This window comes from Molossus molossus, unplaced genomic scaffold (genome assembly GCF_014108415.1).
Source record: "Molossus molossus isolate mMolMol1 unplaced genomic scaffold, mMolMol1.p scaffold_m16_p_6, whole genome shotgun sequence".
Taxonomy (NCBI): Eukaryota; Metazoa; Chordata; class Mammalia; order Chiroptera; family Molossidae; genus Molossus; species Molossus molossus.
Window position 1 is genome coordinate 23,955,936 of NW_023425399.1, and position 144,179 is coordinate 24,100,114.

General features: G+C 44.1%; 4 protein-coding genes and 1 pseudogene across 4 annotated transcripts; 4 read left to right on the forward strand and 1 right to left on the reverse strand.

The window, feature by feature from the left end:
• Nucleotides 1-3,765: 3,765 nt before the first annotated feature.
• Nucleotides 3,766-5,285, forward strand: LOC118619049 (annotated as a pseudogene).
• Nucleotides 5,286-10,050: 4,765 nt separating this feature from the next.
• DEFB129 (defensin beta 129) lies at nucleotides 10,051-12,871 on the forward strand. The gene is made up of 2 exons (XM_036244190.1): nucleotides 10,051-10,108; nucleotides 12,435-12,871. The coding sequence occupies exons 1-2, from the start codon at nucleotides 10,051-10,053 to the stop codon at nucleotides 12,869-12,871; spliced, it is 495 nt and encodes a 164-aa protein (XP_036100083.1).
• A 63,458-nt stretch (nucleotides 12,872-76,329) lies between these two features.
• On the reverse strand, nucleotides 76,330-96,869 carry CUNH20orf96 (chromosome unknown C20orf96 homolog). Its single transcript, XM_036244736.1, is given in 13 exon segments — nucleotides 76,330-76,464; nucleotides 77,063-77,181; nucleotides 77,854-77,940; nucleotides 78,076-78,177; nucleotides 78,258-78,415; nucleotides 79,302-79,401; nucleotides 81,676-81,834; nucleotides 85,899-85,999; nucleotides 95,903-96,020; nucleotides 96,583-96,644; nucleotides 96,647-96,749; nucleotides 96,752-96,806; nucleotides 96,808-96,869. Coding segments are annotated over 13 exon segments (1,287 nt in total). The 3' UTR covers nucleotides 76,330-76,403.
• Nucleotides 96,870-102,828: 5,959 nt separating this feature from the next.
• Nucleotides 102,829-105,479, forward strand: ZCCHC3 (zinc finger CCHC-type containing 3). Its single transcript, XM_036244983.1, has one exon. It carries the CDS (start codon nucleotides 102,853-102,855, stop codon nucleotides 104,056-104,058), a length of 1,206 nt encoding a protein of 401 aa, XP_036100876.1. The 5' UTR covers nucleotides 102,829-102,852; the 3' UTR covers nucleotides 104,059-105,479.
• Nucleotides 105,480-127,914: 22,435 nt separating this feature from the next.
• SOX12 (SRY-box transcription factor 12) lies at nucleotides 127,915-129,945 on the forward strand. Its single transcript, XM_036245392.1, has one exon. It carries the CDS (start codon nucleotides 128,278-128,280, stop codon nucleotides 129,229-129,231), a length of 954 nt encoding a protein of 317 aa, XP_036101285.1. The 5' UTR covers nucleotides 127,915-128,277; the 3' UTR covers nucleotides 129,232-129,945.
• The last annotated feature ends 14,234 nt before the right edge of the window (nucleotides 129,946-144,179 follow it).

The following is a 144,179-nucleotide window of genomic DNA, read 5'->3' on the forward strand; positions in this document are numbered from 1 at the left end:
TCTATGTTTCTCTCTCTCCCTCTCCCTCTCCTTCTCCCTCTCCCTCTCCCTCCCACTCTATCTGAACAAAATATGGAAAAATGTCCTGGGTGAGGATAAAAAAAAAAACAAAACCAGGTAAAACATCCTGTGGCTCCTCTAGAGGGTGCTCTAGGGCACTCGTGCTCCTTGATGTGCTGGTAGATTATTGTAAAGCATAATGTTCCTGTGAAATGCATATGCCATTCTATCACCTAGTACAGGAGTCTCTGCTGATCTGTCCTAACAAGGATGATTATCATGTGCAGCAAAACAGGGAGTGGGTTCACATGAACTACACTGCAGAAAGCATTTTAAGATCTTGCTTTGTAGAGGTCACCATCATATACATCAAAACCTTCCTACCTGGATCTGCATCCCCCCACTGCAAGGAGACCTTAATCCTGATCATTTAACAGCCTCATACACTTACTCTATGTTTTTCTCATAAACAGATCAATGAGGTCCAGACTGTTGGTGCAAATATGTGGTAACATGAGGAAATCATATGTCATTATTAAAAGCCTCTTCCCAGAAGTGACAGTGACTTCACCTAACCTTTCATTGGTAAAAACAAATCACATGCCCACACTTAGACAAAAGGGGAATGGGACCTTGGCAACAGCTTCCAAGTGACTTATATACTGTGGAAGGGGAGCACGCATTTGAGGGAAAGTTGGTAATAGTTGCCATAGGTGTGGAATTCCGAAAACAAAGAGGGAGTTGAAAGGCACCAGGCAGCTAAAAGAATGTGTCAGTGTCTATTACAGAAGGGAATAGGCACCCAAAGCTATGTAAGAGTAAATAGTCTTTTGTTGTTTCACAAATAATTACCAAGAAAGAAAGCATAACAATTTCTGTTGGATACACCCAAGTATTCAACAAGAAAAGACATTTTTGTACTAAAGTAATTCAAGATTTTAAATGAAAAAGTAATTGTGTGGCTAGGTAATCAGGACTGCTCCAACGGGTTTGGAACTACACAAAGTGCCAATGTATATTGTATTGTACTAAAATATTATATTTTCTTTATATTTGCTATTGCAAGCCAAAAAAGACATTGTTCAAAATAAATAGAACTGTTACTTATATTCAACTGTTTATGCTGCTATTACCTAGTTTTATAAATTAATTTATTTTGTTTCTGACACTTATGCATATAGGTTTCTCATCTGGGGTCACAGGAGCATATTACTTTGCAGTCACCCCACAATTACCTGTGCATAGTCTCAGTAACATGCATAAGACATGTTGCACTGTCTTTGCTGGAGGGATTAGGGGAAATCTCTTCTAGGGCTTTGCTCTCTGGACTGTGGCAGAAGCGTACGAACATGAGTGGTTGCATATCAGGCTGTGCGTGAGCTGAGGGCCCATTAGTGAGACAGATAAGTCACAGGCACAAGGAGTTTGGGATCTGTCTGACCAGACAAAGGGGTTATTAGAAGTTCCTGAAAGAGTTTATTGTACTTTTCACACTGGACTACCTTGATCACTGAAATCACCCTAGAGTCATATAACCTAGATGAAGGGACTGACCTTGCTGCTAAGCCTTCCTTCTAAGATCTTTTATCTCTTAGTCCCTTAATCTGTCTTTTCCAAGACAATATTTTTATTTCTTTTCTTTCCATGAAAAAATAACCCTGCTAGGACTTTAACAATAAAAGACAGGAGGAAAGGAGGGAATAAAAGCAGAAAGTGAGGTGGCATCGAATGGAGGTAAGCTAGTATTCTGTGGGCACCAACCATGTGCTGAGTACTTACACTTAAGTTGTCACACTTAAAACTCATAACATTTTGGGCTTGTGTCATTACCAGCACTTTTTTTTGGACTTAAAAAATATCTACTTATGCAGCTGTAAGAAAGAGAGATCTCTTATCCTTGAAGACGACATGGAGGGACCTGAAGAGCATTGTGCTAAGTGAAATAAGCCAGTCAGAGAAAGACAAGTATCACATGATCTCACTTATTTGTGGAATATATTGAACAAAATAAGCTGATAAATGAAATAGAACCAGAGACATAGAAGTAGGGTTCAGACTGACAAACCTCAGAAGAAGGATGTGGGGGAAGGGAAGAGATAAACCAAAGAACTTCTACATAAAGCATAACCAATGGACACAGACAACAATGCTGTGGGGAAAGGTGGGGGGGGGGGGGAACAGGAGGAGGGTGTCAATGGAGGAAAAAGGAGAAACATCTGTAACAAAAATAAATTAATTTTTTTAAATATCTACTTTATTGGGTATAATTTATATAAAATAAACTGCTTCAATTTAAAGTGTACAATTTGATGAGTTTGGCAGCTGTATACACACACAAAACCACCACCACAATCAAGGTTTCAGAATATTTCCATCATCCCAGAAAATATTTCTTATGCACCTTTGCAGTCTGTCCCTCCCTCTGCCGTAGCCCTCTGGACAACAAATGGTCTGTATTTTCTCACTAGTGATTAGTTTGCATTTCCTAGAGTTTTATGTAAATGGAATCACATAGCTATACTCTTTTCTGTATGGCTTCGTTCATAAGCATCATTATTTTGAGATTCATCCATGTTGTTGCATGTATTAGTAATCCTTTCTCAATTGTTGATTAGCATTCTATTGTTTGGATATGCCACTGTTTTTGCTTGTTAGCAGTTTTAAAATTAGGAAGGTGAGGCTCACAAGCATGAAATGACTTTTCCAGGGTCTCATTAATGCATCAGCTGTATGAGCTGAACTGAACCCTTTCTGCCTACCTTTGCCTTCTCTGATAGCTCCCCCACACACTTCCAACTCCCTCATTGTGTTATTATGGAATTGCTTCTCTTTGAAATCACCAAGACCTATACTCCCTTGACTCAAATACATCCCATGTGTCAATCAAATTCTTCCCTCTTCACTTTTCTTTATCAGCCTAAACTCCATGATTCATTACTTCCCTACTCTCTTGTCAACATATTAACAACCCAAACACTTTTGTTTTATGCATTCATCTGTATGGGAAAGGCCAACCCCAGTGCTGAAGAAAATCACACAACTGGGCAAACTAGTGGCATCTAAATTTGTCATTTCCATTTTTTACAGAGCCCTCGGCAACAGCCATCTGGAAACAGAAAGCTCATTGAGGATAAGAATAACATGTGATTTTTCTCATTCTCTAAAACCACTTAATGTAAGCTCCGTGATGGCAGGAACTGCCTGTGGTATACATTACCATATTACCAGCCCCTGAGACAGTTTCTAGAGCATGATACATGCTCAGTAAATGTCTATTGAATGAAATAAATTAGTAAGAGCTTAATGAACCTTGCTTTGGAAATTACAACTAAGTAAAGACTTGAGAGATAAGTAGGAGTTATCTCATGACAGGAGCTGGGAAGGAGAGTATTAAAGGAAGATTGAACAGCACGTCTACGATCCTTCCTTCAAACCTTACATAACAATTGTTCTGAATGCTCTCGCTACTCAAAGCTCTTCATTCTCTCCAGCCCCACTGTCACTCTTATGAACCCACTCAGATTCAGTCCCTATTGCAACCATAGTGATGGCCCCGAAATGTTGAAGTAAGCAAAATGGTGGAATAGGAGGCCTCTGGAAATACAAATGAACGACTATGCACAGACAAGATACCTTTATGACAACTCCAGAACTGGACTTCCGGTCAAGATGGTGTCGGTAAACATGGTACTTGCCTCCCTCAACAACCACATCAAAATTACAACTAAACTAAAGAACAACCATCATTCAGAACCACCTGAAATCGAGCTGAATGAAAGTCCTACAGCTAGAAAATTAAAGAAGCCACATCAAGACTGATTTCTTGGAATGAGGGGATTGACTTGTGGTGGCATGAACTCATGCACAAGGCAGAGGATGAGTGTGAACCTGTGTGGTGTGATGCTGAGGACTCGTTCTTCATCCTGTACACCAGTGGCTCCACAGGCAAAACCAAGGGTGTGGTACATATAGTTGGAGGGTACGTGCTCTATGTGCCCACAACCTGCAAGTACATGTTTGACTTCCATGCAGAGGACGTGTTCTGGTGCACAGAAGACATTGGCTGGATCACTAGCCATTCCTGTGTCACCAATGGAACACTGGCCAACAGTGTTTTTTTTGAGGGGATCCCCACATACCTGGACGTGAGCCACATGTGAAGTATTGTGGACAAGTACAAGGTGACCAAGTTCTACATAGCACCTACAGCTATCCACCTGCTCGTAAATTTTGGAGATAAGCGTGTCACCAGGCATAACCAGGCATCCTTACAGGTGTTAGGCACAGTAGGTGAACCCATCAACCCCAAGGCCTGGCTGTGGTACCACCAGGTTGTAGGTGCCCAATGTTGTTCCACTGTGGACACCTTCTGGCAAACAGAGGTAGGTGGCCATATGCTGGCCCCCTCCCTGGTGCAACACCCATGAAGCCTGGTTCTGCTACCTTCCCATTCTTTGGTGTAGCTCCTGCAATCCTGAATGAGTCTGAGGAAGAGTTGGAAGGTGAAGCTGAAGGCTATCTGGTGTTCAAGCAGCCCTGGCCAAGGGATCATACACACAGTCTATGGGGATCATGGACGCTTTGAGACCACCTACTTTAAGAAGCTCCCTGGGGTCCGGCCGGTGTGGCTCAGTGATTGAGCGTCAACCCATGCATCAAGAGGTCGCCAGTTCAATTCCCAGTCAGGACATATGTCCAGGTGCAGGGCATGCAAGAGGCAGCCAATCGATGTTCTCTCTCATCGATATTTCTATCTCTCTCTTCCTCTCACTTCCTCTCTCTCTAAAATCAATAAAGAAAAAAAAGAAGTTCCCTGGGTACCTTGTGGCAGGAGATGGTTGCCGGCTGGATCAGGACAGCTATTACTGGATCTCTGGCAGGACTGATGACATGCTGACTGTATCTGGACACCTGCTGAGCACGGCGGAGGTGGAGTCAGCACGTGTGGAACATCAGGCTATCGCAGAGGCAGCCGTGGTCAGCCACCCTCATCCTGTGAAGAGCAAATGCCTCTATCACTTTGTCACCTTGTGCCATGGTTATACCTTCAGCCCACCTCTCAAGGAGGAGCTCAAGAAGCAGATTAGAGAAAAAATTGGCCCCACTGCTACACCAGGTTACATCCAGAATGCATGGGTTTGCCTAAAACCCGCTCAGGGAAAATCATGAGGCCAGTGTTTTGGAAGATCGCTCAGAATGACTATGACCTGGGGGACCCATCTCCTGTGGCTGACCCATCTGTCATCAACCTGTTCTTCAGCCACCGCTACCAAACCATCCAGTGAACAAGACTATCCTTTACCCAGGACTGCCTCGTGCTTAGCTTTCCAAAGTCTTGCCCACCCTCCCTGACCCCATTCAGGAGTGCTGAGGGCCAGCATTGACCCACACTGAGGACCAAATTCACCCCTGGGTGAAGGCAACTTTCTGTGACTGCCAGGAAGATGGGACAGGAACCAGATCAGCCTCAGGCTGCAGTGCCTGCAAAGAGCCCTTGAAGCCTAGAATCGGGACCTGAAGGTCATGTCCCAAGTTAAGTGTTCAGAGGACACATGAAGGCCTAGAGTGAAGAAGCAAGGAGGCAGCTCTGTAGTCCTGTCAACTCTCAGGAAGCACCAGTACTTATCTGGCATGCACTTGCCCTCAGAAACACCTGTTTGTGAGTCTAGGAACAGTTGTTTTTTTCTTTTTCTTTATTGATTTTAGAGAGAGAGGAAGGGAGAGGGAGAGAAAGATAGAAACATCGATGAGAGAGAACATCGATTGGCTGACTCCTGCATGCTTCCCACTGGGGGTTGGGCCCACAACCTGGGCATGTGCCCTGACCAGGAATCAAACCCAGCGACCTGTTGGTGCATGAGTCAACCACTGAGCCACACCGGCCAGGCCAGTTATTATTTTTTAAAACACGTTGCTTCTTCTGCTCTGGGTCTTTTGTGCCAGATGGCATTGCTTGCCTGCCCATTTGCTCCTGGGGCTATGCAGGCAGGCTCAGTTTCCAGATGATTTTCAGATCATTTGCTTCTTTGCAGGAGTAAATGTGTTTTGATCCTAGGGCCAGAGGAACGTGTCTTCCTTGTCCTCTGTTCCCACCCTCATCTGAACACAGTTGTGCTTCTCAGATGAAACTCTTTTCTTGCCCTTGTTCTGCTCAAGCCCTATGGTTGTTGGGAGTAAGGCTGAAGCATCCCCTTGCAGTGTGTGTGCACACATACACACAAACACACACACGCACAAACACAAAATGAAACATACCGAGAAAATCGCATTTGAAGGGCAAGTAGGGCAGGCTCACTTTGACCACAATGCCCCTTTCCCAGGCCAGCATAGCACCACATCAAGCGTGATCCCCTGGGCCTTCAGTTTCTCTAGTGGAGAACAGAGAACCTGAGGCAGACATTCCGCTTCCCCAGCATTTCTGGGACACTTTCTGGAGGCCCACTTCTGTCTTGGAGAACCCAGAGGAAATGACAAACCTAGACCACATGAAGGCAACTCAAACAAAGAAGGGAGCAGAGCTCACAGTAACCAGTGAGATGGATCTTGGCAATGGAACCACATCCCAGTCAGTGACCTTGCTCAGAGAGGCCAGTCAGTGGCTCCTCCCACCTGTGAAACAAAGTCAGCAGTCCCTTTTGTCAGGCAGCACAGTAAGCATTTCTGTCTGGCTGGGGTCATCCGTCAGTCGTCCAGCCCAGTCATGGAGCACAGACTGTGGTCCTGCCTGATTATGGAACATAGTCAGTGACCCTGCCCAACCACAGAGCACAGCAAATGAATCTACCTGGGAGCAAAGCCATCAGCCCCAAGTAAACACAGAGCCCAGCCTGCATCTGACCAACTTCAGAGCCCAGCCAGTAGCCCCACCAAACCATGAAGCCCAGCCTGCATCCTTGCCTAAACACAGAATCCAGGTAGAAGGACCACCTGACCAGGGGGCACAGATTGCAACCCCACCCAACCAGGGCTGATTGCAAAGACTAGCCAGCAGACCTGCACAATTATAGAATCCAACCAGCAGCAGTGCCCTGCCAAGAAACTCAGGCTGTATTCACACTTAACCAGTGAGCCCAGCAACTGGCCTTGTTTGACCATAGAGCCCAGCAACCATGGCCTATTGCAGAGCCCAGCCAACAGCCCCACTTGACTGCAGAGCACACTCAGTGGCCATGCTGACCATGGAACCCAACCAATATCCCAACCTGATCGAGGAGCCCAGCCAAGAGCGTTACCCAAGATCACAACACAGACAGCAGCCCCACCCAACCAGACACCCCTCAGCAAGCAGTGACCCTGCCCAACCACAGGGCACAGCCAATGAATCCACCAGGGAGCAAAGCCATCAGCCCCAAGTAAACACAAAGCCCAGCCTGCAATTGATCAACTGCAGAGCCCAGCCAGAAAACTAAGAATCTAATAAAGCTCCAATAACTGACCCTAAAAAATGGAGATCTGTGTGAACTGACTGACAAAGATTTCAGAATAATCCTTTTTTTTTTTTTTTTTTGTATATGTGCTGCTGAAGCAAGCACTCGGAATAATCTGTTTAAAGACTTTCAGTGAACTACAAAAAAAAAAAAAAATAGATAGACAATTAATAAAACTAGTATAACAATACATAAACAAAATAAGTTTAAAAGAATAAATGGAAATCTTTTTTTTTTAATCAAAAATCCTAGAGCTGAAGAATTCCATGACTGACCAAAGGCATGATCTATGAAAGAAATCATCTATAAGGTGAACTTCATTAAAATTAAAAACTTCTCACCCTGGCCGGTTTGGCTCAGCAGTTAGAGTGTTGGCCTGTGGTCTGGAGAGACCTGGGTTCGGTTCCTGCTGGGGGCACGTGCCTCGGTTGTAGTTTGTCCCCGGCCTTGACTGGGTCGTGTGGGTGGCGGCCACTCAATGTGTCCCTTTCACGTTGATGTTTCTCTCTCTCTCCCTTCCACTTTATCTGAAAAAAATGTCCTCGGGTGAGGATAAAAATAAATAAATAAATAAATAAATAAATAAATAAATAAATAAATAAATAAATAAAAACTTCTCTGCAGCCCTGGCCGGTTTAGCTCAGCAGTTAGAGCATCAACCTGCAGACCAAAGGGTCACAGATTTGATTCCCCATCAAGGGCATGTACCTGGGTTGCAGGTTCAATCCCCAGCCCCAGTCGGGGTCATGCGGGAGACAGTCAATATGTCTTTCTCACATCAATGTTTCTCTCTCTCTCTCCCTCCCTCCCTTCCACTCTATCTAAAAAAAAAAAAAAAATCAATGGAAAAATATTCTTGGGTAAGGATTAACAAACAAACAAAAAAATGGACAGAAGATTTGATAAACATTTTTTTTCCAAAGAAGACATACAGATGGCCCAGAGGTGCGTGAAAAGGTGCTCAACATCACTAATTATCAGAAAAATGCAAATCAAAACCACAATGAAATATTACATCACACCTGTTAAAATGGCTATAATCAAAAAGATTGAAAGTAACAAGTGCTGACAAGGATGCAGAGAAAAGGGAGTCTTTGTGCACTGTTGGTGGGAATACAGACTGGTGCAAGACAGTATGGAGGTTCCTCAAAAAATTACAAACAAAACTACCATATAATCCAGAAATTGCACTTCTGGGTATTTTTCTGAAGGAAACAAAAACACTATCTGAAAAAGATCTATGCAATCCCGTGTTCATTGTATCATTATTTACAATGGCCAAACATCAACCTAAGTGTCCATTGATGGATGAATGGATAAAGAAAATGTGATTGATATATATATATATATATATATATTGATATATATATATATATATCGTATATATATGAATATTATTCAGCCATAAAAAAGAAAGAAATCATGTTATTTGCAACAACACGAATGAACCTATGTAAGTTAGATAGAGAAAGACAAATACCATGTGATCTCACTTATATGTGGAACCTAAAAACAAAGCAAAAAAACTCATAAATGCAGAGAAAAGATTGGTGGTTGCCAGAAGTGAGGGGCAAAATGGGTGAAAGTGGTCAAGAGGCACACATGACTGGTTATAACATAAATAAATTCTGTGGGTGTAATGTACAGCAGGGTGACTATAGTTGATAATATTGTATTGTTTATTTGAAAGTTATGCCTTGCCAGTGTTGCTCAGTGGTTTGAACATTGTCCCATGCACTGAGAGATAGATCCTGGTTCAATTCTCAGTCAGGGCACATGCCAGGTTGCAGGCTCGATCCCCAGTAGGGGGTGCGCAGGAGGCAGCTGATGAATATTTCTCTCTCACATCAATGTTTCTATCTCTCTCTCCCTTCCTCTTTCTCTAAAAAAATCAATAGAAACCTATTTTAAAAAAGAAAAAGTTGCTAAGAGAGTACATCTTAAAAGTTCTCATCACAGGAAAAGCAATTGTACTATGTGTGGTGATGGATGTTAACTAGACATTGTGATCATTCTATCATATATACATATATTGAATCGTTATTCTGTGCACTTGAAACTAATATAATGTTACATGTCAGTTATATCTCAATAAAAAATGAGTTAAAGTTATGCCAAGAGATACTTCCCACAAACTCATTTAACAAACTAGTAGTGAATGCTTAGGTTGATTTAGTAGCCATGGTGGCCATTGGAGGCATCAGTACAAAAAAGACAGTCTCTAGACTCCAGGAGTCTATGGTTATAGCAATTTCTGCTCTTCCAGGCCTTACACACTGAGTACCTTGGGCATAATTAACTGACAAATAGTGAAGCAAATAAAGTATTCTCGCCCTACTCAAACTTACAGAAAGAAAGATGCAAAGGGCCTGCACTTTTTTCCTATCTTATGTCTTGTATTGCCCCCAGGATTGAGAGCAGGAAATGTGTTGCAGAAAGTGTTCAGAAAAGGTTGTTCTCAAACAGAATCAGAGAAAACACAACTGTTGTGAGTTTTGGATGCGCATCACTGCTCATGGCCTAAGGCCATGAAGAGGCCAATAAAGGCTGGAGAGCAAGATCACCAAACCTGGAGCTCAAGATCACCAACCCAGATCTAAGCCTTCCTCTCTGGTACCCAGCCATGAAGCTCCTTTTTCCTGTCTTTGCCAGCCTCATGCTACAGTACCAGGTGAACACAGGTAATGTGGAATCCTGGGTTTTACAGGGGTCAGTGTGAGGAAGCAGGAACTTGGTTGTCCATGACAATGGGAACCCCAAGAGATGCTGAAAGATGAGTTGCCCAAAGAGATGGTTGAAGAGTCTACTTATTGCATCAGTCATGTGCCATTCCCCATGTGTCCCCATAGGCCCCAACCCCAGACTGAGTCTGATGGGGACGCACCAGGAGCCAGCTACAGCAGAAGCAAGATTTTTTTGTGTATACTCAGAAACTGTCCAACATATAAAGCTGCCTTCCTTCCCTCTACAGAGCTATCTGGGACTCAGCCCAAGACTTCCTCATCTTTGCTCCATTTCTAATTTAAACCACCTCTTCAAGCAAAGGTTCCTATCAGTTTGTACTTTGTTATAATAAGGAGAAAATCCTTACCCTTACCCTTACGCTAAAAAAAAAAAAAAAAATCTCCTTTAGGATCCAGTAAACAGGCTTATGTTCTCCATCTCAACTTTAGCAGATTTTTACAGTGTCATCGCTTCTCTTGGTCTTTTTGTCTTGAAACCCACAAATTACCCATAAGAGCATCTAGGAATACACTGTGGCACAAGGCTGAAACAGAGGATTGGCAGTTGTTTTTTGAAATGAAGAGCAAAGCATTGAGACATGTTTTAGAATACAAGAATCATCCAGCTATTTGGAATAATAGGCAATAGGTCAGGGAAGGCAAAGTAAAAGAGTCAAAGATATTTCTAATATTTTTATCTTGAGATCCAAAGAGAAGGATAGTAACATAAGCAAGTATGACTGTCATCTTGGGTAAAGTCACTTAGCCACTTTGAGCCTCAAATTCCATTTGCGTGGAACAGAGTTAATCAATGTAGATGCTTGAAATACAAGAATTTTATCATTTTGTCTTTAGTGAGAAGCAACATTGCAATGTGTGTGAACATTGTCAATTGAATTGTTAAGATGAGTGAGAAAAAACTTTCTTGATTCCGAAATTAAAAGGTGAGACATTGCGATAGAAAAAATCATTGCACAGATGAAGATGAGGTACTAAACTGAGCAGGGAATTCAGAGCTACAGATAACAGTGTGGGGCTTATCCGGATAGAGATGAGGCTATGATAATGAGTAATACCTCTGAGGAACAGAGTGTCCAGAGAGGCTGAAAATGGTAGAACACCATGCCCCAGGAACCACAGGCCAAGCTGTTGTCACCACAGGGCAAGGGTGAGGCCATAAACCACTGCCAGCACTCCTGAAAGTCCTATTGATTCTCTTTTGTTTTTGTTTGTTTTATTGATTTATTTATTTATTTAAATTTTATTTTTGTTACAGATGTTTCTCCTTTTTTACCCCATTGACGCCCTCCTCCCAATGTTTGTTTAATTTATCTTTATTGTTGAAAGTGTTACAGATGTCCCCCCGTTTTTCCCTCATTGACCCCCTTCACCCTACTCCCACCACTCCCAGGCCTTCACCGCACTATTGCCTGTGTCCATAGGTTATGCATATATGCCTATAAATTCTTTGGTTAATCTCTTCCCCAGCCCCTTCTTGCTGACATTCATCAGTCTGTCCCATGCTTTCATGTCTCTCTTTTGAAATTCTGTCTTGAATTAGTTTTATGGCAGATTTTACTCTTGTTGGTATTTCCTAGGATAATGGGGAGAAGTAGTGATGCCCTCCCTACAAGTGTCTAAGATGCTAAGTTGGAGGTCGAAAATCCTATCCAGAAGCAGATATTTGGATTCCCTTTTCTTCTTTCCTCTGTGTGCCCTAGATTTTTTAAGTAATTCAATGAGAGGAGAATAGAGAGACTTATTTTAGATTTTATAGGTGTACAGAGATTCTCTTGGTCTTCCAGGGGCCTCTATCAACATCCCTAAACACCGTACTGAAGACTTAGCATTAAAAATTCCCTCTTACTCTATTCCGCTCCCTCCAGGAGCTTTAAGAGTATATCTAGTTATTTGTCTTTTTCTGCTTGGCTTCTTTCACTTAGGATAATACTTTCCAGGTCCCTCCATGTCGTCTTATATACGGAATATAATGAACATAACAGTCTGAGGAATACAGTAGACCCAGACACATGGAAGTAGGGCACAGACTGACATCCCTCAGAAGAGGGGAAGAGATAAACCACAGAACTTATATGCATGTATGCATGACCAATGGACATGGACAACTAAGCCGGGGACGGGGCGGAGGTGGGGTGGGGTGGGGGGTGCCAATGGGGTAAAAAGTTAAAATATCTGTAACAAAAAAATAAAAATTCATAAAAAAAAAAAAGAGTATATCTAGTTATTAACCTTAGCCCAGTGGTTTTCTCTTTTCTTTGTGCAGAATTATTTGGCTCAAGATGCTTAATGAGTTTTGGGAGATGCAGAAACCAGTGTGCTGTGTATGAGAAAGAGGTACAGAAATGCAAGAAGAAAAAATGTTGTGTTGGACTCCAAATAGTTCAAATGCTAAAGAACTACCTGCAAAAGGAAATGCCCCACGTATTTGAAGAGGACATCCAAAAATGGCTAAATGCTACCAAGAATTCTAGGGCTATGATACAAACAAAATACAATATTTTATCTGTCTCCCCCAAAATCAGAAGCCCTTTTGCCAACATTGACACCATCATCATCTCAAATGCCAACACTGTGAACTCTGCCACCACCAACCTCATGATCTCAGGAAAAATTACATACCCTGCTACTTCTACCAAGAGTGACACCAAAAAAAGCAGAGGTTCAACCACTGACTCCCCCCAACCATCACCACCACCATAGATATTGCCAACACCACAATTGAGCTGGAGAAAACAGATGAGCAGAGATGTGGATCTTTCCCTTAAAACACCAAGTTCCTCTCTATCTTTATTAAATATGACACAGAATTTGTGGCTCAGTGGATTGAACATCGTCCCATGGACTGAGAGACCCTGGTTCGATTCCCGGTCAGGGCATGTGCCCAGGTTTCGGGCTCAATCCCCAGTAAGGGGCGTACAGGAGGCAGCCAACGGATGTTTCTCTCTCACATCAATGTTTCTATCTCTCTCTCCTTTCCTCTCTCTCTAAAAAATCAATAAAGACATATTCTAAAAAAATAAGACACAGAACTATTTCCTGTCATGAGTCACTCAATAGATACTGTTTAAGTACCTACAATTTACATAATCCCATCATTCTCACAGGAGCCTCACAGAAGAGACAGAGCTGGAAAGGGGCGGAGTTTTAATTTACATGCCCAGGAGAAAGCAAACACCAGAGTGGTATCTATGGCATTGAATTTGGCCCATGGATGACCAGAGTAAGTCTCTGTAACAAGGACTACGTTTCTTATGCCATGTTCTTTTCTCAGAGCAATGGGAAAGAAACTATCAAGAGAGCCCTGGCCAGTTTGGCTCAGCGGTTAAAGCGTCGGCCTGCGGTCCGGAGAGACCCGGGTTCGGTTTCCGCTAAGGGCACGTACTTCGGTTGCAGTTTGTCCCCGGCCCTGGTTGGTCGTGCGGGTGGCAGCCACTCGATGTGTCCCTTCACGTCGATGTTTCTCTCTCTCTCTCTTCCTCCCACTCTATCCGTACAAAAAAAAAAAAGGAAAAATATCCTCGGGTGAGGATTAAAAAAAAAAAAAAAAAAAAAAATATCAAGAGATTTTTTTTAAATAGATTTTGGGGGCCAAAGGTCCATATACAAAATAGAATGTGGGGGGATCAAGTCTATTCTCCACTAAAGGCCATGACCCAGTTCAAAAAGCCATTTCAGATAAAAATAAGAAAGGAGGAAGGAGTCGGATCGGTGTGGTTCAGTGGTGTAGCGTCAACCCATGCACCAAGAAGTCGCTGGTTCAATTCCCAGCCAGGACACATGCCCAGATTGTGGGCCTGATCCCCAGTCGAGGGCATGCAGGAGGCAGCCAATCAATGTTCTCTTTCATTGATGTTTCTATCTCTTGCTCCCTCTCACTCCCTCTCTCTCTAAAATCAATAAAGGAAAAAAAAAAGGAGGAAGGAGGGAAGGATGCGGGAGAAGGTGTATTGGAATGGTGCTTCCAACAGATACAGAACACAGACAGCAAACCAATTTTGAATGTTCTAGTAGCCACATTTTAAAACATAAAAAGACATAAGTGGAATGTATATTAATAATACATTTTATTAAATTTAGTAAATCCAAAACATTATCATTTCCACAGGTAATAAATATAAAAAATATTTGAGATTTGTTGCATTCTTTTATTTTTTTGCATTAAGACTTTGAAATCTCATATGTCTATTTTCATTGCAGCACATTTCTATTCATACTAGCCACATTTCAAGTGTTCAGTAGTCCCATGTGGTTAGTGGCTACCATATTTGACAGCACCAGGTTAGAGAGTTCAGAAGGTACAAGCAGCTACAGGATGGTTAGGCAAAGGGGGTGATGCTAATCTAGAGAGGCAGCCATATTTCTGAGGGCTGCAGTGTAGAAATTCAGGTCTAATGCTCCTGGGCTAGCATTCTGGTTCTGGCACTTTTTAGCTATGTGGCCTTGAACATATCCTTTATTCATATATGAGCATCCATTTATTCATTTATTAAACTGAAATGTAGCCCTGGCCTGTTTGGCTCAGCGGTTAGAGCATCGGCCCACAGACCAGAGGATCCCTGGTTCGGTTCCCGCTAAGGGCACGTACCTCCGTTGCAGTTTGTCCCTGGCCCCAGCTGGGGTCGTGTGGATGGCAACCCCTCGATGTGTCTCTCTCACATCGATGTTTCTCTCTCTCTCCGTCCCACTCTATCTGAAGATAAATGCAAAAAAAAATGAAATGTAGCCCTGGTTAGTTTGCTCAATGGTTAGAGCATCTGCCCACAAACCAAAGAGCCTTGGGTTCGATTCCAATCAAGGCCACATACCTTGGTTGTAGTTCATCCCTGGCCCTGGTTGGGGTCATGCAGGAGACAACCAGTCAATGTGTATCTCTCTCCCTCTCTCCCTCCCTCCTACTCTATCTAAAGATAAATGGAAAAATATTCTCGAGTGAGGATTTAAAAAAAAAAAATTGAAATGTAAACATATTATATCCCAGAATCCACCTCCTTGTACCTCAGGTCACACTTCCTTTTATTGCCCAAATTATAATGGCACAGACCCCTATTCTGTTTTTTTAACATATTAGTCTCTGCTACATATCACCTCTGTCAATTTAAAGACCACCTTTCAATAAAAAATAAAAAATAATAAAGACCACCTTTCCTTAACCTACTGGTTGTTTAGTACAGTGTCACCTTAAGGAAGGCAAAAAATTTTCCACAATGCAACTAGAGTGACACTGGAGTGCAACTTTTTAAATTATGTCCCTGGAATTTTGTGTACAACAGAAAAATGTTACTACACAAAGAATAACTTCAACTCCAGCTACACATGTGTTCCCCTGAAGAACCCCAAGTATATCTTATGGGCACTAGGTTTCCTCCCTGCTACAGCTATTTGTCACACTCTTTTTTATTTTTTTAATATACATTTTTATTGACTTTTTTAGAGAGAAAGATAGAAACATCAATGTGAGAGAGATACATTGATCAGCTGCCTCCTGCACAACCCCTACCAGGGATCTAACCCGAAACCTGGACATGTGCCCTGACTGGGAATTGAACCGCAACCTTTCAGTCCTTGGGATGACACTCAATCCACTGGGCCACACCAGCCACATTCCTTCTTCTTTTTTTTTTAATCCTCACCTGAGGATATGTTTTTATTGATTTCACAGAGAGAGAATGAGGGGAGAGAGCGGGGGAATTTTTATGTGGTACATTGACGTGAAAGAGCAACATGATGTGAGAAACAACGATCAGTTGCCTCCCATATGCACCCCAACTGGGGATCAAACCCTCAACTCAGGTATGCGCCCTGACCAGGAACTGAACCTGCAAACTTTTGGTGTATGGGACGATGCTCCAAGCGACTGAGCCACCTGGCCAAGGCAACTATTTGCCAAACTCTTGAAAGTCCAGCCTACCTTTCCACACTTGGAATGCTTTCTTCATCGTCTACCCACAGAAAGAAGAGAAAGTACCTGCCTCTCTCACCGAAGTTTAAGGCCTTTTTTGAAACCTCATTTCCTGTCATAGAACTCCCATCAGGTTTTCTCAGGATGATTGACACTGGGGAATACCCTTTTCCTTCAAGGAAATTTCACAGCCATTATAACAAATATGGTAAGTCTCCAATATCTGTTCTCCCCGTTCACAACACTAACAGAATCCTCCTAATGTCAGGTTGGCCCAAGGCTAGCCAGAGTAAAGGCTACATTTCCCAGATGGAACTGACCATACTTCAAACTGGCCACCCTTGAAATTATGCGTTAATATTATTGATGAAAACATCAGAGTTTCCATTTTAAAGGCAAACAGAAGCCTCTTTCTAAGCGCTGGGAAACCCTCAGTGACTGCAAGTTCTGCCTTGGAATTCACTGGGCACATTTTAGTGCAATCCCAGACTCTGCCACTCAGGGTCTATGAGGTTGGGGGTCACCCGGGCACATCTTAGTGTAATCCCAGACTCTGACACTCAGGGTCTGTGAGGTTGGGGGTCACCCAGGCACATCTTAGTGTAATCCTGGACTCTGACACTCAGGGTCTGTGAGGTTGGGATGTACCTGGGATGCAGCCAGTGTGACCCCCAAACCCCACCATTCAGAAGCTGTGTGACTGAATTTTTCAAATTCTCAGAGCCAATATTCAAACCCAGACTAATCAGATTAGACACCTATGAACATTCCACTAACAAGTACTGCTTCTACAGAGCACTCCACAGTGAGTCATCCATACATAAATAAATAAACAAACTGCTACCCTACCCTGAACTATGTATGAAACTGAATCCTCCTCCTTTTGACAGGCAGCAGAACGATGAACCTGCTGCTCACGTGGCAGGAAGAACAGAGGACAAGGCCGGTAAAGAGAAGAGCATTTGAGGGCAATCCCTAACTTATTAGACCTTCCCTTTACTATCCATATACTTAAAATGGCTAAATTTCCAGTTTAAAACTACTTTAAAAATAGTATTTAAGAACATGCATTATCACATAAAAATTGCAACGTTTGAGACCTGTGAGTACAAATAAACTAAGTTGGCCTGCACATAACCTAAGTTGACAGAGAGAAGGGCACAAAATAAAGCTGTAGATTAAAAGTTGGAAGCTGGAGATAATATCCAGGAAAAATGTTAATTTTAATAAAGAGAAAGCCACCTGTCAATAGCTGAGGCTCAGAAAGCAATAAAGTATGGATGGCCCTGGAGGGCAAGGGAGGTACCCAGCAGCTGGCATGCGACTTGTCCGGGCTCCAGCCTGTACCCAACTGAGTGGGTAAAAATGTGAGCAAGAAACGGCATCGTGTTGACTTCCCTGCTCTCTACTCGTCTACTCAGAGAGCAGGGACTGTTCTGGCCTGGCCTGTTCCTGTGGGTTGTCTTCCTTTGACAACACACTGAATGAGCCAAGGGCCATGTTAGGAACTGAATTGTGCTACTCAAAAATTTACGTATTGGCCCTGGTCGGTTTGGCTCAGCGGTTAGAGCATCAGCCCGCAGACCGGAGGGTCCCAGGTTCGGTTCCCGCTAAGGGCACATACCTCGGTTGCAGCTTATCCCGGCCCCCAGCCAGTCGATGTGTCTTTCTCACGTCAATGCTTCTCTCTCTCTCTTCCTCCCTCTCTCCCTTTTGCTCTATCTGAAGATAAATACCAAAAAAAAAATGTCCTTGGGTGAGGACAAAATAAACTTTTTAAAATTTTTGTATTGAAGCCCTAACCCTCCATGTAGCTATATTTGGAGATAAGGCCTTTAAAGAATCAATTAAAGTTAAAAGAGGTAAATGGGTGGGCCCTAATCCAATGTCACTGGTTTTCTTGTAAGAAGAAGGGACGCTGGGTGCACATGCTGAGAGACAAGACCATGTACAGACACAGAGAGAAGACGGCCATCTACAAGCCAAGGGAGGAGGAACCGAACCTGCCTACACCTTGGTCTAAACATCCCCCCTCCAGAACTGTGAGAAAATGCATTTCTGTTGTTTAAGCCACAGTACAATATTTTGCTCTCTCAGCCCTAGCAGACTAATGCAGGCCATAAGAGATGATATCCTTTTCCTCCTTCTTTCTGAGCTGTGGATAAAAGGATAAAAAGATGAAAGAACAGATGATTCCTAAAGCATCCTCGACCTCTGCCTTCATTCTGGGTTGGTCAGCCATTGGCCCTGGGCAAAGCTGAGCAACCTTAGTAGGATTTTTATACTCAAACCCAGGATATTAATCTACATAAAGTAAGTTTCAAAATCAGAAAGTGAAAGCCCTCCCCCCACTTTGTTCTATTTTTAAAATGGTTTATTTATTTATTTATTTATTTATTTTTGGTACGTGCCCCTAGCAGAAACCCAGGACTCTCTGGTCCGCAGGACTCTCCAACCGCTGAGCCAAACCGACCAGGGCTAAAATGTATTTTTATTATTATTTTTGCCTTGCTATATAAATAAGATCAACTTGTCAGTTTCTGCCCAATAGTCCTGGAATTTTGATAGGGATTGTATTGACGCTATAGGTAACAAAAGATAAGAAGGGATACTCAAATTCACTAGTAATCAGAGAAAAGCAAATCAAACCAACAATGGTATTAGTAAAATTAGAAAGCAAAAGAGGTTAGAGGGCTAAGTGAAAAAGGTGAAGAGATTGAGCAAAGAAAAAGAACACCTCATAGACACAGACTAGTGATTGATTACCCGAGGGAAAGGGGGTGGGAGGAGGTAGAATAGGGTAAGGGGGATGGATAAATGGTGACAGAAGGAGACTTGACTTTGGGCAGTGAACACACAATACAATATACAAATGATGTATTATAGAATTTTACACCCAAAACCTATACAATTAACCAATGTCACCACAATAAATTCAATAAAAGATTTTGTTCCTTTATTGATTTTAGAGAGAGAGGAAGTGAGAGAGAGAGAGAGATAGAAACATAGATGAGAGAGAACATCGATTGGCCACCTCCTGCGTGCCCCCTACTGGGGATCGGGCCCACAACCTGGGCATGAGTCCTAACTGGGAATCAAATTGGCAACCATTGGTGCATGGGTCAATGCTCAACCACTGAGCCACACCAACTGGACAAATTCAATAAATTTTTTTAAAAATAATATTAATAAAAGCTGCATAAAGGCTCATATTAGGCCATGGCCGGTTTGGCTCAGCGGTTAGAGCGTCGGCCTGCGGTCCAGAGAGACCCGGGTTCGGTTCCCGCTAAGGGCACGTACCTCAGTTGCAGTTTGTCCCCGGCCCTGGTCGGTTGTGCGGGTGGCAGCCACTCGATGTGTTCCTTTCGCATCAATGTTTCTCTCTCTCTCTCTGTTCCTCTCTCTCCCTCCCACTCTACCTGAACAAAAAAGAAATGGAAAAATGTCCTCGGGGGAGAATAAAAAAAAAAAGGCTCATATTAGGGCAGACCGGAGAGACAGGTGTTCATTTTCCACTAAGGGCACATACCTCAGTTACAGTTTGTCCCCAGCCCCAGGTGGGGTCGTGTGGGTGGCAACCAGTAGATGTGTCTCTCTCGCATCGATGTTTCTCTCTCTATCTTCCTCCCTCTCTCCCTCCCACTCTATCTGAAGATGAATGCAAAAACGACCTCAGGTGAGGATAAAAAACAAAAAATAAATATATCCCAGATATTCTTACCCAGTTGGTAAGACCAATACCTACTTAAGGCAATCTGGATAGCCATTCTGGAGTGCTGGGTCAGTAAAAGTATATGGATGCATATTTTAGAATACCACACATAAGTTAGGAGCAACAGATTCAACATACACATAGCTATGTGAGTGGATCTTAACTACTATAGCTCTGAGCGAAAAGGAAAAGCACACCTACAATACCATTTATATAAATTAAAAATATATGCAGAAAGTATACACCTAAAGAACATGTAAAAGATGCTCATTAAACGTTTCCTTTTTTTATCTTCACCCGAGGACATTTTTTCATTTTTTGTTCAGATAGAGTGGGAGGGAGAGAGAGAGAGAAACATCGACATAAAAGGGACACATCAAGTGGCTGCCACCTGCACGACCCAACCAGAGCCAGGGACAAACTGCAACCATGGTATGTGCCCTTAGCGGGAACTGAACCCAGGTCCCTCTCTGGATCATAGGACGACACTCTAACCGCTGAGCCAAACCAGCCAGGGCTCATTAAACTCTTTAGAACAAGAGGGAGGGGAGATAGAACAGGGGATACAGTTAAGGAGAAGTGAACGGGTGGAACAAGGGATGGCTCTGCACAGACCAATAGTGATTCTGTGTCACAGATGAGGAGGATGATCAATTCAATCGCCGAGATCAGAAAAATAGTGGGAGTGAGAGACTAGCTTGGACTGTAGCCTGGACCAGCTGAAAAGCTTCTGCCTGCTCTTGATCCCGGTAAAATCTTAAAGGCACAGGCCAGAGAACACTCTCATATGCCTCGAAAATTCAGAAAGGCACAGTTAGCTTCTAAGTTTACGGAAGGAGGAGATTATTTCTCTTGGACCCCAGACTATGGATCCACCACCACTCTGCTGAACTGGAATGCTCCACTATTTTCTTGGAGTTTCTGCTGCAATCCTCAGGCTTAGATCAAGCAGGCAGAGAGGGCACCAACAACTTTCTGCTCACCCGGCCTTCACTGTGCACCTGTGTGATATTCTGTGGGCTAAAATGATCTAGCTTCCTGTGGATCCGAATTATGAAAAAAATATTAGACAAGATGATGAGAGTATACTGCAGTGTCTAGCATGTGAAAACAAACTGCTTAAGAACTGCCTGATGGGCCCTGGCTGGTGTGGCTCAGTTGGGCGTCGTCCTGTGTACCCAAAGGTTGCTGGTCAGGGCACATGCCCAGGTTGGGGGCTTGATCCCAGTGGGAGGTGAGCAGGAGGCAGTTGGTCTATGTTTATCTCTCCCTCCCCCTTGCTCTCTGTCTAAAAATCAATGAAATCTTAAAAAAAAAAAAGAACTGCCTGACCGGTAATTGATACTGTTGGCTGCTGCTTCCTCTCTTCCAGTGAGCCTGGGCAAAGAAAGGAAATAGGACTCACTGTGCTTCCTGCCCTCTGTCCTCCACCTCAGGTTTCAGCTTTTGAGCACAGTCCCAGAAACTAACAAATCATCATAATGAAAGCATCATTTGATGCTAATGGGAAAATGACCTTGGCTCCTGAGATTCTATGCAACTATGACAATGAACCTCTTATAACTCTGGATTTCACATGCCCAAGGCTTATCACTGATGCATTCTAACTCTCAGAGAAACTGAGAACTGAAAAGTGATCCTGTTGAACAAGATCAGTAAATAGAAGTTCAATTCAAAAGTAACGCAATGAATTAATAAGTGATCCATGACAATACCAAAAGGTTTTAAAGAATGAATAACAACCTGGAGGAAGATTTATAGAAAAGCAATATTAATAATGTGAAAATTTAAGAATGATAGAGCATTTTTTTAAGTGCCAGGTACAGTACTGAGGACCTTGGGTGTGTTATCATATCTAGTCCTTACAACAACTCTATACACATTATATAAATAATACAACTGAAGTTTAAGTTGAACTGCTGAAAGCCACAGATAAGTAGTAGAACCAGAACTTGAATCCATGTCTATCATCCAAGCCCCTTGGTTGCCATGCTCCCTTGATTCTCAGTTGGCATCAACTTGGAGTGTGAGCCCAGTGCCAGCTATAAAATAAGGCCATCTACATGGATACTCATCCATGTAGCAATGTCTTGGAAGAAGCTCTAGAAGACTTCATTATTGCATCTGCTGGTGACCCGACGTCAGGAGGAAGAGGAGTGAGTATGCCTGTCCTGAAGGACTTCGACAACTCCTGCAATTGCCTCATTGAAATGACCTGATTAGTTGACCCTCGGATTATGGCCTTTACTTCTGACCACACATTGGAAAAGGAATTTAGGAAAGATGGAATCAGAGTACAGAATAAGAGCTATGATAATAAAAATACTAAAAAATTCCAGTTAAGAAACACACACACACATTCTTCATAAGTCATAAATTCAGTGATAATATCTCTCAATGCTTTCATTTTAAGAGATGGGAAAGAAAGAGTTAACAACAGTCCCTATATTCAATTCTCTCACTTTATCAGGGTTGCTCCAGAAAGGAAAGAAAAGAACAAAGTCGACTCCATCAGATCCCCTTTATAAACATGCTAATGACAGACTTCCTGAAGAACTCATGAATGGTATTCACTAGCATCATAGTCTTTATCTAGCAGAATGCATCTGTTCCATATTGTTTCTGGTAAATAAACTTGGAAGCTATGGATTTCCGGGGCGTGGTTCCTTGGAAAATATCATGTCTTTATCATGCTATGTAATTTTCAGAGAATAAAATGGAGACGTTTCCCATTTTTACATGTATCACTTAGACATCACTTAGAGATCTAACATTAAATCCAACCCACAGCTCATTCTAATGAGACAAGGAAGGACCTAGAAAGTGGTGTGGATGCCCAGACTTGTGCACGTTTTACCTGTGCTTCATAATTACTGTCTCCTTGAAATCATCACTAAAGCTAAATATGGGAAGGATCTCTGATTCCTGTGAATCTGACTTGAATCCAGTCAATCTTTCATGTTAATCAGGAAAAGAAAGCAAATATTTCTCTGTACATATATTCACTTCAAAACTTTCACATAAGATGCTTTCCTTACATGATAGCTTAATTGACTTTTTTTTATTATGAAGTTACATAGAGTCATTTTATAACATTCAGATGAAACATAAAATTATGAAAGGTAACTTAAGAATCACAACCCTGGCCAGGTGACTCAGTTGGTTGGAGTGTTATCTCATACACCAAAGGTTGAGGGTTCAATCCCCAATCAAGGCACACACCTCTCTCTCTCTCTCCCCCTTTCTCAAAAAATAAATAAATAAATAAATAAATAGCACAGGCCAGTTTGGCTCAGCAGTTAGAGCATTGGCCTGCAAACCAAGGAGTCTCAGGTTTGATTCCCAGTCAAGGGCATGTACCTGGGTTGCAGGCTTAATCCCCAGTCCCTGTCATGGTCGTGCGGGAGGCAACCAATCTATGTGTCTCTCTCACATCCATGTTTCTCTCTCTCTCTCTTTCTCTCTCTCTCTCTCTGTCCCGCCCCCCCCTTTCTCCCTCTCACTCTATCTAAAAAAGCAATGAAAAAATATCCTCAGGTGAAGAGTAAATAAATAAATAAAAAAGTAAAAACACATCCTTAGGTGAGGATAAAAATATATAAAAATTTAAAAACATAAAAATCACAAATAATCTTTCCCAAAGATAAAGACCCTTAACATTTTTGGTATCTATCTATCTACCAAATTTTGTAAATATTTTATACACATGCATATATATGTAACAAAGACTAGATTATATAATACATACTTTCTCATAATTTTCCTTTTACACTTAATACATCATTGATGGCTTTTTATGTCATAAATCCTCAATTATTATCATTTAAATTTGCATAGAATTCTAATATGTTATATATCACATATTAGCAAATTCTCTATTGATGAACATTAAGATTTTTAAATCTTTGTTATAAGTAATGCTAAGAAAGAACTATAGAACTTACATCATTGAGAACTTATCCATTTATTCTATGTGTGTTAATTCTGGATCAAAGGGCAAGCATAGTTTTGTTTTAATTTTGTTTTAGACTTTGAATATATATTGACAAAAGATGTTGTAACAATATATTTGTACAAAAATATTAAAATCACAGGAACAGTACACGGTTGTCCCTGTTTTGCCTTACCCTTGCCAACAGTAGCTAGAAAGCTTATTTTCAAAGAGTGGGTGCTAGACTTTCAGGTATTCTGTGAGTACCCAGTAAATTTATGCAGAAGCCAATTACACTCTCTGACCAGATCTGTTTGGCAGATGGCAGAGATTCCTGCTTTATCACTGGTTCACTGCCCAACTTTTGATCTCGTTTGAAGTCCAATAAAGGCTGGAGCTCCAGGCAAGTGACACAGGTAGTTCTGTCCCATCCACCCACTGCTCTCCCCAGGCATGTCTCTGACCTTCAGGCATGAAGTTCTTGCCTCTGGCTTCTGTTACTCTCCTATTCCTGGCTTCAGTGACCTTAAGTAACTGAAATTCTCCATATTGAGAAGAAAGGGATGGAGGGGAGGAGAGACCAAAACAATAGCATTAGATACATCTATTTTAAAAGGAAGAGAAAAATTTTAATGAACATCTGTCTGAGGGGAAGAATTAAAAACAACCATTTTAAGTCTCTGCAAATTGACCTAACTATATACAGCAAATCAAGAAGCATTTATTTAAGAAAATCTATTATATCTCAATAAGATTGTGGGAGTCCGTGGCATCATCAGGGCCAGAACTTGCTCTCAGTGCTGGAGTGACAACACAAAGACAGGAACACTGGGAAACACGATTCATTGGAGGCCATCCAACAGTCTACACTCTTTCTAGCCTTTAATAATTCATCTTTCCCACATACAAAATATACACCCTCCCTCCCATGACTCCCAACTCTTAGTGAAGGGGCTTGGAGAGAATAATAGAGAACTAATCATAATGGGGTGATAGCCATAGGTACAAGAAATGTTGAACATCCTTACTCTGTTCATCATTGATTGCTTTGTTCTAATTAAAGAAAGCCCAAGTTTTCTGGTTGGGAGCTGTACACCCTGGGAGTTTACCTCAGGAATGCTGTCCATTCTCCTTACTTTGCCCTCCTCCTCCTCAGTCACGGAAAGGCTAACAACCTTGGAGTCGTGGAGGTGTGCACTGGAGACAGCCAACATTCCCCAGCTCCCATGACTTCCCCATGCCTGTAATCGGTAACTGTTTTACCCATTGATATTCCCTTTGCCTACTTCCCCATGTAATACCCAATCTAAGTGGCCAGCTATGGAGGGAGTGGAGAGCAGATGTTTGCAGGATGACCTGGTTGCTCTCCCATACTGCCAGCAATATTGGAATAAATGCTCACATATGATTCAATCTTGTCTCTGCTTAATTAGCTCAAGTACTGACAGGCAGCCCAGATCCCTTGTTGTCCAGTTTCATTATCATATTGTGACATCAGGCTTAGGTTTGAAGACTAAGATCCCATCATTTAAATTGGGTCCAACTATAGATAAAACTCCTTCAACGTGATTCTCTTGATCCAGAGACCTGTGAACTAAAAAAGTAAGTTATCTGCCCAACCCACCCACACATCTCACCCAAAGTACAGTGGACAATGGGAACACAGGGATGGAATAGCAGGAACTAACACTGCTGTTCAAAAGAGGGGAACGGGGGGGGGGGGGGCAGGAAGGGACATACATAACAGTCACTGGTCCAAAACAATTCTTAAATCCGATCAGGCATACATTGACAGTTCCCTGTGCTCTGGGGACAGGGAATGTTCTCTGATTAGTAAGCATTTCTGTGCCCTAGGAATAATTGCCTAATCCACTTTTTCACTTCTACTTTTGGCTTTACCCTCTGGGCACTTGACTCCACCCTGTGAGGTATAAGAAATGACCTGTGTTTCCTGCCTGTAGGGCATTGGAGTCCTAGAGGAACCTTTTCATTTTGAACTGTCTCAAGCCTCTTTTACGCCTAGTTGGTGGGTTTTTGCTTGTACAATTTCATTTATTTATTTATTTATTTATTTATTTATTTATTTATTTAAATTAGAGCAGGAGGTAGAGAGGGAGGAAGAGAGAGAGACACACACCGACTGGCTGCCACCCACACGACCCCAACCGGGGCTGGGGACATTCATTCTGCAACCAAGGTACATGCCCTTAGCAGGAACCAAACCCAGGACTCTGGTCCACAGGCTGACACTCTAACCACTGAGCTAAACCAGCCAGGGCTGTACAATTATTTTTAATAACTTGGTGGACCTTGCATGAATCTGACTAGTATTGACTTCACGATCCAAAACACATGTCTATAATACTTCTCAAGACAGACTTTTCTATACGAATCAAAAATTCTCTAAGTCTAGTTTGGAAACTCCTGGGGGTTCCGAAATCACTTTCAAGGTGTCCATGAAATCAAAACTATTTTCATAAGAATATTAAAATATCATTTGCCATTTTCACTCCCATCCTGCATTCTCTAGGGGCTGCATGACCTGTGATGTCACAGCCTCTATAATGCAGAAATGGATTGAGAATCCGGATTTCTTTTATGCAGCCAGGCTTTTTTAGTTTTGTTTTTTTAATCCTCATCTGAGGATATGTTTTCATTGATTTTAGAAAGAAAGAGAAAGAGAGAGAGAGAAACATCGATCGGTTGCCTCCCATACTTGCCCCAACTGGGGATTGAACCTACAATCTAGGCATGTGCCCTGACCAGGAATTGAACGAACCCACAGCTTTTTGGAGTACAGACAATGCTCTAGCCAAATGAGCCACCTGGCCAGGGCTATTTAGCCAGGCTTTTAAAAAGATTAGAGAAAATGTAAAATAATGCCACTATTCTTACTAAATTTTTTATGTTTTGGAAAAGAGCTATTTTCATTAAAATTATGTTATTGATCTTACCCGCATAATGGCTCTCATATATTTTTTAAATTCTGGATAATTATAATCTTTCTTCATTATTTTCTTCTGTAAATGAGAAATTCCATTCCCTGCTTAAATTCAAATTCTAATGTTTTATGCAATAAGCATTTCATTGCGATTTAATGGCTGCATATAGGCTCAAGTTTGTATCACCCTGAATTTGTAAATGAACAGTCACCATGCCTCATGCGTGTTCTAAGAAATGGCTAATACACACTGTAATCTCTAAATTATTTTAATTAGTTGTTATTTTTATGCAATTAATTTTTTTTTAATTTCTCGGTTTTAAATTCTAAAAAATACTCTTTGGGGATATCAATATATAAGTGCTCTCTCTCCATATTTTTTTTTTTTTCACTTTTTACTACTGTTTTGGAATAAGCAAGAAAAAGCATGATTATAAATTTGATGATGACATGGAATTGGAAAAAATAGTAAATATGCAAGAAGACAGAATCAGAAATCTCAACTAGCCATAGCAATAGACGGAACTGAACAAAATGAAAAGAATAATTGAAATGTCCTTGGACTTAGAGCTAAAAATAGTCCACAGGAACAAAGGAGAGGTCTAGCAATAGTCCATATGCAGAATGCTTAGAGTTTTTCATTGACAAGGAGTGGCCAGTAAAAAAGGAAGCGAAGTCTTAGGTTTTATTAATAAAGCACAGAGACAGTTTATCCTTCACATTCATACATTAAAATTTTCCTTCCATAATTTGTGGGCAACCCTGGAGACCACTGAAATTTGGGCTTTTATTTTTTTTCCTGAGGCACATATTTAGGACACCAGCATGAGAGAACTCCTAGCAGCTGCTGATGCCCCCAGCTGATAGTGGCTTTGTTCTCTGCTCAGAGACACAAACACAATAACTCTTTTACTTTTAATTTATCATTACTGAGAGTAGTGGAATGTCAATCAGTGTATTGTATGGTTGTTGATTTCTTTAATAGGAGGGAAAGCAAATGAATGTGGTGTGCCCGGCCAGTGTGACTCAGTGGTTGGGCATCAACCCATGCACCAAGAGGTTGCCAGTTCAGTTGCCATCCAGGGCACATGCCCAGGTTGTGGGCCTGATCCCAAGTGGAAGACATGCAGGAGGTGGCCGATCATTGTTCTCTCTCATCAATGTTTCTATCTCTCTTTCCCTCTCCCTTCCTCTCTCTCTCTAATAGCAATAAAGAAAAAAAAATTTTTTTAAACAAATGAATGTGGTATTATTAAGATAACGGAGAATGCCCGGCCAGTGTGGTTCCGTGGTTGAGCATCAACCCATGCACCAAGAGGTTGCCGGTTTGATTCCCGGTCAGGGCACATGCCCAGGTTGTGGGCCGAGTCCCCAGTGGGGGACATGCAGGAGGCAGCCAGTTGATGTTCTCCCTCATCAATGTTTGTATCTCTCTCTTCCTCTCCTTTAATCTCTCTCTCATCAATCAAGAAAAAAAATTTTTTTAAAAAAGGTAAGGAGACAGCTTAAAAGAACTGTGGGACAACTGGAAACGGAATAATATTCGCATCATAGGAGTCCCTGAAGAAGAGGAAGAAAATAAGCAAGGGTTAGAGAATATATTCAAAAAAATAGTGACAGAAAACATCCCTAATTTGGTGAAGGAAGAAGGCATTCAAGTTCAAGAAGCACAGAGAGCCCCAAGTAAGAAGAACCCAAACAGGCCCACACCAAGACACATAGTAATCAAACTGCCAAAAATTCAAGACAAAGAGAGAATCCTAAAAGCAGCAAGAGATAAGCAACAGGTTACCTACAAAGGAAACCCCATAAGGCTCTCAGCTGACTTCTCACAAGAAACACTACAGGCCAGAAGGGAGTGGCATGAAGTAATCAAGGTCATGAAAAACAAGGATCTGAATCCAAGACTACTCTACCCAGCAAGGCTATCATTCAAAATAGAAGGTCAAATAAAGAGCTTCCCAGACAAAAAAAAAAAAAAAGGCTAAGGGAATACATTAGCACCAAACCAGCACGGCAAGAAATGTTAATAGGACTGCTGTAATTACCAGGAGAAATGGGAAGAAAAATAGAACCACACTAAACAAAAATGGCAATAAATAAGTACATATCAATAATCACCTTAAATGTACATAGATTGAATGCTCCCATAAAAAGACACAGAGTAGCTGATTGGATAAGAAAGCATGACTCATCTATATGTTGTTTACAAGAGGCCCACCTCACAACAAAAGACTCACATAGACTGAAAGTGAAGGGATAGAAAAAAATCTTCCAAGCAAATGGAAAAGAAAAAAAAGCTGGGGTAGCAATTCTCATATCTGATAAAATAGATTTCAGAATGAAGGCCATAATTAGAGACAAAGAAGGCCACTACATAATATTGAAAGCATCTATCCAACAGGAAGATATAACCTTGATAAACATATATGCACCCAATATAGGAGCACCAAATTATATTTAAAAACTTCTGGAGGACTTCAAAGGAGAAATCGATAGCAATACAATCATAGCAGGGGACTTCAATACCCTGCTGACATCACTGGATAGATCCTCTAGACAAAAAATTAGTAAGGAAACAGAGACTCTAAATGAAGCACTAGACCAAATGGATTTAATAGATATCTACAGAGAATTACACCCCAAAACTACAGAATTCACATTCTTCTCAAGTGCACATGGGACATTCTCAAAGATAGACCACATGTTAGGGCACAAACTGAGTTTCTACAAGTTCAAGAAGATTGAAATCATATCAAGCATCTTCTCAGACCACAATGGCATGAAACTAGAAATCAATTGCAAGAAGAACATACAAAGACATTTGAACACATGGAAGCTAAATAGCATGTTATTAAACAATTAATGGGTCACCGAGGAGATCAAGGAAAAAATTAAAAACTTCCTGAAAACCAATGAAAATGAAGACACAACAACACAAAATCTATGGGATGCAGAGAAAGCAGTTCTTTTTTTTTTTTTTTTTTTTTTTTTATCCTCACCCGAGGATATTTTTCCCTTTTTTGTACAGATACAGCGGGAAGGAGAGAGAGAGAGAGATAAACATCGATGTGAAGGGACACATCGAGTGGCTGCCACCCGCACGACCCAACCAGGGCCGGGGACAAACTGCAACCGAATTACGTGCCCTTAGCGGGAACCGAACCCGGGTCTCTCCGGACTGCAGGTCGACACTCTAACCGCTGAGCCAAACTGGCCAGGGCACGAAAGCACTTCTGAGAGGGAGGTTCATAGCAGTACAGGCCTACCTCAAAAAGAAGAAAATCTCTAATAGACTATCTAACCTCACAACTCAAAGAACTAGAGAGCAAACAAAAAGAAAACCCCAGAGCAAGTAGAAGGAAGGAAATAGTAAAGATCAGAGCAGAAATAAATGACATAGAGACAAAAAAAAAACAATTCAAAGGATCAATAAAACAAAGAGCTGGTTTTTTCGAAAAGATAAACAAGATTGATGGACCCTTAGCTAGACTCACCAAGAAACAAAGAGAGAGAACCCAAATACACAAAATCAGAAATTAAAGAGGAGAGATAACAACTGACACCACAGAAATACAAAAGATCGTTAACAACTACTATGAACAATTATATGGCAACAAACTCGACAATCTAAGCGAAATGGACAAATTTCTAGAAACACATAGTCTCCCAAAACTGGATCAGGAAGAGATAGAAAACTTGAACAGACCAATAACAACAGAAGAAATTGAAGATGTAATCAAGACTCTCCCAGCAAACAAAAGCCCAGGCTCGGATGGCTTCATGGGGGAGTTTTACCGAACATTCAAAGAAGAACTAATACACATTCTCCTCAAACTATTTCAAAAAATTCAAGAAGAAGGAAGACTTCCAAACTCGTTTTATAAAGCCAGCATAATTCTAATTCCAAAACCAGAAAAAGACACAACAAAGAAAGAAAACTACAGGCCAATATCCCTGATGAACATAGATGCCAAAATCCTGAACAGAATACTAGCCAATCGGATCCAGCAATACACCAAAAAAATTATCCACCATGACCAAGTGGGATTCATCCCAGGGATGCAACACTGGTACAATATTCGCAAATACATAAATGTGATACACCACATAAATAAAATGAAGAATAAAAACCACATGATAATATCAATAGACGCTGAAAAAGCCTTCGACAAAATCCAGCATCCATTTCTGATAAAAATGCTCAGCAGTGTGGGAATACAGGGATCATATCTAGACATAATAAAAGCCATATATGAAAGACCTACAGCCAACATCATACTCAATGGGCAAAAACTAAAAGCATTTCCCTTAAGAACAGGAACAAGGCAAGGATGCCCACTTTCGCCACTCCTATTTAACATAGTACTGGAAGTCTTAGCCACAGCAATCAGACAGGAAGAAAAAATAAAAGGGATCCAAATTGGAAAGGAGGAAGTGAAATTGTCATTATTTGCAGATGACATGATACTACACATAGAAAACCCCAAAGACTCCATCAAAAGTTTACTAGAGTTAATAAATGAATTTGGCAAAGTAGCAGGATACAAAATTAACGTCAAGAAATCGATGGCATTCTTATACACCAATGATGACCTCACAGAAAGAGAAACTAAGAAAACAATCCCATTTACCATTGCGGCAAAAAAATTAAGATACCTAGGAATAAACTTAACCAAAGAAATAAAGGACCTATTCGCAGAAAACTACAGGTAATTGAAAAAGAAATAGAGGAAGATATAAAAAAGTGGAAGCACATACCCTGTTCATGGATTGGGAGAATTAGCATCATTAAAATGTCCGTATTACCCAAAGCAATCTATAGATTCAATGCAATCCCCATCAAAATACCAAAGGCATACTTCACAGAATTAGAACAATTATTTCAAAAGTTCATATGGAACCAAAAAAGGCCTCGAATAGCCACAGCAATCTTGAAAAGGAAGAACAAAGTTGGAGGGATCACAATACCAGATTTCAGGTTATACTACAAAGCCACTGTAATCAAAACAGCCTGGTACTGGCACAAGAACAGGCATATAGACCAGTGGAACAGAACAGAGAACCCAGGAATGGACCCAAGGAAATATGCTCAATTAATATTTGACAAAGGTGGCAAGAGCATACAGTGGAGTAAGGACAGCCTCTTTAATAAATGGTGCTGGGAAAATTGGACAGCTACTTGCAGAAAAATGAAACTAGACCATCAACTTACACCCTACACGAGAATAAACTCAAAATGGATAAAAGACTTAAATGTGACTCATGAATCCATAAAAATCCTAGAAGAGACTGTAGGCAACAAAATTTCAGACATCATACGCAGCAGAATTTTTACTGACACATCACCTAAGGCAATAGAAACAAAGGAGAAAATGAAAATGAACACATGGGACTACATCAAACTCAAAAGCTTCTGCACAGCGAAAGATACAATCATCAAAACGGAAAGGCTACCCACTGTATGGGAGAGCATAATTGCCAATGATATATCAGATAAGGGGTTAATTTCCAATACATATAGAGTGCTCATACAACTCCACAAAAGGAAGACAAAGAATCCAATTTAAAAATGGGCAGAGGAACTAAATAGACACCTCTCCAAACAGGACATACAAATGGCTAAGAGACATATGAAGAAATGCTCATCATCACTAATCATCAGAGAGATGCAAATTAAAACAACAATGAGGTATCACCTCACACCTGTCAGAATGGTCGCCATCAACAAATCATCAAACAACAAGTGTTGGTGAGGGTGTGGAGAAAAGGGGACTCTAGTGCACTGCTGGAGGGAATGCAGACTGGTGCAGCCACTATGGAAAACAATATGGTGTTACCTCCAAAAATTAAAAATTGAACTTCCATTTGACCCAGTGATCCCACTTCTAGGAATATACCCTAAGAAGCCTAAAACACCAATCAGAAAGAATATATGTACCCCCATGTTTGTAGCAGCACTCTTTACAATAGCTAAGATCTGGAAACAGCCCAAGTGTCCATAAGTAGACAAATGGATCAGAAAGCTGTGGTACATATACACAATGGAGTACTACGCAGCTGTAAGAAAGAAAGATCTCTTATCCTTTGAGACTACATGGAGGGACCTGGAGAGTATCATCCTAAGTGAAACAAGCCAAACAGAGAAAGACAAGTATCATATGATCTCACTTATTTGTAGAATATAATGAACATAACAGTCTGAGGAATGGGGTAGTCCCAGAGACGTGGAAGGGGGGTACAGACTGACAATCCCCTAAAAAGGGGGAGGTGGGGGAGAGATAAACCACAGAACTTATATGCATGTATGCATGAACAGTGGACATGGACATCAATCTGGGGAAAGGGCAAGGAGGGAGGGGAGGGGGGAATGAGTGAGGGAAAAAGGAGAAACAACTGTAACAAAAATTAATTAATAAAAAAAATAATAAAAAAATAAACGTTTATAGCCAAAAAAAAAAAAAGGTAAGGGAGGATGGAAAAGGCCCATTATCCATTGATGATTGCATAAGTGCCTCTCAGCATTTCAACCACAAACACAAAAACTCTTGTGAACTGACTTTTAAATTGTGTTTCTTCATGAAACATAGCTTCAAAACACAATGAATTTCTAATGTTCACATGGGAGTGAAGGAATCTAAGGAAATAAATGTTCTGATCATAACTTATAAAAACTGAGCACATTCAAAAGTAGACTGGGTGATTTTGCAACCATCAGGGTAGAGACTGTATCAGGCAAGGATCTTCAATGGTTGCTAAACCTAGGGTGAAATTTTGATCATGAGCAGATATTTGCACGGTCTTACAGTATGTCCACACAGACTGCTTAGTAGTTGCAAGAGAGAACTATCACAGTACTTTACATATAAAGTGGTGGGGAAATTGGGAAGCACCTTCACCAGCTGATCAAAATTAACATTGTCTAGGAGGGACAGATGGACATCATGTGCCTCCTGATGTGATATCTGAGGATACATCACCTGTGCCAAATGCCGACTAAAAATGCATAAACTCAATCTAACCACAAGGAAATATCAGACAAAAACAAATGAGGAACATTCTGTTAAAGCAAAATAGGAAGGTCTATATTATTCAAAAACTTACAATGTCATAAAAGACAAAGAAATGCTGTATAAGTATTCCAAATAAAAGGAAGTTAAAGAGATAAGACAAATTGAAATAGGTCTTACTAGGTGTCCTGTACTAAATATTTGTGTCCCCCCCAAAAAAAATGTATATGTTGAAGTCCTAGCCCCCAATGTGAGTGCATTTGGAAATGGGACCTCCAAGGAAGTAATTAAGGGTAAATGAGGTCATAAGTATAGGTCCCTGACCTAATAGCATTAGTGTCCTCATGAGAAGAGACATCAGAGAGCTTGCTCACTCTCCATGAATACCAAGTAAGGCCACGCAAGGACACAGTGAGAAAACTGGGAAGAGAAGTCTAAACAAAACCGACCATGCTGGCAGCTTGATCTTGGACCGCCAGCCTCAAGAACTGTGAGGAAATGAGAAAGGGAGAGCTTCCAGGTGGGGAACACAGAGATTCAGAGACAGCGGCACAACTGGAGAGAGCATGGGCGCTCCACACCCTTTCCCCCTTACCTTGCCCTATGCATCTCTTCCATCCGGCTGTTCCTGAGCTATGCCCTTTTACAATAAACTAATAATCTAGAAGCAAAATGTTTCTCTGAGTTCTGTGACACCCTAGCAAATTGACTTAACCAGAGGAGGGGGTTGTGGAAAACTCCAGTGTGTAGCTAGTTGATCAGAAGCGCTGGTGACAACCTAGACGAGTGATTGGTGTCTGATGGGGGTAGAGGAACAGTCTTTCAGGACTGAGCTCTTAAACTATGGGATCTGCTGCTGTCTCCAAGTAGAAAGGGTCAGAATTGAGTTGATTGCTTGTTCATGTTGGAAAACATTCAAATCAGTGTCAGACTGGGATTTGCTGGAACTAGCTTAGCTCATGAAACATGTAGTTTTATTTTATTTTATTTTTTTCTGAGGGTGAGGGGGTGCAAAACATGTAGTTTTAGAAGAGAAAGGATGAAAGGGCATGGGATGAGGAACCTTTGATTCCTGGGTGGCCACATGGTCCCCCATGGTGTGGAACAGCCACTATGCTGTGATCAGTTACTGAAGGTAAAAATTACCAATGGAATTTAAAGATGATCCCAAGTCCTGGGAAGATGATTCCACTATATGCTTAAGGAAATGCCAACTAATAAGAAAAAAGCAAAATATTCAATCCCTTGGTTATTGTTGTCTGTAATAGCTAAATTAAAAGAGAAGTTGCATCAGACCTTTTTCTTAATTTTTTTTTTCTTTATTGATTTTAGAGAGAGAGGAAGGGAGAGAGAGAGATAGAAACATCGATGACAGAGAACATCGATTGGCCAACTCCTGCATGTCCCCCACTGGGGATTGGGCCCACAACCTGGGCATGTGCCCTGACCGGGAATCAAACCAGCGACCTCTTGGTACATGGGTTGACGCTCAGCCACTGAGTCACACCAGCCGGGCAAGTTGCATCAGATCTTGACGCTACACCAAGTTCAGATTTCAGTGAGTCTGGGCTTTCACCACTAGCCTCAAAACTGACTCCCAAGGGAAAAATTATGCAAGGACAACAAAAAGTACTTCTAACACCTCTGGTCACCAAGAAGGTAGTCAAATCAATGTGGGGGAGGGCAAAAGAACACTGGGTATTAGTGTAAGGAAGTTGTTTCATTTTATGGATCAGTATCATCAGCTTTCTGAAGAATCTTGACTGAAATAGACTGTGAGAATAACTAATTTGGGGGCTGTGTCTTTGGTTTTGAATGCTGCGGAGTGGAAGGGCTGTTGGGTTTTCACAGGACCCACAGCTCACTGTGGAACAATCACAGAGCTATATATGTTTCAAACACACAGGAGGTTATTCCTGAGAGAAAAACCAGCCTAGTGCACGGGACAAGTGTAAGGTGTGTTTACCCGGAGAAGGTGGACTGCCCCTTTCCTGCTGTGAATGCCAAATGAAACACCCAGCTGAGGCAGCTGAAATGCTTCCGATGTCAGCCATGTGGGATGGGCTTTATGGTGACCAGGATAGTCACCTGCTGAATATGCCTTTTATCCAGGTCATGGAAAATGCTGTTAAGGGGGCTCCTTTCACAAGGACACCCCACATAATCATATTGTTGCAAAACGAAAAAATGAATACTTATCAAATTTGCAGTCACAGCTTCCCCTCCTGAGTCTTACATATTCTAATAAAAACATCAATTAACAAGAGAATGGGGAGAAGCTGGGGGGAGAGTTCAGGAACTCTTCTCAACAAGGTTGAAAATTTTAATGGTTATTAAGAAATAAGGAGAATGAAGTAAACACTGACATGAGCCAGACAAAGAGGAAACAGAGCGGAGACTCCCAGGACTTGTCCCAACAGAATGAAAATCTTTAGATGGTTGTTAAGAAATAGGATAGTCCGGTCAATGTGGCTCAATGGTTGAGCGTCGACCCATGCACCAAGAGGTCACCTGTTTGATTCTCAGTCAGGACACATGCCCAGGTTGTGAGCCCAGTCCCCAGTGGGGGGCATGCAGGAGGTGGCCAATCGATGTTCTCTCTTACGATGTTTCTATCTCTCTCTCCCTCTAACTTCCACTCTCTCTAAAATCAATAAAGGAAAAAAAAGTTTTAAAAGAATAGGATAAATAAAACAAACATTAATGAGGCTCAAACAAAAGTTTTAATGCAGCACTACCAAAGGTTGGGTGGGACAAAGGGATCAACAGTAAAGGACCTCAAACAAGACTGTTCTATTTACCCCAGTTTGGAGAAATTTAAAAAGCAGGAAGGCAAAGATTACAATAAGAAACATGCACCCTGGCCAGTTCGGCTCAGCGGTTGGAGCATCGGCCCGCAAACCAAAGAGACCTGGGTTCGGTTCCCACTAGGGGCATGTACCTGGGTTGCAGTTTTTCCCCACCCTGATTGGGGTTGTGTGGGTGGCAGCCAGTCGATGTGTCTCTCTCACATCGATGTTTCTCTCTCTCTTCCTCCCCCTCTTGGGTGAGGATTAAAAACAGAAAAAGAAACCTGACTCACAATCCCTTCAGGCAGTGATTAGGCAGATTAATCAAAATGAAGATTAACAGAAGGGGCAGGATCTGTGCCCCTATGCTCATTGCAGCATTATTTACAATAGTCAAGATACGGAAGCAACCTAAATGTCCACTGATAAACAAATGGATAAAGAAGATATGGTACATATATACAATGGAATATTAGTCATAAAAAAGAATGAATCTAGTCATCTGTAACAACATGGATGGACCTAGAAGGTATTTTGCTAAGCGAAATAAGACAGACATAGAAAGACAAATACCACATGTTTCACTTACATGTGGAATCTAAAAATAAATAAATAAATAATAAATGAACAAACAAAACAGAAACAAACTCATAGATACAGAGAACATATTGATGGTTGTCAGACAGGAGAGGGGGTGAAGGAATAAGTAAAAAGGGTGAAGGGATTAAGAAGTATAAATTGCCAGTTTTAAAAACAGTCACAGCCCTGGCCGTTTGGCTCAGTAGTTAGAGGGTCGGCCCGAAGACCAAAGAGTCATGGGTTCGATTCCCAGTCGAGGGCATGTACCTGGGTTGCAGGTTTGGTCCCTGGCCCTGGTCGGGGTCATACAGGAGGCAACCAGTTGATGTGTCTTTCTGACATTGATGTTTCTCTCTCTCTCTCTCCCTCCCTCCCTGCCTTCCACTCTATCTAAAAAAAAGTCAGTAGAAAAATATCCTTGGGTGAGGATTAACAAAACAAAAAAAAGTCACGGGATGTAAAGTACCACATAAGAAATATAGTCAATCACAGTGCTGTACATGAAACTAATATAATATTGTATGTCAACTATAATTGAAAAAAATTATTAAGAAATAAAAATAATACCAAATCCTCAAAAAAAAAAAAAAAGACAGCCACAATAACAATTTTCTGTTTAAAGGCGGCAGGGGCGGGGGCGATGTCCCTTGGCTCCATCTCTGGTTTCACACAAGAGTGGGTAAATGGTTAAGTGGTAGAGAAGAGAGTTTTCAGGACTCCCTGATACAAAAGTCCCACGGACTGTGGTGCCAAAAATCTATTGGTGAAGCCCTGACTCAGGCTACAATTAGAATGTGAAAATGATAGGACTGTGAAAATTGGGGTGTTTAAGTGGGTATTATGTAAAAAAGTTGTGTCCACTTTACCTAATTATTACATCTTGATGCTTTTACATTTCTGTCTTTAACCTTTGTTATTTTCATTATGATGTGTCTTGGGGTGGGCTTCCTTGGGTTCACCATGTTTGGGACTCCCTGCACTTCCTAGACTTGTATGTATAATTTGTTCACCAGGTTAGGAAAGTTTTCCATCATTATTTTTTCAGATAGGTTTTCAATTTCTTGCTCTCTCTCTTCTCCTTCTGACACCCCCATGATATGATTGCTGGTATGCCTAAAATTGTCCCAGAGGCTCCTTAAGCTGTCCTTATTTTTTTGGATTCTTTTTTCTTTTTGCTATTCTGAATGGATATTTTCAGCTTCCTTATCTTTCAAATCTCCGATTTGATCTTGTGCTTAATTCTACTCTATTGCTGCTTCCCTGTAATGTAGTCTTCATTTCAGAGATTATATTCTTTTCTGGCTGGTTCTTTTTTATGTCTTCTATCTCCATTTTTTTATGTTTCCTATCTCTTTGTTGAAGTTTTCACTTAAGTTCATCTGCTCCTTCCCTAAGTTCATTGGGCATCCTTATAACCAGTGTTTTGAATTCTGCATCTGGTAGATTGTCCCCATTTTGTTCAGTTCTTTTTCTGGAGGTTTCTCCTGTTCTTTCATTTGGGACATGTTTCTTTGTCTCCTTGTGTTGGCTGCTTCCCTGTGTTTGCTCCTATGTGTTCAATAGATTCTGGTGCCCTCTGAGTCTGCTCCTTGAGTGTGTCACTGGTGGAGATTGGGTGGTGCTTCAAGGTGATCTGAAGCTGTCCACCGAGCGCACTGGCTCTGGGGCCTCCCGGGAGCTACAGGCTAAGGTCAGCTGCCACCTGTGCCATGCCTGGAGCCACCTGGCATGAGCTATAAAGTAACCTGCAGATGGCTGCTACTGGTGCTGGGATTAGAGGTGCCCCAGAGAGGTCCAGCTGCAAACCAAGACTGGCCGCCACTAGTGTCTGGCCTGAAGTCACTTAGCAAGAGGCATGGGGCACTCCAAGGCCAGATACTGATTGTTTGAGTAATTTTAGGAAAATCCAAAGCCTCAGCCAACACAGGCCACTTGTAATAGAAAAGCCACTGGAAAGGCTTGGGTAGGCCTACAAGTTTGGTGAGGTAGCGTCTCAGGGAATCACCAGGGTGGGGCAAATGGTGTTAGCCAGGTTGGTGGAGACTCCGATATGGCACCTTCCTGCTGGGTTTATGTGGGGAGGGCTCAGCAAAGTCTGGGAGAAAGCTGCCTCTCCAGCCCTCACTCTGATGCCAGACACTTCAGTTCTTCCCTGTATGTCCCTGCTGCCTTTTGAGCTACTGCCCCAGCACTGAAACTCAGAGCAAGTGAGTCGGAGTAAGTCCATGGTTTTTACAGCCAGACGTTATGGGCACTTCTCTTCCTAGCGCTGAAACCTGGGCTGGGGGGTCTGGTGTGGGGCTGGGAGGCCTGGTGTGGGGCTGGGGCCCCTGGCTCCTCAAGGAGGATCTCTGCAGCTGAGATACCCCACCTGTTTGGTTTTTTTTAATCTTTACCCCATCCCTCCTGATTTTTAACAGCCACAGGTTGTTCTAAATGATGGTTGTTTTATAATTTAGTTGTAATTTTGATGTGGTTACGGGAGGATGAAAGTATTGCCTTTACCTACTCTGCCATTTTGACCAGAAGCATAAATGTTTCTTTTTCTTTTTTTTTTCTTTCAACCTCACCCAAGGATATTCTTCTGTTTATCATCAGATAGAGTGGGAAGGAGGGAGAGATAGAAACATCGATGTGAGAGAGACACATTGATTGGTTGCCCCCCGCACAACTCAACCAGGGCCGGGACAAACTGCAACTGAGGTGCATGCCCTTGAATGGAATTGAACCCACGACTCATTGGTCTGTGGGCCAATGCTCTAACCACTGAGCCAAACCAGCCAGGGCAGATGTTTCTTTTTCAAAGATCAAGTCACACTAGATGTATACCTTGTAACTTGTATTTTTATATTTTAATCTTTTTTTTTTATCCTCACCTGAGGACATTTTTCCATTTTTTGTTCAGATAGAGGGGGAGGGAGGGAGGGAGGGAGGGAGAGAGAGAGAGAGAGAGAGAGAGAGAGAGAAATATCAACGTGAAAGGGACACATTGAGTGGCTGCCACCCGCACAACCAACCAGAGCTGGGGACAAACTGCAATCGAGGTACACACCCTTAGCGGGAACCGAACCCAGGTCTCTCTGGACCACAGGCTGACACTCTAACCGCTGAGCCAAACCAGCCAGGGCCATTTTGATTATTTTTAATGACTGCATCATGTTCCATTATAGCCTACAGTCTATTGTATCTATGTTTTACCATCATTTAGGTTGCTTTTGGTTTTCTGCTATTACAAGCAATGTTGAGATAAACCTCTTTTTTTGTTTGTTTAAAAAAAATTTTTTCTTTCTTGATTTTTTAGAGACAGAGGAACAGAAAGGAAGAGAGAGATAGCAACGTCGATGAGAGAGAATATCGACTGGTTGCCTCCAGCATGCCCCCTAACCCGGGATTTGGCCCACAACCTGGGCATGTGCTCTGACCAGGAATCAAACCGGCGACGTCTTGGTGCATGGGTCGACACTCAACTACTGAGCCACAGCAGCCGGGCAAGATAAACTTCTTTGTGTACTTGTTCAATTATTTTCTTTAGACAAAAATCCAAGGAATAGTTTCTGAATCCAAAGGTAGACACTTTTTAAGATTTCTGATGTATATTATCAAATTGCTCTCCAAAAGTAAAACTGTTACCAACTAACACTCCCAGCTACAGTGCAAGAGAACACTGCCTTCCCCCACACCCCCACCAACATTGGCTGGAAAGCTTAGTTTTAAAAATGGGCACTATGAACTGATGTATTTGTTCTACCTCTCTCCCTCCTAACTGGTATACAGGTACCCATAAATCAACTCAGGTACCGACTAGTAGACATTCTGATCTAATCTCACTGATCTGGATGGCAGAGACCTCTCTCTCGCTGGTTCACTGCCAAGTATCCTGGCATTGTGCAGGTCCTATAAAGACAGCAGCTCCAAGCACATCATATAAAGTTCCCTGACTCCATTAAAACTCCACCTCCTCCAGACTAGCTCTTCAGCCATGAAGCTCCTGCTCCTGGCCTTTGCAGCCCTCGGATTCCTGGTGATTCCAGGTAAACTGGGTGGAGGAGGGACAAGGAGAGCTTGGGACCAGAAACACTAGCAGGTGTGGTCACTCTGATAACAGACAAGCCAGGTTGGAAGGAGGCAGGGCTCGCCCCACTGACTTCCAACTTAATTAAGGTAGGGATTTCCCCACATCCACCACTGGCCTCGTACCCCATACCCAGCCACCACCCTATACAACCTTACACAAAAAAAAAAAAAACTTTCCAAAACTGTTTTTCTGTTCTAAAATGAGAATCAGCCTCAACCTGATCCAAAATGTCTTTCCTCACTTTATGTGCTCTCTCTATATCCTAGCTCCTAAGATACTGAGACTGCATCTCTCCTCACCATTTCATCCTTTGCGAACAGCCTGGGTTAGTGATCAGAGGGGAGAATGAGCGTGGGAGGAGAGATTTAGGGGTCCCATCCCCATGCCCAACAGAGGGCTGGCAGGCAGGATGATGAGACCTCTTAGAGGGCAAGTTCACACAGGATGGCAAACAAGGTGCTCAGGTCCAACCCTGGGACAAGGAGAGAATGAAGAACCAGAGAGAGAAAGAAATCAGAGAGCCAGGCAATGGGTGAAGATAGCCAGACGAGGGGGGTGTTGGGAAGATGCCAGTGCTGTGAGCCGATGGCAGACACAGCCGAGATAAAACCCAAGATTGAACCGGAAGGTGGTCTCTGGTGCTGGGCAGTGTCTGAATGCAAAAAAAAAAAAAAAAAATCTTGTTGGTAGCAACTATTAGTTGCTCTTCAATGCTCTTGGGGAATGAAGTGACTATTTTTCTGCCCCGTGTTGACTGATACTTACAGCTTTATATTCCCTGAGAACAAATGAAGCAGAAACACCATAAAAGGGGAGTCTGTCGGCTGAGGAAGAATAGCACCGATTCCCCCTTTTTAGTGTTCATGCGCATCCCTGGCAATGACGACAGGACTCTCCCCACCTGCACTTCCACCCATACATCCTGCACAGGCCTGCACTAGCTACAATGATGCAGATACTGGCAAAGAGAAAGGGCTCCTCGGAGTTCCCAGAGGCCATCAATCAAGGGAGATTGTGTCTGCTCTTCACAGCCCTTCTCAAGGCAGACATCTCAAGCATACATCTCAAAATAAAATGCCAGCCCAGGCTGCTTTGGCTCAGCGGTTAGAGCGTAGGCCCAGGACCAAAGAGTTGTGGGTTTGATTCTGGTCTAAGGGCACGTACCTTGGTTGCAGTTCAGTCCCTGGCCCTGGTCCAGAGGCAACCAATTGATGTGCCTCTGTCACATCGATGTCCTCCGCCACACTCCCCAACACTCCCCGCCCCACTCTGTCTGAAAATAAATGGAAAAATATTCTCAGGGGAGGTTTTCAAAAAAATAAAAATAAAATAAAATGCCAAATGCTCCATCTAGCCCCCACCCCTTGGCAGTTCCTATGCTGCTTGTAACTTGACTTCTCTGGTCTTTTGCTCTCCCTGCAGCCAGTGGGGGCGGGACAAGCTGTGGGCGTCAGCCAGAGGGACACTGCAGGCTGCACTGCTATGCCTCCGAAAGATCTATGTTCCTGTGTGACAGGTACAAACAATGCTGTGTCAAGGACAGCTTTATGCCAAAGCCCATCTTGCCACCCCCTGTCCATAGATCTAAGCACCCATGCAGAAAACACACAAAAAGCCAAAACAAGAAGCAAGGAACGAGTACAACATCACAGCCACATTCATCGTCAAGGCTTCAGAGTACCACCACCAACCCCTGAAGTGTTGGGGCTTCCTCCTTCTGGGGCCTCAACTTATGACCAGCCTCAAAGCTCCTGTCTTCCACATCAGTCATTCACTTAAAAAACAATTTGGAGTTTGCATCTGCTCTACGGGAATTACTGCCACGTGGATTTATCCTCGGAGTATGTGTCAGTTTGGGTCCTCCAAGAGTCATGCCAAGACAGAATTAGACATGAAAAGACTTACTGAGGAGTCTGGCCAGTGTGGCCCAGTGGTTGAGCATCAACCCATGCACCAAGAGGTCACCGGTTTGATTCCTGGTCAGGGCACATGCCCGGGTTGTGGGCCAAATCCCCAGTGGGGGGCATGCAGGAGGCGGCCAATCGATGTTCTCTCTCATTGATGTTTCTGTCTCTCTCTCCCTCTCACTTCCTCTCTTTCTAAAATCAATAAAGGAAAAGGGGGGGGGTACTTACTGAGGAGAAACACCCCTGATAGACAAAGATGAGGAAGGAGTAGGCAAGGAGAGCCTTCAGACTGCAATGTTGGTCTGATACGTGTACAAGGAGAGAGTACAGGAGGAGGCCTTGACAGAAGGAGCAGATCTAAGGAAGTCTCAGCCATGAGATTGGGGATGGGGATGCCCAAAGCAAGAATTACCCCTTAGAGGAGCCCCACCAAGGGGCAGGGATGTCCAGGCTCTAGCATCCCACTGGGTTAAGTCATTGGCTAGGAGCAGCTCCAGGAGAACATGGCATTTCCACTTGTCCATAATTATACATGTTATTGATATATAATATTTCATCATTTAGAATGTTCTCATTTTCTTGCCATTTAAATAACATTGCATTGAAACCTTTGTGCCCATAACTTTTTGCTACTTTGGAATAATTTATGATGCATAGATTCACAGAAGTACTGTTTACTGGGTTAAACAAATAGAAATTCTGTTTCTTTGTACTTATTCCCACTCTGTTTTCCAACAGGGTTATGCCAATTTTATATTGTGAGTGGGCATGTGTGAGTCACCAGCATCATTGCAGCCTTGCTTTCAGAGAGCATTACCAATATTGTGTGTATAGAAAATACAATAATGAATAAATAATAAATACAAGAGTAAACTGTTTTGTATACTCACAACTGTAAACCTACTTTTGCCACACATTGTATTTTGTTCATTTTATTACACATGAGTAAATGAATATATCATCAATCAGTCTACCTGGCTGGCCATACATACACCTTCAGCTCCTTTCTCTCTGTCTAAATGCTCTGGGGCAGCCATGAGGGTACACCACTTAGATTGCCCTTCAAGAGAACCTGCTGCCAGGATGTAATTGGTGGACAGCCCCCAAGTGCCATACCTCAGGTCTACAGTAGCATTCACCCCAAGTGTTCTGGTTTGTTCTCAGGTTGAATGGGTACCTGTCACATAAATGTCATACAAAACTAATGAATGTCAAACTGTAAGAGGAAGTTTATATATGATCCTACTTTACAACTAAATAATTTTCATGAGAGTTTCATTATATCATTTGAAGAGAGAATTTTGCCATAATAGCAACCATAGTATAAGTGCTATTTTGAATAATGTATTACCATGTATCATTATTCTATAAGCATTTCCACTTGTCCATAATTATACATGTTATTGATCCAACCATTCTACTCCTAGGTCTTTACAAAAACTTGTACATTCATAGATGCTTTGTTTGCAATAGCCCCAAACTGGGAACAACCCAAATGTCTGTCACCAGATCAGTGGATGCATAAATTGTGGTATATTTATACAGTGAAATACTATTCATAAATTAAAGAACTATGGATATATGCAAAAATATGAATACATTTCAAAATAGTATTTTTTATCTACTCATCTACTGATGGGCACTTGAGCTGTTTCCAGATCTTAACTATTGTAAGTAGTGCTGTTATGAACATAGGAGTACATATATTCTTCCTGATTGGTGCTTCAGGCTTCTTAGGATATATTCCAAGAAGTGGGATCACTGGGTCAAATGGCAGTTCCATTATTAATTTTTTGAAGGAACACCATATTGTTTTCTATATGATCAGTCTTTTTAATTTTAACCACTCTAATAGGTGTATAGTGGTATCTCATTGTGATTTTAATTTGCATTTCTTTAATAACTACCCCAGTGTATTCTGTATCATTCCATTTATGTAAATTCTAGAAAATTCAAAGTAAGCTCTAATGACAGAAAGCAGATCAGTGGTTGCCTGGGGATCTGCAGGAGGAATTACAAAGGGGCTTATGGACACTTGGAGAAGTGATGGATATGTTCATTATCTTGATTGTGGCAATGCCTCAACACGGATATATATGTAAGTCAAAAACTTAACAAATGTTGCACTTTAAATATGTGCAATTTATTGTACATCAAATATACCTCAATAAAAGCAATTAAAATAAACCTCAAAGTGAAGCAGAAAAATTAAAATATCATAGTTAAAAAACAAGTGACAAACTGAGACATATACGATGAAGTATTGATACTCTAAAAACAAGATAAGCAAGGAAAACATGAAACCTCTAGTAGAAAATGAATGTGATGTGAACTAGCAACTTAACCACTAAAATGGCCAAAAAATTATGGGCAAAAATAATAATTTGTCTTACTTATAATGAAGTAAATCAAGTTAAAACTACAATGAGGTCTCATTTTTCATCTATTAGATTTTCAGAGATTCAAAAGGTTTGTAAATCCAAGTTTGACAAGGTATAAACAAACAGAAGTCTTGTGATCACACACTCCTATTTAGGGCTAAACAGGTAAATTCTGGAAAACATTTAGCTACACTTTTCAAAAACCTTAGAAATATTGATAGTCTTTGGCTCAGAGACTCTAATTTTAGGAATAAATATATTCTAAGGAAATAAGGAGAATCCATATAAAAAATAATATATGTACAAACATAATCCTAACGACATAGTTTAAAATAGTGAAAAACTGAAAACTATCTAAATGTCCAGAAATGAGGGAATTGTTAAATAAGTAGATATATTCATAATGTAGAATGCTATGCATCCCTGTAAAAATGTAAGATTAGAGCTTTCTTCAACCATATAGAATAAATTTAGTCATGTTATTAATTCAAAAAGCAATTTAAAATCATATATATGTTTGATCCCATTTTATTTTTTTTTAAAGATAAGAATAACATCTTAAACAATTTTTCTTTTTATTTATTTATTTATTTATTTTTATCCTCACCCGAGGACATTTTTCCATTTTTTGCACAGATAGAGTGGGAGGGAGAGAGAGAGAGAGAGAGAGAAACATCGATGTGAAAGGGACATCGCACGACCAACCAGGGCCGGGGACAAACTGCAACCGAGGTACATGCCCTTAGCGGGAACCGAACCCGGGTCTCTCCGGACCGCAGGCCGATGCTCTAACTGCTGAGCCAAACCGGCCAGGGCTTAAACAATTTTTCTTTATTGACCTTTAAAGAGAGAGGAAGGGAGAGGGAGAGAGATAGAAACATCAATGAGAGAGAACATCAATTGGCTGCCTCCTGCATGCCCCACGCTGGGAATCTGGCCCACAACCTGGGCATGTGCCCTGACCAGGAATCAAACCAGCGAGCTCTTAGTGCATGGGTCAATGCTCAGCCTCTGAGCCACACCAGTGGGGCATGGCTGATCCCATTTTATGACAAAAATACACACACACACACACACAAATCAGGTATCCAAAATGCCGGGGTCCTATCTACAGCTACTATTTTTGTTCCATGCTCATCTCAAAGAAGAAATGCAATTCGTCCCAAAATAGAGTCAACTCCACCATGCAATCATGAGAAATAAATGTTTTCCTGAAGCCTGCATGGGGAGATATGGAAGAAAACGTTTGCATCACCACTGCACAGCAAACCTTCATAATTCCCTTTAAAAAATCTTGATTTTTCTCAAGTTCTTTTTTAGCCACTGACAGTTTAGCCCATAGCCTGGGTCTCCAGAGTCAAGTCTTCTCCTCCACTCACTCCCCGCATGTCCCCATCCACCTCCAATCCTCCCCCTTGTCACACAAAGGCCATTTTGTCCTCTGTCTGCTTTTCCTATTCACATACTTACATCCAGAACCAGGTTAACAGGTATGATAACCTTTCTTAGTATTTACTCTCCAGAAAATAGCATGGGATTCCAAATAAATTCTTTTTCTATCATCATAAATACATTTCTGAGAGAGAGAGAGAGAGAGAGAGAGAACTTGCTCATCCCTATCCTCAGGACATGACCCCTGTTTGACCTGGGAACTGGACCAGGCCATTCAGAGGCTCCTCACCCCAGGCCCTGTCCTCAGAATGTACGTTCCTTGGAATATACGTTCCGCCCTCCGGTACCACAGCAGGAGCCATTTTCAAGGACACAGCCTTGGAAGAGCAGTGTGTTGCTGAGATCTGGACTGTGTACCCGACTGAACCCCATTAAGGCCTCTGACCCAAGAACTGGGAGCTAATAAATATGTGTGGTGTTTGAAGTTGCTAACTCTGTGGCCATTTGTTACGCAGCAGTAGCCCTCTAACACAGATTTCCAACTGAAATGTGTTTTGATTTTACGAATTAATGAGTTCCAAATTGGTTCATGTACAAAACTACCCAGATAATGCTATAAAAATTTGTGAACTAAAATTCTACTAAAAATTTCTGAGTGGATTTAACAGAATAAAATTCTCTAGTAATTCTTAACACTAATATTATTTGTATTGACATATTTTCTGCTTCTTTAAAATGCCTTTTGAGACTTTAATACAATGATAGTAAGTACCTATGTATATCTCAAGGCTTATTTAAATTAGAATTTAATTCTAAAGCTATGAGATTATAAAAATTAAAAGAATATACTCGCATCCCACAGTCTCTGTGTAAGTCTAAATATAAATACCTTGACTTTTTTAAAATCCAAAATAAAACCGTATATTGTAGATATTATCTTAATAATATGCTTAAGTAAGATTTGTGTTTTTAATTAAAATTGTTTTTGTTTTAAATAGTGTTACAATTTAGCCCTGGCCGGTTTGGCTCAGCGGTTAGAGCATTGGCCTGCGGTACAGAGAGACCCGGGTTCGGTTCCCGCTAAGGGCATGTACCTCGGTTGCAGTTTGTCCCCGGCCCTGGTTGGTCGTGCGGGTGGCAGCCACTCGATGTGTCACTTCACATCGATGTTTCTCTCTCTCTCTCTCTTCCTCTCTCTCCCTCCCGCTCTATCTGAACAAAAAATGGAAAAGTGTCCTCGGGTGAGGATAAAATAAATAAATAAATAAATAAATAGTGTTACAATTTAAACATATTCTGTGATATGATAATATAGATAATACTAAGATTTCGATGGCAATGGGGTAGGGTAGTAACTAAGATTTAAGACTGTCATACAAGTTATAAGTGAGAGGAAGAATGAGAAAAATCAGAAAAGAGATAAAAAGTAATTGAAAGCTTTAATATTTGGATAACTTTTTAAATTGTAACCAATAGTCTGGGTACTCATTTTTTTTTCCCAAGGTAAAAAGGGCAAACCTTTTTTTTTTTTTTTAATCTTCTCCCAAGGACATTTTTGCATTTATCTTCAGATAGAGCAAGAGGGAGAGAGGGAGAAAGAGAGAGAGAAACATCGATGTGAGAAAGACACATCAAGTGGCCACCACCCATACGACTCCAACCGGGGCAGGGACAAACTGCAACCAAGGTACATGCCCTTAGCAGGAACTGAACCCAGGACTCTCTGGTCTGTGGGCTGGTGCTCTAACCGCTGAGCCAAACCAGCCAGGGTGGCAAACCTTTTTATATGGGACAACCAGAGCCACCTGCAGCTTCTGACCACATGAAATGTCAGCACCTCCATATCTCAGTTTCTCCAGTTACAGTCTTGAGATCACAGTTTCTAGAGCTAAAGAACACACTGACTATTTTCCCTACTAAAGATATGACTATGATCTTTTTCCATAGGAAAAGTGACAGAACCAGGGTAGGTCACCAAAACTACATCTTATGGACTCATTTACAGTTAAAGGAGTCATGTAACTGAGTTCTTTCTGGCTAACAGAATGTAGGTGGAAATAATTATGCCTCTTCTTGGTGACCTATAAAATCCTCCTGCAACCCTGGCCGGTTTGGCTCAGCGGTTGAAGCGTCGGCCCTAGACCAGAGAGTCCTGGGTTCAGTTCCTGCTAAGAGCACGTACCTCAGTTGCAGTTTGTTCCCGGCCCTGGTTGGGGTCGTGTGGGTGGCAATCAATCGATATGTCTCTCTCACATTCTCTTCTTCCCTCTCTCCCTCTCGCTCTATCTGAAGATAAATGCAAAAATGTCCTCGAGAGAGGATAAAAAAGAAAGTCTTCTTGCATAACATCCCTTTCTCTTTCATTAACTATCCTTCAGGGGGGTGGTGATGGTAATACCCAAGGTGACCTTGGAAGCCACACGTTGAGATGTCAGGGTCTCCATCAGCTTGGGTCTCTGACTCACTTCACAGAGGAGTAAATCATGCCTCACACTATGGATTGGGATGTATGTGAGAAATAAACTATGAAGTTGAACTGCTGAACTGGAAAGATTGTTTGTTATATGAGCTCATGTTACCACAACTAATACCAAAACCTATGACGAGAAATAGAGACAAATATTTGCAATCCTAACTAACCTCTCCTCTGTCGAGGAAGAGAATTAGATAACAGGCACTAAAAATTTCTCGACATAGCAGGAAAAAATTAGCCTGATAATCATCAGTGACCGCATGTATCTTCTTAGGTTACCACCTACGTAGATTCTGAGTCTAAAAGTAAAGGTAAACGAGTAATTGCCACAAAAAACTTTTTAAATTAATTATGTACTTATGGGTAAAAATTACAAAGACTTAAGTTAGAACCCCTCACTCTGCATTTTTTCCATAGCATTTATCAATTTTTTTCCTAAAATCACTTTATCGAGATATAATTGACATACAAAAACCTTTAGGTATTTAATGTATTCAATTCGATGGGTTTGGAGATACGGATACACCCGTGAAACCATCCCCACAATCAAGGCCATACATTTCTTCAACATATTACCTTCTGACATAGCATACAACTCCCTAGTGATTTTTGCTTATCCTCTACCTCCCCTTACTTAATAATCAAGTTCCCAAGGGCAGGAATCTTTGTCTGTTTTGTTTACAGATAATTCTCAAGAGCCCAGAACAGGGACTTGCAAATAGTAAATTTTTTTTTTAATGAATGAATGAAAGAACACCTTCTTCCAACTGTAACGTGCACTATAAAAGACTATAACGTTTCGCCCTGGCCGGTTTGGCTCAGCGGTTGGAGCGTCGGCCTGCGGTACAAAGAGACCCGGGTTCAGTTCCCGCTAAGGGCACGTACCTCGGTTGCAGTTTGTCCCCGGCCCTGGTTGGTCTTGCGGGTGGCAGCCACTCGATGTGTCCCTTCACACCGATGTTTCTCTCTCTCTCTCTCTCTTCCTCTCTCTCCCTCCCGCTCTATCTGAACAAAAAATGGAAGAATGTCCTCGGGTGAGGATAAAAAAATAATAATAATAAAAAAAAGACTATAACATTTGTAAATGTTGTATCTGCTTCCACTTGCATCACAAATCTCAGGGATAAATCCCCATTAGTACATACCTGCTGTACATACCTGCTGTCTGAGATAATATGAGTAATAATTTAAAATATGAGTAATAAATAGCCCAGCCAGTGTGGCTCAGTGGATTGAGCGTCTTCTGATGGACTGAGAGGTCCCAGCTCGATTTCTGGTCAGGGCCCATGCCTGGGTTGAGGTCTCAATCCCCAGCGAGGGGTGTGCAGGAGGCAGCTGACCCATGCTTCTCTCTCTCTCTCATTGATGTTTCGATCCCTCACTCTAAAAAATTAATAAAAATATATTAAAAATAAGATAATAAATAAACATTGTAGGTCACATTCTGAAGATGACACCAACCAAAATTACCCAGCAAAATAGCTCATATCCACTCGGTTACGCCAGATAAAAAGTGAGGATCCACATCTGTCCTATAATGTTGATTGCAATACACCAAGCCAACCTCACTGTTTTCCTGGGATCTTCTTTGAATGTATCCACGTGCACTACTGCTCAGAGCCTTTGCACAGTAACAGTTCCTTGTTACTGATATGACCTTTCCTTGAATATCCACATGGTTCCCTCCCTCACTTTGTTCAGGTCTTCCATCAAATGTCACTTTGGTGAGGACTTCCCTGACTGCCCTATTTAAAATCGAATACTTTGCCCAGCCTATGTGGCTCAGTGGTTGAGCATCGACCCATGCACCAAGAGGTCGCCAGTTCATTTCCCAGTCAGGACACATGCCCAGGTTGTGGGCCAGGGCCAGATCCCCAGTGGGGGGGCATGGAGGAGACAGCCAATCGATGTTCTCTCTCATCGATGTTTCTCTCTCTCTCTCCCTAAAATAAATAAATAAATAAATAAATAAATAAATAAATAAATAAATAAATAACTTTTACCCCAGGAATTTCCTATTCTCTTTTCCACAGATTTAATGCTATCAAATATATTAGATATGATACATATATTTGTTGGTCCCCTCTACACACTAGAATGTAAACCCCATAAAGGTGAAGGTCTTATGACTTTAATTCACTGCTGAAACCCCAGGACATAGAATAATTGGCGTGTAGTGGTGCTCAATGAATATTTGTTGAATGACTACATAAATGACCAAATAAAAGAATATTTAAACAATGCAGCTAACACAGTTCTATCAGTCAGGATAAGCTAGGGCAGCAAGTCTCTGAATCCCTTTATAATCTTAAAAATTACTGAGGATTTAAGAGAGCTTTTGTTTATGTGGGTTATATGTATTTATCAAAACCGATTACATTTGAAGTTAAAACTAAGAAATTTTAAGTATTTCTTTATTGACTTTAAAATAGTAGAAATAGTCCAGCAGGTGTGGCTCAGTGGTTGAGCTTCGAGCCATGCACCAAGAGGTCACTGGTTCGATTCCTGGTCAGGACACATGCCCAGGTTGTGGACCAAATCCCCAGTGTGGGGCATGCAGGAGGCAGCCAATTGATGTTCTCTCTCATCAATGTTTCTATCTCTCTCTCCCTCTCCCTTCCTTTCTCTCTAAAGTCAATGAAGAAAAAAAATTTTAATAAAAGTAAACTCATTACATGCTAATATAAATATATTTATTATGAAAAATAATAAATAAAATATAAAATTAAATGAGAAAAGTGGCTTTGTTTTCATTTCTGCAAGTCTCATAGATTTCATGGAAGAAGCAATGTTCTCATATTTGTTTCTCTACTCATTCTGCTGCCATATGTTGTTATGGTTGAAATATGTGTGGTTGGAAGAGGGAGGAGTATTTTAATAGGCTTTTCAGATATTTGTGGGTAGTTTTATTTGATATTACAACAAAACCCAAACATGTGCTTGTTTCTTAAAGGTTATTTGCAACATGGAATCTGAAACCATGTCAGGAAATTTCCTATACTCTGTTAGATTAAAATGCATTGTCCGACTTCTGGTCAAGATGGTGGCTTGGGTAAACGCGCTATCACGTTCTCCCACAACCACATCAAAGTTACAACTAAACTACAGAACAACCATCATTCAAAACCGCCTGAAATCAAGATGAATGGAAGTCCTACAACTACGGAATAAAAGAAGCAGCCACATCAAGACTGGTAGGAGGGGTGGGGGCAGGGGCAGAGGCGGATGGGCTGGTCCCACACTCACATGTGGCGCATAAACATCAAGAGGACACCTCAGCTGGGAAGGTCCTCCTTGAGGACTGAGGGGTCCCCATTCCACACCAGGAGCCGAGCTCAGGGTTCCAGTACCAGGAAGAGAAGTCCCCATAACCTCTGGCTGGAAAAACCAGCAGGAACTGAGGTTCAGGGAGGCTGAAGAGGCTGGAGCCCCAGGAAGCTCCTTAAAGGGCCCACGCACGAACTTATTGACTCACTCCCTCTCAGCTTGGAGGGGAGGCAGTTCGAGGGGCACCTGAGACATACAGGGGAAAACTGAGCTGTTTGGCATTGGAGTGAGGGCTGGAGAGGGGGCTTTCTCTGGGACAAACGTGCAGTCAGAGGCCTTTATTCCTTTGGTGAGTCCTTCTCTGGGGCGGCAGACACCCACCATATCTGGGACTCCAGCAACCTGGCTCACACTGGTTGCCCCACCCTGGTGATTCCCTGAGGCCCTGCCCCACCCAACTTTCAGGCCTATCCAAGCTGTTGCCAATTGGTTAACTATAGAATTGGCCTGTCTCAGATTCTGTTTCAGGTTTTTCTAAATTCTTTCAAACAAGCAGCATCTGGTCTCAGATAGCCCCATACCTCTCATTAAGTAATAAATAGAAACAAACACAGGGAGGCAGCCAAAATGAGGAGACAAAGAAACAGGTTCCAAATGAAAGAACAGAACAAAACCCAAGGAAAAGAACTAAGCGAAATGAAGATAGGCAACCTAACAGATGCTGAGTTCAAAACATTGCTTATAAGGATGCTCAATGGACTAAGTGAGAACCTCAGAAAACTTAGTGAAGGCCTCAAGACCATAAAAAAGGACCAGTCAGAAATGAAGGAGGCACTAACTGAAATAAAGAATTTACACAGATTCAATAGTAGAGTAGGTAAAGCCAAGAAGCAAACCATCGATTTGGAAGATAAGGAAGCAAAAAATGCCCAATCAGAACAGCAAAAAGAAAAAGGAATCAAAAAAAATGAGGATAGCATAAGGCACCTCTTGGACAACTTCAAGCATGCCAACATTCGCATCTTGGGGGTGCCAGAAGGAGATGAGAGAGAACAAGAAATCGAAAACCTATTTGAAACAATAATAGCAGAACACTTCCCTAACTTGGTGAAGGAAACAGACATACAAGTCCAGGAAACACAGAGAGTCCCAAACAAGATGAACCCCAAGAGGCCCACACCAAGACACATCATCATCAAAATGCAAAAGGTTTAAGACAAAGAGAGAATCTTAAAAGCAGCAAGAGAAAAGCAGTTAGTTACCTACAAGGGAGTTTTCATTAGACTGTCAGCTGACTTCTCAACAGAAACTTTGCAGGCCAGAAGGGAGTGGCAAGAAATATTCAGAGTGATGAAAAACAAGAACCTACAACCAAGATTACTCTATCCTGCAAAGCTGTCATTTAGAATGATGGCCATATAAAGAGTTTCCCAGACAAGAAAAAGTTAAAGGAGTTCATCACCACCAAACCATTATTATATGAAATGCTGAAGGGTCTTCTTGAAGAAAAAGATAAAAAAATATGAACAAGTAAAATGGCAATGAATGTATATCTATCGACAATTGAATCTACAAACAAAATGAACAAGCAGAACAGAAACATTCTCATAGATACAGACAACATTTTGTTGGTTGTCAGATGGGAGTGGGTTTGGGGGAATGGGTGAAAAATGTGAAGGGATTAAGAAGTACAAATTGGTTGCTAGACTGACAAACCTCAAAGGGAAGGGGGGTTGAGGGTGGGAAGAAATAAACCCAAAGAACTTTATGCATATATACATAACCAATGGACACAGACAACAGTGTGGAGAAGGGCAGGAGGAGACAGGAGAGGGGAGGAGGAGGTCAATGTGGGAAAAATGAGGAACATCTGTAATACATTCAACAATAAAGATAAAAAAATTTAATAAAAACTATTTACCCCCCCAAAAAAATGCATTGTCCTATTTTGTTCTTTAAATGGATTTGTTACCCATCCATGATTTAGTCACTTCCCTACTGGTCTCTGAGAAAATATTGGTTCACAGAGTTATACAGATCTTCCATATTTTACATTTCATTGTACAATATCAAAATATCATATTCATTAATATCACCACTTATCAGAAAAGTTTTTAAGACCTGAGAAGCTTCAAACTCATAGTAATGGATACACTTTGAATTTTGTCATTGCTAAAAGTACATCAGTTGTTTTCCTTGGGTGACTGGCTCACTTGGACCAAATGTAAAAAATAAAACTGTCTAGCAAACACCAAAGTCTGGACAGTTTATATGTCATTCATTAAAGTAAACATGGTGTCATGAAGACAGCGGCTGATCCAGCTCACACCTCAATGGCCCAAGGGCTTTTTCTGTAAGACAACCACTACCCCTCAAAATTACCTCTTTTTAAAAATATGTTTTATTCAGAAAGGGATCCCACTATATGGGAGACCATAATCGCCAATTATGCATCAGATAAGGGGTTAATTTCCAAAATATATAGAGTGCTCATATAACTCAACAAGAGGAAGAGAAAGAACCCAATTAAAAAATGGGCAGAGGAACTAAATAGACACCTCTCCTAAAAGGACATACAAATGGCCAAGAGACATATGAAGAGATGCTCAAAATCACTAATCATTGGAGAGATGTAAATTAAAACAACTATGAGGTATCACCTCACAACTGTCAGAATGGCCACCATCAACAAATCATCAAACAACAAGTGTTGGCGAGGGTGTGGAGAAAAGGGGACTCTAGTACACTGCTGGTGGAAATGCAGACTGGTGCAGCCACTATGGAAAACACTATGGTGTTACCTCAAAAAGTTAAAAATTGAACTGCCATTTGACCAGTGATCCCACTTCTAGGAATATACCCTAAGAAACCTGAAACACCAATCAGAAAGAATATATGTACCCCTATGTTCAGAGCAGCACTATTTACAATAGCTAAGATCTGGAAACAACCCAAGTGTCCATCAGTAGATGAGTGGATTAAAAAGCTGTGGTACATGTACACAATGGAATACTATGCAGCTGTAAGAAAAAAGATCTCTTACTCTTTGAGATGACATGGAAGGACCTGGACAGTATTATGCTAAACAAAACAAGCCAAGCAGAGAAAGAGAAATATCACATGATCTCACTTATTTGTGGAATATAATGAACTAAACAAACTGCTGAACAAAATTAACCCAGAGACATGGAGGTGGGGTACAGGCTGACAAGCCTCAGAGGAGGGGGAGTTTGTGGGGGAATAGGTAGACCACAGAACTTATATGCATGTGTGCATGACCAATGAACAAAGACAACAAAGCTGGGGATGGGGCAGAGAGGAAGGGGAGGAAGGTATCAATAAGGGAAAAATGAGAAACATCTGCAACAAAAACAAATTAATAAATAAAAATTTTTTTAAATATATATGTTTTATTGATTTTTTTAGAGAGAGGAAGGGAAAGAGATAGAAATATCAATGTGAGAGAGAAACATTGATTGGCCACCTCCTGCACACCCCACACTGGAGATGGAGCCTGCAACTCGGACATGTGCCCTGACCGGGACTCGAACCGGGGCCTCTCAGTCCATGGGATGGTGCTCAATCCACTGAGCCACACCAGCTGGGTAAAAATTGTTTTTATGTCCTTCCCATTTCATCACACAAGAAAAACAAACAACAAAGATATGTACTTGAGATTAAATTTGACAAAAATTATAATTTTCATTAAGGACATTCTTGGGGGATATGTCGAGAAGATGGTGGTGGGCAGGACCAGAGGGAAGGTGAGTGTGTGTGTGAGAGAGTGTGAGTGGATGTGAAGGTGGACAACCAAACCTGAGCAATGCAGAGCCATGGAGCAGAAAGTTCCTGTGCTGTCAACGGGAGCAGCGGCTACCTTGGTAAGTGTCCCTTCAGGGTGCTCCTCCCTGTGCCACGGAGAGGTCCCACCATTTTGGAAGATCCCGGGTCTTACCTGGGAGGAGGCAGTGGGAGCATCCAGGGCCCAGCAACCTGAGCCCACCAGCACACCTGGCACCATCAGACCAGTGGACACTCTGTGTCAACACAGACCAGTGCACAGTAGTGGAGTTCCCAAGGTACTGGTCACAGAAGCCACAAACAGCCATAGTAGCAGCCTGATCAGAGTTGACATATACCCCTAACAACAAAGGTTGGGGAGCAGACATCTATCCCCAGGCAACAGAAGCACAGACCAGCAGACACATCCCCAAAAACTACAGCAAAAGCTGAGAAGGGGTTGAGCCCAACAGGGTAGCAGCACTCCCCAGCCACCAGCCTCCACAGAGGCCTGTGCAGTCCAGTAGCCCACAAGAGCTGGAGCCTAAGAGAGATTGGTGTGATCCAGCTGCCAACCCTGGGAACTGCAGGGTGCAGGGGCATGAGAGAGGCTTGTGCAACCCAGCAGGGACTGTACTGTCCAGTTATCCACTGGACCTGCGGGATGCTGAAGCACCAGAGAGGCTCGTGTGACCCAGCAGGGACTGTGCCATCCAGTTACTCGCAGGACCTGCGGGGTGCTGAAGCACCAGAGAGGCCTGTGCGACCCACCGGCCCATAACATAGGCATAGAGCCAGGTCCCCAAAGGGACTGTGCGAACCAGTTACCCGTGGGTCCTGCAGGGTGCAGGGGCACCAAAAAGGCCTGTGTGACCCAGCTGCGCACAAGATAGGCATAGAGGATGTGAAAATGGAGGTGGAGTAAATAGAAGCTATGCAGACAATCTCCCAGGACCAAATGGGAATTACAACTAAAATAAACACACATCCTCAAAAAAGAGAAACAGAAAAGCAGCAGGACGTGACCATATAACCAGGGACACAGGTAGGATCTGCGAGGCACGAGAGGGTGGCGGGCTGGGAGCCCATGGACAGCAGCAGTCTTAGCTGTGAGCAGCACCCTTGGGGAATAAAGACCAAGACCACTCCACAGCACAGAGTGCCGGGACAGAGCACTAAAAGAGCCATAGCCACTCACCAGGGGGCTACAGCAGAAGAAGGGAAGAGTGGGCTGGAACTCTGTGGGGACACTCATGATTTGGAGGGCACTCAGAGTTTTTACTGAGTTGTGGCCACAAAGGACGGTGGCCAGTGTGCTCCTTCCCAGAGCTGTGGAGAAAAGCATCAGCCCCCCAATCAGAGATTCAACCTTTCCCAGGTGAGGCAAAAAAATGCAAATTGAGGCTCATTAACAACCAGCATCTATCCCACCCTCTGGAAATTCTCTTAGGCAGAACACCAGGGCTACATCCCAAGGCACTGAGTAACTGAGACTACTAGCCACCAGGAAAAAGCTAGAGGATAACTGAACCTTTCCTGGGTTTGCAAATCTACCCAGGAAAGTAAGATTTGACAGTGGTGTTTAACGTGGGCCCACCCAGGCTCATCCAAACCCAGTAGAGGGAACCACAAACAGCAGAACACCAACACCCACAGGGAAAATTTGGGAGGCTACAAAACCTACTGAATAGCCAAAATGGTGACACAAAGAAACAAAACCCAAATGAAAGAACACAAGAACTCTACCGAAGATGAGATAAATGAAATGCACTGAAGTAAATTATCAGAGGTAGAGTTCAGAACCATGATTTTGAGGAAGCTCAACAGCATGAGTAAGGACATCAGCACCATGAGTAAAGATATAGAAACATTGAAAACCAACCAAGTGGAAATAAAGAATGACATAGCAGAAATTAAGAACACATTGAAAGGATTAACCAGCAGAGAAGAGGAAGCTGAGCACTGGATCAGTGAATTAGAAGACAGGGTAGAAAAAAATCAACCAATCAGAAAACCAAAAGAAAAAACGATTAAAAGACAGCTTAAGAGAACTGTGGGACAAATGGAAATGTAATAACATTTGCATCATAGGAGTCCCTGAAGAAGAAAAAGATAGGCAAGGGTTAGAGAATATATTTGAAGAAATAGTGACAGAAAACTTTTCTAACTTGGTGAAGGAAGAAGGCATTCAAGTTCAAGAAGAACAGAGAGCCCAAAGTAAGAAGAACTCAAACAGACCCACACCAAGACACATAGTAATTAAAATGCCAAAAATTAAAGACAAAGAGAGAATCGTAAAGGCAGCAAGAGATAAGCAACAGGTTACCTACAAAGGAAACCCTAAGAGGCTCTCAGCTGTTTTCTCAACAGAAACACTACAGGCCAGAAGGGAGTGGCATAAAGTAATCAGGTCATGAGAAACAAGGATCTGAATCCAAGACTACTCTATCCAGCAAGGCTGTCATTCAAAATAGAAGGTCAAATAAAGAGCTTCCCAGACAAAAACAAAAAAAGGCTAAGAGAATATATTAAGACCAAACCAACACTGCAAGATATACTAAAAGGACTGCTGTAATTAGTAGAAGAAATAGGAAGAAAAATAAAACCGCACTAAACAAAAATGGCGATAAATAAGTACATATCAATTATCACATTAAATGTGAATGGTTTGAATGCTCCGATAAATAGACACAGAGTAGCTGACTGGAAGAAAGCAGGACTCACATATATGTTGTTTACAAGAGACCCACCACACAACAAAAGACTCAAATAGGTTGAAAGTGAAGGGATGAAAAAAAAAATCATTCAAGCAATCGAAAAGGAAAAAAAGCTGGGGTAGCAATACTCATATCTGATAAAGTAGATTTCAAAATAAAGGCCATAACTAGAGACAAAGAAGGCCACTACATAATATTGAAAGGATCTATCCAACAGGAAGATATAACCTTGATAAACATATATGCACCCAATATAGGAGCACGAACATATATTAAAAATCTTTTGGAGGACTTCAAAGGAGAAATCAATAGCAATACAATCATAGCAGGGGACTTCAATACCCTGCTGACATTACTGGATAGATCTTCTAGACAAAAAATTAACAAGGAAACACAGACTCTAAAAGAAGCGCTAGATCAAATGGATTTAATAGATATCTACAGAGAATTACCCCCAAAACTGCAGAATTCACATTCTTCTCAAGTGCACATGGGACATTCTCAAAGACAGACCACATGTTAGGGCACAAACTAAGTCTCTACAAGTTCAAGAAGATTGAAATCATATCAAGCATCTTCTCAGACCACATGCAACTAGAACTCAATTGCAATAAGAACATGCAAAGACATTTGAAAACATGAAGGCTAAATAGCATGTTATTGAACAATGAATGAGTTACCATGGAGATCAAGGAAGAAATTAAAAACTTCCTGGAAACCAATGAAAATGAACACACAACAACACAAAATCTATGGGATGCAGCAAAAGCAGTTCTGAGAGGGAAGTTCATAGCATTACAGGCCTATCTCAAGAAACGAGAAAAAATTCTAATAAATTATCTAACCTCACAACTTAAACAACTAGAAAGCAAACAAAAAGAAAACCCCAGAGCAAGTAGAAGGAAGGAAATAGTAAAGATCAGAGCAGAAATAAATGACATGGAGACCAAAAACAAAAACAATTCAAAGGATCAATGAAACAAAGAGCTGGTTCTTTGAAAAGATAAACAAGATTGATGGACCACTAGCAAGACTCACCAAGAAACAGAGAGAACCCAAATACACAAGATCAGAAATAAAAGAGGAGAAATAATAACTGATACCACAGAAATACAAAAGATCGTTAACAACTACTATGAACAATTATATAGCAACAAATTCGACAATCTAAGCAAAATGGACAAATTTCTAGAAACACATAGTCTCCCAAAACTGAGCCAGGAAGAGACAGAAAACTTGAACAGACCAATAACAACAAAAGAAATTGAAGAGGTAATCAAGACTCTCCCAGCAAACAAAAGCCCAGGCCCGGATGGCTTCACAGGGGAATTTTACCGAAAATTCAAAGAACTAACACCCATTCTCCTCAAACTATTTCAAAAAATTCAAGAAGAAGGAAGACTTCCAAACTTGTTTTATGAGGCCAGCATAATTCTGATTCCAAAAACAGAAAAACACACTACAAAGAAAGAAAACTACAGACCCATATCCCTGATGAACATAGATGCCAAAATCCTGAACAACATGCTAGCAAATCGAATCCAGCAACACATCAAAAAAGTTATTCACTATGACCAGGTGGGATTCATCCCACGGATGCAAGGCTGGTACAATATTCACAAGTCAATAAATGTGATGCACCACATAAACAAAATGAAAGATAAAAATCATATGATCATATCAATAGACACTGAAAAAGCATTCGACAAAATCCAGCATCCATTTCTGATAAAAATGCTCAGCAATCTTGGAATAGAGGGATCATATCTCGATATAATAAAGGCCATATATGAAAGACCTACAGCCAACATCATACTCAATGGGCAAAAATTAAAAGCATTTCCCTTAAGAACAGGAACAAGACAAGGATGCCCACTTTCACCACTCTAATTTAGCATAGTACTGGAAGTCTTAGCCACAGCAATCAGACAGGAAGAAAAAATAAAAGGGATCCAAACTAAAAAGGAGGAAGTGAAACTGTCATTATTCTCAGTTGACATGATACTATACATAGAAAACCCCAAAGACTCCATCAAAAATTTACTAGACTTAATAAATGAATTTGGTAAAATAGCAGGATACACAATTAACATCAAGAAATCGATGGCATTTTTAGACTCCAATGATGAAGTCACAGAAAGAGAAACTCAATAAACAATCCCATTTACCATTGCAGCAAAAAAATTAATATACCTAGGAATAAACTTAACCAAAGAAATAAAGGACCTATTCACAGAAAACTACAGGTCATTGAAAAAAGAAATACAGGAAGATATAAAAAATGTGGAAGCACATACCTTGTTCATGGATTGGAAGAATTAACATCATTAAAATGTCTATACTACCCAAAGCAATCTACAGATTCAATGCAATCCCCATCAAAATACCAATGACATACTTCACAGAACTAGAACAAATACTTCAAATTTCATATAGAACCAAAAAAGACCTCTAATAGCCACAGTAATCTTGAAAAAAAAGACAAAGTTAGAGGCATCACATTACCAGATTTCAGGTTATACTACAAAGCCACTGTAATCAAAACAGCCTGGTACTGGCACAAGAACAGGCATATAGACCAGTGGAACAGAACAGAGAACCCAGGAATGGACCCAAGGAAATATGCTCAATTAATATTTGACAAAGGTGGCAAGAGCATACAGTGGAGTAAGGACAGCCTCTTTAATAAATGGTGCTGGGAAAATTGGACAGCTACTTGCAGAAAAATGAAACTAGACCATCAACTTACACCCTATACAAGAATAAACTCAAAATGGATAAAAGACTTAAATGTGACTCATGAATCCATAAAAGTCCTAGAAGAAACTGTAGGCAACAAAATTTCAGACATCATACGCAGCAGAATTTTCACTGATACATCACCTACGGCAACAGAAACAAAGGAGAAAATGAACATTTGGGACTACTTCAAACTCAAAAGCTTCTGCACAGCAAAAGAAACACCATTAAAATGGAAAGAGAACCCACTGTATGGGTGAGCATAATTGCCAATGATATATCAGATAAGGGGTTAATTTCCAAAATATATAGAGTGCTCATACAACTCAACAAAAGGAAGAGAAAGAACCCAATTAGAAAATGGGCAGAGGAACTAAATAGACACCTCTCCTAAAAGGACATACAAATGGCTAAGAGGCATATGAAGAAATGCCCAATATCAGTAATCATCAGAGAGATGCAAATTAAAACAACGAGGTATCACCTCACACCTGTCAGAATGGCCACCATCAACAAATCATCAAACAACAAGTGTTGGCGAGGGTGTGGAGAAAAGGGGACTCTAGTACACTGCTGGGGGGAATGCAGACTGGTGCAGCCACTATGGAAAACACTATGGTGTTACCTCAAAAAGTTAAAAATTGAACTTCCATTTGACCCAGTGATCCCACTTCTAGGAATATACCCTAAGAAGCCTGAAACACCAATCAGAAAGAATACATGTACCCCCATGTTTGTAGCAGCACTATTTACAATGGCTAAGATCTGGAAACAGCCCAAGTGTCCATAAGTAGACGAATGGATAAAAAAGCTGTGGTACATACACACAATGGAGTACAATGCAGCTGTAAGAAAGAAAGATCTCTTACCCTTTGAGACTACATAGAGGGACCTGGAAAGTATTATCCTAAGCGAAACAAGCCAAACAGAGAAAGACAAGTATCATATGATCTCACTTATTTGTGGAATATAATGAACATAACAGTCTGAGGAATGGGGTAGTCCCAGAGACGTGGAAGTGGGGTACAGACTGACAATCCCCAGAAGAGGGGGTGGGGGGGGAGAGATAAACCACAGAACTTATATGCATGTGTGCATGAACAATGGGCATGGACAACAAAGCTGGGGACAGGGCAGGGAGGGTGGGGGAGGGGGTATCAGTGGGGAGAAAAGGAGAAACATCTGTAACAAAAATAAATTAATTTTTTTTTAAAAAAAAAGGACATTCTTGGGTAAAACTAGTCTTTTGGGTTTGTGTGGGCGTTTTTCTTGTTTGTTTTTAACCGTGAGAGGAAGGTGACGAAGACGACATGGCACCACATCTGGAGTCCTGCTACAGCACCAGCAGTTTTATTCACTATTGCTTTTGCACCATGAGTGCAAATGTCAACAAAACAAACGAGGCAAATAATGTCTTTGTATCATTATGAAAATAGTTTGACCACCTAAGGACAAGCTTAAGTGGTTTGGGGCCCCCAAGCGTCCTCTCACCACATTTTGAGGACAGCTAGGCTAAGGTATGCTGCAGGAACAACCACCTCAAATCTCAATGGTCTTAAAGAAAAAAGGTTTCGTTCTCACGCCTGCTACCTATCTACCACATGTCAATGCAATGCTTTGCTCGTTGTCCCCCAGACCCAGACTGGCTGTTAACATTGCCCACTACCATTCCAGAAGCAAAAGGACTCTGCAGGGCCTCATGCTGATAATTCAGTGCTCCAGTGCTCAAGTGACAACAGGCACTTCTCACAGTTCACTAGTCAGGACCTGTCACACGGTGCTACCCAACCGTAAAGGGACAAAGATAAAAATCTACCATATGCCCAGAAGCAACAATAATTACTACCACAAGGTTCATACACCAAAATCTTGGATATTATTATTATTATTAATGTATTTATTTTTGTTACAGATGTTTCTTTTTCTCCCATTGACACCTCCTCCCCACTCCCATCCCCCCCTTCACAGTATTGTTGTCTCTGTCCCTTGGTTATGCATATTTGCATGTAAGTTCTTTGGTTTATCTCTTCCCTCCCTCCCCCCTTGAGCATTATTTTTAAAATAAAAATAATAACAATGTTTTAAACCTTAAATTTTTTTTCCTTTATTGAATTTAGAGAGAGAAGAAGGGAGAGGGAGAGGGAGAAAGAAACATCGATGAGAAAGAACATCGATTGGCCACCTCCTGCATGCCCCCCACTGGGGATTTGGCCCACAACCTGGGCAGGTGCCTTGACCGGGAACCAAACCGGCGACCTCTTAGTGCATGGGTCAATGCTCAACATGGAGCCACACCAGCCGGGCTAAACCTTAGATTTTTAAAATGTGGAATTTGTTACAGATTGTGTTTGAAAATAACTGAGGCTGTAAAAAAGATAAATATATTAACAAAATGAAAATTCAACCTGTTAAATGGGAGAAGATATTTGCAAAGGATATATCCATTAAGGGGTTAATATCAAAAATTTATAAAGAATTCAGATAACTTAACACCAAAAATTCAGACAACCCAATTAAAAATTGGGCAAAGGACCTAAATAGATAATTCTCCAAAGAGGACATACAGATGGCCAATAAACACACAAAAGATGATCAACATCACTAATCATCAGAGAACTGTAAATTTAAACCACAATGAGATATCACCTCACACCTGTCAGAATTGCTATCATCAATAAACAAACAACAAATGTTGGCAAGGATGTGGAGAAAGGGGCACTCCAGTGCACTGTTGGTGGGAATGCAGACTGATGCAGCCACTGTGGAAAGCAGTGTGGAGTTACCTCGAAAAATTAAAAATGGAACTGCCTTATGACCCAGCAATTCCACTTCTGGGTATATATCCAAAGAAACCCAAAACACTAATTCAAGAGAATATATGCACTCCTATGTTCATTGCAGTGTTATTTACTATAGCAAAGATATGGAAGCAGCCCAAGAGCTAATCAATAGATGAGTGGATAAAGAAGATGTGGTATACCTGGCTGGTGTGGCTCGGTGGACTGAACATCGTCCCATGGACTGAGAGGTCCTGGTTTGATTCCTGTCAGGGCACATGGCTGAGTTGTGGGCTCGATCCCCAGTGGGGGGCATGCAGGAGGCAGCTGATCAGTTTCTCTTTCACATGGATGTTTCTATCTCTCTCTCCCTTCCTCTCTCTCTAAAAAAATCAATAAAAACATGTTAAAAAAAAAAAAGAATGAAATCTTACCATTTGCAATAGCATGAATGAACCTATAGGGTATTATGCTAAGTGAAGTAAGCCAGACAGAGAAAGATAAATACCATATGATTTCATTTATATGTGAAATCTAAAGAATACAATAAACAAACAAACAAAATAGAAACAGATTTATAGAGAACAGACTGATAGAGGCCTTAGGGGAAGGGAATTGGGGGACTGGGTGAAAAAGGTGAAGAGATTAATAAGTACTAATTAGTAATTATAAAATAGTCAGAGGGATGTAAAATATAGCATAGGGAATATATATAGTCAATAATATTGTAATAACCATGTATGGTGCCAGGTGGGCACCTGAAATATCGGGGGAAACACTTAGTAAAGAATATGATTGTCTAACCATTATGCTGTACACCTGAAACTAATACAAAATAATGACTGCAAACGGTAATTTAAAAATAAAATTTTAAAGTATAAAAGACACATATAGAGAGAGCCCTGGCTGGTTTGGCTCAGCGGTTAGAGTGTCGGCCCACAGACCAGAGTCCTGGGTTGGTTCCCGCTAAGGGCACGTACCTCAGTTGCAGTGTGTCCCCGGCCCCAGTTAGGGTTGTGTGGGTGCCAACCACTCAATGTGTCTCTCTCACATCGATGTTTCTCTCTCTCTTCCCCACTCTGTCCCTCCTGCTCTATCTGAAGAGAAATGCAAAAATGTCCTCGGGTGAGGATTTAAAAAAAAAAGATACATATAGATTAAATGTGGGTAAACTCCTTTATTGTTAGGATTGACAGTTTCATATAATAGAGAGATCCAAACTCAAAAGGTTTTAAGCAATATAGAAGTTTATTTCTCCCTTATGTAAAAGACTTCGTGGAAAGTAGTCCATGGGATGATTTGACAGGCCCAGCATGCCATCAACAATGTAGGTTGCCAATTTGCTGCTTCACCATCCCTAGTGAATATCCTTCAAACTCAAGGTCACCGGATGCCACAAAATGGGTGCTGGCTCTCCAGCCATCATGCTTTTGTTTTAGAGGACAGAGGAATGGGAAAGGACAAAATAGCCCTCAGCCCCACCTCCTTTAAGAGACATTGCCAAAATTCCCACACACCACTTCTGTTTACATACCAGAACATAGTCACATGGTCACACTGGCTTCAAAGGAAGCTAGAAAATGTCTTTAATCCTAGAGTCAATGTGTCCAGATAAAATTTGGGGGTCTTTAACTAAGGAAAGAGAGAACCTGTCTTTGCCATGGCCCCTCTAGATCAAATGATGGGTAGATGAAGGAAATAAAAATAGTACTTCAATACACTTTAAATACATACTTATATCTGTCAACTATTCTTCAATAAAGTTGGGAGTGGAAATAAAAGCAAAACCTTGAAGAGATATGTGCACACTGGTTCTCTTTCTTTAAATCCTCGCTGGAGGATATTTTTTTCTATTTATCTTCAGATAGAGTGGGAAGGAGGGAGGGAGGGGGGGAGAGAGAAAGAGAGAGAAACATCGACGGGAGAGGAACACATTGACAGGTTGCCTCCTGCACGACCCTGACCAGGGTCAGGGATGAACCGCAACCAAAATATGTGCCCTTGGCCGGAATCAAACCCACGACTCATTGGTCTGCAGGCCAACGCTCTACCACTGAGCAAAACCAGCCAGGGCTGTGCACACTGATTTTCATATCAGTGCAATTCACAAGCAACCCACATGTCCATTAACAGATGACGGGTAAACAAAATTTGGTGCATACACACAATAAAATGTTATTCAGCCTTAAAAAGGAAGAAAATTCTGATACATGAAAAAATCAGTTGTAGAAAAACAACTACTGTATGATTCCACTTAACCAGGATAGAAACAGTAAATAAAATATTGGTGGCCAGGGGGTGAAGGGAGGGGGGATGGATTTAATGGGTATAAAGCTTCAGTTTCACAAGTTGAAAAAGTTCTAGATATTAGTTGCACAACAATGTGTACATACTCAAAACTACTAAACTATCCACTTAGAAACGGTTAAGTTGGTAAATTTTATGTTGTGTGATTTAAACAATTTTAAAAATGAAACTCATAATTAATATAAGAAAAATAAATATATCATGAAAATAAGATAAATGGAAAGATATATGATCAAGCAACTATAAGTTGTTAAAGGTAAAATCCAGGTGGTGGGAAAGGGTGGTCACTGTAGAATTCTTTCAACTTTGCTGTATGTTTGACATTTTTCATAAGTGTTGGGGGAAATGAGTCTGATGTTAACTGGAAGTTTTGAATGGGTTTATCACTTAAGGTTTCTTCTCACTTAAGAATATCTTTTCAAGTCAAAGGGAGTTTAAAGATTTCCTAAGGCACTCATATTTTCCCTGCCTCTTGGGCAGCTAGCTTTGACTCTTGTCCCTACAAAACCCTGTTTAATTTGAAAATGTCATGACTGCCAAAAACAGTTGTGAAGAAGAGGATTCTTGGGGAGTCCCTTGCGTGTATCTCACAGATAGAAAGAGCCTTTCCTCCACCTGGCACTCCACCCTTCTGAGAAGCATCGACTTGTGACCTGTGAACAAGATGCATCCCAATTAATATATTTATCAAAAACTTTAGGCCTGATTTTAGCCCCATAACTCTGTGGGCATGCCAGTAAATAATTTTTAAAATTTGGCATGAACGTGAAAAGGCCGAGTTCACTAGAGCAATGCAAACCAGAAGAGAATGTTCCAGCAGTTATTAAAGCTCTTCTCCCACAGTGTCATTTATGTCAAACAAGATGAAAGAAGTAAAAGATGTGACATCTCTCCATGCTCATGCGCTTGATCATCATCCAATGTGTCCTGAGGCTATGACACATGATACAGAAATTCATTCATTCTCAGGATCAGACGGTGGAAATGTAGGCTGGTAGCATAAATCTGATGAAGAATGCAGTGGACAGCTTCTGCAAATCAAAAATGTGGGGATTTAAGAAATATGAGATTCAACTTGTTGGATTCCAGTCAGAAAAAAAATACATAATTCACAGGGTCCAGTACAAAATAAAAATCTGGGTATCTTGTTAGAAACTTATTAAGAATTCCAAAATGGCTACAGTAAAATACTAAACCCAACAGAGTTCCTTTGAGTATGGGGACCTGTGTGACTGCAGTTCACACACCCATGTAGCCATCCCTGGTCCCCATGGTTAGCAAGGTAATTGTATTTACTGATGGGACAGAACACCAGAATAATCTGAACTTGAAGATGTTGGAGTGGTGAGAACTGCTCATTTCTTCCTGGGAGGCTGACATTCCAGTCGAGCTGGGGAGGCATGCCAATTGAGCAAATGGAAAGAGTCGGGACCGCACTGATTTCCCGTGGCTGAGCTGCCCTGAGCTTGCTGGAATGGGCACCCAGCACTGTCACAGAGCAGGCAGGCCTTGTTGGTTGAATTGATTACAGAATTTAATAGCCAGAAAGCTACATTTCCAGAATGCATTCATGCATTTTTATAAGTGAGAAGGGTTCTCTAAGTTTACGTATCTCCTTTTCCTAAGACTGCAAACCTTTGAAAGTCCTCTTGATGTTATTGTCATCTAATTTTTTTTATGTACTTCAAAGTAAACTGCAGGCTTAATTACAAAAGAAAGTGATTTACCCCTCAGTCAAGGCTCTTCAGGTAATTTATTGGCTACGTAACTGAAAGGCCAGGGACAATCTTCAAGGGCAGCTTGTCCAGGCTCACATTTCACCTCCAATGGTAATATACGCTATCTCCTTCTATACTGGATTCATTGTCAGGCTTCAAGCAACTACAAGAACACACCAACTCCAATACCAAATCCAGGAGGAAAGAGAGCTCACTTCCCCCTATTCACAAACAGAAGTCCGAGCCAGAGCCTCACTAGCCCCGACTGACCTGACTCGGGCCACGTGCCCATCTTTGAACCAATCAGTGGCTGGGGAGAGGGAATGCTCTGACTGCCTTAATCTTGATCATAAACCCCACCCCCAAATTCAAAAATAGAATCAGCTTCCTTGTGGACTGAGAATGGTCTGGAGTGGGTTCTCTAAATGAAAATTGGGGAATTGTTATCAAAGGAGTAGAGTAGATGCTATATAGCAAAAGCAACATTGTCCATCACAAGCAGAGAGCAAGCTACCTCTGTCTAGAATATACCATGTCCCCAGAAACTCAGTGATGAGATATGAAGTCAAGAACCAGCCTAAGGCTCTGGTCAGTTTGGCTCAGTGGTTAGAGTGTCGGCCTGTGGGCTAGAGAGACCTGGGTTCAGTTCCCGCTAAGGACGCGTACCTCAGTTGCAGTTTGTCCCAGGCCCCGGTTGTAGTTGTGTGGGTGGCAACTAGTCGATGTGTCTCTCTCACATCAATGTTTCTCTCTCTCTTCCTCCCTCTCTCCCTCCCACTCTTTCTGAAGATAAATGCAAAAAAAGAAGTCCTCAGATGAGGATAAAAAATAAAAAAAAAAGAACCAGCCTGAGGTTTCTGGCTGTGTTTTCGTGTTCTAGGCCACAAGCCCAACTGACTCTCTGAAAGCACCTTTTCTTTGTTTTTCTTTCATGAAACAACAAAGCAAAGCTGAGAGCGGGTCTTAGGGACATAAGTCTGGAGCCAAACTGTGATGCACCATGATGGGGTACACCCGGCAGTTCTCGGGAAGATTCGGGACCATGTACACCATGTGTTCAGATTTGTTTTTAATTTAGAATTGTTTTTACAATAAACATTTTAAAAGAAAAAAACAGTTTAGTCACTGTTACAGCAGTGTTCTCGTTGACTTGTTCAAAATGATTCTGCCCATAACTATGCAAATCTAAGTTTTATATAGTTATTTAAACATGTTAGCCTATATTTGTATATGCCTCTACTAACAAAAATCCACCCCAGTCCCAAAATGTTGACTAATAATAACCAAACCACCATCTTAAGCAGAGCTCATATCTTTTGACCTTCCATCTTGCATTATCTTCTTTAATCATCCCCTCCCCGACATGGAAATCATAATTTGCCTAAGGTAGAAGCTTTGTCTAAATTCCATGGGCACTAGCGCCAACTCATAGGTAATAACAATGATGAACTTTCACAGGAAATAGAGGTAATTGAACCCTGCTCATGCTGTGGTGGGGGAATGACATGGGGCACTAGCTCCTTCTGTATTCTCAGGAGACAACTTGTAGGTTCCAACCAGAAAATAAGGTACACAAAACAATGTTGTAATGTTTAACACAGGGACACACTTCTGTTCAATAAACGGTTTGGAAAATTGGACAGATACGTGCAAAAAAATGAAACTACATCACCTTCTTACACCATATACAAGAATAAACTCAAAATGAATTAAAGACTTAAATGTAAGACTCAAAACCATAAAACTCCTAGAAGAAAACATAGGCAGTAAAATCTTGGACATTTCTCGTAGCAATATTTTTTCTGATATATCTCCTTGGGCAAAAGAAACAAACAAATAAAAATAAATGAGACTCCATCAAACTAAAAAGGTTTTGCACAGTCAGGAAACCATCAACAAAACAAAAAGTCAACCCACTAAAAGGGAGAACATATTAGTCAATAATACATCTGATAGGGGTTAAAATCCAAAATTTATAAAGAACTTATGTAACTCAACACCAAAAAAGCAAACAATACAAACAAAATAGGCAAACAATCTGAATAAACATTTCTCCAAAGAGGACATACCGATGACCAATAGACATATGAAAAGATGCTCAACGTCACTAATCATCAAAGAAATGCAAATTAAAACCACAATGAGATATCACCTCACACTTGTCACAATGGCCATCATCAATAAATCATCAAACAACAAGTGCTGGTGAGGATGTGGAGAAAAAGGAACCCTAGTATACTGCTGGTGGGAATGCAGACTGGTGCAGCCACTGTAGAAAACACTATGACATTTACTCAAAAAATTAAAAATGGAACTGCCTTATGACCCAGCAATTCCACTTCTGGGAATATATCAGAAGAAATCCAAAACACTAATTTGAAAGAATATATGAACACTTATGTTCACTGCAGCACTATTTACAATAGCCAAGATGTGGAAGCAGCCCAAGTGCCTATCAGTAGATGAGTGGATATAAAAGCTATGGTACATTTACACAACGGAATACTATGCAGCTATAAAAAAGGAGGAAATCTTACCTTTTGCAACAGCGTGGATGGACTTGGAAAGTATTATGCTAAATGAAATAACCCAGTCAGAGAAAGACAAATACCATACAATTTCATTTATATGTGGAATCTAATGAACAAAATAAACTAACAAAAAAAAGGAGAAACAGACTCATAGATACAGAGAACAGACTAACATCTGTATGAGGGAATGGGGTTAAAGGGCTGGGTGAAAAGATGAAGAGATTAAGAAAAAAAACAAAACTCATAGACACAGGCAACAGTATGGTGGTTACCAGCATGAAAAGGGGATATGGAGAGGCAGAAGATGGTAAAAGGGGAATAAATGGTGATAGAAGGATAATTGACTTGGGGGTGGGGGTGAACACACAATACAATATACAGATGATGGATTATATAATTGTACACTTGAAACCTATAAAATTTTATTAAACAATGTCACCGCAATGAATTCAATAAAAATTATAGAGGGAGCCCTGGCCGGTTTGGCTCAGCAGTTTGAGCGTCGGACCATGCACCAGAGAGTCCTGGGTTCAGTTCCTGCTAAGGGCACGTACCTTGGTTGCAGTTTATCCCTGGCCTCGGTTGGGGTTGTGCGGGTGGCAACCATTCGATGTGTCTTTCTCACGTCGATGTTTCTCTCTCTCTCTCTCTCTCTCTCTCTCTCTCTCTCTTCCCTCCTGTTTCCTTCCCACTCTGTCTGAAGATAAATGCAAAAATGTCCTCGGGTGAGGATAAAAAAAAATTATAGAGGGAGAGAGAGTGAAAGAGAGAAAATAAAATAAAAAGGGACAACTCAGAGCCACCGTGTTCTGTTTATTGCCGCAGCACTATGGGAGGGCATGGTCGAGCACCCATGCCCTGTCATCACGTAGACTGACAAGAGCCTCACAATGCATTATGTTAGCTATGTGCTCTATTTTGCCCCATCATTGGATCATTTTCCTTAAGCAGGGGCTTCGTTTCCATGGCGTGTAAGTATCACTGCTGAAACCCGGCATTACGGTAAATAGAACCAGTTCACCCACTCAATAATTTAATAAATATTTGTTGAGCACCAACTGTAAGCCAGGAGCTCCTCCCTACAGGGGTAGCAATAAAGAATGACAAATTACTTACACTCATGCAACTTACATTATGGTTGGGGGAATCAGATAACAAACATAATTGGCCAAAATTAATGTGTAATATCAGACATAAGCACTACTGTAAAGAGAGTAAAAAAACCAGCCCGGCCGGTGTGGCTCAATGGTCGAGCCTCGACCCATGCCCCAAGAGGTTTGATTTCTGGTCAGGGCATGCCCAGGTTGTGGGCCAGATCCCCAGTGGGGGGCATGGAGGACGCCATCAGTAGATGTTCTTGCTCAATGATGTTTTTCTCTCTCTCTCTCTCTCCCTCTCCCTTCCTCTCTAAAAGATTGATAAATTTTTTAAAAATAATAAAGTAAAATACCAGTGATGTGCTGGAGAGTGATCAGGCAGGACCTCCCTGAGAAAGGAAACTGGAACTAAGCGGGCATGGGGACAGCTGCATGAAGACCTGGAGGGCAGTATTCAGAGCAGGGGACCAGCCGTGCAGAGGCTGAGCAGGAGGGGAGCTTCTCTGGCGGGAGGGAGTACAGAAGGCGCGGGTCTAAGAAACAGGGACAGAAACACGGTGAGATGAGGCTGGAGGCCGGCTCAGGTGAGCAGCGCAAGGAATAGCAATGAGAGCAAAACAAAGGCTTTCTTCCATTCGCACACTACTGGCCAAAATAACCAACTGTGAACTCTACAACAAAACACGCCACGGGCGATTTACAGGCTGGGGATCCATTCCGGAGGCCCGGCTCTTCAAGTCGCTGACTGGTTCCTTTTACTGGCCCTTTACCGCCACCTTCTGGTATACTCGGTACGCCCACGACAAAGCCGACACAAGGGCTTAATGCCGGCATATGCCGAACACTGAGACTGCTGCCCAGGACCATCCGAAGCCCTCCTAATTCCTCCTGGTGTCCTAGATTTAGATCAAAGACCTTCACAAGATGCACACAGATGGGCCTTATAACAAGAAACATTTACTCGGTTAGCTGGACCGAGTGCCAGAACAGGCTTTTCAAACATCCCTTACTAAAATTTAAAAATAATGCCTAGTCATCTAATGGTGCCGGCGTCATGCCTGCCCACAACCCCTATTATGCTACGTTCTCCACCTTTGGGGCATTCTACACCTTACTAGGGCTCTGGAGACACCTGTTCTTGCCATTAAAGGCAATACCAAGCTGGTTTTCCCCTCTTCTTCCGCATCTCCATACCCCCGTTCTCATTCCTGCTGTCCTCCAATGCTCCAATAAAGGATGGTGGACAGACTCAGGACAGATAATAGGAACTTAGTCTAATAGGGTGGGATCCTTTCATTATCTAGTGCCTACCCCTGACCATGGTCCCAAATAGGCTGCTGGTTTGGAATCCCAATGATCCTAATTTGCCTAAGGCAGAAGCTTTGCCAAAATCCCATGGATACAAGAGTCAACTCATAGCCAATAATAATGAACTTTCACAGGAGGTGGAGATAATTGTACCCAGCTTAGTAGACAACATGGTGTGGACAGTAAGTCATGGGCAGAGTAACTTAAAATTGACACACATGAGAACCTGCCAGTGTGGCTCAGTGGATTGAGCGTTGTCCCATGGACTGAGAGGTCCTGGCTCCATTCCCAGTCAGAGCACATGCCTGGGTTATGGGCTCCATCCCCAGTGGGGGGCGGGGCGTGCAGGAGGCAGCCAACTGATGTGTCTCCCTCTCATGGATGTTTTTCTCTCTCTCTCCCTTCCTCTCTCTAAAAAATCAACCAAAACATTTGTTTAAATTGACACGTGAGAACCCTGGCCGGTTTGGCTCAGCGGTTAGAGCGTCGGCCTGCGGTCCAGAGAGACCCGGGTTCGGTTCCCACTAGGGGCACGTACTTCGGTTGCAGTTTGTCCCCGGCCCTAGTTGGTCGTGCAGGTGGCAGCCACTCGATGTGTCCCTTTCACATCGATGTTTCTCTCTCTCTCTCTCTCTCCCTCCCACTCTATCTGTACAAAAAATGTCCTCGGGTGAGGATTAAAAAATAAATAAATAAATAAATTGACACGTGAGAAATATCCTCAAATATATGGTCTGGGCCCTCTCCACAAAGTACTGTCACCCCAGACCTACACTCCTGCTGACCCAGGGGCAACTCCCCTTGCTCCCTGCCCCTTTGCAAGTGCCTACAATGGTGGAATTCAGCCACAATGACCATGACCACGAACTGTCATCGTATGTCATCATATGGCTTTTTTTGCTACACTTAGCTTTATTGGGGCTCATTTGTCTCCTGGGATGGGTATGGGACACTCTCAACCCGAACTGACAAGGCCACTGGGCCATCTTTCATCCTCACTGCCATCGGGTTTTATTGAGCCAGCCACCCTCTGGAACCAAATCCACCAGGGAGGTGGGCTCCTCCCACCCACTAGGATGGTTGTTTCTCCCTGAGAAGATGCGTGGGAGTGACACTTCTGAAACACGAGCTCCATTTGTCAAGCCTTTCTGAGTATGGGTTATCTGGGGCGAATTCCTGTCTCTTCGGTACTGGGAACTTGGGTTGCTGAAGAAAAAAGAGGAAGAAAGGGTGCCCCGGATATGACCCAAGGTCTCAGGCACAAGCAAGGCCCCCAAAGGCTGCCTGAGTGCTGGGTGGGCCTTGGGGACAAGAGTCCCCTGGTAGGGAGAAGAGGAGGCTTCTTCTCCTCAGAAGGAAGTGTGATGTGGCTAGAGGGAGTACAGTAGACAGACTAATTCCCCCGAAAGGTGTCCACATCCCCACCCTGGAACCTAGGAATATCTCGTGTTACATGGCAAAGGGGAGATGACATTGCAGATGCCATTTTCGTGTACAGACTGTTAGAGAGATGTGGATGTTAAGGTGCTGCTGCTGCTGCTGCTGCTGCTGCTGCTGGAAAGTCAGAAGAAAATGAGAAATGTGCTGTTGGAAACTGGGGGCAAGGGGACCCTGTAACCCAGTGGCTTAGGGGGACTGTATCCTGCTGTGTAGAAAGGAGAACTTACAAGTGATGACCTTGAATATTCAGCTGAGCAGGTTTCCAAGAAAAGTGTTGCAGGTGAAGCTTGGTTTCTTCTTGCTGCTTATAGTACAATGTGAGAAAAGAGAGACAAATTGAGGGAAGATCTGTTAACCCAAAAGCAAGCAGGACTTGATGGTTTGGGAAATACTCAAGCTACCCAAATGGCAAAGGATGCTAACATTAAGAGATTCACTGTTAGAAAAACATGCTCTAGAGAAAACGCTATGGGTGTGGCTGCACGAACTTTCACTAACAAATATCTCAGAGAGTTCAAAAGTTCACAATGCTCAGTCACACAAAAGACTGAAATAAACCCTTGAAAAGATGCTCAACATCAGTGAGCCATTAGGGAAATGCAAATCAAAACCACAATGAGATACTACTTCATATCTATTAGAATTGTTATGTTTTTAAAAGTAACAATGCAAATGAGGATATGGAGAAATTGGAACCCTTGTGGGGAAGTGAAATGGTGGCCTTCTGCAGCCGAGGCAAACCCTGAAGGGCCACCCGCCGCTCCCAGGCCCTGCTTGAAGGGGGATCTGGAGAGCATACCTCTAAGCCCACCACAGAAGAGCACGTAGTGGGGAGCTGTGCCTCACTGTGCACCTGAGTATCAGTCTGTGTGCATGTCCATACACAGCTGGGGTGAGGCAGTGGACAGACAGCTGGACTCGAAGAGAGATGGTCATCAGCAGTGAAAGGCAGCAAGTTCCTCAGTGTATCAAATCAAGGAGTCTCCCCTCCACCCTGGCACTGGTCGTAACAGGTCTGGGCACCAACTGGGAGGGAACCTGGGCTTCCTTTGCACCAGGAAGGGGGCCCGGAGCCACAGGGCCAGAGATTCAGGCAGGGGTCAGTCTGGCTTCCTCGATATGCTTGGAGCCCCAGATGCATCTGCACAGCTGCCCGCACATTAAGACAAAGTCCATTCCCGCCGCATCTTCTACAAGCTCTGCCTGGGAACTCCCAGGCACTGGCAAAGAGCAATTACAGATCCAGCTTTATTGGTAAAAAGAAATGGTGGACTTGCCTGGAAATTCCCACCTGGCCCAGGCAGCAGCACCAAACCAAAAGGGGGGAAGAGGGAGGGGGAGGGGAGGAGGGAGGGAAGGCTGAGGAGGATCTGAATGGGGATGTGGACTTGGAAGACCTTGGACTCAAGGCTCCCGCTGTGGGGAGGAGGGCAGGGAGGAAGGGCGGCCATGGCCCTGCCATCTAGAAGGGTAGCAGCTCTTCCACAGGGATGTTGAGGGTGACATCCATGTCTGGGGTGCACCTGGCAGGAAAGAGCAAAGTGGGGTGTGAGAAGCCAAGTAGCAGAGCCAGAGTAGGAGGGAGGGGAGCACATCCTCAGGGGAGCCCCGCTCTTTAGAACACTGGTACGTTCGGAGCCCTGTCTGCAACCTCACAGCCCAGCTGTGTAAGGATGTGTGTACACAAGCACGCACACACGCAAAAGTGGAAAAGGAATGGGTTTGACAGGACTGATGTCACAACAGAGGTCTAGGGTCAAGAGGGAGCAGGAACTCCGCTCTGAAATGTGGGGGCCCCTCAGACCGAGCACCCTCTTTGGAGTCCGATGAGTCCTCTGGAAGCCTGGCACTGTGTCACCTTGAGCACCCCACTTCCCTCTGAGCCTCGCTCCTCCTGTTGGCACCTATGCAATGAGCACTCACTGTGTGACAGACCCCAGGTGGACCTCAGTTTCCTCACCTGTCAAGGGGGGTAATAATTCCAACCTGACGTTGGTAGGAGCATTAAATGAGATCATGCCAGCACATAATAAGTGCTCAGTAAGTGAGGGCATCATTCTTTCCGTACGGTAGCAAGAGTGGGTTCCCGCCTAGTCTGAGACAGCTGCAGAGATCACATACTTGGGTCTCTGAAGGAGAACGTCTGCAAACACGACCTCTCGGGGTTCCTGGATCTGGACCTGGAGCTGTTCCACCTCGGCCCTCAATGTGGGTATTTCCTCCTCATACTGGTCGACAAACTGAGAGAGGCACAGCAGGGGAAACTGAGAAGTCAAATGCCTCCCAACCAAGGGGAGAAATAGGCAAATTGGATGGGGAGTAAAGACATTTAGGGAAATGGCCTGAGCCTTGTCCCCGGGACTTCCAGGGCTCCAGAGAGGCCTCTCCGGCAGGGCTGGCTCCCCGTTAGTGGCAACGTTTATGGTCAGAAAGGTGAGGGGGTGATGGAGGATGGAGACGAGTTGCAAAGCGGAGGATTAAATGAGGATTAGAGTGGGCTGGTGGAGCCGGTGACGGCCCCTCACAGGTCACAGATGAAAGTGCACGGTTGTCATGAAAATGAATGCCAGAGGATGGTGATGGTGAAGCCCATCCACACTGCTAACAAGTGCTGGTCAACGACAAGACTCAAGGGGGGAAGACAGGGGGTGGCTAGTGACAGTAAAATGATGGTTGAGTGGGCAATGCTTGGTAATACTGGTAATGAGTCATGCCCAGTGATGTTGGTTTATGCGGCAAGGTCTAGACCACCGCAAGTTCCCTTCTCAGATGAATGGCAAGTGACAGAACTGGCCTGGAGAAAGGCCCACACCTCCTGAGCACCAGATCAGGACAAGCTTGACCCCCACAGGTCCTGGGGACTCCCCCCGTCTGCGCCCTCAGAGGGACCACCACCGTCCTTGCCCACTCACTTCTCGGAACTTGTCTGTGCATTTCGCCATGATCTGGTTTTCCCAGGACTTCTGCAGAAGAACCTCCTGCCTGGGTTGCTGGGTTTTCTGTGAAAGAAGGAAAGTCTGCCCCATGTGCCTCTTCCTGGCAGCAGTGCATGGCAGAGGCTGGTGGGGGCACAGGGAGCCTGGAGCAGAGGATGGAGAAGAAAGCAGGGCTGAATGCAGGCGCCAGCTACTCACCGCCACCAGAGAGCTCAGGAGCTTTGCTCTCTTCATCCGAATCTGATTAGACAAAGACTCCAGGACCATTTTGCGCATCTCATTAAAGTCATCCAACTCATCCTGGGGACCAGAAAGAGCATGTTGGCCACCAGCCCTGCCTCCTCCCTGGTCCAACAAGACAAAGCCAGGGGCTCACCTACCTGCCGGTTGTTCTTCACCTGCTGCAGCTGGCGCTCAAGGCTGGCAATCTGGACCGACTTGACAGGATACTCATGGTCCATGTAAGTGCTCAAGAAGTTCACTTCCCCTTGGATCTTCTTGATCTTGGCATTCAGCTGCTCCACCTGCTGCTTCAGGTCTGGAGAGGTCAGGAGGAACAGGAGGCTAGATCCTCCCTCAAGGATCCCTCCCAGGAGATCCAGGAGGCAAAGCTCTCCTTGGCCAATGGACTGGGTTCTAGGCTGAAGCGAGCTCACGCAAGGCTGGGAGGTGGTAAAAAGTTAAGGCCCTAGAGTCTTTTACCCCCACTGAAGAAGCAACACAGGGTAGGAAAGAGAAACTAGGATGGTGCACGATCCCGAGACTAGTCCCAGCTCTACTACTGACTTGCTGTGTGACCCTCACCAAGACCATCCCTCTCTGGGCTTCAGCCTCATACACACACCCGCAACACAAGCCCAGAGAGATGGGGCGACACTGGCTTCCAAAACACAACCATGGCAGGATTAAGACAAAGTCTTCCTTGGAGGGGATCCCCAGTATCTCAGATAGTCTGACACACTGTCCCTCTGCTCAAGCTTCTAGTCTGCTCAGGGGAAAGAAACCACTGGCTCAGCAGGATGGACACAGGAGACCTGGGACCTGGCCCAGCCACCAACTCCCAGAATGACCCTGGCAGGAAATAGAGGCAGGCTTGGATTGGATTCTGGCTCCTAGCTGTATACCCTTGTGGCAGGCTACTTTACTTCTCTTAGCCTCGGTTTCCTCATCTGTAAAATGGGAGAATATTCCCTCCCTCACAGTAATTGTAACAACAGAAAGTGTGCCCATGAAAGTGAAGATGCCTGGGGCATGGATGTGCTAACCGCTCCGTAAGCACGCTGTTAGCTCTGGATCTTAGCAATGCCACCTGCCCGAAGGAGATGACAGGCCTGATGGTTCCAGAACAGTAGGTACACAGCCCGGCCGCTGACCTCCACCAAGGGCCGGGTGAGGATCAGAGAGTCTGCCTCATGGATCCTTACAGCTCATCTTGGATTCCTCCTTCTCCTTCCAATCCTGCAGTTCACACGTCATCTTCTGCAGCTTCTTCTTGTTTGAGTACCCCAAGATGTTGATGATGGTCTGTGGGAATGGTGGGGTTAGCTCACCCCAAGAACATGGCCTCTCAGGAGACTCAGCACTGCCTCAGAGTCACCCCTAAGCCCAAGCCCAGGAACCTTTCCAGAAGCTAGAAAGCAGCACCTCCTCCCCCACCCCTCCCGACGTTCCCCCTTTTCTACCACCCACCTCAGACAATGGCCTTACCACACACCAGGCACACAGACCCAAACCCAGGCATCAGTCTCCACTCTCCTGTCACCCAAAATGTCACTAAGTGGTAAGGATTTTATACCCCGAACAGCACTCATAGCCATGCCCTCCTCTCCACGGCCTGCTGCCACTATCTTACTCGTTTTCTTCATCTCCTGTCTGAAATGTGACAACGGCTACCCCTAACTGGCCCTCTCCTTTGACTGATTCTCTGCACAGCAGTCAGAATGATCTTTCTTTAAAAAACAACAATCTTGTCCCTCTCCTATTTAAAACTTTCCAGTGGCTCCCCTCTGTCCGGTCAATAAGGTCAAAACTCCTCACCTTGTCTGACAAGGCCCTCCTCCATCTGGCCTGGGCCAGTCTCATCTCTCTCTCATCCCTTCCTCACACCTTACTGTCTAGTAACACTAAGCAACACGTGGCTCCTTGAACCGGCTGTGCTCCTTCCCACCCCAGGCCTTAGGTACCCATTCCCCCTGCCCGGAGCACTGCCCCGCTCTCTACAGTTGATACCTGTGTCTGCATGTTTCAACCCAAGCATCACTTTCTCTAGGAAGCCTTTCTGACCCTGCCATGTCTGGGTTAGAGAGCCCCACTAAGCTCTGAGTCCCTCGTCCCTATCACGGTACACACAAATGGCTTTCTAACTGCCTGTGACCCTACTAGAATGAGAGCTTGATGTGGACAAGGTGTTCCACTGATCCGTTTCCCAAGGGCCTATGGGAAGTACTCAGAATGAAGAAAAAAAAATATTAATAAATCAATGACAGAAAATCAGATAATGACTTTGTCAAGGTATGGAGAATATTCTAAGTTTCCTTGGGCTGAAAAACTGCATGTCCTTGGTCTCTGTTATAGACTGAATTGTGCCGCCCCCCCCCCCCAATGTGACTATATTTGGAGATAAGGCCTTTAGGACGGTAATTAAGGATAAATGAGCAAAAGGATGGAGCCCTAATCCAATAGGACAAGTATCCTTATAAGAGGAGAAAGAGATGCCACATATCTCTCTCACCCCGTGTGAGCACAGAGTAAAGGCCACGTGAGGACACAGCAAGAAGACAGCCGTCTACACCCCAAGGAGAGACCTCAGCAGACATCAACCTGCTGGCATCTTGATCTTAGACTTCCAGACTCTAGAACTATGAGAAAATACATTTTGGTTGTTTGAGCCACTTGATCTGTGGTATTTTGTTACAGCAGTCTGAACAGACCAACCCAGTTCCCAAGACTTAATTTTCTCTTCATCTCAGGCTCCAGTGAGCTCAGTCCCTCTTCTACCTGCGCTTGGACTGGCAGACTGCAGTCCAAGAGGGGAACTGCTCTCCATTAAACTATTTTCTCTGATTCTTCTTCAGTCCGAACTCCTGAGTCCCCTGTGAACTTTCAGCCTGTCACCACAGCTTCACCTAGCCTCTCCTAGGGGACATTCCCTGGGTTCTGCAGAGTCACTCTTCACCCATGGCTCAGAAGTTCCACCACTGCATGGGGGTGGTAATCACAGCTGGTGGAAGGAACAGGGATCCTGGTGCCAGGCTGCCTGGGCTCAAATCCCACCTCTGACCCTTGCTAGCCGGGTGACCTTGAAAGTGACCTTGAGCAAGTCTCCTCACCTGTTTCCATTTCTTCATATGTAAAATAAAAATAATGATAATGCCCACAGGGTTGTTGTAAGGATACTTGAGTATATACAAAGCACGAAGTATTACACTGTGTAAGTATTTGCTGCTGGTGGTGGTGATAGCAGCTACTTTCTCTTGCACACCTACTGTGTACCAAGCACAACCCACCCCCCTTTGGAATGGATGCTATTGAGACTGATTTTACAGGGCTCAAAGGTTAATCCAAAGTCTCTCAGCTAACAGGTACTGACATTTCAATAAGCATCCCACTCCCGATCTGATTCCAAAACCCTGGTAGATGGAGCGAAGTGTAAGAGATGCATCTTCCAGATGAAAGCAGCAGTTGTGCAACCAGTCGGAGGCCAGGAGAGGGCGCCAGAGCGCTCAGAAGGGCGGCGTGGTGGGCAGGACCGAGGCGCGGAGGGTAGAGGCGGGGCGGCAGGGCAAGGTGGGGCCTCACCCCAAAGATTTCCTGCTGCTGCAGCATCCCTCGCATTTTCAGGGCTGAGCTATCCTCCATGTCCTGGATGGTCTTGATCATCTCCTGATTGAGGTTGGTGAGAAACTCCTCCTGGTGGCGGAGCTCCTGGAGTGAGTTCTGCCGGTTCCGGAGCAACGTCTGTGAGCGGAGGGGAGGGAATGGGAGGCGGTGCAGGTCCTCCGGGAGCCTGGGGACCACATCCCTCCCACCACACATTCGCCCCCTAGTGGCCTCGACTGGTAAATGTGACTCGTGCTGGAGGCGGTTCCCCATTGTCTGCTGGTCACAGCACCTCCAATTATTTCATCCATTCTGAAATGCCCATTTTCCCATAATTTTACATCTCTGAGGTAGGGATGCATCTTACAGTTGATGTGTTTCGCAATCTAATTGGCAAATATTTTATTTGTGGTTTAATAAAATGAAGGTGCGCCTTATTATCCATGGCTTCCTAGAATCAATGAAATAGAGTAGTAATGATCATTATAATAGAAAATGCCCCAGGTAGGTAAAAAGGTGGCAGAGGTAATGGGGCATGCCTGGAGAAGCAGGGAGGCAAACTGGATGATAATCGCTGGGATTTCTCTTCAGGCAGCTGAGCTGAGTTCTCTCATCTCATACAACACCCTTGTTGGAAACAACCACAATCTAAGGGCTTAAATTACCCTCAGCAGGTACACAAAATCCACATTAATAACAATACAACTGTTGAGGACCTGCTATGTGTTGGGCACTGTGCCTCATTTGGTACATGGCACATGGTATCAACACATCCTATGTTTACTAATTCTATTCTACTGATAGGTATAAGCTCAGACAGGTTAAGTGACTTGCCCAAAGTCACACAGCCAGGAAGTGGGGGCACCGGAACTGGAAAGGCAGACTTCTGACTCCCGGTCTTTCCACTACACTAAGACAAAGAACTGAGTGGGCTTAGGGCTGCAAGGCGTGGCTGAACCTCAAAGTGATTAAGATTTGGATGTTAGGACAAGACACACCTCGCTTCAAATCCCATCTCTGCCACGTATCGCCTAAGGAGAACTGGGCAAGTTAGGCTCCCTGAGCCCCACTATACTCATTTCAAGCATGGATTACTAATACCCACTTCAGAGAGCTGCTGTGAAACAAATTAGTGAAATCATATTTACAGTCAAGCCACTTAGTGGCAATGTCTTGGACACTCAGTGTGCACTCTGTGAACAGGAGCTGATGCACTTCTCACCAGCTCTAACCCTGCACCTGTGCCACACCTACGAACTCTCTTCATTCCTTCTCTTTTTCCTTATTTTTTTGTTGTTGGCTAGAACCTGCCCACCCCCAATAGCTCTCAGCTCCCATACTCCTCACATAGTAATGAGAAATAGGGGAAACCTAAGGGTGCTTATTAATTGCCTGAAACTGTGTTAAGCATGTTACACGTACTACCTCACTTGGCACTATTATTAGCCCCACGTTATAGAAGCAGAAACTGAGGGTCAGAGAGATTCAGTAAGTTACCCAAGATCACACACAGCAGAGCTGTTCTCCCTGAAGTCCAGGCTCCTAGCCACTCTGCCATCTTGTCTCTACATCTCCCCACCAAAATATCTCCAAATACGGCCCACAGGGACCAGAGCATCTTGTGAAAAATGCCAGTCTCCAAGTCTCAGGACCACTGAGCCAACATCACTGGGGCTGGTACCAAGAATCTGTACTTTCAACACACCCCACTCCCAGAGATTTGGATAAATTGTAGAATTAATGACCTGTGCTTTAGAAATGGATCTTCTCTGACCACCACATCTCGTGCAGAAACTTCTTTGCTTCCTTCTTGACCCTTACCCCAATTTGTAATTACTAATTATAGTTTGTAATTATGTCTCCACCTTTTCCAACATATTTTTCTCCTAAAACTTATCACCACTCAACATAACGTATTTTTCTTATTATCTTGTTTTCTGTCTGGGTCCCCCACTAGAATGTCACAGCCAGGAGGACAGAGGCATTGGTTGTTTTGTCACAACTCCATCTCCAGCACATAGGACAGTGCCCAGAGCTCCATAAGTATGGCTTGAACAAACTGATGAGTACCTATTCTCTGGGTTTTTTAAATTTATGTATTATGTTTCTCTCCATAACAGAAAAAATTCTGAGTGCCATGTTCATGGCTGTGTCCCCAACACCCAGTATGGTGCCTGGCACATAGGAGGCACTCTCTCAAGAGTTTTAGATTGAATAAATAATTGTATTGAGGCTAAGAGGCAGAGTCAGGATTCTACTCCACCTCCAAGAACAAACCAACTGCATAGTTTCTGCTCCCTTTCCTCTGTTTCCCCCATCTCCACAAGTCCATTCTCCAGCAGCAGCACCCCAAAGACTCCTGTGAGAATCGAAGTCAGGTCACATCCCTGCTCTACTCAGAAGCCTCCAGGGTCTTTCTGTCTTACTCAGCATAAAACCACAAAGTGAGCCCTGGCCGGTTTGGCTCAGCGGTTAGAGCGTTAGCCCACAGATCAGAGAGTCCCAGGTTCGGTTCCCACTAAGGGCACGTACCTTGGTTGTGGTTTGTCCCCAGCGGACTGTGTGGGTGGCAACCACTCAATGTGTCTCTTTCTCTCTTCCTCCCTCTCTCCCTCCCACTCTATCTGAAAATAAATGCAAAAAAAAACCACAGAGTGTAATCAGGGACTACAGGGCTATATACAAGATATCCTCATCCTTACCTCTCAACATCTTTCCACCTCATCAACTGCTCCAGCCACACCGACCTCACACCAACCTCAGGGCCTTTGCACTGTGGTTCCTCTATCTGGAACATTCCTCCCTCAGATGCTACCACCTTAGCAGCCTTCCCTGGCCATCCTGTCTAATAAAAGTCACAGCCACTCCCTGCTCTGTGCCTCTCTAGCCCCCTAACCTTTCCTTTATGCCTCTTCACAGCTGTTGGCATCACCTCACATTATATGTTTGTCTTGTCTATTGTCTGTCTCCTCCAGTGGAATGTAAGCTACCGAACGTCAGAGGCCACACCACTGGTGAGTCCCCCCACTCAGAACAGGGCTGGCACACAGGGCTTCAATAAATATTTGTTGACTAAGTAAACAAATGAACAGTTTCAAGAGACCGTCTTAGAAACTGGTAGCACAGGTTTTAGAGCCAAACTGTCCAAGTTCATGTTTTTTATCAAACAAAAACACATGAACCCTTCTAAAGTCAGGATAAAAATACCATATATATGAGCTCCTCCTTTAAGAATGCTGGGCTGCCTCCAAATCACCTCGCAAAACTGAAAGTTAAAGGGGAAAAACAATTTCAAAGCAAATATATTGTCCCCTATTTCTTTATATAATAGTCACTTTTCATTGAGCTGTTCGGCACTTTCTTGGAGAAGCTAGGAATTCTCCTACAGTATTTTGTAGTATTTATAGTATTTAGTATTTTATGTTTTGCTATAGACACAAAAGCCTCCTCCTTCTTTTAGCCATTTCAAATACTTTGAAATATTGTTCAGAAGCCATTTAAAACTATGGATAATGAGAAAATTAATTATCCAAAATTGTATCAGCTGATGTAAAATATTTTCTAGTAAGCTTCTAAGCCTTGTTCCAAGACGCACTGTATTCCATGAAAGGAACGTACTGGAAACTTTCAAATGAAAAATTTTTTTTATCCTCACCCAAGGACATTTTTCCATTTTTGTTCAGAGAGAGTGGGAGGGAGAGCGAGGAAGTGAGAGAGAGAGAGAGAAACATCGACATGAAAGGGACACATCGAGTGGCTGCCTCCTGCACAACCCCAAGTGGGGCCGGGGACAAACTGCAACCCAGTAACGTGCCCTTAGCGGGAACCAAACCCAGGACTCTCTGGACCGTGGGCTGATGCTCTGACCGCTGAACCAAACCAGCCAGGGCTCAAATGAAAATTTTAATGCAGTGAATTGAAAAGGGATTCTGATTGTTTCCGAGTCTTAAATACAGCAGCACTGTGCTTAGCTGGTTTTGACCCCTGCTACTGCTATGTTCTAGCTGTGTGACCTCATGCATATCATTTCTCTCTCTGCACCTCAGTTTCCCCCTTGCAGAGCAGGGATGATGATAAGCGTGCCTGCAGGGTTGCTGTGAGGAGGAAAGGAGTCTAGTCAGACCCACGAATGCTCGGTGCATGTCTGCCACCACCATCGCCACGCCCCCTGCCCTGGGCCCCAGGGACGATGCTCCGAATACCCTCATTAGCCGGAACTTGGTCTTCCCAGAGTCCAAGTTCCCTTTGTGCAGTTCTCGCGGATTCCTCAGCCAGCTTGTCGACATGGTGGGCTTGGAATATCCTAGGGCATGGGACAGGGAAAGAGAGCAAGGGTACAGGCAGGCCTGTGGTCATTCACCATCCACGAGGGATGGCCCAGACCCCAGCCCTACCCACTCACAACTTTATAATGTGTGACAGTGAGTCAAAGGATGAAATTTACTTCCCTCAGTAAGCTCCCAGGCCCCACTCTGGGCCTTAATATAAGGGATGGAGAAGCCTAGGGAACTTCCACATACCCAGTGACTGTGGGTATGGACAGAGGGGAGAAGAGGAATGGGAAATGGCCAGTTGCCCCCAATCTCTCCCACCTACCTGGCCAGTGGCAACCTCAAGCAGGGTTGGGGTCAAGAGCAAGAACTAATGAGCCAGACAGCCTGGGTTTGAATCCAGGCTCAGCCTCCTATCAGCTGTGTGACCTTAGACAGGTCTCATGATCTGTCTGTCCCTCAGTCACCCCATAAGTAAAATAGAAATAATCATCATGCCTACCTGATAGGGTTGTCATGAGATTTAAATAAGTTACCATATTTTATTTTTTTAAATGTGTTTTTATTGGTTTTTTAGGGAGAGGAAGAGAGAGATAGAAACATCGATGTGAGACAGAAACACTGATCAGCTGCCTCCTGCACGCCCCCTACTGGAGATTGAGCCTGAAACCCAGGCATGTGCCCTGACCAGGAATCGAACTGGGACCTCTCAGTCCATGGGACGATGCTCAATCCACTAAGCCACACCAGCTGGGCAGAAGTTACTATATTTTAAAGAATTTGAAATAGTACCTAACATATATTAAGTGCTGAATACACATTATTTTTTTAAAAAAACAGGTTTTGTTTTTTATTAATCCTCACCCCAGGACAATGTTAGAAAGAGGAAGGAAGAGAAAGAGAAACATCGATGTGAGAGAAAAACATCGATCAGTTGCCTTCCATATGTGCCCTGACCGGGGAACAAACCTACAACCCAGGTATGTGCCCTGACTGGGAATCGATCCTGTGACTTTTCAGTGCACAGGATGATGCTCAACCAACTGAGCCGCACCTGCCAGGCTGAATACATATTATTAGTTGTCACTGTTATTACTAGTGACCTGAGAATTGGGATCAGGACCATGCCATCAGACAAAGGTCAGGAGCTATGTAAAACTCCAACTGGCTGTCTCTGAAATGCCTACAAAAGCTGTGGTCCTGCCAGAAAAGGAATATAGGAAATTATTCTGATCAGAATAAGAAATGTGGAGGACATGCTCTTAGAATCCCAGCCTCCTCCCAGCGTGTCCTGCACCAGCATGAGACAAGTCACCCGAATGCTGCAGCTGCATTCTCAGCCCCCACCAGAGTCCCTGGCCTCAGGTGCAACCCAGTTCATTTCAGAAAAAATATTATTTCTTTGATGAATCAATACCCTTAGCCCTGGAAAACTTTAATATTAAGTACTGAAGTGAAGTAAATTAATTTGGTATGAACATTTTGCTGTCGCCCCTCAAACTGCACAAGTTACAGCCACAGTGCGTGGTAATTGCTTAGTCAAGATGGAAAAAGCATTCCATTGTGGGTGGAAGACATGACATCATCACGGCTCAGTGGTCCTCCTTCTGACAAATCATCGTAGCCTAATGCTATGTCACGATGCCTACCTCATTCACTTCGCTACACCTCATCACATAGGCGCTGTATCACCTCACATCATAAGAAGGGTCAGTACAGTACAATACTTACTTTGAGAGAGATCACGTTCACATAACTTTTAATACAGTACATTGTTATGATTGTTCTACATTTTTTTTCTTTTTTCGTAGCATAGTAATTCTATGCATTGATCAGGAAAATCACTCAATCCATTTTCCAGGGGCTACTCTGTGGCCAAGTAAGGACCTACTGAGTGTATACATTTAGGAATAGGCATACGTATGTTAAGGCAAATCATGAACCAAAGGTCATAATTATAGGGAATGATGTTTTGGTCTCAGGAAAACAAAGATCCTTATAATAACAGGGCTCTCTATTCCCAGAGGGGGCTGCACGCGTGAAGAAAGGCACCGGTGGGTGATAGGCTCCCATCCCTGCAGCAGCTCCCACACAGGCCTGGTGCCCACCTGTCAGGGACAGGCTGGACAGGGGTCACCTTGGTCTCTACTAGTTGGATTAAATGCCTCTGACTCTGCTTCCAACTTCTCCAGATTTGGGGGGCTCTTCTTCTTTTGCATTTTCTTTTTTTTTTTTTTTAATCCTCACCCGAGGACATTTTTTTGTTTTTTTGTTCAGGGAGAGCAGGAGGGAGAGAGAGGAACAGAGAGAGAGAGAGAAACATCGATGTGAAAGGGACACATCGAGTGGCTGCCACCCACACGACCGACCAGGGCCAGGGACAAACTGCAACCGAGGTACGTGCCCTTAGCGGGAACCGAACCCGGGTCTCTCCGGACCGCAGGCTGACGCTCTAACCGCTGAGCCAAACCGGCCAGGGCGTTCTTTTGCATTTTCTTACAAACTTTTGCTATGCATTGATATAGTAAATATAATATAAAAAGATAAATATTGGGTGAAAAACCAATTAGGGCTCTTTCCATTCAAGACCATATTGTATTTGCCCTTTATTATTACCTATCGTGTAAATAGCCATGTAGCTGCCGTCGCCACATATTCTGGCTTGCGACATACTCCAGCACCCGTAGCTGCCTGTGGCGACAGTGCCTGGCCAGGTAGCTGCCTATCACTGATCATTCCACCTTATTAGTAATAATTATTGTTAATCTCTTACTGTGCCTAATTTATAAATTAAACTTTATCACAGGTATGTATGTACAGGAAAAAACATAGTATTAATAAAGTTCAGTACCATCCTCAGTTTCAGGCACCCAGTGGCGGTCTGCCCTGCGAATATGGGGGGACTACTGTATATACCTGGCATGTAATTGTGTTAAGAGATGAAATTTTTTTTTTATCCTCACCTGAGGACATTTCTCCATTTTTTGTTTGTTTGTTTGTTTGTTTGTTCAGATAGAGTGGGAGGGAAAGAGAGAGAGAGAGAGAAACACTGATGCGAAAGGGACACATCGAGTGGGCCGGGGACAAACTGCAACCGAGGTACATGCCCTTAGCGGGAACAGAACCCAGGTCTTTCTAGACCGAAAGCCAATGCTCTAACGCTGAGCCAAACCGGCCAGGGCGAGATGGAATTATTAATAGATTAATCTTATGGTTCTAATTTAATATGGGTAAATGAGATTTTCATTTAGATTTGTTTTAAGTTGAAAGGTTCAAGACACTCTTAATAAATGTGTATAAATTACCAAAACTTTTAAAAGAACATAAGAGAGACATGGGAGGGTGGGGCAGGGTGGGCCAAGGGAGGGCCTGGGGAGTGTATGGGGCAGAGAGGATAAATAAAAAATTTAAAAAAAAGAACATAAGATAACCCATATTTCGCAGTTTATTTATTAGATGTACAAAAATTATTTAAGTACCCAATGGTTTTCATTAATCAGATAAGTGAACTATTTAGAAATGAAAATAAATATATTAAATGTTGAAATGGGGCTAAAAGATTTAGGGGAATTTAATTAAGTTTCAAAATCCCCCTTATAAGTATTTATAAAAATAATAAGATTTGTACATTAAACTTAAGTACTCCGGAAGATCTGTAGCTTTAATAATGGGTATTTCTTTTAATTCATGGTAGCAGCCTTGATTTATCTTTTTTCAATTAAACATTTTATTTTGAGATAAGTTCAGGTTACATGCAATTTTAAGAAATAATACAGAAAGCCCTGGCCAGTTTGGCATCAGCCCGTGGTCCAGAGAGACCCGGGTTCAGTTCCCGCTAAGGGCACGTACCTTGGTTGCAGTTTGTCCCCGGCCCAGGTTGGGGTTGTATGAGTGGCGACCACTCGATGTGTCTCTCTCACATCAATGTTTCTCTCTCTCCCTCCCTCCCTCCCTCCCGCTCTATCTGAAGATAAATGCAAAAATGTCCTCAGGTGAGGATTAAAAAGAAAAAGAAAGAATACAGAGAAATTCTATGTACCCTTAACTCAGTTTCTCCAAATGGTAGCATCTTGCAAAATTAAGTACAGCATCACAACCAGGATATTGATGGTTAAGATGGACAAGACACAGAACAATTCCATAACCACAGGATCACTCATGTTGCCTTTTACTCCACACCCACTTCCTTCCCTTACCATCCTCTCCCACCTCTGTCCCAACTGCTAGCAATCACTAATCTGTTCTCCATTTCCATAATTTGGTCATTCCCAGAATGTCATATAAATGGAATCAATCATACAGTATGTAATTTCTGGCACTGGCTTTTTTTTTACTCAGCAAAATTCTCTGGAGATTCATCCAAGTCATTGAGGTGTATCGATACTTCTTTCCTTTTAATTGCTGACTAGTATTCCATGGTATGGATATACCATCTATTGTTTAACCATTCAACCACTGCAGGTCATCTGGACTGTGTCTAGTTTGGGGTATTATAAATAAGGCTGCTATGAAACATCCATGCACTGGTCTTTGTGTGACCATAAACTTTCATTTCTCTGGAATAAATGCACAAGAGTGCAGTTGTTGGATCATTATGGGAACTGAATGCTTAGTTTCATTAGAAACTGCCATATTCTTCTCCAGAATGGCTGCACCATTTTACAATCCCACTAGCAATGAATACATGATACAGTATCTCCTCTTTGCCAGCATTTGGTGTTATCACTATTTTTCATTTTAGTCATTCTGATATGTATGCAGTGATATTCCATTGTAGTTTTTTATTAGCACCACGCTCTAACCAACTGAGCTAACCGGCCAACTGATGTAGTTTTTTAGTGTGTGTGTGTTTTTTTAAATCCTCACCTGAGGACATTTTTCCATTTTTTTGTTCAGATAGAGTGGGAGGGAGAGAGAGGAAGAGAGAGAAAGAGAGAAACATCGACGTGAAAGGGACACATCGAGTGGCTGTCACCCGCATGACCAACCAGGGCCAGGGACAAACTGCAACCGAGATATGTGCCCTTAGCGGGAACCAAACCCAGGTCTCTCTGGTCCATGGGCCGATGCTCTAACTGCTGAGCCAAACCAGCCAGGGCCCCATTGTGGTTTAATTTGCTTTTCCCTAATAGATAATGATGTTGAAGATCTTTTCATGTTCTTATTTTCCATCCGTATATCCTCTTTGGTGAAATGTCTTTTTATGTCTTTTGCCCATTTTCTAACTGAATTGCTTTTCTGTTGAGTTTTGAGAATTCTTGATATATTCTACATAGCAGTCCTTTGTCAGATATGTGGTTTGCAAATATTTTCTCCAAGTCTGTAGCTTGTTTTTTCTCTTAACAAAGTCTTTCACAGAATAAAAGGTGGTTTGTTTTTTATGAAGTCCAGCTTATCCATTTATTTCATTTCTTTCATGGATCAAGCTGTCTGTGTAAAATTTAAGAACTCTTTACTTGATCCAAAGATTTTTCTCCACTATGATTTTTTCTAAAAGTTTTACACTTTTATATTTTACATTTAATTTTTATTTCATTTTACATTCTCATTTCGAGTTAATTTTTGTGTAAGTTGTGAGACTTAAACTGAGGTCCGTTTTATGCCTATGGATGTCCAATTGCTCCAGCACCATTTGTGGAAAAGGCTTTCTTTCCTCCACTAAATTGCTTTTGCACCTTTGTCAAAAGTCAGTTGGACATATTTGTGTGGCTCTCCTCCTGGTTTCTCCGTTCTGTTCCATTGACCTGTGTGTCTACCTTTCTGCCCATAATATGCTGTCAATTATTATAGCTGTATAGTTGGCCTTATAACACATCGAGTGGTTCTTCCCATGTTATTCTTCTCTTTCAAAACGGTCTTATCTATTCTAAGGACTTGCTTTTCTATATAAATTTTAAAATAAACTGTCTATGCGCTGGCTGGGTGGCTCAGTTGGTTGCAGCACTAATGCCATACACCAAAAGGTTGTGGGTTCAATTCCTGATCAGGGCACATACCTAGGTTGCAGGTTCGATCCCCAGTTGGGCACATACAGGAGGCAGCCGTTTGATATTTCCCTCTCACATCAATGTTTCTCTCTCTCTCCCTTCCACCCCTTCCTCTCTCTAAAAACAAAAAAAAATCAAACATATCCTCAGGTGGGAATTTTTTTTTAAAAAACCCTATGTCTACAAAACATTGCTGGAATTTTTATAGGAACTGCATTAAACATATACATCAATTTAAGTCTTCTTTGATTTCTTTCACCAGCATTATGTACTTTTCAGCATTCAGATCCTATACACGTTTTATTAATTTTATACCTAAGTATCATTTTCTTTGGAATGATTATAAATGTATTATTTTAAATTTAGGATTCAGCCCCAGCCAGTGTAGCTTAGTGGATAGAGCGTTGGCCTATTCATTGAAGGGTCGCAAGTTCAATTCCCAGGCAAGGGCACATACTTGGGTTGCAGGTTCAATCCCTGGCCCCAGTTGAGGCACATACAGGAGGCAACGAATCAATGTGTCTTTGTCACATCAATGTTTCTCTCCCTCTCTCCCCCTTCCTATTCCATTCTCTCTTAAAAATCAATGGAAAAGCCCAACTGGTGTGGCTCACTGGCTGAGCATCAATCCATGCACCAAGAGTTCACCAGTTCAATTCCTGGTCAAGGTACATGCCCATGTTGTGGGCCAAATTCCCAGTGGGGGGCATGCAGGAGGTAGCCAATCTATGTTCTCTCTCATCGATGTTTCTGTCTCCCTCTCCCTCTCCCTTTCTCTCTCTCTAAAATCAAGTAAAAAAAAAAAATTTTTAATCAATGGAAAAATATCCTTGGTGAGGATTTTTTAAAAAAAAGCCCTGGTGGGTTTTGCTCAGTGGTTAGAGTGTCAGCTTGCGAACCAGAGAGTCCTGGGTTCAGTTCCCGCTAAGGGTACATACCTTGGTTGCAGTTTGTCCTTGGCCCCGCTTACGGTCGTGTGGATGGCAACAACTCGATGTGTCTCTCTCACATCGATGTTTCTCTTTCTCTCTTCCTCCGTCTCTCCCTCCTGTTCTATCTGAAGATAAATGCAAAAATGTCCTCGGGTGAGGAAAAAAAAAAAGATAAATTTTGGTTTCCACATATTCATTGTTAGGCCAGATGATTGTATATGCTCACCACCCGAACTGCCCACCTTCTTCTTTCTAGTTTTCAGAGTCTTTCTGTTTGTTAGTTGTGTTGTGTCCAACATTTTTAGTTATAAAAGGAAGGACTAGAAAGCAATGGGGCTACTCCACTCCATCTTGGTAGAGATGACTGATTTATCTTTTTTTTTTTTTTAATTGAATCCTGACTCTTTTGTTGTTGTTAATCACTGAATTTTTTTTTTTATCTTTACTGGAGGACATTTTTACCCGAGGACATTTTTTCCATTTTCTGTTCAGATAGAGTGGGAGGGAGAGAGAGAGAGAGAAACATGGATGTGAAAGGGACACGTCGAGTGGTTGCCACCCACACGACCCCAACCAGGACCAGGGACAAACTGCAATGGAGGTACGTGCCCTTAGCAGGAACCAAACCCGGGTCTCTCTGGACCACATCAGACACTCTAACCAATGAGCCAAACCGGCCAGGGCGATTTATCTTTTTTAATACACAAACGCTGTCCTCGAGGACATGACTTTGCACAGAACATGTTACCAGCCTAAGTCTCAGTTTCCTCATCTGTAAAATGGTGATGACATCATCTCCCATCATTGTAAGGAGTAAATGAGACGATGACCTCCTTCTATCACAAGTGTAAAGTTTTGTGTAGTTACATGTTTGAGGTTGGGACCATAACCTCTCTGTGACTGATATCCAATCTGTCTTCTTCACCATGAGCCAACTATGTCCAGGCACATGGGGGTTCTGTAAAGTTGCTGCTGAATGAATATATGAATGAATGAGGTCTCTACAACAGAGCCTGACACAAAATAAGTCTTCAGCAAATAGTAGCTATTTTCAGCATTATTAATTACACAGTTTATTTCACTTGCATAAAGCAGGAATCTTTGTGCCCATTTCCACAGGGAAGGAAACTGAGGCTGACAGATAACTTAGATGGAATTGCTAACAAGAAGGGAATTGAAACACCAACTCAGATGTATTTCTCCAATTCTCACACTCTCTCCCCCTATACATGGTTAAGACTGTGGGCCCTGGAGCCAAATTATGGCTGGCTATGCCCCTTCTACCTTTGCGACCTTGGGAGTTAGATCTGTCTGTGCCTCATCTGGAAGAGGAGGTGATAATAATAGCACCCAGCTCATAGGACTGTTCGGAAGATTAAATGAAGTGATACTTGTAAAGTGCTGAGAACAGTGTCTGGCATGTAATAAGGTCTGGGCATATGTTAATTGCTCTTGTTCCTGTTGTGGTTGTGTCTGTTACATACCTAACTAATGTCCCAGTGAAAGAAAAGGGCAAGAGTTTCCTTGTAGATGCTGTCTGAATAGGGTCAAGTGCCAAAGACAAAAATGTTGTCACCATCATCAGGCCTTGGGCTCATCACTTTACATCAATGATTCTCAACAGGTGTGTTTTAGGTACCTTGGCAGGATTTTCACAAATATTGGAAAGCCCAACTGGCATCTGTGGGTGGGGGCCAGGGATGCTAGACATCCTCCAGAATGAGACAGCCCCACAGAACACAAAATTCTCCTATGTCCTGCCTGACTTTCCGAAGTCCTGCCAGATATTGATGTAGGCAAAAACCCTCATTATAATGATCTGATCGAAGAACCTGACTGTGTTTCACATATAAACACAATGAATATTTTACAGGGTTTTACTATAATGCTGAATTTTCCAAGAAAGCAACTATAATCAAGAGAAACATTGTGCTTTGTTTTGTTTAGAACTTACCAAGAGATGGGTACCACTTTGTAAATCACAGCAGCAATGAAAAATCCCCCATACTGGAGTCCCATATCCCACCACATGTTTCTGCCTTTACAACTGTTATATTCACCAGGTCTATACATCTGAGTAAGCTTCTGATTAGTTTATCATATCTTCTGGTAGAGTCCAACCTGAGCATTTACATACTGAAATATATGCTATTTAACTATAAATAACTTTTCCTTTTCCTTTATAGTTATGGCATTATAATAATTTTTATTATATGTAGGTAGGTTATATTATCTATGAAGTTTATTTCAGGATACTAAAGGAATATTACAAAATGTTTGTTATTAAAAGGAGTGTTGGGTCTGAGCAATGCTTTAAAGAGATTTTTTCATTTAATTCTCACATCATATCAGGTAAGTATTAGTGTCCTCATTTTACAAATGAAAAAACTAAAACTCAGAGAGATAAATGACTTTCCCAAGAGAGTAAATGGCAGGGCCGAGATCAGAAGCCATGTCCTGAGCCAAGGCCTCAGAACTCCCCTGGAAGGCATGACAGTCAGAGATGATCCTGAATTCACCAAACCCTGTTTTCTTTTCCTCCTGGACACATAGTTGGACTACATTTCCCATCTTCCTTTATGGTTAGGGGTGGTCAGATGACTGAGTTATGGCCACTAGAATATGAGTGGGAGTGATATTGTATCACTTCATATCTGGGCACTGAAAAAAGACTGCTCACAAAATCATACATATTCTTGCTCTCTCTCTGTTCCCTCTCTGCCAGCTAGATGCAGAAGTATACAGCAGAGGACTTCAAGGCCTTACAAAATGTCATAGCCACACGGTTAAAGTGGCCTCGGTCCCTGAAAAATCATCTAGAAAAGATTATCTCCTCCTGCCCAGATCCATAAATGTACTTTGACATATATGAGATATAAGCTTCTACATTAATACTTGAAATCCAGGGATTGTTGATTAAAGCAGTTAGCCTACCCTAACATAAATGGTGTCACCAAGGGTCAAGAGTATCCACTCTATCCTATCCCCAAATCCCACTCCAAATGTCTCTGCTCACCTGGCTGGTTGCTATTCCTAGACTCAGTTTTGCTTTTCTTATGGCCACTGGTATGTAGGACTGGAAGCACAGTGGATTGCTTGAGTTTCTGCTTGGACCGCTGCCATGGAACATAATCCTACCAGACATAACGGAATCAGTTACACAGACTTGTGGGTTCAAATCCCCCCTTCACCTAGCTTCATCCCTTACAGATATCTGTGACCTTGAGCCTTAATTTTCTCATCTGTAAACTGGATCTAATTATAAACCTACCTCCATAGGTTGTAGGAGAATTCTGAGAGATATTTGTAAAGCATGTGATAAGTGTTCCATAACCGTTAGCTATCACTTTTTTATCAGCCAGCCAGAATGTACTAAGCACATCCAGGCAGTGAGGTGCTAAGAACTGTGAGAAACAGAAGGCGTGGAAAACACCCAACAGGGAACCAGAGTAGAATCACTGATAAACAAGAGAGCAGCATAATATATGTACACCCTTACATTCTGATAAGCTGGTGAGAAAACTGAGGTTCAGAGGCATGCCCCGGTCCCAAAGCAAATATGTGACACAGCAGGACCTGGAATTCAGATCTCCGGACTCCACCACCCGGACAGTCGCTTCCGTGGGGGTGCAGGGCAGCAGGATTGTAGGCTCGGGATCAGCGAGCCCCCCCCGGCCCTGACCCTCCAGTACTCACCAGAACCTGGGACTTGTGGATTGTGGAGCGACTCCCACAGTCGTCTGGTCTGGAAAGAATTAGGGCGGGAAAGAATTTCCATCATTCCCAAGGCATAGGGATGCAAGCAGCAAACGTGAACCAGCCATGGGGTCTCCAATCCAAAACCGCAGTTTACTAGGGACACTTAAGCCAAGCCAGAACCCAGAGAGCGCCGGGGAGAGGCGGGGTTCCGGAGATGTGGGTGGAGAGAAGGCGGAGCCAAAAGACCGCGGGAGGACTACCCGCGAGGGCTGGGACGCACGCATGCGCACTTCACCACCTCGCCGTACTTTTACCTACTTCCGAAAGTCTTGCGCCATTGGGGAAAATGGAAAGAGTCAGGAGTCCGCGGGGCACTGATCTCTTGGGATGCCTATTTATTCGGCTTCTCCAACTTCCTTGTCTCAGCGTGGATCGCGTGGTAACTCAGGCCTTTCAAACTTCCCTTAGAGACCTGACGATGCTTTCTCTCCGTCTGCGTTTCCAAGGAAACGGACGCAAAGAACCTAGAGTGTCTAGAGGACCTAATCTCTCAGGGCGGAATGTTGCTCTCTACCCATTCTTCTCAACTTGGTTTTAAGTATCTCTCAACTGGCGCCGCCCAACATCCCAAAGGATTGTGTCATGGTTCTCCTCTCATCAAAACTCCATCCTTACTCTTGACTTTGCTTCCTCATTTCCAATTGGTTGGTTTTTAATGCTTCTATAGCTTTACTCATGCTGTTGAACTTCCTCATGATGATTACTCTGAACTCGCCCTCTGATATCTTGCTCAATTCCCTGTCATTTATTCCATCTTCTGTCCAATTATCTTGTTCTTTCATTTGGGATTTGTTTCTTTGTTTCACCATTTTGGGTGTCTCAGTGTGTTTTGGAACCTGCCGAATTTTCCCTCTGGGTGTTGGTGTTTCCCTGGTTGTGGCTCCCTCTACTGGGTTTGGATGAGTGTGGCAGAACCCACTGTTAAACACCACTGTCATGTCTTAATTTCCTGGGTAAATTGGCAAGCCCAGGAAAGGTTCAGTTATCCTCTAGCTTTTTGCCTGGAGGCTATTAGTCTCAGTTACTTGATGAGCCTTGGGTTGTAGCCCTCAACTGGATGAAAAAAATCCCTCAGGTGTTCAGGGTAAGAGGATTTCCAGAGGGTGGGACAGATCCTTGCTGGCTGTTAATGAACCTTGATTTGCATTTCTTTGGCCTGGCTGGCTGGTGTTAAATATCTGAGGGAAGGGTTATTGCTTCTCCCCCAGGCTCTGGAAAGGGGCTTTGTCTTTAAGCAAGATGGCTACTGTCCCGTGGGGGAGTGATTCAGCAAAGAAACTCCCCCTGGTGCCCCAGCTCTCCCAGCTCCCAAGTCTCCCCACACAGTTCCAAACCAGTCTGCCTTCCCTCTGCGGGAGCCCAAGGTGAGTGGCTCTGGCTAATTTAGTGTTCTGTCCCCGCCCTCTGTACTGTGGTGCTGGCTTGGGATTTTAACCCTGAGGGAGCCGCTCACAGCTAAAACAGCTGCTGCTGTCCATGGGCTCCCAGCCCACCCTCTCATGCCTCCGCAGTACCTACCAGGCTTGATATTGTGTCTTCTTTCTGACTGTGGTTATATGGGTCCTCTCCAGCTGATTTTCTGTTGGTTTTTCCCATTGATTTGTCTTTATTTTACTTGTAATTCCAGTTTGGTCCTGGAAAATGGTCTGCGTAGCTTCCATTCACTCCGCCACCATTTCGGAATCCTCTGCCAAAAAGGACTTCTTGTGATTAACTGGGCCCAAATTCATAACTGGAGTCTAGCAGCCATTGCTGACAGAAGCCTCTCCCACACACAGCAGTCAAGGAAATATGCCAGACTAAGCTGCCAGCCACCTGCACTAAGTTCTTGCTGTCCCACCCTTGACTTTACTTCCTGTTTCACTAAGAAAGTGATGGGGCCAAGCAGGTGTGGCTCAGTGACTGAGCATGGACCCATCCACCAAGAGGTTCCCAGTTGGATCCCCGGGCATGCCAAGGTTGTGGGCCAGATCCCCAGTGGGGGGCATGCAGGAGGTGGCCAATCAATGTTCTCTCTCATCGATGTTTCTCTCTCTCTCCCAATCTAAAAAAATCAACAAAGAAAAAAAATTTTGTAAACAGAAAGTGGCAGGATCAGTAAACTCAAAAGTTTACATCATGTCATTTACCCACCTACTTGCCTGCCTCCTGTGACAATTTATAAACTACCTACTAAGACCAATTCCTGCAATTATGCACTGAATCCTATTCTTTCTTACTTTCTCTAAAATATTTCCCCAGCAATTCACCCCGTTTTCTCCCATCACTCATACCAACATATTTTAATCTCTATTTTTAAAAAGTGACCACTTCCATCCAGCTCCCCTCCCATTTCTGCATCACTTCACAGCAAAACTACAAGGGTTTTCCTATTCTGTTTCTCATTCCTTTCTGCCTCTTCAGCCAGGCTTTCACTCTCCACGGAAGCTTTCCTTGTCAGTGCCACTAGTGACCTCCACTTTACTAAACCTCATGGTCATGTCTGACCTCATCTTACTTGGCCTATCTTCAGGATTTGTCATCCAGGAAACCACTCTCTTGAGTTGCTTCCTACCTTCTTTTCTTCCCTTTTGCTGCTCCCTCCTCTTCTCCTTTTATTATAAGGTTGCCCTAGGATAGATCTGATCCTCTCTTTTGCTCTACCTGCTTTCATTCCATGCGCTCCCTTCCAGGCTTATGACTTCAGATGCCATCTCTACCCAGATGTTTCCCAACCTCACATCTTCAGCCTCTCCTCTGAATTTCAGCCACATATATCCAAATGTCTACTCAGTATCTCCATTTGGACACCTAATAGACAACTAATGTACAGTCCTTCTCCAGAAACATTTTTGCCCAACTCAAAATAACAATTCTCTTCCTGGAGTCATCCTTGACTCATCTTTCATTCCACATCCAAATCTGTCAGCAATACCTTCAAAGTATATCTGGAATCAGTCCTCATCGGTTTAGCTCAGAGGTTAGAGCATCGGCCCTCTGACCAAAGGGTCATGGGTTCAATTCCGGGTCAAGGGCATGTACCTGCGTTGCAGGTTCAATCCCTGGCCCCAGTCAGGGTCATGCAGGAGGCAACCAATCAGTGTGCCTCTCTCACATTTCTCTCTCTCTCTCCCCCCTCTTCCCTCCCTCCCTCTCACCCTTCCACTCTATCTAAAAAAATCAATGGAAAAATATCCTCAGGTGAGGAGTAACAACAACAACAACAAAAAGTATATCAGGAATCAGACTGCTTAGTACCACCACCCACCCCCACACACACACCGCTTTCCTCTCATGCCTGGACTATAGTATCAGCTCCCACACTTGCTCCATTTCAGCTCTCTCTCCACACCTCAGATTTGCTAGATAGAACGTAACTGAGAGGTAGCTCAGTTAGTTAGAGCACCAACCCAATATGCCAAGGTTGCAGGTTTGATCCCCAGTCAGGGCACATACAAGAATCAACCAATGAATGTGTAGATGAGTGGAACAATTCCCTCTCTCAAATCAATACATGAAATCTTTAATTAATGAGTTAAAAGTGAATTCCAGTTTAAAAAATAATTTGGAGGGAACAAATAATTTGAAATGACCTAAAGTTGAATAGGGGATTGTTACTAAAGAATACTAAGCCAGCCCTGACTGGTTTGGCTCAGCAGTTAGAGCATCGGCATGCAGACCAGAGAGTCCTGGGTTTGATTCCCGCCAAGGGCATGCACCTCTGTTGTGGTTCATCTCCAGCCCCAGATGAGGTAGTGCGGGTGGCAACCAATTGATGTGTCTCTCTCACACTGACGTTTCTCTCTCTCTCTCTCCCCCTCCTGCTCTATCTGAAGATAAATGGGAAAATATCCTTGCGTGAGGATTTAAAAAAAAAAAAAAAAAGAATACTAGGCCAGAGCTCCCAACCTTCTCCCCATCTTAAAAATCATAGGAAACTGATGTAAATTGTACTGCACACTATGGTAAACAGAAGAGACTGCTATGGTAAAAGCAATCATCTGGGTACTCTGGCCATCCAAGACCCTCTTGGCTGCCCCTAGGACTAAAGGAATCACTATGTCAGGCACCCCCATTTACAGAGCCCACTGTACAACAGCACTCCAGCCGGGAAACAGTTAAAAAGTAGACGGTAGCCATACATGGCAAACATGGGTGGTTGCCTACCCAACAGCCATTTCTCCCCATCCATCTCAGCTACCAGCCCCTGATCTTATTCAGATATGCACTGTCTTTAGAGGAGGCAGACCCCAGCCCTAGTCCCAGCTCCCTTTCATGATTAGTCTGAACTAGGATTGTTCCGCCCATTTCTCTTGCCAGTTATAGGTTTAGTCATAGGCATGTGATACAAGTCTGGCCAAAGAATAGGGTCAGAAATCTACTCAGAGACTTTTGGGAAAGATTTTCATCACACTTAAAAATGAGATTACAGCCATGGCCAGTTTGGCTTAGCGGTTAGAGCATCCACCTGCGGTCCGGAGAGACCCGGGTTCAGTTCCCACTAAGGGCATGTGCCTTGGTTGCAGTTTGTCCCCGGCCCTGGTTGGTCGTGCGGGTGGCAGCCACTTGATGTGTCCCTTCACATCGATGTTTCCCTCTTTCTCTCTTCCTCTCTCTCCCTCCCACTCTGTCTGTACAAAAAATGGAAAAATGTCCTCGGGTGAGGATAAAAAAAAGAGAGGAGATTACAGAAAAACTCCCTCATCTGCTACTAGATACTGTCATAACTGTGTGGTATTGCCAGAATTGAGGGTAGTTAACCCAAGGGAGAGGGGAAAGAGGAGGGGACCTGTTCCTTGATAGCATCGTTGAGGCATTAAAGTAACCAATCCTGTTACCTATCCAGAAAACCCACTGTGGATCAAGCTCTTTAACACAGGTTATCTCCTTGAATCCTCCTTTGACATATTAATATCCCTTTGTTATGGGTGAGCAAATTGAAGCTATGAAAACTGAAGTCATTGGCCCCATGGGACAAGGCTGAGATTTGAAGCACTCAGTCAGATTCAAATTAGGGTCTCCCTGACTCCACAATCCACCTTTTCTTTCACTGAAGTTGGAAAGCACTCTGGAATGTACAGACATTCCGAAAGAAGACAAAGCTAACAAAAGGTAATGTTAAACCCATCCCCTCAACCACCCAAGTTTTATCAATACTTCCAAAGCACCAGCTGAGACAGATGAGGGAGGAACAGATTCTCTTCAGTGCTAATTTTAGCCAGGGAATCTGTGTGTTGAGGTTTCCTCGGAGGCTGATGTAAATAGTCTTTGATCCACAATGTCAGAAGGAAAGTAGTTTGATAAATAAACTTATAAGCCACCTATTTATAATTAGGGGTCCCCTGTTAACTCTACCACTTAGCTAAATTATTTAACCCCATCTGCAAGCCTCTGCGCCTGTAAAATGGATAATTACAGCCTTGTTTTGGAAGATTCCCTGTGATAAGGCTTGCAATGTGCTTAGAACAGTACTGGGCACTTCAGCGCTCAATGTATTATCATTGTTATGAGTATGCTGGAGATGGTTTTTAAAATAATGGAATATACCTTACTTGAAAATGTATCAAAAAATAAGGACTGATGGATAGAGGTGTAGTGTGATAGAGGTATAGTAAAACTTTATTGATATAAGATTAAAATAGTGAAAAGCTAAAGGTAAAATGTTCACTGTGAAACTCCTTCAACATTCTGTATGTTTGAAAATGTTCATAATCCAGCGCTGAAAAAATATGGCATTGTTGGACACTTTGGGAGGAGGGAGAGCTAAGTTTTGTTCTGTTTGAAAAGAAAATGTATACAAAAGAAAACAAAATGGGCGAGATCTTCCTCAACACTGTCCCGCCTTTTTTTTTTTTTTTTCCTTTGGGCCGTTGGTAATGCTGCTTGAATGAAATCATCGAGGACCGCTTGCGAAATCCGAAATCCTCGAGAGCGAGGGCCAAGGCTGCCAAACCCTCGCAAGGGACAGGGACGCGCTCCAAGCGCCGCGTCCGGCGGTGCCCGGGAGGCGGGGCTGGCGCGAGCCGTGGCGGAAACGCGGCGGGGCGTTTCCAGGGGGCTCCGGCCGGCGCCGGCAGCCCTGCGCCGCACGTAAATATTTTTGGCGGGGCGGGGGATAGAAGCATCAAATTTCAAAAAAAAAAAAAGCACCCAAAAGCCCACAGCACCGTGCGCCATGGGCGCCCTTTGGCTGCGGGAGCGAGTAGAGGATGCTGGGAAGGAGGTAAAATGGCCACCGGCGGCGGCCCCGAGGAGGAGCGAAAGCGGGGGCGCCCGCAGCTGCTGCCCCCCGCGCGCCCAGCGGTGCGGGCCGAGGAGAACGAGGGCGGCCGCGAGAAGATGGGCTGGGCGCAGGTGGTGAAGAACCTGGCCGAGAAGAAGGGTGAGTTCCGCGAGTCGCGGCCGCCACGGCGGGAGGAGGAGAGCAGCGGCGCACTCGGCGCCCCGGTGGGCCTGGCAGTGCCGGGGCTCGGTGACTTCCCCCCGGCCAGCCGCGGGGACCCGAAGGGTCGTCGGAGAGACCCGGCCGGCGAGGCGGCGGATCCCCGCAAGAAGAAAGGCGCAGCGGAGGCGAGCAGACGGAAGAAGGCTGAGGGGGCGGCCATGGCGACCCCGGCCAGGCCCGGCGCTGCCGAGGACGCGGCCGAGCGGTCCCCCCAGGACGAGCAGGCGACGGCGGCGGAGGGCCCCGCGGCTGGCCCGGGCAAGGGCCGCTTCCTCGTGCGCATCTGTTTCCAGGGAGACGAGGGCGCCTGCCCGACCCGGGACTTCGTGGTGGGCGCGCTCATCCTGCGCTCCATCGGCATGGAGCCGAGCGACATCTACGCGGTCATCCAGATCCCGGGCAGCCGCGAGTTCGACGTGAGCTTCCGTTCGGCGGAGAAGCTGGCCCTGTTCCTTCGCGTGTACGAGGAGAAGCGCGAGCAGGAGGACTGCTGGGAGAACTTTGTGGTGCTGGGGCGGAGCAAGTCCAGCTTGAAGACGCTCTTCATCCTCTTCCGGAACGAGACCGTGGACGTGGAGGACATCGTGACCTGGCTCAAGCGCCACTGCGATGTGCTGGCCGTGCCCGTGAAAGTGACCGACCGGTTTGGGATCTGGACCGGGGAGTACAAATGCGAGATCGAGCTGCGCCAGGGGGAGGGTGGGGTCAGGCACCTTCCCGGGGCCTTCTTCCTAGGGGCCGAGCGGGGCTACAGCTGGTACAAGGGGCAGCCCAAGACGTGCTTTAAATGTGGTTCCCGGACCCACTTGAGCGGCAGCTGCACGCAGGACAGGTGCTTCAGATGCGGGGAGGAGGGGCACCTGAGCCCTTACTGCCGCAAGGGCATCGTGTGCAACCTCTGTGGCAAGCGAGGACACGCCTTTGCTCAGTGTCCCAAAGCAGTTCACAATTCCGTGGCAGCTCAGCTGACCGGCGTGGCCGGGCACTGAACACCCCTCTGCCTGCCAGGGTGAATCCAGAGCCAGCTTACCCCTCTTAAGTGCCAAAACGTTTTTTGAAACCATTTTTTACGTGTTTGAAGGACATCTTTTTAAGCCTACAAGAGACATCTCTCTCTGCCTTCTTAAACCGAGTTTACTCCATTTCAGCCTTTTCAGAATTGGTGACTCTGTCATCAGTAATGACTGCCGAGAACTGTAGTGTGCAGCTATGTCGCCGGTTTTACATTTTGTTTTTGTATTTGGAAGGTTTTTTTTTTGTACTTGTTACTCCCTACGCCTTGTCTTCCCCACGAATTTTCACCCTTCGGGCTGCCTTGCTCATCTTTATGCCCTAACACTAGGTACAGGGCCCAGCACGTGGTAGGCACTCCCATCAGCGTTTGTTGACTTGAAAACATTGTTAACTGTGGCTTCTGTCAGGATGTCTATCTTTTGCAGCTCTTTCCCTCCCCCTTTTAATTTGCTGCTTCTAATCTGTGTGGTCTGAGAATTTGTGAAACCAGTGTTGTTAGAAGTGTATGTAATCTGAGTCAATAAGCTCTGAATGGTGGCCACGGGCCTTTCTCATGGCATTAAAATGCATGGACTTTGTGACAGCTCTTTTGGTGGCTCAGAAGCCATTTTTCATAAAATTATGGAATCTAGAATTTTCCTGTTGGAAAAGACCTAAAAATTGGTTTACACCAATCCCCTGGTTTTCCAACAGTGAAACAGACCCAGAGAGGTCAAATGACTGGGTCAAAATCACATAGCTGTCTGGTGCCAGAGCTAGCCTAGAGTTCCCTGACCCCAAGCCCAGTGCTCATTCCACTACCTCTCACACTTCACAACATTTTCCTCAACACTTGAGGGCCCAGAAAGTCTGATCTCTCCAGAATAATGTGCCCAAAGGAATGCTAAATCATCTGGGGAAGGAAGCAGAAAAAGAAGGTTTAGCAGAGGCTTCTGAATATTTGGGAGATAGGGAAGGGACAAAAGAACATAATCCAGGGTGCACTTGTTGCTCCCTGGGTTATCACATCTGGATTGACGTGTGCCTGGTCCTTTGGGGCCTTACCCTTCCCCATTCATTGCCACCAGTGAGAAATTGGGGTACTCCTGTATAAGGAAACCTACTAAAGGTTTACATTTGCACCTTAGCCTCCTCAATAGTTAGGAACCCCAGAGAAGCAGCTAATGGAGTTCTTCTGCAACCTCCTGACTCAGGAGAAAGGTTGTTTTAACCCAGAATTATAAGTGAGTTGTTAACTCCAAAATGTTCTTACTTGCAAAATAGGCCAAGAGAGAGGGCATTGGGTCAACTGTTATCAAATTAAAGGAGAATAGACAATATACTACTTTTAGTTTTTGTCTTCCTTTTACATTAATTTTTGCTATTTCCTTGTGGCTTGGAATGTAAAATCCATTGTTAAAAGTTTTGTTCTGAATAAATATTTATCTTTTGTATTGCTAACTCTGCTGCGCTATTTCCTTTGAAAGTGTTAGGTGCATGGGTACACAGACCTTAGTTCAGTCCATACTTCATATACACCATTTGTTTACCCTGCAAATACAGTTCCAGCCCCTGCAGGCAACACTTAGCACCTACTCTGTTGTGCCAGGCTCTTTGAAGTTGCTCCCTAAACCCAGTGTGCTATCACTTAGCACACTTAAAACTTAAGTCCCTAACTCAGCTCCAAGGAATCAGAATCACTAGAGTGAGGAAAAACATTTTTAGCAAATATCCCGGAGCGATTCTGATGGGTTGCCAGTTTGGAGACCATAATTCCTGAACAGTATTAAAATGAGTAAGAGGGACTCTGCCCTTGGGAAATTACAAACCAATGGGAAGGACAGAGGGAAGATGTCAGTTTCATCATCCTACAGTTATTGTAAGTGCCAGGAGTTGGATGCAAAGTATTCATGGGATTTTTTTTTTTTTAAATACTATCTCTTTCAGCTATGAGGGAGGAAGAGAGGAGTCTAGGACTCTTCTCAGAGAGCTGACTCCTCCAAGCTAAACCTGGAGATTCCCTCCCTTCCACCCCAGACCCTACCCTCTGAAGGACTTTTCAGCTCTGAAGTGTTGGGTTAATCTGATCCTAAGAAAGATCCCAGTGTATTTCAGGATATTTCCAGAGCTGATCTGGTATAGTTGGGGCCTGGTTGGCTCTTGGAAACCCTGCCTTTCAGAGCCAGCTTAGCCCCTTTCCTTCCTGTCTCCTAAAGCAAACAGACCCTTCCCTCCTGGATTTTTCCCTCCTGCCCTCTCCCTCCCCCTCATCTCTTTTCTCTGCCTTGGGTTTTCCTCACAGGGTTTGGAGGCCTGTGGCCAGGAGAAAGCCTGCATTCATCATACTCCCCACCCCCTTCTTCCTAACAGGCACTGTGCCAAGGAGCCTCCTAGGAAGAATCTTCCCTCTCTCCTCCCCTCCCTGCAACTCTCCTGGAGGGAGCAGAGGAAGAAACTTTCCCTGCCCTTCCCCCACAGAATCCGCTCCAGGGCCTCCTGCCTGGTGCTCTGGGGACTGAGCCAGGGATTGGAGTGTAACAAACCTCCCCCAGCTTCCTCTCCCGATCTAGCAGCCCCCAAATTACAATTCCTCACTGTTCATGGACTCCAGAGGAGTGTGCTGAGATCCCCAAACAGGCTGGCCAACTTGCTGCCAGGCCCTGTGCAAGGCGTTCTGCGTACACCCATGAGCTGGATAGTGCACTTGCAGAAGGAGATACAAATAAGTAAAAGCAATTTTAAAAATAATATTAAGTGGTTTTTGTTGTTTTTCTTTATTGATTTTTAGAGAGGAACGGAGAGGGAGAGAGAAAGAAACATCGATGAGAGAGATCATCTGCTGGTCGCCTCCAGCATGCCCCTTGACAGGATTTGGCCCACAATCTGGGCATGTGCCCTGACCAGGAGTCGAACCAGTGACCTCTTGGTGCATGGGTCAACACTCAACCACTGAGCCACACTGGCCGGGCAATATATTAAGTGTTTTTAAATACTCTTAAAACGCCCTGGCCGGTGTGGCTCAGTGGTTAGAGTGTCGACCTGCGGTCCAGAGAGACCGGGGTTCAGTTCCCGCTAAGGGCACGTACCTCGGTTGCAGTTTGTCCCCGGCCCTGGTTGGTCATGCGGGTGGCAGCCACTCGATTGTGTCCCTTTCACGTCGATGTTTCTCTCTCTCTCTCTCCCCCACTCTATCTGAACAAAAAATGGAAAAATGTCCTCGGGTGAGGATTAAATAAATAAATAAATACTCTGAAAACATACAGAATTGTGTGAAGTACAGGTTTTCTAGAAGAGATGATGAGATGATGTCTCATCTGAAACCTGCAGGATGAAGAAGAGCCAGGTAAAGAGGAAAGAGATATCCAAGCAGGAGAAACAGCCTGTGCAGAGACCTGAAACACAGCATGTTCAGGCTGGCTGGAAAGTCACAGAAGATGTGGTTAGGAAAAGGCCAAGAGGAGGTAATATGGGGCTTGTCAGTGTTTTTTTAAGAGGCTTGATTTTGTCCTAACACCCTTCAGTCTGGTCACCTCCATTCCATTCATTCATTCAACAGGTATGTTAAGCACTAACTTTCTAGACAATGGAAATAAAGCAAAATAGTCCAGTTTCCTGGGGCTCAACTTCTAGAGTCACACAAATGAGTAAATAATGACAAACTGATAATGCATTAAAAGAAACATGCAGTGATACTGTGTTGAGCAAGAAAACTGATCTGATCTTAGGGATCAGGGATAACATCCCAAAGAACATGTTTGAACTGAGATTGAAAGGATATATAAGGAGTTAGTTGAGAGATGGGTGTGGGGATTAAGAGGTGACAGGGGTATTAGCCTAGGCAAATGGAATAACAAGTATAACAACCCTATACTGGCAAAATCTAGAAATCAAATGAAGTCCAGGTTTAGAAACAGAAACCACCACTCTAGTTAGTGAAGAAAGTTGTGGGCCCTAGGTTGGATATTAGAAATGACTGCTAGAATACCACAGAAACTGCCCTGGCCGGTTTGGCTCAGCTGTTGGAGCGTCGACCTGCAGTATAGAGAGACCCGGGTTCGGTTCCCGCTAAGGGCATGTACCTCGGTTGCAGTTTGTCCCCGGCCCTGGTTGGTCGTGCGGGTGGCAGCCACTCGATGTGTCCCTTCACATCGATGTTTCTCTCTCTCTCTCTCTCCCTCCCGCTCTATCTGAACAAAAAATGGAAAAATGTCTTCGGGTGAGGATAAAAATAAATAAATAAATAAATAAATAAAAGAATACCACAGAAACTGACCTGCCAGGGAAGCTATTACCTCACATACTCAAAGGAGGTCACCACTGGAAAGGCTGGGTGTGAGAACACACTGCTGAAGCTGCCACACAAGGGACAGGATGCTGGGATCAGAAAGCCACGGCCAGGACAGTGAAATGTCAAGTCCTTGGAGCCAGCGACCGTAAGCTGGTGTCTCCAAAACGCAAAAATAGCCAAAACTGACTTTCTCCTGGCCACAGACCTCCAAACCTTGTGAGGGAAACCCAAAGCAGAGAAGAGAAAGAGACGGGGGGAGGGGGAGGAGAGGAGGGGAAAATCCTGGAGGGAAGGGTCTCTACTGTGGGAGACAGGAAGGAAAGGGGCTAAACTGGTTCTGAAAGGCAGGGTTCCCAAGAGCCAACCAGGTGGATCATGGTGTGAAATAAGCCTGGCGAATTTAGGGGTTCTGGTCAGCCATGTTTAGATGTTGTTGTTGTTTTTAAAAAGTGAGCCAGCTGAGCTTTGTGGCCTCAGGGAACAAGTTACAGAGGCAAAAGAAGAGGGCGCTTGGAGCTTAGGAGAAAGAGAAAGGCAACGGAGTGTCTGCCTGGGGGAGGGGGTTGGGGAAAGGGGAGAGAGAGAGAGAGAGACCTAGAATTTGAGTCTAGGAATGATGAGAAGCCATTGAAAGATTTTTAAACAAGGAAGTGACATAATCAGGGTTATATTTTTTAAATATCATTGAGGAGACATTGTAGAGAATGGGTCGGAGGGGAGCCCAAGTTGAAAGATGTACCTGGTGACAGATAAGGGTACCTTGGACCTGGATGATGCATATAGAGAAAAGCAAGCAGGGTAATGATATATTTAGACATTTAAGACAATAAGACAGATATGGGGCGGAGAAGAGTAACTACCATAGATAACTCCCAGGTTTCCAGCTTCTGCAATTGGATAGATGGTGGGGCCATTCCCTAAGATGAGGAACAGAGGAGAAAATCTCCAGTTTGGAATGAAGGCCTTGAGTTTGATTTTGGATGTGTTGAGTTTGAGGTCTCCATAGAGGATGTCTAAGACAAGGTGTGGAGTAGGTGGTTCAAAATACAGTCAAATTCTAAGAAGAGTTCTGGGCTTGAGAAATAAACATATGAGCCCACTAGCATAGCTTTCACACTTTATCCACACCCCACAGTAAGATGTATATTTCACATTGCAGCCATCAGACACATCTGCATGTGCGCATGTGTGTGTAAACAATATTAACTCTGTGGGTAGTGCACTCTGATATATATTTTTTAATTCTCACCCCAGGACATGGGGCAGCAGGGAAAGAGAGAGAGAAGCATCCATTGGTTGCCTTCTGTATGCTCTCCAACTGAGGATCAAACTTTCAACCCAGGCATGTGCCCTGACTGGAAATCAAACCTGCAACCTTTCATTGCACAGAATGACACTCAACCAACTGAGCCACTTCAGCCAGGCACCCTGGTATTTTTGTTCTATTGCTTCATTGTTTTATAAATGCTTATGTGACCCATTAAATTGATTTTATAATCTCCTAGTGGGTCATAAGAGAAAGCAGAGGGGGAAAATGTTATAACAACTTGGATCGTACCTCAAGCCAACTCTATGTGAGAGTTTTCCCTGATGGAAAAGGATATCATAACTAACTAATAAGAGACAGCCGGGAAGGGAGAAGGAACACAAGAGTGGAGAGACATATAAACAGAAGGAAGAGTTACAAGTGGCAGGGATTAACAATGGGATTGAGTGCTGTAAGAGGTCAAGTAAAACTGACTTTGAGAAATGTCAAGTAATGAACTGAAGAGTACCCACTGGACTGAGTAATGTGGAGATTATTGGTGAGGGCCTTTTCAGAGTAGAATGATGGAGGTAGGAGACAGATGAAGGAACAAATAATCTTCCTAAAATGCCAATCCAGCTCCTTTCACAGGAGTCTCCTGGTCTCCTTTAGGACCTCATGCTCAGCCAGAGTGCCCATTACATCCCTTCGTGTCAACTCAGGTATGGCAGCCAGAGGAGTTCAGTATGGTGGAGTGTGATGTGGTACAAGAGGAAGCTAAAGATGAGGGGTGGTCAGATCATACCAAGTTGAAAGTAGAGTTCCATGAGAGTGCACCAGACATGTGCAAAGCAAATAGATCCATACAGCACCACTTGCTGGCTTGTTAATGTAACTAAGAACATTTGGGGAGGACAGATTTCATGAAAATACATACAGATATATTATAGAGGAGAAAGGAAATTTTTCAGAGTTTTAAAATAAACATGGACTAACATCTTTGGAAAGCAGTTTGGCACTATCAAAAATTTAAATTCACGTAACCTTTAACACAGCAGTCATTTATAGCTAAACTTGGACATGTGCACAAAGATGATTATACCAGGATGTTCACTAAAGCATTACTTGTGGTACCAAAGACTGGAAACAATCTGATTGTCTTATCAATAGGGAGCTAGTTAGATAGTCTATGTCACATCCAAATAGTGGAACACTATGCAGCTGTTAAAAGGAACAGTTTTAACCCAGCCAGTGAGGCTTAGTGGATTTAACATCCTCCCGTGGACTGAGAGGTCCTGGTTTAATTCCCAATCAGGGCGCATGCCAGGGTTGCGGGCCCGATCCCCAATAGGGGGCATACAGGAGGCAACTGATGGATGTTTCTCACATCAATGTTTCTATCTATCCTTTCATCTCTCTCTAAAAAACAAAATCAATAAAAACATATTTTTAAAAAAAGGAATAGCTCTGCCCTGGCCGGTTTGGCTCAGCGGTTATAGCATCGGCCCTCAGTCCAGAGAGACCCGGGTTCAGTTCCCGCTAAGGGCACATACCTTGGTTGTAGTTTGTCCCCAACCCCGGTTGGGGTTGTGTTGGTGGCAGCCAGTCGATGTGTCTCTCTCACATAGAGGTTTCTCTCTCTCTCTTTCTCCCTCTCTCCCTGTCGCTTAATAAGAAAAAGGAGAAAAGAAAAAAAAGGAACAGTTCTATTTTAATATGGAACAATGTCTAAGACACTTTATTTATTTATTTATTTATTTATTTATTTATTTATTTATATCCTCACCCGAGGACATTTTTCCATTTTTTGTTCAGATAGAGTGGGAGAGAGAGAGAGAGAAACATCGACGTGAAAGGGGCACATCGAGCGGTTGCCACCCACACAACCCAACCAGGGCCAGGGACAAACTGCAACCGAGGTACGTGCCCTTAGTGGGAACCAAACCTGGGTCTCTCCGGACCACAGGCCGACGCTCCAACCGCTGAGCCAAACTGGCCAGGGCTAAGACACATTTTTTAAAATATTTTTTATTTCTTTATGATATATTAGAGAGACAGAGGAAGAAAGAGGGAGAGAGAGATGGAAACATTGATGAGAGAACATCAATTGGCCGCCTCCTGCATGACCCCCACTGGGGACCTGGCCCACAACCTGGGCATGTGCCCCGACCAGGAATCCAACCGGCAACCTCTTAGTGCATGGGTCAACGCTTAACCACTGTGCCCTACACCGGCCCAGCGGTAGGTGTCAGTTTTATTTTTTATTTTTATTTTTTTAATTAATTAATTTATTTTTGTTAGAGATGTTTCTCCTTTTTCCCCCACTGATTCCCCCCTGCCCCTCCCTCCCCACCCCGCCCTCAGCTTTGTTGTCCATGCCCATTGTTCATGCACACATGCATATAAGTTCTGTGGTTTATCTCTCCCCCACCACCCCCTCTTCTGGGGATTGTCAGTCTGTACCCCACTTCCATGTCTCTAGGACTACCCCATTCCTCAGACTGTTATGTTCATTATATTCCACAAATAAGTGAGATCATATGATACTTGTCTTTCTCTGTTTGGCTTGTTTCAATTAGGATAATACTTTCCAGGTCCCTCCATGTCGTCTCAAAGGGTAAGAGATCTTTCTTTCTTACCGTTGCATAGTACCCCATTTTTAAGTGAACAAAGCAAGATATGATATGCTACTGTTTACATTTTAATTTTACTTTTTCAGCTTTATTGAAGTATAATTGACAAAATTGTAAGATGAGCCTGGCTGGTATGGCTCAGTGGTTGAGTGTCAACCCATGCACCAAGAGGTGGCTGGTTCAATTCCCAGTCAGGTTGTGGACCCAGTCCCCAGTGGGGAGCATGCAGAAGGCAGCCAATCAATGTTCTCTCTCATCGATGTTTCTATCTCTCTAACTCTCCCTTCCTCTCTCTCTAAAAATCAATAAAGAAAAAATTTTTTTTAATTGTAACATGTAAAGTGTTCAATGTGATTTATACGTATAGTACAATTTTTTTTAAAGTACATTATTTATATATATGCTTATTTATATGCAAAATAACTCTGGAAGGATATTAATGATACTGGTAACTGTTGTAGCTTCTGAGAACTAGATATTAGAGGTTTGGGATGAAAGGAAAACTTATTTTCCATGGCATATCCTTGTGTTTTTGTTTTGTTTTTACTTTTACTTTGTTTTTGTTTTAACTATTTCATATGTTATCTCTGGCCAAAAAAAAAGTAAATGTAGAACACAAGACTTCAAAGAAATTCCTGTAGACTCTGCAAAGACAGGAGTCCATTTCCTCTATGTTTAAAATAAGAAACTTTAATGGGAAAGTTTAATACTCTCTAGCAACCAACTCTGGTCTCCCTACTTCCAAGCTTGGTCTCCTTAAATCCAAAAAAATAGTCCTCAAAATGAAATTTGATCACATTATTCCCCAGCTTAAAGACCTTCAAAGACTTTGTGTCCTCCCTGGGGCCCATCAGGCCCTGCCTCCTCTGGGCCTCACCCCTAACCCTGGCTGGGCTCCTGCTAGTCATTCCAAGAATTCACCCTCCCAGACACGTGATTAACCCTTCCCTTCCCTGGTGCTAAACTCTAATGCCACTTCCTAATTGCAACCTCCCCTAACCTAAGCCAGACCCTCTCTCTTACACTCTCCTCTCCTTTCAACAGTTACTACAGGTACAATGACATGTTTATGCTATGGTTTGATTAATATCTGCCTCTGTCTCTCAATTTTGACCTTTGAGAGGACAAGGACCATGACATTTTTGCTCTTGACTGTAGCTCCAGCATTTAGGACTGTTCCTGGCACATTGTAAAAGCCCAATAAATATTTATGGTATGACTGATCTAGAAATTACTTGGTTGAGGTTACAGATCAAGACATGTGTCTACTTGTCCTTTTTAAATTTTCTTCCTTTCTTTAAAGATGTTTTTAATTATTTATTTATTTAGAGAGAAAAATAGAAACATCGATACGAGAGAGAGACATCGATTGGCCGCCTTCTGCACACCTCCTACCAGGGATCAAATGCGCAACCCTGGCATGTGCCCTGACAGGGAATCGAACCAGATCTCTCAGTCCATGGGACGACACTCAATCCACTGAGCCACAGTGGCCAGGCAATTTATCTTTTTTTTTAATCCTCACCCAAGAATATTTTTCCATTTATCTTAAGATAGAGTGGGAGGGAAAGACAGAGAGAGAAACATCTATGTGAGAGAAGCACATCAATTGGTTGCCACCTGCATGACCCCAACCAGGGCTGGGGACTGAACTGAAACTGAGGTACGTGTCCTTGACCAGAATCGAACCCAAGACTCTTTGGTCCGTGGGTGGAAATTCTAACTGTTGAGCCAAATTGGCCAGGGTGCAACTTGTCCTTTTTTAATAAACATTTTTATTTATTGATTTTTAGAGAGAGGGAAGGAGAGAGAAACATCGATTTTTGTTGTTTCACTTATTTATGCATTCATTGGTTGATTCTTATTTGTGCCCTGACCACACATCAAATCCACAACCTTGGCATATTGGGACGACGCTTTAACCAACTGAGCCACCTGGCTAGGCTACTTGTCCTTCTTTAAGCACAGCCATCACTGACTCTATACTGAAGAAGGACTTATCCATTCATCTTTTAAAAGTTAATTCACTCCCCTTCAGTCTTCTCACCTTTGGTAAGGCTTTCCTTCAGCCTGGGAGGTCAGGCCCAGCCTCCCCTATTTCTCTGAGGGAATATCACTGAAATTTAGTCTGCCTGTCCCCTGGTACTAAGAGGCACAGAGGCGAGCACCAAGCTCCTGGATTCCCAATGCCTGAGTTCAACACTCCCTTACCCCTAGCAAGAGTAGCCCCTTCCCTGAGCCCCCACTACCTCTCCTCAGGGGACAGGGCGAGAATTTTGTAGGTACAACTGCCTACCCAGAGTCTTTGCCCTCCCTTTCCAGAACATTCTCTGAGTCCCCAGTATTCCCTTCGAAAATATCCCTAAGCTTCTTTACAGAGCCTTCATGAGCCTCATTCCTGGGTCCATCTTAGCTGACGGCGTACTGCACCACCTGAGGCATACCTTGTAGACCTGAAGCTTAGGTCTCAAAGTAGCTGTTTGTAAGACAGCTTGGATATGGTGTCCTTCACTGATCGGGTGAGAGGTAGCTGGACAAAGGCTAAATACAAGATCCAAAGGGTAGCTCTCCTGGGCCAACATATTCTGGCCCAGAACTCCAAGGGTCCTGGAATTCTAATTTGAATCTAGCTGTCCACATTGTTAAGGAGGAGAATAGAACATATTTCATTTAACACATTATTATAGGTTGATGTATAACTTCTATTTAGAGATATACGGTACATGGGACTCCAGTTGTACTCTTGTCCTGGGCTCCACAAATGCCCTGTTTGCTTGTGTCATTTCTTACCCACATAACCTCCCCAGGCCTGTTTCCTTACCAGAAAAATGGATTTAATGGCAACTGCCTCATCAGGGCTGGTGAAAAAATGAAACACTTAATTCAGTAAAGGATTTGGCAGGGGGCCAGGCCCTCAGTGAATAGTAACTATCATTATTATTTTCTCTTTTTTTCCCTCTGGCTATCATCTCCCATGCTTCTTTTCTATATGACATTCAACCTGGTCTCTTTTGTAGGATTTCCACACTGCTCCTCCCTCCAATACATTGGTATTACCTACACTAATAACGATAACCTCCCTATTCCCTCCACCTCGTCAAATCCTACCCCTTCTTCAATTATGATAATAGCTACTGGTGAGGGCACATTTACTGTTTCGGGCATTGTATTAAGAACTTGATATGTATTATTTCAATTCAGTTCTGACACCATCTCAATGAAGTAGGTACTGTTTCTGTTTATTTTTCCCCAAACACAGAGACGCTGATCTGAAGTGCTGAAGCAATGGTAACCAGTAAGTGGCAGAGTCAGCGTGAATGTGAACCCAGGGAGTCTTACAGCAGAGTCAGATCTCCCCAATACCAAGAGTCACGATCCTGTTTGTCACCGCCTCCCTCCTTGCAGTGCACTGGCGACCCCTCTGTCCGTCAAGCCCCCACAGCCAAGGCTGTCAGCCCTAGAGGTCTGTCTATGGGCCTTCCGCCCAAGAGGGAGGGAACTTTGTCTCACGCCACGTTGCCCGCATCCTGGACCCTCCCTCCCTCTCTCCTCTTCCTTTCTTTCACCCTCCCATTGAGTATTGAGTTCCTACTCTGTGCCAGACTTTGTGTTCATTCACATGCGAACTATAACCAGTGCAGAGGGCAGTGGAGGATGGAATTATATGTCATTTTTCTCTCATCTTTATGCCTTTCTGTTTGGCTGATTTTTTCCCCAGTGACCACGCAGGCCAGGCTCCTCAAACCCAGTTCAGAGGTTGCTTGGCTAGGCTGGTCGGAAGAAGGCCCTGTCCCCTTAATTCCCAGCCCCCACTCATCCTGCACTGGCCCTCAAATCCCGGCCGCCCTGCCCCCTCCGGAAGGGGGAGTTGGGGGCGAACGCAGAAATCTGAGTGGCTCTTTCAAGCCTCCGTTGCCGTAGAAACGGGCTGCTCAGGCCTTGGCGGTCCATTACACCATCCTCCAGTGACGCAGCCAATGGGCTCCGAGCTCCATCCCGGGCTCCGAGCGCCATCCCAGGCACCCCCACCCATAGCTACCGGACAGCCCACCAATGGACAGGTCCCTTACCTTAGAGCCCGCCCTCAGCCCAGGGACACTACCAATGAGCTTCGATTCTGCTTTCCCTCTGGCTTCAAAGTAGCAACAGACGATTTTTCAAAAAAAAAAAAAAAAGGAATTCTCCAAATTAGAAGAAACTAGCAGTAACGCCTCTGTCGGTTGTACCTTGAATATGTGTTGGCTGGTATTTTATTTAAGGAGAACAAAACTTCCAACTACACAATATATGCCATTCTCTACTAAAACAATTTTAAGCAATGAAAATTTAGGCAATGGGGTTGATATCTGTTCTATGTGGATTTCTTTCATTATAGGTATTTTCATTTTATTTAAAATGACCAAGGAACCATCATTCCTTGTTTGTATTTCAAAAACATACAAATTAAAGACGCTGAGTTTTTTCATGCTCAGTTCATGAGACATTAACAATTTGACTCCTGGATTCAAAGCATATTAAAACTGTAAGATAAATGAATATCTTAATCCACTGAAGAAATTCCATTTTTAAGGCAGGTTGTGTAATGGCTTTAATGCTCTAAAGTTTAGATAGACAAAGTGTGTTTTTTAAACCTTGTGCCATTTTTCAAAAATAAACTTTATTTTTTTAGAACATTTTTAGATTTACAGAAACACTGAAAAGATAATACAAGGTTCCTATATCATCCATCCGTTCCGTTTTCTCCATTATTAACATCTTACATTAACATGGCACATTTCTCACAATCAGTAAATCAATATTGATACACTGGTATTAACAAAAGTTCATAGTGTATTCAGATTTCCTTAGTTCTTACTTAATGTCCTTTTTCTATCCCAGGATCCCATCCAGATGCCACATTGCGTTTATCTCATGTCTCCTTAAGTTCCTCCTGTCTGTGGCAGTTTCTCAGACATCCACATGAGTTATCCCTGTTGGTGTTGACCTTGATCACTTGGCTGAGGTGTTTGTCAGGTTTCTTCACTGTAAAGTTACTTTTCTTTTACCCCTTTTTATACCATCCTCTTTGGAAGGAAGTGATGATGCTTAGCCCATACTTAAGAAGATTTGTCTCTTTTCTTCTGTTTATTTATTCAGTCATTTATTTATATCACTGTGGAATCATAGATGTTTATTTCATACTTTAGGTTATAATCCAAACTAATTAATTTTGTTTCTCAAATTGTCCCAGCTTTGGCCTTTTCAAGCTCTTTTACTTGGCTCCTATGTCCCTTTGACATGCCCCTGTCTTTGGAAGTCTTTTCTTTTTGTTGTTGTTCTTGAACATTCCCTTATTTTCTGGAACTATGATGCCCTAGGCTTATCTTGTACACTTCCTGCCCCAGTCCTAGAATAAGCCATTTCTCAGCCCTGATTCCTCCTGCTGGGAAATGATATTAGAAACCAAGATCTGGGTACTAAGTGTACTCACTGCTGGGATGTTGTTTCTTTGAAGTCTTCTCAACTAACAGAACAAAGAAATATATGTGTATATACTAACCTGTATTTATCACATATCTATAAATAGTTCTGTATGTATCTATATTAAGTTAAACATGAGTTCATATTTATATTTCCAACTCTCATTGGTTACTACGTGAATCATTCTAGCTTCCTTCTCTTGCTTATCTGTAAATTCTTACTCCAACAGTGAGAAACCTGGCTCCCACCACCCACCATCCATTCACTTAATTGTTCAGTTCCAGTATTCATGCATATAGCATTGTCCGCATTGCTAACCCATACCCACTGTGGGAAACCTTATCAACTGGAGTGTAGTACTTCTGGACACATTTTTTTTCTTATCCTCACCCAAGGACATTTTTGCATTTTCTTCAGATAGAGCAGGAGGGACGGAGGGGGAAGAGAGAGAGAGAAATATCGATATGAGAGAGACACATCGACTGGCTGCCACCCACACGACCCCAACTGGGGCGGGGACAAACTGCAACCGAGGTATGTGCCCTAAGCAGGAACTGAACTCGGGACTCTGGTCTGCAGGCTGGTGCTCTAACCACTGAGCAACCAGCCAGGGCAACTTCTGGACACTTTATTATGCTTTTAGCTTTACAGAGTTCACTCATTTCTCAAGTTACTTAAGTCAGCACCCTTTTCTCCGTCCCCCTCAGTGAGGCTGTTTCATAATTTGTAATAGTTGATTATTTTGTCATATGCTACATTCTATTTTGGTATTCTCCAGATGTCCTAAATGATTTTTAAATTTTTTTCATGCATTAAGTTCTATGGGTTATGACAAATGCATAATGTCCTGTATGCACCATTACATACAGGTGCATACATAAGAGTTTCACTGCTCTGTGCTTCACCTATTCAACCCTCTCCCACCAAACCCTGACAACCACAGATCTTTTTATTATCTCTAGTTTTGCCTTTGCTCCTTCTTTTAAAAATAGAAGACACACAACAGAGTATTTCTGTTGTTGCTCTTGTTATAGCTACCACTCATTGAACCTTTACCATGTCCCATGTTCTGAACTATTATGCTCTTCTAATTTTGCAGATGAGGAAACTGAGGCAAACGAGATAAATCCCTGAAGACTCATAATATTGAACAAAGTTTGACTTCATATCTTGGTTGCTTTGATTGTTTAAAGCCTAGTATCTCCATGCTTGACTTCTGGAAATTATGGGAATCCACTATAATTTAGCCAATAAGATAAGGATGATTTACTTCCCAGTTTACCCAGGCAGTCTCAGTTTATTTCTGTTTTTCCAGCATAATTATTAACAGTGTCCCCTTTATGATAAACTGTATACTCACCCCCAAAGAGAAAAGTCTAATGAATTCCAGAGTCAGATGGTTGGAGGATAAGGATTATACTCCAGAAGATATAGAGATGGACCAAGGGAGTATGATTTCAGAATCACCAGATGGGACCCACTATCTAGATAAAATCCTCTCTCCCATCTAGTCACCTTTTCCTTCCTCCTCCCAATCTGATTATTCTCCAGTTCCACCAGTCATGCTGATGCTCCTAAAATGACTCCAACACTGTCCTCTTCTCACTGTGAACATGTCTCCAGTTCTGGTCTCTCCTCTCTGCTTTGTGCTTCTCAAACTATCTCATGAATTAGCAACCCAGCATTCCATCAGGGTTTTCGTTTGTTTGTTTTTAATTGATTTTAGAGAGGAAGGAAGGGAGAGAGACAGACAGGCATCGATGTGAGAGGTATTTCTCCAGCAGGGCCCCACACTGGGGATTGAGCCCACAACCTGGGCACGTTCCCCCACAAGAAAATTGAACCGGCGAACCCCTGGAGCATGGGTCAGTGCTCAACCCAGAGTCACACTGGCCAGGAGATATTTTGTATTTTCACACTGTCCTTGAAAAATATATTTGTACAATATATTTTATATTTTTAATTTTTTTCATTCTTTTTAAGTTGATTTTTTATTTTTGTTTAGACAGAGAGGAAAAGAGAGGTAAAGAGAAAAATGTCAATCAGTTGCCTCCTGCACACACCCCGACCGGGAATCGAACCCACAACCCAGGTGTGTGCCCTGACCAGGAATTGAACCAGCAACCTTTCCGTGCATGGACCATGCTCATCCAACTGAACCATACTGGCCAGGGCTGTACAATACATTTTAATTTGCAATAGCCATATTTAAGTGCTCAAGAGTCTCATGTACAGTTCTATACTATTATTCAGTAAAAGAGCCCAGTGGTACACACACGTACACACGCTCACACACGATCATAACCTCTGAATTTTTTTTTTTTAGAGAGAGAGAGAGAGAGAAACATCGATGTGAAAGGGATACATCGAGTGGCTGCCACACGCACGACCAACCAGGGCCAGGGACAAACTGCAACTGAGGTACATGCCCTTAGCAGGAACTGAACCCGGGTCTCTCTGGACCACAGGCTGATGCTCTAACCACTGAGCAAACCGGCCAGGGCCCTTTGAATTTTTTAAGAAGACATTTATGTCTGGCTGGTGTGGTTCAGTGGTTGAGCATCGACCCATGCACCAAGAGGTCACTGGTTCGATTCCCGCTCAGGACACATGCCCAGGTTGTGGGCCCGATCCCCAGCGGGGGGCATGCAGGAGGCGGCCAATCGATGTTCTCTCTCATCAGTGTTTCGTTCTCTCTCTCCTTCTCACTTCCTCTTTCTCTAAAATCAATAAAGGGGGAAAAAAAAAAGACATTTATACGAATCAAAAAATGTCTCGTCTTTTTCTTATTGTTTTCACTCTTCCTTACAAATGTATTTAAGGACCATGCCAGTTTGCAGACTGTTGTTTTGGAGCTAGACAGTTGGGGTGCCTGGAGTTGCTTGATGATGCCTAGGACAGCCATGCCCACGTGAATGGCTCCTTCCTACCTTCACTGAACAGACATTCAGAGTCTATATTTGTGCCAAACTCTGCTGGATGTTGAGGATACAATGGTGAGAGTGGGTCTTCTGATTTCACAGAGTTTCTGCTCTGCCAGGGCATACCAAGTGGGGTTGTGTCTGCAGAGAATTTAAAACAATAAAAAAACTGAGTCAGTCTGCATTTTATTATCATCATGGGCCCATAATTCTAAACCATGTCACTGATAAAATTTCCCTCCCTGAAGATCAAGTTGTTGGTCTAACTTGAGTCTAAATAATATATTTGTAAGCTTCAACTCAGCATATTTTAATTACTTATGCATTAATAAACATTATATTCTACAAGGAAGTTAATCCAGAGTACTCCCAGTTATACAGTCAGCCCCTAACACATGGCAAGTCAGACATAGCTACACACATTAGTTTTGAGACTAAATCCATAACAGTCTGGAATTGTTAAAGCTTGTTTCCTGGGCACTTGTATCTCCAGGCCCTTTGGTACAACATATGTCTGTGTTTAAACAATAGATTCAAAATGAACTTTGATAGCATAGTGACTATGAAGCTGAAGAACCAGAACTTGAGTTGCTACAATTCTCTCATTTCAGGCGACAACTTAAAGCTTTTGCACTTAAAGTTTTGTTTTATTTTATTATTTTTTTTTTTTTATCCTCACCCGAGGACATTTTTCCATTTTGTTCAGGTAGAGTGGGAGGGAGAGAGGGGAACAGAGAGAGAGAGAAACATCGATGTGAAAGGAACACATCGAGTGGCTGCCACCCACACGACCAACCATGGCCGGGGACAAACTGCAACCGAAGTACATGCCCTTAGCGGGAACCGAACCCGGGTCTCTCCAGACCACAGGCCGACGCTCTAACCGCTGAGCCAGACTGGCCAGGGCTAAAGTTTTGTTTTAAAACAGTAAAACAACGAGCAAACTGCAAAGTGTGGTAACTGCAAATTGTATTATTTGGTAAAATTATTATATTATTATTACTTAGTAAAATTGTTTTACAGATTTGAATAATATATTTATTATTAAATTTGATTCTTATTTTTATTTTATTTTATTTTATTTTGTCCTACCCGAGGACATTTTTCCATTTTTTGTTCAGACAGAGTGGGAGGGAAAAAGAGAGAGAAACATCGATGTGAAAGGGACACATTGAGTGGTTGCCACCCGCACAACCCAATCAGGGCCGGGGACAAACTGTAACCGAGGTACATGCCCTTAGTGGGAACCGAACCCGGGTCTCTGTGGACCGCAGGCCGATGCTCTAACCACTGAGACAAACCGGCCAGGGCTTGATTTTTATTTTTAAAGTGTTTTTGTTTTGTTTTGTTTTGATTTATTTTAGAGAGAAGGAAGGGAGAGAGAGAGAGGGAAACATCGACTCCTGCATGCACCCTGACCCAGTATCAAACAGCAACCTGGGCATGTGCACTGACCAGGAATCTTTCAGTGCATGGGACAACACTCAACCAACTGAACCACACTGGCCAGGGCATGTTTTCTTGTTTTTTAAACTATAATGTAATTAATGTAACATAATTATTGCAACAGCCTGCTTTATAGGTATGTGTTTTTTGTATGTTTTTGGGTTTTTTTTAATCCTCACCCGAGGACGTCTTTGCATTTATCTTCAGACAGAGTAGGAAGGAGAGAGGGGGGAAGAGAGAGAGAGAAACATCGACGTGAGAGAGACACATCATCTGGTTGCCACCTGCACAAGCCTGACCGAGGCCGTGGAAAACTGCAGCCGAGGTATATGCCCTCAGAGGGAACCGAACCCGGGATTCTCTGGTCCACGGGCCGACGCTCTAACCACTGAGCCAAACTGGCCAGGGCTATATAGGTATGTTTTTATATTTTTCAAAGAAATATATTAATGTAATGGAAAATTACTGATTCAAAACTTTTTTTGTTGTTAATCCTCACCTGAGGATCTTTTTCCATTGACTTTCTTACAGAGTGGAAAGGAGGAAGAGAAATATTGATGTGAGACACATTGGTTGCCTCCCACATGACCCTGACCAGGACCTGGGATAGAACCTGTAACCCAGGCACATGCCCTTGACCAGGAATCGAACCCGAGACCCTTCAGTCCATGGGCAGACTCTCTAACTGCTGAGCCAAAACAACCAGGGCTCTTTTCCTTTTTTGTTCTGTACTATTTATTTTTACTATTACATACACAAAGTTCAATAAAAGAATATTTTCACTGTCTGCATTTTTTTTTCTCGCCATTATCGTTAGTATTATTCACTGTATTTCATGACTGTTATTGAATATAATGTCATTTAGAGGAGGTAGGTGTTTAAAAATTATCTGTTCCGAGTGACAAATGAGCCAGGTAGGCTGCTGGTGCACTGAAGAAAAGGAACATGAAATTAGAGAGCTATAAGGAAGCCAACAAAGGTGGAGGTGCTGGAAAGGGGGGAGAAGGGATTTCACAACACCCTCTGTAGGAACTCAGCAGGCCTTACTGACTGGAAGCTGGCTCAAAACAGAGAAAGTGGGAGAGGAGGTCAGATGGGTGAGCAGGGGTCAGACCAACTTTAGTCTGGTGGGCCAGGTGAGTTTATTGTTGATCTTGAGAGTAATGGGGAAACCATTGAAGGATGTTAAGAAGCGAAGAGACAATCAGATCTGTGACTGGAAAATCCCATCACTCTGGATTCATGGAGGAGAGTGGAATGGAAGGAGACCTGGTAAATGCAGGCAACAGAAAACAGGCTGAGCAGGTACCCAGATGAGAGATGATGGTGGCCTGAACTGGTGGGGTAGTGATGGTCAGCGTCTCTCCAAAAACCTCACCACCTACCGGCTGCAGTCTGGATTGAACAGCTCAAGGGTGAGCCCAACCTTGAATTCCTGTGGCCTTTAAGGTTTAGACTCCAAGGCACCCATCTGAAAGGACTTAGGGTAGTCTGCATGTACTAATAACTACCACATTGCAGTGGCAAACAGAAGTTTTGGATTTGGTTTTCCAAAACTTTACTTCCTTTTCTGGGCTTCCATAGGAATTTGAATATACTCATCATAGAGCATTGACTTTGATTCGTTTAACAAATATTTATTGAGCACCTACTGTGTGTCAGGCAATCTCCTAGGAATAAAGCAGTAAACAAAGACAAAAATCTCTGCCTTTTAGAGTAGAGTGTGAGACATCGAAAAACAAGTGAACAAATAAAATAATTGAAGATGTGGTAGGTACAATGAAGAAACGAGGAAGAGTGGTGAAAAAGAACAATGCAGCCCTGGCCGGTTTGGCTCAGCGGTTAGAGCGTCGGCCTGCGGTCCTGAGAGACCCGGGTTCGGTTCCCGCTAAGGGCATGTACCTCGGTTGCAGTGTGTCCCCGGCCCTGGTCGGTTGTGCGGGTGGCAACCACTCGATATGTCCCTTTCACATCGATGTTTCTCTCTCTCTGTTCCTCTCTCTCCCTCCCACTCTACCTGAACAAAAAATGGAAAAATGTCCTCGGTTGAGGATTAAAAAAAAAAAAAAAAGAACAATGCAACCAAAATGAGGACACCTGATAATACCAAACTAGGGACAGGACGTGTATGTTGTTGGTGAAAAAGTAAATTGGTATAACTTGGAAGTTTGGCATTACCTTGTAAAAGTTAGCAATCAGCCTGGCCGGTGTGGCTCAGTGGTTGAGTGTGGACCCATGCACCAAGAGGTCTCCAGTTTGATTCCTGGTCAGGGCACATGCCCAGGTTGTGGGCCCAATCCCCAGTGCCGGGCATGGGTAGAAGGCGGCCAATTGACGTTCTCTCCCATCAATGTCTCTATCTCTCTCTACCTCTCCATTCCTCTCTCTAAAAAAAAAAAGTTAGCCATCATATGTCTTCAGATGTGCAATCACACTTTCCATGAGATACTTGGGAGACCTTCCTGCCCTTGAACACCAGGGACACATCTAGGATTGTTAACAGTAACACTCTTCATAAAAGCAAAAATCTGGCAATAATTCAGATGTCTATAGATGGGAGAATAGGTAGAAAAATTGTGCATATTCCCACAGTAGAATGTGAATGTACTCCATACAGGTGCAATAATTTAGATGAATTTTAGCATTATAATATTGAGTGAGAAAGTAAATACCAGAATATTACATAGAGCACATAATACTTTATTTTTTTTATTTTATTTTTTTATCCTCACCCGAGGATATTTTTCCATTTTTTGTGCAGATAGAATGGGAGGGAGAGAGAGGAAGGGAGAGAGAGTGAGAAACATCGACGTGAAGGGACACATCGAGTGGCTGCCACCCGCACGACCAACCAGGGCCGGAGACAAACTGCAACCGAAGTACGTGCCCTTAGCGGGAACCGAACCCGGGTCTCTCTGGACCGCAGGCCGACGCTCTAACCGCTGAGTCAAACTGGCCAGGGCAGCACATAATACGTTAATAAAGCTAAAGAGAATATATTTTTAAGAAAAACATTTTTTTTCCCCTCATCTGGGGACATTTTTTTTTTTTTTTTTTGCACTTATTTTAAGATAGAGCAGGAAGGAGAGAAGGATGAAGAGAGAAACATCGACATAACAGAGATACATCGACATGATGAGTGGTTGCCACCCACAGGACCCCAACTGGAACCGGGAACAAACTGCAACCGAGGTAAGCGCTTTTAGTGGGAACCGAACCTGGGACTCTCTGATTTGGGGCCGACGCTCTAACTGCTGAGCCAAACCGGCCAGGGCAAGAGAAACATTTTTAAAAGAATAGAAAAGAGAAACTGGAATCCTCATACACTGCTGGTTGGAATGTAAAATGGTGCAGCAAATCCACCGAGTCAGAAAGATGAATGTTTGCCTTAGAGCTGGGGGTTAGAACAAAGGTGAGTATAGAGTTTCTTTTGGGAATGATGAAAATATTCTAAGTGATTGCAGTGATGGCTGCACAACTCTGTGAAAATAGTACTGAATTGTACACTGTAAATTAATAAATAGTATGGTATGTGAATTATATCTCAATAAAGCTGTTAAGTATTTTTTAAATGTAAGGGAAGATTCAAGATAGACATGAATTACATGAGGTGAAGGAAGGCAGGGGATGGAATACGCAAGTTCATAGGGAAGCTAGGTTATCAAATTTTCAGTTCTTGTATTAGGTTGCCGATTTCACTGTTATTTCTTATATAAATACATACGAACATAAAGTGAGCCAGTCATGGACAATGATGAAAATGTGTCACAGACGAGAAATTCTGTGCACCTGAGATGTTTAGTGACAGGTAAGCAACAGCAGAGAGTGGTCAGGGTAGCCTCTCTGGACAGTCCATCTGAGCTGAGGCTAGAATGAGATGAGCCAGCCATGTGGGGAATGGGGGTGCAGTTTTCCAGGCAGAGGGGACAGCGTGTACAAAGGCCATACACTGGGCCCAAGCCTTGTGTCTTTGAGTAACATCCAGGAGGCCAGCAGGCATAAACTATAATGATAATAATAGCAGCAGCTACAGGGCCAGAGTAAGACCTTTGAGAGGCCCTGAGCATTTAAAAGATGGCGTGTCCATATGTCATTTGAAATAAAACGAATTATTAAATGCAAAAAGTTGAAGTGTTAGAAAATTTTTAAAAGCTTTTATTTTTCCCATGATCACTCTTTGATATCTTTACTAGACGTCAGGGATGTGTTTACATCCCTTATACCACTGAATTTGTAAAAAACAACCATATGAAAGAGAAACTGCTTTTTCCCCATTTTAAGATAAGCAAAGGAGGTACTGGGATACGAATACAGTAATTCTGACTCGATGGAACATTTGACCAGCCAGGCTGCCGTTGTGAATGTTCAAACTCAGGAATAGCTGGATCTCAGCGTCCAGTGAGCAGAGGAAGGATTTAGTAGCGAGCAGGACCTTCTTCTGAGTGCCCTGTGTCTTTAAGAATCACCCCCTCCCGCCCGCGACGCTCCAATTTCCCTCCAGGGCACCGGAGCATCACCCCGCCCCCCGCTTCTGCGGTGCCTCACCTCAACCCCTCCTCCACGCCCCACACCCACAGACTGCGCTCTCAGCCCCAACCCGCCAAGTGGAGGGTGAGGTCTGCCGCCAGAGACAAGTTCCCTCCGCCCCGGACGGTGCCCACCCACTATGCTCCAGCAGAATGCCATTTTACAGCCCCTAATTCCGACCCCTTCCAGCAACTGATTCCGAGGGTCTAGGCCCCAGCTCCCCCTCTCTCATCGCCCAGGTCCGGGTCGCCGTGAAGGTGACCTCCCCCGGGGTTAGCACACACCCCGCAGTGCCCGTGCGGGATCACACGTGGCGAGCGGGGAACGCGCAGCCCCTCCCCGCCACGCGCCTTGAGCATGCGTCGCCGACACGCCCCTTCGCCTGGCTCCGCCCCCGTGCCCGCGCACGCTAGCCCGGACCCGAGAGGGGCGTCGCACCCTAGTCCCGCAGCACACAGGCTTTGCTGTATAATAGGACCTGATTATGGGGCACCCACACATCCTCGAACATCGCTCGAGGACTGTGAAAAGTGGGAAGTCCGCCCTGCTCAGGACTTGGCTAGTAAGCGAGGTGCCCCGGGCCCTTGGACACTGAGCAGGGAAAAGAGAGAGCTGGGGCCGCGAGCCTAGGTTTCGAGCCCTAGTCCACACATCCTTGGTGTTTCGTACATTGAGTGTGAGCATAATATTCCCTTCTTTCTCAGGATTTACGGGCGCCTCGAAGAGATAAGAACTATGAAAGGGTTCATTGGGTACAAAAGCATTTGTTGAGCCGCTATGTGGCTGGATCCTGTCTGTCCTAGGCAGGGACTACATCTGTGACACGATGAGTCCGTCCCCTTAAGGAGCTTTCCTGAGCCTGAGTCCCTAAAAAGATGCTCGGAAAGAGGAAGGGGCGGAGGTCCTACCTGGCGGCAGGTGTCACCGAATAAGCTAAAATTTCAAAAGCAAGGCGGGGCGGGGACAAGCTTTCGGAACCAGATGGGAAGCACAGTCGGTGCCCCCTCCCCACCCCCATCCTCCCCCCACCCTCTCCCGTCCTCAACCTAAGAAAAGAAACCGATCTCATCCGACACCCCCAGTCCCAGACTCGAGACCGCCCAGCCCCGCCCCGCCCCGCCAGCCAGCGATTGGGAGATGCAAATACCAGGTTCTCTGCCCAGCAACGGGTGACGCGTCGCCGGAGCGCGAGGCGTGGTCCGGCCGCAGCCCAAGCGGGCACCTCGGTGTTTACACGGGGCGGCCCCGCGCGCGCCGCAGCGGCCCGCAGACGGCGTGGGGGAGGGGTGGTGCGCGCGCCGGCGGGACCGCGCGGGGAGAAAGACACTGGAAGGCGGCGGGGCGAGGAGCGGCGCGCGCGGGCCGCGGCTGAGCAGGAGGCTGCTAGGAGAGCCTGCGGGGGCCCGAGGGATACGATTCCTCCGCCCCGCAAAACAATGTGTAGCGTGCAGCGGGGGGCAACTTGCGGGAGGTGGCGGGGGCGCGCCGAGCCCGCCTGAGACGGAGCCACTGACCTTCTCCCCCCGCCGTCCGTTGGGCCCGAGCGCGCAGCTCCTCGCTCCCCAGCTCTCGGGGGCCGGGCCGAGCTGTGGGGCGGGGCCGCCCCTCGGTCGCTGCTGCCTCCTCCCCCACCCCCAGCCGCGGAGGATGCGGACGGCCCCCGGCGGCGTCTAGCGGCCCCGGGCCCAGGCGCGATGGTGCAGCAGCGGGGCACGCGGGCCAAGCGGGACGGCGGGCCGCCGCCCCCGGGGCCCGGGCCGGCCGAGGAAGGGGCACGTGAACCCGGCTGGTGCAAGACCCCGAGCGGCCACATTAAGAGACCGATGAATGCGTTCATGGTGTGGTCACAGCACGAACGGCGGAAGATCATGGACCAGTGGCCCGACATGCACAACGCCGAGATCTCCAAGCGCCTGGGCCGCCGCTGGCAGCTGCTGCAGGACTCGGAGAAGATCCCGTTCGTGCGGGAGGCGGAGCGGCTGCGCCTCAAGCACATGGCGGATTACCCGGACTACAAGTACCGGCCGCGCAAAAAGAGCAAGGGGGCGCCAGCCAAGGCGCGGCCCCGCCCCCCCGGCGGCGGTGGCGGTGGCGGCGGTGGCAGCCGGCTCAAGCCCGGGCCGCAGCTGCCTGGCCGCGGGAGCCGCCGAGCGGCGGGAGGGCCTTTGGGGGGCGGCGCAGCGGCGCCCGAGGACGACGATGAGGACGACGACGAGGAGCTGCTAGAAGTGCGCCTGGTCGAGACCCCTGGGCGGGAGCTGTGGAAGATGGTCCCGGCGGGGCGGGCTGCCCGGGGACCAGCGGAGCGCGCCCAGGGGCCGTCGGGCGAGGGGGCGGCTGTCACTACCGCCTCTCCGACTCCGTCGGAGGATGAGGAACCTGAGGAAGAGGAGGAGGAGGTGGCGGCAGCGGAGGAAGGTGAAGAGGAGACGGTGGCATCGGGAGAGGAACCGCTGGGCTTTCTGTCCAGACTGCCCCCGGGCCCAGCCGGCCTGGACTGCAGCGCCCTGGACCGCGACCCGGACCTGCAGCCTCCCTCGGGCACGTCGCACTTCGAGTTCCCGGACTACTGCACCCCCGAGGTTACCGAGATGATCGCGGGGGACTGGCGCCCGTCTAGCATCGCCGACCTGGTTTTCACCTACTGAGCCCACCGTCAGCGGGGCGCGCAAGCCCCCAAATCAGCTGTTTACATACAGGAATCAGGTATTGGGGCCCCTCGGAGGCCGAGGCTGGCACCCCATCTCCCACGCAGCCTCCCCCCTCCTAGACGTGCCCATCCCCCTTGAATCCAGACATGCCCCTCCCCCGCAGACACACCCCAAGACCTCCCAACCCCCACCCTTTCCCTGACATCCAAGCCCCTCCCCGTCCTGCCCCCTCCTGCACAGCCACCAGCAGTCAGCCCCCCTCCGATACACCTCCCGTCCTTTCCTACAGACCTGTGCCCCTCCCCCACTATGCACTTGCCCCTCCTCGAGGCCGGAGGACACGCCCCTGCCCTTGCTCCAGGATCCCTCCGCCTTCATTTATCCCGCCTCCTCTCTTGTTTAAGGGGGCGCTGGGGCCCAGCTGCCCTGCGCGCTCCTCCCCGGCTCCTCCCCTCCCAAGGCGGGGGGAGGGGCGCGCTCCTGTTACTCCGGGAGCACTGGGAGCCGCCCCCTTCTCGCGCATGCTTAATGCTTATTAGGAGGAGGGGGCTGGTCCCCCTGGCTTGCTCCGGGGAGAAGCGGGTTGGTTATAGAGCTACCCTGAGAAATATTTTGATCCGGGAGCTGCGGCTTCCTTTCAACCTGACAGGGTGTCACTGCCTTAATGGGAGGGACACTCAGAGGGGGAGAAAGGGTCTAGCTGGTCCGAAAGGGTTGGTTTGGAGCTTGGAACTGTCCCAAGTGGCATAACCCCCCTTTCGCTTACGGTGTCACCCAGACACACATGCAACCCCCTCCCCCCCACACACACCGACTGCTTGAATGCCTCTACAGCCTATCTTGGTCACCAGAAACCTCTCTTTCATTCCCCCACCTGGGAATTGGGGGTAGGGTCTTTTCTCTGGAAGTTCACGAGAGGAAGGGGCTGCCCATGAAAACTGAGAACCAAGATACATACCAGTCTATTTGGGGACAGGGTCCCTGCTGCTTTCCCCCCTCCTCTGGAAGTGCCCTGTCACTCCAGGGCACACTCCCAGCCTGGGCTTCTTCTGTACCCACAGTGATAGTATTCAGTGGAAGAAACTGAGGCATATTGCTACTATGGGGTTGAGACTGAGGCATGATAGCAGATGGAGTGGCAAGAAGAGCCTCGTTTTAAAGAAGAGCCTCGTTTTTAAGCAGCTGACTTGCGAGACCATCGACTGGACCAGTGGGACTGAAGGGCGGTCAGAGCAGTGGAGGTGTGCCCTGTGCACCTCATTTTTTCCATGTGAAAAATAGGGATAGTGCTGCTGTAGGAGGAAGTTGTGTCCAGTTCGGGGTGCCTTCGGGGCCCTGCCCCCCCCATATTACCCCTCTTACTCCAATTCTCGACTCAATCCCGTCCCTCCGGCCTCCCCCCACCCCCCTTGCCCTCACTACCTGTATCTCACCGGCGTGTGTTCACCCTGATGGGTGCGCACACACTCTCATTCACACACACAAATCTCAGGAACAAACGGTCCCAGAGTCCTCCGGGACCCCTGCCCAGGGTCTCTGCTGGTCTCTGCCCCACGCGTTCCCGTCGCTGACAAAGCCACCAGCTGCCTCCTTTACGCTTGGTGCTCCGGCTCTGGGCCTTTCTCGCGCTCTCTCTTTCTCTCTCTCTCTTTCTCTCTCTCTCTTTTTTAAGTAAAACAACAACAAAAAAGACAATGAAAAAAACAAACAGAAAACGTCATGTGAGTGAAGAGATGTCATTGTCTGTGGTCTTGGAGAACTAGTCTAGTAGCTGAGGGGAGGGATCCCTCCCAACTGGGGCACTGGCACCCACAGCAGGACTTCCGCCAGTCTGATGCCAGGACTGAATAAAGTGTATTTGCCCCTACCTCGCCCTGTGGTTTACATGTCTGTGCCTTTCCTCAATCCTTCCCAAACTGATTGCCAGAGCTTTTGATTTAGCACCATACAGGAAGAGCTGGGGGTTCCAGGGCAAGGCACCCGGCCCCTCCAGGTCTCTGTCTCCCTCTCTCAGGACTCCCTGGTTTACATTAAGGATGGCAAACTTCTTCCTGCAGGAGCCAGGCAGGTAACATAAATGAATGAGAGTCTGGGTGAACACTGGCTTCATGACCCACTTCAAGGGGGAGAGGGGGCAACTGCTCACCTCCTATCAGTTGTGACCCTGTGGGATTGCAGCCCACAGTGGCCCAGTGGCTAGATTTTCCAAGAGAAAGTGGATGTTTCTATGATCATCTCAATTTCATAATGAAAGCTGACTCAAACATTTGTAGATCTTTGTGGACCAAATGAAATGTGTGAGGCACACCCAGTCCAGGGCGGCCAATTTGACCCTGGTCTTAATGAGGATGAAGAAGCAGTGTTGGGGCCACATTGGGCTCAAAGCCTAGCTCCATTACCTGTGTGACCTTGAGCAAGTTCACTTCACCCTGACTCTTTCCATATGTGTGACATGGGGATGATGGTAGTACCTGCTTCATAGGGTGAAATGAAGTTTGGGGCGAGAAGCATTTAACATGGTGCTTCATAATGGTATTTACGTTGTCCAGATTGAGGAAACAGGGTCAGAGACAGGGTTCCAGGTCTTGGGTCTGTCTCTGTGTTACCTCAGGGTGCTGCCTGTTTGAAACTACAGATGGTGTAAGACTGTTGGCTCTGGGCCTGGAGTGGTGGGGTTGGTCCCAGTGCCTGGCACATAATTGGCCCAAAGTATAGATTTATTGAATGAGTAAAGAAAAGCAGCAAGCAACAAGGATCCCTGCCCTTGAGATTCTCACCAGTGTGTTTTGGAAACAGACCAAGGCTTTTCAAAATTCTTTTTTTCCCCTGACACCCTCTCACCCTAATTCTTCCTCTACCAGATCCTGTGAATTCCTAAGGTTGGACAAAGCCTGTTTCCCCAGTGAGAACCAAGGCCAAGTGTGCAGACCTCATTCAGAGAGGGTATTTGGGGACTGGGATACCGATGGACAATTTAAAAGGGGGCTAGAGCAGGTTTGGGAAGGCTGGGTGTGTACAGAAAGGTGGCCTGGGGCAGTGCAGAAATTACAGTGATGGCTTCTCAGCCTCTGATTGGAAGCAAGGTGCCCCCCCCCCAAGAATTGTATAAGAAAAAGTTGAGGTGTAGAAGACCCAGAACCCCCTTCGAGGAAGTACTTTTCCAGCTGTAGGAAGAATGGTCAGTGGACAGCCTCTGTCAGCTCTTTGAAGGTGTGCTCCAGTTGCAGAGAGCCACTCACCCAGGGCAGCCTGTATCTTGTGTCTGAGATCAGGTACGACTGCCTGGCAGTTTTAGTTCAGTGTGAGACAGGCACTGGCAGGCAGGACTTGCACTGCCCCTCCCCCCATACTCACCGAGGGCCCCTCTAGGATAGGGGAGGCTTTGCCAGGCCTGGAGCCCTCTTGACTTCCTATACCCAATCCTGCCTCCTCCCCCTTTTTTTTCCACAGGTGTTTATCCTTAATAAATATTTTGCACCCCAAACTCAGTTTCTGTGTCTGTTTCTGGAAAAGCCAGTCTACAGTGGAGGGTGCAAAAGGGTCACTGGCTCAGCAACCCTGGCCCCAGCACCCCTGATGCCCCCACCCCCACCCCCAGGAGTTGATGTCAGGAGAAGACTCTTCTCTTCACCACCAAAGCTGTCCCAACCTCAGGGTTGTACCCTTTCCAGTGATCATCACATAGACACTCAAGCTTCAGCCCACAAGGCACTCCAGAGCCCTTCGCTGATGTCATTGTCATTCACAGTCCCTCCCCTGGTCAAAGCTGAGAAAGGGTGGTCATCAGTCTCTCTGCCCTTCAGAATCCCCAGGGGGAGGGGGAGGGTAAAATGCCTGGCTGTTGAAAAGTCGACAGTGTTAGAGAGCTGGGCAACTCTAGGCCAGACTCTCGCTTTGCAAGCCTTAGTTTCCTCATATGTGTAGTGGAGGAGGTGGAACAGGAGGGACCATTTATTATGTGGTTCCTTCCATTTCATAAGGAAATGGATTCTGACCTGAGAAAGGTGGAAAGATCTGCTTATGTGGACTCTGGGGACGCCTAGTGGCTAAAAGGAGTAGGAGGGGTTGGGGGTTGGGGGTGTGTCCCTTTCCAATCTCACTGTATTCAAGCAGTCATTGACTCAATGTCAGGTCCCTTGCCTGGGTTGAGCCATCTTGGTTCTAACACTTTAAAGACACACGCTGATGTGTTGGTTATATATTGCGGCATAACAAGTTGCCAGAAACTTAGAAGCTTAAAACATTTGTTTATTATTTCACAGGAGGCCAGTTAGCTGGGTTCCCTGCTCTGGATCTCACCAGGCTGCAGTCAAGGTGTTGGCTGGCTGCATTCCTTTTTGGAGCTCAGCATACTCTTCCAAATTCACAAGGTAGTGGGCAGAAGTCAGTTCCCTGTGGTTAAGGACAGGGCCCCTGTTTTCCTCCTGGCTGTCACCTGGTGCCATGCTTGATTCCTAAGAGCCAGCTACTCACAGTTTCTCTCTTCACAGGTCCTCTCACAGCATGGCAGCTTATTTTGTCAAGGTCAGCAGGAGAATCTTTCTCAGCTTCCAGTCTCTTGACTCAAGGAAAGCTCTCTTTTAAAGGACTTGCTTGATTCAATCATACCCACCCAGAAAACGTTCCCTTTTGATTAACTAAAAATCAACTGATTTGGGACCTGAGTCTCATTTGCAAAAATCCCTTCACCTTTGTCACATAATGCAACCTAATCACAAGAGGGACTCAAATCGTACTCACTGGTCTCACCCACACTGGGGAAGGGCTTATGTCGGGAATTCACACCAGGGAGTGGGAATCTTGGGGGCCATCTTAGAATTCTTCTTATCTTAATTGTGGATTCTCAGGTCTATTTCTCCATTCCAACATTGCCAGACTTGTATGTCTAGCTGCTTTCTTGTCATCTCCACTGGGATATCTAATTGGCACCCCAAACTTGGCATGTCTAAAAATGAATTCTTGTTTCCACAAAGCTCTTGAGCCTGCTCCCCGACCCCACCCACATCTTCACATATCAGTAAAAGGCCCCAAACCTCGCAGTCTCTTAGCTCTTCTTTTTCTCATAGCTTCAGATCCCTTGGCTCTACCTTCAAAATGTGTCCTGTCAATTCTCATCTCTTTCATGGCCATCCTCCTAGTCCTGGCCCCTATCATCTCTTACCTGGTCCTCCTCACTGGACTTCTTGCTTTCTCCTTTGCCCTGTTCACAGTCTTATTGTTCACACATCAACTCGAGGGATCTGGTTAAACTATAAATTAGACCATGTCCTCCCCCTGCTTAAAACTCTCCAGTGTTCTCCATCTCATTCAGACTCAAAGCCAAAGTCTTCAACATGTCCTCTAAAGCCCTATGTGATCTGGCTTGTGGCTCACCCTGGTACTCATCTCCAATTGCTTTTTCCTTTTCTCACCGTGCTCTACCCATACTGACTTCCTTGTTGTTCCTCAGAACTGCCAAGCACATACCCACCTCAGGCCCTTTGTGCATGCTCTTCACTCTGCTTGAAATGCTCTGCTCCCAGATATTCACACGAGTTACTCCCTCACTTTCTTCAGGTCTCAGCTCCAATGTCACTACCTCAAAAAGGTCTTCCCCAACCATTTATATTAAGTATCACCACCTCCACCTCTTATACTACAGTGATACCTCGGTTCTCGAACATAATTCGTTCCAGGAGGACGGTCGAGAACCAAATTGTTCGAGAACCGAAGCAATGAAACCCAATAGGAAATAATGGAAACTGGATTAATTCGTTCCAAGCCCCAGAAAATGCCTATTTACTGGCCTAATTTGTATATAATATGTAGAAAAACATAAGTCTCAACAAGAAATAAAATGTACAGTATGTCTAAGGGTTAAATTCAGTGTAAAGCGTGACTCTCTCCACAAAGCGTGACTCTCTCTCTGCACTCACACTGATGACGCAAGCAAGGCGCGCTGGGCCGAATGAACGCCATTCGGCTCAACTCGGCTCATCTCGGAAGTTCGAGTTCCAAATATTTGTTCGGATTCCGAGACAAAAGTTTCTCGAATCTCCTGGTCGAATACCGATTTGGTCGAAAGTCAAGGCGTTCGAGAACCGAGGTATCACTGTATCTCCTTTGCTTTATTTTTCTTAATAGTATTTATCACAGAGTTTTTATTTTTTTATCTACCTTTTCAATTAGGATGTAAGCTTCATGAGGAAGGAATGACTTCTGCATTGGACTCCATGCCTTAGGTCATTAAGTTTCTCATTCATTCACCCATTCAACAGATATTTATTAAGTGTTTGCTTCTGCCAGACTCAACATAAAAAGGTGAAAAAGACAGATGTGGTATGTTCTTACTGAGTCCGCAGATCTGAGGAGGAGAAGGATACATAAGCACAGGGATAGAAATACACCGATGGAGATGGACAGTGGGGCTGGAGGTACTTAGTTCAGACATGGAGCAGGGTGTGGTCAGGTCACCTCCTCCAGGATATTTAAGCTGTGAGACCTCAGTAGGTTGTTGTGGTTTTAGAACATAGCTACAAGTTCCTTGACATTCCTTCCATAAATGTCCTTCCCCTTGAATCTGGGCTGCCCTTTGTGATCCACTTGTAACCAATCGGATACAGCAGACTAAAGCTGTACGTTTCCAAGGTTCAGTCACACCCAACCACCATGTAAGAAGCCCAATGGCCCTAAGACCATCCTGGGGAAGATGCCCGGGCCACCTGGAGAGACCACGTGTAGGTGCCTCAGGTTTGCAGGCACCTGCTCAGGAGCCGGACATGTAGGCGAAGAAGCCTCCAGGTGATTCCAGCTCCCTGTCACTCAAGTCACTCCCAGCTGTCATAGTGTCTTCCCAGCTGAGACTCAGCCATCATGGAGCAGAGACAAGCCCCCCCTCTTGCCCTGTCTGAATCCCTGACCTTTGTGTCCATGATCACAATGAAATGGTGGTTATTCACACTGCTGAGTTTGGGGACAGCAGTTAGAACTACAACAGCGGATGAGGCGATTCAGGTGAAGGAAAAGCTTTCCAGACACCAGCAAAGGCAAGTGGGAAGACTCAGCAAGAGAGGCTGAGATGGAAAGAAGTTGGCTGGCTGGAGGGGTGGTGGGAAGAGGGGGGAGAGATTTCAAGAGTATGAATGGCCTTGAAAGCGTTTGGACTTTCTCCGGGGTCTCTACACTGAAGCCCAAGGGGTCCTTTGGAAACACAAATCTGACCACCACAGAAAACCTTTCAGGATCAAGTCTAAAGTTCTTGACCTGGCATTCAAGGCCTTTGGCAGCTGACTTCTTTACTGTTTTTTGTTGTTTTTTTTTGTTTGTTTGTTTTTGGTACGTGCCCCTAGTGGGAACCAAACCCAGGACTCTCTGTTCCACAGGCCGACTCTCCAACCGCTGAACCAAACCGGCCAGGGCTCTTGTTTTATACTCTTCTTCAACTACCAGCTCTGCCCTAGAACTGCCTCAGCCATGCCAGGCCACTCTCCATGACAGTGGCATTCATGCCACTTGTCTTTGCCCTTGTTGAGAAATTGGAGCAACTTTGGGTTCATCAAATTGCCTTTGGGGCCTCAGTGTCCCTATCTGGACAGTTAGATGGTTGGTTGGACCAGAGGTCTTTAAGAGCATACCCAGCCTGCTATGGCTGGAGCCTATGAAAAGGTGGGAGAAAGGTGCTGACAGCCAAACCTGCTTGTCTGGCTTCTTCCAGGTTGCCTAGCGATAGATTCCAACCCTCTCCCCACTCCTCAGAGGTTTCTTAGCAACCTAATTTCTCACTCTTGGTTGTTTTCAGGATTTCCTGTTAACTAAATGAATGTCAAGCTGCGCTTCTTCTATTCAAAAAAAATCTTACACCAAGGATCTCTTTAGAGACCAGGGTACCATCCCAGAATGGAAAGAAGTCTGGGTTTGAGGTCATTGGGTGATTTGCTGTGACTTAAAGAAGTTACCTGACCTCTCTGCTTTTTTTTTTTTTTTTCTGGTACACGCCCCTAGCGGGAACAGAATCCAGGACTCTCTGGTCCACAGGCCAATGCTCCAACTGCTGAGCCAAACCGGCCAGGGCAGTGACCTCTCTGCTTTTAATGTGGATTATGAATACCTGTCAAGTGTTCCCTCTTCTCTTGTGCGTGTTTTATTCAACTGCTAAATTTATTCACTCTTTCAACAAATCTCTGTGTCAGACACTGTCTTAAGGATTGGAAATTCTTCAGTGAGCAAAACAGACACAGTCTCTGCCTTCATGAAGCTCTACACTCCAGCGGATGGAATCACACAATATATCAACACTTACGTATATGTAATAATGTCCTGTGGTGAAGGGAATGAAGTCTGAGGAGGGGCCGCTGCTTCACAGGAGGTGGTTGTATCAATCAGGGTAGGCTAGAGAAGCTGAGGAGGAGGGGCAGAGAAATCCTGGCTTCTCCCTTTTTCCTGCCAACCTCCTGCCCTGCCTCTTCCTGTTGGCTGAGTTCAGCTGGACGCCAGCTGACACGGGTGGCTGGGAAATGCGGCCTGAGCGGGGAAAGAACAAGGAATGGGCTGGAAGGCAACCAGCCCCAGAGCTGCCTGTAATCCTTGGGAGGCTGACAGCATTTTCCTCCTACTTCCTGCCTATGAACTTCTGGGAATCCCGGGACCATCTCCTCTTTCTCCTTCTTCCCTCTTCCTCCTCCTCCTTCTTCTCCTTCTTTTACATTTTCATACTTTAAAAAAATACACATAACATAAAATTTAGCATTTTAACTATTTTTAGGTGTAGAGGTCAGTGGCATTATGTAGTGTCATTGTTGTGCAAAACTGAAACTCTGTCCCCATTAAATAACTCCTCCTTCCCCCTCGCCCCAGCCCCTGGGAAAAACCATTCTGCTTTCTGTCTATAATTTGACTACTCTAAGTACCTCATATAAGCAGAATTTACATTCTTTGTCTTTTTGTGACTATCTTACTTCACTTACCATAATGTCCTGAAGGTGCATTGTAAGGCTAAATAATATTCCATTGTATCTATATATCACATTTTGTTTATCCATTCATCCACAAATGGACACTTGGGTCACATCTACAGTAACTATTGTGAATAATGCTGCTATAAACAGGATGTACAAATACCTCTTCAAGATACTCTGTTTTCCCCTGGCCGGTTTGGCTCAGCGGTTGGAGTGTTGGCCTGTGGAAAAGAGTCCTGGGTTCGGTTCCCGCTAAGGGCATGTACCAAAAAAAAAAAAAGATACTCTGCTTTTAGTTATTTTAAATATATACCCATAAGTGGAATACTAGATCATACAGTAATTCTATTTTTTTTTATTTTTCAAGGAATTGCCATACAGTTTTCAATTTTCTTTCTTTCTTTCTTTCTTTTTGTATGTGCCCCTAGTGGGAACCGAACCCGGGACTCTCTGGTCTACAGGCCGATGCTCCAACCACTGAGCCATACCGGCCAGGGCAGTTTTCAATTTTCTATAGCAGCTACACCATTTTACATTCTCACCAACACTACACAATCGTTCCAATTTCTCCACATCCTCACCAACACTTGTTATTTTCTGGTCTTTCTTTCTTTCTTTCTTTTTCTTTTTTAAAATTATTTTTCTTTATTGATTTTTAGAGAGAGAAGGGAGAGGGAGAGAGAGAGAAACATCCATGAGAGAGAACATCAATTGGCTGCCTCCTACACATCCCCTGTTGGGGATTTGGCCCACAATCTGGGCATGTGCCCTGAGCAGGAATCAAATTGGTGACCTCTTGGTGGTGCATGAGTTGACGCTCAACCACTGAGCCACACCGGCCGGGCACTCTTTTTTCTTTTTGATAGTAGCCATGCTAATGGTGTAGGTGCTTAGGATCATTTTGAGAGTCAAACAATCATGGGCTTTTTTTGTTATTGTTGTTAATCCTCACCTGAGGATATTTTTCCATTGATTTTTAGAGATTGGAAGGGAGGGAGGGAGAGAATGAGAGAGAAACATTGATGTGAAAGAGACGCATTGATCGGTTGCCTCCCACATCTCCTTGATGGGGACCAGGGATCAAACCTGCAACCCAGGTATGTGCCATTGATCGGGAATCAAACCCAAGACCTTTGGGTCCAAGGGCTGACCCTCTAACCGCTGAGCCAAACCATACAGGACAATCATGAGCTTTTTATCCATGGCTTGTGATTTCTTTGGGAGAATAGTTCTTTCAACAATTTAGTCATGCCCTGGCTGGTGTGGCTCAGTTGGTTGGGCATTGTCCTGTGCACCAAAAAGTGCTGGTTCTATTCCCTAGTCAGGGCACACACTGACATTGTGGGCTCAATCCCCAGAAGGGGGCGTGCAGGAGGCAGTCAATCCATTTCACTTTCATATCAATGTTTCTCTCTTCCTCTCCCTTCTTCTCTCTTTCTAAAAGTCAATTTAAAAAGCCTTAAAAAGCCCTGGCCAGTTTGGCTCAGCAGTTGAGCGTTGGCCTGCGGACCAGAGAGTCCTGGGTTCGGTTCCCTCTGGGGGCATGTACCACCAAAGGAAAAAAAAAAATAGAGTCATCTTATCCATTTGACTCTAGCAAGTTCCATGTACTAAAACCATACCCACAATATGTTTCAATACATAATGCTTAGGTTTGCTTTATTTCTTTGCTTTCTTACCCCAAAGAGCTCTCCTAATTTAATGGCAGCTATCAGGAATAATAGCTGGTAAAGCCACACACCTAACATGATCTTGATCCTGAATCATTCTATTCATCTGTGACTGTTTTCCATCCAAGGCCTTTTGAAATCCAATCTCTTACTTTAATTGACTTTAGCCTGAGATACTTTAATCAATAGAGAAGTTTTTTCAAGTGAGTGTGAAGGCTATACCCTTAACCCAGTGATTTTCAACCTTTTTCATTTCATGGCACACATAAACTAATTACTAAAATTCTGCGGCACACCAAAAAATATATATTTTTTGCCAATCTGACAAAAAACTAGGTATAATTTTGATTCATTCACACCAGATGGCTATTGTTGTGTTAGCTGATGTCATTTTTTTATTTGACAGTCTAAAGAAAAAGAGGTCACTGTCCCTGAATAAATGGTAAGGTATTGCACGTTCTAAAAATTCTTGCACACTGGTTGAAAATCACTACCTTAACCTAATCTTTGCCTTGGAACATTTTAATGGGTTAATAGATGTTACTGTGCCCAGCACCTTGTTAAAGCTCATTTCTTTCTATTTGGGCTCAAGAGGCATTAGACTTCTCCATTTCTACAAAGACCTAAACTTCTGAATTCTATTTTCTTTTATTTCTGTTTGCAAACCAGCCAGTTCTTTCCTGAGTTCATCTCGCTCTTAAACATTTGGACAAATGCCGCCAAAAGTGCCCATATAGTCTGCTTCCCAAAATACTGCAGTAAAACTTTCACCAGATGTTTTCCGCATGCATAGCAAGGACAGCCAGCTTTTCTGCCTGCTATGCCAACCACTAAGGCATTGCCACATATTTTGGTTTTGGTTACATTAAACCTACTTCTGGTACTAATTCCTTGATCAGTCAGGATAGGCTGGATTGTCCGGCCAGTGTGGCTCGGTGGTTGAGCGTCGACCCATGCACCAAGAGGTCGCCCGTTTGATTCCCGATCAGGACACATGCCCAGGTTGTGGGCCCAATCCCTAGTAGGAGGCATGCAGGAGGCGGCCAGTCGATATTCTCTCTCATCAATGTTTCTATTTCTCTCTCCTTCTCCCTTCTTCTCTCTCTGAAATCAATAAAGGGAAAAAAAAATTTTTTTTTTGAAAGATAGGCTGGATTGCCCTGGCCAGGTGGCTCAGTTGGTTGGAATGTCCTCCCGTACTGCAAAAAGGTTTCAGGTTTGATCCCCGGTTGGGGTACATACAGGAGGCAACGGATCAAGGTTTCTCTCTCACATCGTTGTAACTCTCTCTCTCTGAAATCAATAACAATAATAAAAATGTCTTTGGGTAAGGATAAAAAAAGATAGGCTGGATTATGACAGTTAACAACTATGTGAAATATCATTGGATTGACACAGTAAAGGCTTATTTCTTACTGAAACATATTCTGATATTGTGACTCTTCAGAGCAGTGTCCTCGCCTCAGAAACTCCGCAATCCAGTCTCCTTCCATCTTCTGATGCTACCATGTCAACATGTGGTCTCCACAACTGTCGTGGAAAGAGAAAAGATAACTGCCCTGGCCAGTTTGGCTCAGCGGTTAAAGCGTCAGCCCAAGGACCAGAGAGTCCCGGGTTTGGTTCCTGCTAAGGGCACGTACCTTGTTGCAGATTGTCCCCAGCCCCAGTTGGGGTCATGTGAGTGGCAACCACTCGATGTGTCCCTCTCACATCAATGTTTAAAAGAAAAAATAGAGAGAGAGAGAGAAAAAATAACTGGAGGGCCATGCACAAGCTCTCAAATGTTCTAGCATTTCCAAAACATGGCCCCCAAATTATTTGACATTTCTTCTACAGAGAGTTGGGGAATATGTCTTTTCCCTTGACTCTGACCTCTGTGACCAGCAGAATCGAGTAGAAATGACCCCGTGCCAGTTTCTGGCCTTGAGAAACGTATAATTCTCACCTCCTCGTTCCTGGGATACTCATTCTTGGGATCCAGCCACTCGGCTGTGAGGAAGTTTGACAAGCTGCAGTTCTGCATGGTGAAGAAGTGAGGCCTCTGCCCCTCAGCCCCAGCTGAGCCACCACCCAACAGCCATTACCAACTTGCCAGCCATGTGAGCAAACCATCCTGGGAGTCATCGATCTTTCCAAACCACAGTCAACCCACTCCAGCTGATGCTGAGTGGAGCAGATTTGAGCCTGCTCTCTGAGGCCTATCCAAAATGCAGATTTGTGAGCAAAAAAAAGAAAAAAGATTGTTGTTGTCTTAAGTCACTAAGTTTTGGGTTGCTTTGTTATGTAGCAATAGCAACCAGAACAAGTGCTTTGGCCCAGAAATGACATGCACCACTCTGCTCATAGCTCATCGGCCAGAACGAATCATGTGGCTTTTGTCTAACTTCAAGGGGACTGGGAAATATATGTGAAGCACATGGAAATTTGGCAAGCTATCTATGTCTCTACCACAATATTTAAATAAAACCTCTTTGATAAGGTCACAAATGAGCAGAGATCTGAATAAAGCCAGAAGCTAGCAAAAAAGCAATAAAGGTAGAGAGACAAACATGGGCAAAGGCTCTGAAACCTTGAGGTAGGAGTTTGCCTGATGGGCTTGATTCATTCAAGCGACAGCAAGGAGGCCAGTGTGGCTGGAGTGGAGAGAGCGAAGGAATGGAAGATAATGAGATCAAGGATGTAAGCAAGGTTTGGAGGAGGTGCAGTCATAGGCCACAGCAGCGACTGGTTTGGGATATCTTTGTTGCAAAACCACCTCACAATTTAGTAGCTTCAAACAATGCCATTTTATTATGTCTCAAGATTCTATGTGTTTGCTGGATTTGGTGGCATGGTTCTTCTGCTCACGTGACACCATCTGAGGGCTCAGGTGTTCTGGAACATCCAAGATGACTCACTCACATGTCCAGCACAGTAACTGGTGCCAGCTGTGGGCTGGAAGTTTGGCTTGGGCTGTCAACTGGAGTAGGTCCTTGTGGCTTGGGCTCCTTCAGGATGGGGACTGGGTCCAGGAGGGAGCGTTCCACAAGTGAGTGTTCCAGGAGGGGGAAGAGAAAGCAGTTCTCTTAAAAGCTAGGTCCAGAACTGGCTCAGCATCATTACTTCCACCATGTTTCATTGGTTAAAGCAGTTGCTGGGTCAGTTCAGATTCGAGGGTTGGAGAAATAAACACCCCTTGAAGGGCAGTGTGACCAAAAGTCTGTGGCCATCTTTAATCCACCAGTCTTTTCCTTTCGCCCTGAGTAAGATGAGGTGTCATTGGAGGGTTTTGAGCAGGGGAAGAAGAGAATCTGACTCGCCCTGGCCTGTTTGGCTCAGCGGTTAGAGTGTCGACCTACGGTCCAGAGAGACCCGGGTTCGGTTCCCGCTAAGGGCACGTATCTTGGTTGCAGTTTGTCCCCGGCTCTGGTTGGGTCGTGTGGGTGGCAACCACTCATGTGTCCCTTTCACGTCGATGTTTCTCTCTCTCTCTCTCTCTCTTTCTCTCTCTCTCTCTCTCTCCACCCCCTTCTCTCTCCCTCCCACTCTAACTGAACAAAAAATAAAAAAAATAAATAAATGTCCTCAGATGAGGATACAAAAAAATAAAAAAAAATAAAATATCAATAAAAACATTAAAAAAAAAGAGAGAGAGAGAGAATCTGACTCACACCTTAAGGGATCGTTGTGGTTGCAATGTAAAGAGATCACCAAGGATAGGGCGACAGCACTGGGTGAACGGGGAGGCTGGTGGGGTCTGAGACGGCAGTCCTCGTGTCCAAAGTAGGGCCCTGGCAGCGAGGTTCGTCCCACTGACAACTGACTGGCCAATATTGTAGCCACTAGCTGCATTTGGCTAAACTTAAATTTAAAGTGATTAAAATTAAATAAGACACAGAAGGAAGAGAGCCTAGTGATGATAAAGGCAGAGAGTGGAGTGATGCAGCCACAAGCTAAGGAAATTCAAGGATTGCTGGCAACCACCAGAAGCTACAAGAGGCATGCAACAGATTAGCCTAGCCTCTGAGAACCGGCCCTGCTGACACCTTGATTTTAGACATTTGACCTCCAGAACTGTGAGAGAAGAAATTTTTTTTTAAGCCACTCGGTTTATAGTACTTTGTTATGGCAATTCTAGCAAACTAAAACAGTTTCTGAAGCCATATATAAGATCCCCAGAGTTAATCATTTCTTTCTTGGTTCGATAACAGTCAGTACTCATTTCTATCATAACCCTTTTTTGTTGTTGTTATTTCCCTGGGGGGGTTGTGAGGGTTGGGGTGTAGTGCGGGAGTCATAGCGATCTTCGTCAACCATGATGCAAGGTACTACGTCATCTTCTCAAAGTGTTATTGTTTTGCCT

Coding starts and splice junctions, on each gene's coding strand:
- DEFB129 (XM_036244190.1), top strand. CDS start 10,051: ATGAAGCTCCTTTTTCCTGTCTTTGCCAGCCTCATGCTACAGTACCAG. Junction 10,109..12,434: donor ACAGTACCAGGTGAACACAG/GTAATGTGGAAT, acceptor TTCTTTGTGCAG/AATTATTTGGCTCAAGATGC.
- SOX12 (XM_036245392.1), top strand. CDS start 128,278: ATGGTGCAGCAGCGGGGCACGCGGGCCAAGCGGGACGGCGGGCCGCCG.
- ZCCHC3 (XM_036244983.1), top strand. CDS start 102,853: ATGGCCACCGGCGGCGGCCCCGAGGAGGAGCGAAAGCGGGGGCGCCCG.